At 43.4% G+C, this 125,878-nt stretch overlaps 1 protein-coding gene across 1 annotated transcript; it reads left to right on the forward strand.

Moving 5' to 3' along the window:
* The first annotated feature begins 1,040 nt into the window (after positions 1-1,040).
* Positions 1,041-74,886, forward strand: LOC124615869 (microtubule-associated protein RP/EB family member 1). Its single transcript, XM_047144031.1, has 7 exons — positions 1,041-1,165; positions 2,034-2,197; positions 2,302-2,408; positions 58,767-59,016; positions 62,231-62,331; positions 65,917-66,069; positions 73,994-74,886. Exons 2-7 carry the CDS (start codon positions 2,038-2,040, stop codon positions 74,060-74,062), a joined length of 840 nt encoding a protein of 279 aa, XP_046999987.1. The 5' UTR covers positions 1,041-1,165; positions 2,034-2,037; the 3' UTR covers positions 74,063-74,886.
* Positions 74,887-125,878: the final 50,992 nt, after the last annotated feature.

Raw genomic sequence — 125,878 nt, forward strand, 5'->3', positions numbered from 1 at the left:
TAATGGAGTTGTCAGTGTTAATGATAAAACCACATATCGAAGCAAAATTGGAAGTTCCTACACTCAGGCGAAGTATCTGAACTCAGTCTGTGAAATACTAGGAGTGCAAAATAATGAAGCAGTGATTCGTTCACAAGATGATGGACCAGCTCTTCAGAGACGATGTAACTTCTGCGCCAGAAATAGACACAGAAAAACAAAGACTAGATGTATTTCCTGCAAAAGGTATACATGTGACGAACATCCTGTCAAACTTTGCTATGAGTGCGAGAATTGAAAATATTTGAATTATTGTCCAGGATAAGCCACACTATTGTTTACACCTTTGAATTTTGTATTTTTTATGTAAATATATTGTGTATTATATACTTTTATTAATTTATTATTGCCCTAAATCAATTTTAAAAAATTACAAAAAAAATCCAAAATTTACCATGTACGTATTGTGCAAAATAGTACACTAAAGGATTTATTATATAATAATACATAGATTATTACTTATAGTCTAATAATTTTATACACACACAACAGAAATAACCTACAGGCAAATAATAAGTAGCTGGGGTAAAGGGTTTATCAGAATACATACCATTGAAATTAAAATTGGGGTATTTAACACCCCAGGGTGGCTGCTGTGTTATCATTTACTAAGTGTGTATCACTAGGGTGAAGAGTGTAGATGTAAATGCAGAACATACGTATAAGTCTTGCTACCTCTTGTTTTAGTTCGCCTTGGTTCGTTGAGAATGATTATTGCTGCAGTGGCCTCATCATCACTCCTACCAGTTTCAATGTAGCAATCCCTCAAAGAAGCCAGATCAATTTATTGCCATTTGATCTACAACACTGTGTCATTGAGAATCGACCATAATATTGATGTGTCGGAGAATTACTCCCATGTTTTGTCGATATCTTGATATTTCGCCTAAAAAGGCAAATTTGAAATTTAATTTTTTGTAAATTAGTAATATAGTATTTACATCGGCCGCTGGCTGTTGACACAAATGATGGGAGAATCATTATGTTGCTACTAAACTAGCGCCACCATGTAGGCCAAAGAGATCTACTAGTAGAGGTGCTCTGTGCTGCTGCAAGTACGTTGTCAGAGAACTTGTAAGAGGCAGGAATCGTGGTGTTGGTGAAAGCAACTGTAATTAGACGTTAGGTGGGTTGAATTTATAAAATTGTCATTGTAATGGCTAGAGACTCTCTCGGTTTTTTCGCTGTTTTTTACTTCCCGTAGCCATTGGTTCATTTTTGTGTGTTTACGAACGAAAGAGTAGATAACAGCGATCGAGGAATATGACAGTTACTCTTTCTTTCGAATCCAATGTGGTTTACAGATTACGGAAGCCGGTTGTTATTGCTTTTTTTGAGTGATTATTTGAGAGTGATGCGTTGGTCTGAAACAGTAGACACAAAGCCTTACCGTAATTTTTGTTTACTATTAGTAATTAAGTTTTCGACTGTAGGTTATTGACAGCTCCTTGGGTACACTTCCGTAATTACCTATTTAATATTCTGGTTGGTATGGGATTGGTAGTAACGAATATGGAAAAAATAGTTTTGCGATTTCCTGCCGTGCTTCGTGTTCACATTTCGACTAGTACCTCAAGATCCGTTTAGTTCGTCGCATGCCCTCGCTTGGTTTATATCTCTCCGTTTAAACAGATATGAAAATTTTTAGTGCACATAATCTGAACAGTTTTCCATAGACCACATGAACACCTGCAGAAATGGTTATTTTTAATGGATTCCACGGTACACTTTGTTGCAACGGATATGATTTCCTATGTAAAATTTTTTTTTTTTTCTCTCTCTGATAAAGTTTTATCCTTCTTGCATGTTTTTGTGAGGATTGTGTTGTTGGTCTACCTCTCTTCTCAGATCGTTCAATCTGCAAAAGTTATTTACATGTTGTGTAACATTAATTTGAAGTTACGGGAAGGTATTCCGCTAAATACCGATAAAACGCATCGTATTTTTGTATTGTCTGTGGTGTCTATGATCGTCACATTAATTCTGCATTTCAGAGAGATGGCTGTCAATGTGTACTCGACTAATGTAACAGCAGACAACTTAAGTCGACATGATATGTTGGCTTGGGTAAATGACTGCTTGGCGTCGAGTTTTACGAAAATTGAAGAATTATGTACCGGCGCTGCCTATTGTCAGTTCATGGATATGCTATTTCCAGGTATTGTTGTTTGATAAGTGTTACTGACTTCCATTTAAATGAACTTGCCATGTGATTAAGGATCACAAGTAGACATTGCTAAAATAATTTTTGGTTTCCTACAGGAAGTGTTATTATGAAAAGAATAAAATTCAAGACGAATCTAGAACATGAATATATTCAGAACTTCAAAATTTTGCAGGCTGCCTTTAAAAAGATGGGAGTTGATAAGGTAAGTTGTTTGAAATCTTCAAAAATTGTGACATAACACAAAAATTGTTTTGTGGTGCTTGAATGTTTCTGAAGTAAGAAAGAAGTTGTGGTATGCTTCAAACCAGGTGCAAAGTAGTTTCTGTTGTAGCCTCATCCATGTTCAATGAAATAGCCTCACCCACCTATGATAAGCAGGTTGCAGGAGGATATTGAAAAAGAGTCAAACTTTTGCTCTTCTGCAGAAAGGTTACACTGCCTAATGTTAATTTTATAAAAGGATTTGGGACTAATTTTTTAAGACCGAACTGTTCCTATGCTGTAAGCTAACTTGACATTAGTGTGGTGTCATGGTTAATGTAATACTTCACATGGGTTTTCTAGGGGTAAACGTGACGTACTGGAACCCCATTGTTTTCTCTGTAGTTTGTGTAAGATTTATATTCGTAAGATGCATTGAAATAGTCATTGGAGGCTTGTCCATCATGTTGTAAAGGTACACTGAATTTACATTGCAGTTTCAATTTTTATGGCATTTGCAGTAAACAGGGCACATACAGCATCGTTAGGCTATGCTACAGATCAGTCTGTTAGTGTAACGTAATATTTCAAATTATCTGTCTTCACTAACTCGGGACCATATTATTGTGTATCCACCTAATTTGGGCTTCTAGCTCCATTGAAAATCACTCTCAGTACAGCTGAAGCGTCAGGTTGGGCTCACGATCACTGTCTTGCATTCAGTCCTTGCAGTTCGTGAGCAAATTATTAAGTTATATTATTTGTATATGAAGCCATATCATCTCAGAATGTTCCTTCAGACATCATTATGTAAAGTTTTAATTCTAAATTGTACAGTGGTGTTGCTTATTTAGTCACATAGTGTGGAATATGTTGTGTTGTGATAGATCCAGTTTGTGAATGATAAAGATTAACAAAAAGCAAAGTTAATTTCCATTCACATGTAGGTATTAGTGATGGAATTTTAGTAGAGTTGGACAGGGCTGGAGAAGGGAATAGGGTATGAACTTGCTAAACAAATTATTCTGTTCCTTTGAAATTTAGAAAATTCAAATCAGGATGATACGGTAGGGATTTAGACACTCTTATGCAAGGATACAGTGATATGTTATGATAAAGACAGTTGATATACAGTGTTTTAATCCAGACAGTTGGAATTTAGAGATGCACAAAAAAAAATACTTCACTAGCTTTTGTACTAAGAATCCTTTTTGGAGGAGGGGGGGGGGAGTGTGAGTGTATTTCTGCAATTTTGTGAATTGTTGCCTTCACTCCTTGATTATTTACATCCTACTGTAACTTTTCGTACCATACTGACATGCAGTGGGAAATACGGAAGTGTCCGATCCCGCCCGTCTGCTTTGACCCATGACGTCACAAATATGGCGGAAACAAAACCAAACACACACACTTTCCACAAGAAGCCTAATGACACTAACGGGACAAGCGCGGGAAATGGGGTGTTTTGGGTGGGGGCAAACTAAATATAAACAAATTTAGACGCCTTACGTAGCTACAACGTGTAAGTGAAGACAGCCATGCATGAATACCCACCCACCTCCCCAGGGGTCGTAACCCTTGCAACCCATACAAGATAAAGATGCTTCAGTAGCTGATTAGTGTTTTTTGTCTTTTTTAAAAAAAAAAAAATCTCACGGGATAGAACGAACAGATCAGAAAGATAAATATAATAAGCTAAAACAGAAATTGGAGGAAACAGATAATTAAAGTAAGTAATAAGTGTTTTTAAATTTCAAAAAGTCTCAAGAGATAGAACGAACAGATCAGAAAAGTAAATAAAATAAGATAAAAAAGAACTGGAGACTGCCACACTCAAACCAAACTCCGCGCCGTCATGACGTCACACGACAACACCCTTACGTCACGGGTCAAAGCCGACGCGTGGGATCGGACGCTTCTGTCGCCCCTTGCAGTGTTGATGATTAAGGGGGATGCAATTTCCCACTTGATTGGTGTAGCTGGTAGATGCTGCAGCTTGTGATGGGGGGAGGGGAGTGACACAGTCCACATGTAACAATTATCAAGTCTTCAATAAAAACTTTCATTGTGCAGTTAGGAATAGCTAGGTGCAAATTTCTTCATTTATACTTTGTTAAAACTGTACTTGTGCAGAATCCAGTGCAGTCAGATATTAAATTCATAAACAATATTTTTATAGCAGCTGTTTGCTAACAAAAGATATTTGGAAAAGGATAGATTGCTACTCACGGTAAAAATTATCCGTTGAGCTGCCGACAGGTACAACGAGAAGACTACTACACATTATAGCTTTTGACCAAAGCTTTATTCAGCAAATGTGCACACGAGTGCAACCAGTGGAAGCTCCGAAAAGATTGTGACTGTCACATGAATAGCAATCTGGAGTGGGACAGGGAAAGGGGAGGGATAGCAGGGTATAGGTGGTGAGAGGAGAGTGCTGTATTGTGGGGCATGCATGGATTAGACTCTGAGAGTTGCAGCTTCAGGAAGTGGGGTGGAGGACGGGATGCAGGAAAGAGGAAAGAACAGGTGGGTATATTGGCAGGGGGTAGCACACAAAGATGGTGAGGGAATGTGAAAAGGGAGCCAGTGATAAAGGCAAAGGCATAGAGATATGCCCCCTGTGGCAAGAGGTTGGGATTGGAAATGGCATAGGGATAGACTACTTTGTTGTGGATGTTGTGTGGGCAATGGAGCACCACTTCAGGAGTGGTGGTAAGGATCTTGAGTAGGATGTCCCTCATTTCAGGGCAGGGTAATGGATAATGGAAACTCTGATGAAAGATGTGGTTCAGTTGTTCCAGTTCGGTGTGGTATTGGGTGACAGAGAGGGTACTCTTTTCTAGCTGCCCCCGGGGGGATTGTACAGGAAGTCTGTTTGCGGACTAGATGTGGGGGGAGATAGTGCTTGTCTGTGAAGGCCTTAGTGAGACCTTTAGCATACTGGGAAAGGGAGTTCTTGTCGCTGCAGATACTGTCCCTGGGTGACACGGCATATGGGTGAGACTTTTGGATGTGGAAGAGATGGCAGCTGCCAAAATGCACATACTGTCAGTGGTTGGTGGGTTTAATGTTGACAGAGGTGTGGATGCAGCCATCAGAGTGGAGAAGGTTTACGTCTAGGAAGGTGGTATGGTGAATTGAGGACTGGATGTAGCAGTTGGAAGAGGTGTTGAGATTGTGATGTTTTGTCCTGAAGTCCATAGCATGAAGATATCATTATGAACCTGAACCAGACCAGGGGTTTGGGGTTTTGGGAAGCTAGTAAGGTTTCTTCTAGGTGGCCCATAAACAGGTTAGCGTAGGATGATGCCACGCAGGTGCCCATGACTGTGCTATGGATTTGTTTGTGTACTTTACCTTCAAAGGAGTAGTAGTTCTGTGTTAGGATGAAGTTAGTTACATGAATGAGGTAGCGATTCAGAGTCTGAAGGACGTTGGGAAAGGTAGTGTTTAGTTGCGGCAAGACCATGGGCATGAGAGATGTTAGTGTATACGGAGGTGGTGTCAAGTGACCAGTAGGGAACCAGGAGGTAAAGGGGTGGGGATGGTGGAGAGTCGGTGAAGGAAGCAGTTGGTATCTTTGAAATGGGAGGCTAGATTACAGATAGATAGATGGTGTTGGTCAGTGAAGACTGAAATCCTTCATTGGGAGCACACTGACCAGCTAAAGTGAGTCATCCAGGATTGTTGGGTTTGTGAATTTTGGGGGTGCATGTAAAAGGTGTGTGTGTGGGGTGTTCAGGGGTGATGAGGGAAATGGATTTAGGGGACAGATTCTGGGTGGATCCTAAGGCTTTAAACAGGGATAACTACATCTCCTTCAAAGAGGAGGTATACGAACAAATCCGCAGCACAACCCTGGGCACCCCCACAGCACTCAGCTCTGCCTGTTTATGGACCATGTAGAGGAAGACTTCATAGCCAGCCCAAACTCCAGGTCTGGTTCAGGTTCATTGACAGTATCTTCATGATCTGGACTCGAGGCCAAGACACCATATCCTCATTCCTTCACAACCTCAACATGTTCTTTCCCATCTGCTTCACCTGATTCTGGGCAGCCCAGTGTGTCACCATTCCTAGATCTTAATGGCTGCATCTCTGATGGCTGCATCCACACTTCTGTCCGTGTTAAAACCCACCAGCCACCAACAGTACCTGCATTTTGACAGATGCCATACTTTCCACATCAAAAAAATCCCTCCCACACAGTCTTGCCATGTGGGAATGACTTCTCTGCAGTGACAAGAACTCCCTTTCTTAATATGCAGAAGGTCTCACCAAGGCCTTCACAAATACGCGCTATCCCCCAGACCTAGTCCGCAAACAATTACTCATGTCATGTCCCCACACAACCCTAATTGTCCTGCTACCCTGAAGAGCCAACTACAAAAGAGTGCCTTCTTTGTCACCCAACATGATTCTGGACTTGAACAACTGAACCTCGTTCTTTGTTAGGGTTCTGATTATCAATCATGATGCCCTGAAATGATGGATATACTATCAAACATCCTTCCCACACCCCGGAAAGGGGTGTTCTGTTGCCCACCCAGCCTCCTAATCTCAGGCCTCCCTCCTGCAGGTCCAGGGATTAGAATATGTCCTAGGTGTTCCTGCTTGTCGTAAGAGGCAACTAAAAGGAGTCTCTCACATTTTGGCCTTTATGTGATGGTCCCCTGTAGGGTTTGATCCCCATTTTTCAAAATTTTCCCGAAGAGCGAACCAATTGAGGAAGGGTGCATTGTGTCCATCGTGCCTTGAGATCTTTAGTTCACTTTATTGTCGTCGCTCTGTAGTCCAGCTCATTCTCCATCTCTTGGGCGAGCACGCCTTCCTGGGTGCGTTTTCCACCCTGTACTATGCAGTGTCGCTTTTAGTGCCAACGATGACCATGGACCTCTTTGCACCTCATATCCAGCACGGTAGCCAGACCATTGTTGTGGGGCCACCATGTACCCTGTTTGTTGTAGCCCCTGACAACATAGGGACCACTCTGCTGATCCTTGTGCCGTTAACTCCCCACTTATGCCAAGTAGTAGATGCTCGCAATCCTGGGGCATCAGGACTCCCAGCAATGGCCATTCTGCCAGGTGACCTTTGCTGCGGCTTGGTGGCGCCTGTGGTGAGGGCCTTGGTCGGAATGGGTGGCATCAGGGTGGATGACGCACGATGAAGCATACTACATCATCACTTGCCGGTGATCCAACAGTAGCAGTCTCTACGCGTTCAGTGTCTCAGTACAATGCAAGAAAGTACAACTGTAAATCATTCCCCTCCCTGGCCACACCAGCCTAAGGGAGGCAGCAAACCTTATTCACCCCAGTACCTCGTATGTACAAGATGAAACCAGTTTTTTGTAGATCATTTAGAGGATAAGTTTGGGGAGGTGTAGGGCTTGTCCAAAATGCGATCTGGGTCAGTCTTGATAAAAAAAGCATCCTCTGCCCAGTCACGGACTTTACTCGCTTATAACAAGTTGGTATGTTTCTGTTACCATTGCGCCACATAAGAGCTTAAATATGGTCCAGGGTATTACCTTCCATGGGGACCTTCATTTGAGTCTGACGACAAGCTGCACACCAATTTATATCAGCGAGGTGTTCATTTTGTGTGGCACGTCCATTGGGGTCAGAGGGATAATCAGGTTGCTACCAGTGCCTTCATCTTGGCCTTCGAGGGTGACACCTTACCCGAGAACGTCAAGGTGATGGTCTACCGCTGTGATGTCAAGCCATATATCCCTCCCCGAAGCGGTGCTTTAAGTACTGGAAGTTCAGCCATATGTCTACACGCTGTACTTCCAGTGTCACATGTCGAGATTGTGTACATCTATCGCATCCCAATAATCCACGTGCCCTGCCTCCCATCTGTGTCAACTATGGAGAGCACAATTCACCTTCCCTGCAGGGGGCTCATGGTTCTTTTGTGAGTTTGTGCATGGCGAGTATGGGGCCCCGAGCTATTGCAGCTTTCCTTCTTTCCAGGGCTGCATGTTCTTGCCCTTCCCCTCCTTTCCTCTTCTTGCTCCTTCCCCCCCCCCCCCTCCCTCTCTCTCCCTCTCTCCCTCTCTCCCTCTCTCTCTCTCTCTCTCTCTCTCTCTCTCTCTCTCTCTCTCTCTCTCTCTCTCTCTCTCGGTGTCCTTGTATATATTGGCCCCACTATCCTCCTGGTTATGTTGGTTTTGCAATTGGTTTTGTTTCATAATCACCTCATCCTTCTGGCATTCCCTGGTCCCCCTCTGGGGTTTGACCTCATTACTAAATTTCTATTCCGTAGTGTGAGCCATTTGGGGGAGAGCACCTTACCTAGTATCTCCGATGTGTGCCCTCCTAGTTCATTCCACCTTTCCTTTCACGTTGTCGTCTGATGCTAGGGTGCATAGCCAGCACGGTAGCCAGTCTGTGTGGTGGGGTCGCTATGTACCCTTTTGGTTGAGGCCCATGTACACACAGGGATCACACTTCTGATACCTGAACTGTGACCACCTCATGTAAGCCTAGGAGTGGTTACTTGTCATTCTGGAGCATTGGAACTTCAGGCAATGGCTGCTGTGCCAGATGGCCCTTGCTGTGGCTGGGTGGCCCCTGGTCAGAGTGGGTGGTATCAGGTTCGGCGCTATGCAAATGAAACACATACAGGTCCTGGCCGTTCTTCTGCGGCCATCTCTCCGTGTGGAACTGATTGTTTTAGTGCTGCTTCTCCTGCCCCTTCGACCTTTCCTTCCGTGGCTACCCCCTGGGAGGAGGGTCAGGCCCGTTGGCTTTCCCCCGCCATCTGGTTTGCACCAGGACTGATGGGGATACTTTCACCATCACCAAACTTTTATTTTTTGTGGATCACATTGAAGACAAGTTTGGCGAAGTGGACACTCTGAGCAAGATGCGGTCATGTTCGTTGTTGATCAAAACTACTTCAGCTGCCCAGTCTGCGGCCCTTCGTGCCTGTAACCACCTTGGTGCAATTCCTGTGTCCATTACCGCCCCCCCCCCCCCCCCCCATCAGTCTCTAAATATGGTTCAAGGTGTGATTTTTCACAGGGACATCATCCTTCAAACTTATGAGGAACTTTGGGACAATCTCGGATGGGGGGGGGGGGGGGTGTTCACTTTGTTCAGAAGGGTCTGAAGGACAACTGCTTTGAAACTGGTGCCTTTATCCTGTCCTTTGAAGGGGATACCCTCCCTGAGAAAGTAAAGATTATGGTTTATCGATGTGACGTGAAGCCGTACATCCCACCACCTATGAGGTGTTTTAAGTGCTTGTGTTTTGGAAACAAGTCTTCCCGCTGTTTGCAGGCCCCTCTGTGTGGTGACTGCGGACGTCAACGAGGGAAGTTTCTGTGGTCCCCCTTTGTGTGTGTGTGTGTGTGTGTGTGTGTGTGTGTGTTTTAATTATCATGGCAATCATTCTCCACGTTCACCAGATTGCCCAATATATAAGAAGGAAAAGAAGATACAGGAGTATAAGTCCCTTGGTCGTCTAACCTACAATGAGGCTCGTAAGAAGTATGCATGCCTCCACCCTGTGTCCGTGACGTCTAGTTCTGCTTTAGTTACATCTTCACCTCTTCCTTACCCCGGTCCCGAACCCTTCTCCTCCCCCCCCCCCCCCCCTCCCCTGCGGTTCCCACACCTCTCCTCCAGGTGCCGCTCCCTCTCCCCACCCAGTGAAGTGTCCCACTTCTTTGGCGTCTGCCGGTCAAGGGCGCCCCTCCTGGCATACCCCTTCCTGGCACCTACCAGGCCAAAGGTCTGCTGCCATGTGACGACTGTGAGAACCATGGTCTGTGGACCCCAGGTCGCCCGAACCTTCCCCCTCCCCCCCCCCCCCCCCCCCTCTGATCTTGTTGCAGCTGGCTCCTTTATGCCGCACAGCGCTCCTCGATCTCAATAGAAGAAGAAGAAACATAAGTCCCGAGACAAGGAGCCTGTGGTTTCACCAGAGGTCCCATCCCTGGCTTCGCAACCTGATTCTGACCTGTTGTTCATGGATGTCGCCCCCTGCTTGTCGGTGACCGGTAGTGACCTGGCGGCATGACTGGCTTTAGCCTGTTCAACTCCCATTTGAATCATCATTCTGTAGTTATCCAATGGAATTGTAATGAATATTACCGTCACCTTCTGGAGTTGAAATCTTTTATTTCGTATTACTCTGCAGCTTGCGTGGTTCTACAGGAATCTCATTTTACTGATCACTCACCAACCCTCCGCGGGTTCTGTGCTTTCTGTCGAAATTGGGTTGGCCCCCTGCGGGCCTCTGGTGGTGTTTGTACGTTGGTCCATACGGACGTTGGTAGCATGTGGATTCTTCTTCAAACTACATTGGAAGCGGTTGCTGTTAGCGTCTACCTGGATTCTGAGGTCACAGTTTGCAAACTTTATCTCCCTCCTGACAGGACTCTTACACCTGCTGCCTTAACTGCTCTTCTTCAGCAACTTCCTTCTCCCTTCCTCCTCCTTGGGGATTTTAATGTTCATCATCCCTTGTTGAGCAGTGCATTTCCATCTAGACGAGGTCTTCTCATAAACCAGTTTCGTGCAGACCACGACTTGTGTCTTCTTAATGATGGCTCTCCAACTCATTTTAGGTCCGGTCATGGTACGTTTTCTGCCATTGATCTTTCTCTTTCTTCTCCCTCCCTCCTCCCTTCATTACACTGATCGCCACACGACGACCTTTGTGATAGTGATCATTTCCCGTTGGTTCTCTCGCTCCCTTCCGCTCACTGATGGACAGGTTACATTGTTGGTCTTTCCTACGCTCCGATTGGCCTCTATACACTGCACAGGTCGTGTTTTCTCCCTCTTTGTTGGGTTGTATTGATGACGTCCTACGTGACATGTCTGACGTGATTGTTCATGCTGCTAGCCTTGCTGTACCGTGCTCATCTGGACCATTTCACCACCGGCAAGTCCCGTGGTGGAGTACGGCCATTGCCATCCATGCTTGCTGTCGAGCTTTGCAACACCTTAAGAGGCACCCATCCGTTGCCAACCTTATTACCTTTAAACGCCTTTGCGCTAAAGCCCATTACTTAATCAAACAGAGCAAACGGGTGTGTTGGGAACGCTTTGTTTCTTTCCTCGGTTCTACTGTCCCTAAGTCACGGGTATGTGCTACACTTCGCTCACTCAAAGGTTGCCATCGGCAGTACCCCCTCCCAGTCCTTCACCTCCTGGATGGCCTTTGCACGGACCCGATGACTCTCACGGAACATCTTTTGACCCATTTTGCATCAGCATCAGCCTCCTATCTGGCTGCTTTCCTTCACCAGAAACAGTGGGCCGAAACTTCCGCCTTATGTTTTACCACTTGTCAGTCAGAATCTTACAACAAACCTTTTACTGAATGGAAACTTCTTCCCGCACTTTCTTCTTCTCATGATACGGCCCCTGGCCCAAACTCCATTCATAACCAACTGCTTCAACATCTCAGAGCTCCACAACGGCAGCATCTTCTCCGGGTGTTTAGCCGTATTTGGCTCCAGGGTGACTTCCCTTCTCAGGGAGGGATAGCATCGTGGTTCCTGACCTTAAGCCTGGTAAGTAACCTCTGTTTGTCAAAAGCTATCGGCTAATCAGTCTGACAAATGTTGTTTGCAAGTTACTTGAATGGATGGTAGCCTGTCAGCTCAATTTGGGTCCTCGAATCTCGGGATCTATTGTCCCCTTACCAGTGCCCCCCTGTGGGTCTGGGAGTAAGAATAGGCCCGCGGTATTCCTGCCTGTCGTAAGAGGCGACTAAAAGGAGTCTCAAAAGTTTCGGTCTTATGTGAGGGCTCCCTGTCGGGTTTGACCTCCATATCTCAAAATTCTTCCGAAGAGCAAGCCGATTGGGGAAGGGCGCCTTACTTGGTGCATTGTGTCCATCTTGCGGTCAGACCTTTCGCCAGCTTATTCGTCGTTGCATTGCAGTCCTGCCCGCTCTCCATCTCTTGGGCATGGATACGTTCCTGCGTGCACTTTCTGCCATGCGCTGTGCAGTGCTGCTTTCTGCACTGACGGCGACCATGGACCACATGTCACCTAACATCCGGCATGGTAGCTAGTCCGTTTGGTGGGGCCGCCATGTACCCTGTTGGTTGTAGCCCCCTGACAACACAGATGCCTGCACCATTTACTCCCCATGTATGCCAAGGAGTAGATGCCCATCTCTCTGGGGCATCAGGACTCCTGGCAATGGCCATCCTGCCAGGTGGCCCTTGCTGTGGCTGGGTGGCGCCTATGGGGAGGGCCCTTGGTCGGAGTTGGTGACTTCAGGGTGGATGACACGCAATGAAGTGTGGCAAATCATCTCTTGCTGGTGGCCAGACACCAGCAGTCTCTAAGCGTTTGACGGCTCATTTTGAAGCTAATGTGTATGACTCCAAATCGTTCCCCTCCCTGGCCACACCATGGGAGGAATGAAAGGCTATGAATGACAATGAAACCTATTCGCCCCGGTATCTCGTCTGTACCAGAGCTGATGGTAAATCCTTTGTATCTGTGAAGCCTCAGTTCTTTGTAGAACATTTAGAGGCCAAGTTCGGGGAGGTGGAGGGCTTGTCCAAAATGCGGTCTGGTTCAGTCTTGATAAAAACAGCATCCTCTGCGCAGTCACGGGTGTTGCTCACTTGTAAGAAGCTGGGGGATGTTTCAGTTACTATCACACCCCATAAAAGCTTAAATATGGTCCAGGGCATTATTTTCCACAGGGATCTCCTTTTACAGTCAGATGACGAGCTGCGCACAAACTTAGGGCAACGAGGTGTCCATTTTGTCCGGCACGTCCACCGTGGTCCGAGGGATCATAAAGTTGCCACTGGTACCTTCATCTTGACCTTCGAGGGTGACACATTACCTGAGAAGGTCAAAGTGATGTCTACTGTTGTGATGTAAAGCCATATATCTCTACCCCAATACGGTGCTTAAAGTGTTGGAAGTTTGGCCATATGTCTTCACGCTGTGCTTCCAGCCTGATGTGTCGCGATTGTGGTCGTCCATCCCATCCTGATGCTCAATGTTCTCCGCCTCCCATCTGTGTCAGCTACGGAGAGCACCATTCCCCTTGCTCGCCGGACTGTCCGATTGTGCAGAAGGAAAGGAAAATAATGGAAATAAAGACCCTGGACCGACTGACCTACACGGAGGCTAAGCAGAAATTTGAACGGCTTCAGCCCGTGCGCATGACGTCTTCTTATGCCGCCACTGTCACTCCTGCAACAGTTCCATCAGCTGCAACACTTCCAGTCAGCTCTCAGAGTCGAAGGACCACACCTGCCCCCTTCCCCCATGCGGGTCCGGGGTAAGAATAGGCCCGAGGTATTCCTGCCTGTCGCAAGAGGCGACTAAAAGGAGTTTCAACCGTTTCGGCCTTCCATGTGATGGTCCCCCTTGGGGTTTGGCCTCCATTTTTCAAAATTCTACAGAAGTACGAGCCTTTTGGGGAAGGACGCCTTACGTGGTGTACCACTGGTCCTCAGTGTACTAAGACCTTGGCACTCAGCATTGTACCGGCGTTGTAACCATACCCACTATTCCTCAAATTGGGCCTAAATGCCTGATGGGTTGTACAAGTTACGCCCATAGTGCGTCCCCATCTGCACCTACGATCATGATGGACTTTCCATGGCACCAGAAATCCAGCACGGTAGCCAGCCCATTGCGGTGGGGTCGTCATGTACCCTCTAGGTTGTAGCCCCCTGACAACACAGGGATCGTACTGCCGATACCCGAGCTGCACCCTCCCCACGTCGGCCAAGGAGTAGATGCCCGTCTCCTTGGGGCATCAGGACTCCCGGCAACGGTCATCCTGCCAGGTGGCCCTTGCTGAGGCTGGGTGGCACCCGTGGGGAGAGCCCCTGGTTGGAGTGGGTGGTATCGGGGCGGACGTTTCGCAGATGAAACGTCAACACGTATCAGGTCACTCTGCGGCCGAGTCTTTCAAAAGGAAAGATACTGTCTCTAGTTCTGGTTCTTCTGCCCTTTCCCCCTTGGCCACTCCCTGGGAGCAGGGACAGGCTCGCCGGCTTGGGGCGAAGTACTTCCCCCGCTATTTGGTCTGTTCTCGAACCGATGGGGGGACGTTCGCCACCTCCAAGCCTATGTTCTTTGTTCAGCACATTGAGGACATCTTCGGGAAAATCGAGGCTCTCAGTAAGATGCGTTCGGGGTCCGTTCTTATAAAGACCACCTCCGCCACACAGTCGGCGGCACTCAGGGCGTGCGACCGACTAGGGGACATCCCAGTGTCCATTGTCCCGCATCTGGCAGTGAATAGGACGCAGGGGGTTATTTTTCATCGGGACCTCCTGCTGCAATCTGATGAGGAGCTCAGGGCGAACCTGGAGCGCCGAGGCGTGCATTTCGTCCGGCGAGACCAGCGCGGCCCCAAAGACCGTCGCATCGACACCGGGGCCTTTATCCTCGCCTTCGAGGGGGACGTTCTCCCGGAGAAGGTACAGGTGATGTGCTACAGGTGCGACCTTACGTCCCGCCTCCTATGCGCTGTTTTCGGTGCTTGCGCTTCGGGCACATGTCGTCATGGTGTGAGGCATAGCCCCTTTGTGGCGATTGTGGACGTCCTCTTCGTGAGGAACATACATGCACCCCCCCCACCTCGGTGCGTTAATTGTCCTGGCATCCACTCGCCTAGATCCTCAGACTGCCCCGCATATCAGAAGGAGAAGAAGATACAAGAACTCAAAACTTTGGATCGTCTCTCTTATTCTGAGGCCAGGAAGAAGTATGACCGCCTCCATCCCGTGCCGTTGACCACTTCGTTTGCCTTAGTTATGTCCACTCCTTCTGCAGTATCCTCACCCCTATCCTGTCCTCCCTCCGCCTCCTCCCCCCATCCGGGGTCTCTGCCTCCGCCTCCCAAATCCCTCTCTTCCAAATCCTCCTCCCCCGTGGCCCCCGCCCCTTCTGCCCCAGGGGCCACCCTTGCTCCCCCCCCCCCTCCCTACGCCTAAGAAGCGATCCTCTTCTCAGGCGTCCATCGGGGAAACGTTCCGGGCCCCAGCTTCCGAGGTCTGGCGTTCCAAAACGGACCCCGCGCGTGGAGACCTCCTTCGGGTCCAGCCCACCATCCCTGTGCCTCCTCGGACTTCCAAGAAGGCCTCCAAGAAGGCCTCCAAGAAGAAGTCTCTATCCCCCTCTCCACCCCGGCACCTTTCGTCTGACGCTCCATCCGGGAGTCGCTGCTCCTGGTCGTCCTCAGTTTCGCTGGGACGCTCTGCTGCCAGGCGCTCAGCTGGCCTCTCGTCGGCAAATGATGCTGCCCCTCCTACACAACCAGGGACAGCGGCCGCAGCTGGCGACGACTCGATGGAACAGGATCCACCTCCCGCCGGTTGTAGCGTTGTTCCCTCGAAACCTGGCCCTCAGCGGCCGTCGAGGTGACCAGCTCTTCCCCCGTCTCGTTCCCCCTCTTTTTTGACTAGCGATGGCCTTGTTACATTGGAACATAAGAGGTATTCGATCTAATCGGGAGGAATTAAAACTGCTCCTCCGCCTGCACTGTCCGCTCGTCCTTGGTCTCCAGGAAACCAAGTTGCGCCCGACTGACCGTATTGCCTTTACTCACTATACCTCGGAGCGGTATGACCTCACCCCTGTGGACGGTATCCCAGCTCATGGTTGGGTCATGTTGCTCGTTCGGGACGATGTCTATTACCATCCCATCCCATTGACCACCCCACTCCAAGCAATAGATGTCCGTATTACTCTTTCTGCTTTTACTTTTTCAGTTTGTACCATCTACACTCCATCGTCATCCGCTGTTAGTCGGGCTGACATGATGCACCTAATTGTTCTGCTTCCCCCGCCGTTTTTACTGTTTGGCGGCTTCAATGCCCATCATCCCCTTTGGGGCTCTCCTGCATCCTGTCAAAGAGGCTCACTCTTGGCGGATGTCTTCAACCATCTCAATCTTGTCTGCCTCAATACTGGCGCCCCGATTTTCCTCTCGGACTCTACTCATACCTACTCCCACTTGGACATCTCGATCTGTTCTACCACTCTTGCCCGTCGGTTCGAGTGGTATGTCCTTTCTGACACCTATTCGAGTGACCACTTCCCCTGTGTCGTTCGTCTCCTGCACCACACCCCATCCCCACGTCCTTCGAGCTGGAACATACCGAAAGCTGACTGGGGACTTTACTCCTCCCTGGCGACCTTTCCGGACCACGATTTTCTCAGTTGTGACAGTCAGGTCGAATACCTCACGGCTGTTATCATCAATGCTCCCGAACATTCAATTCCTCGTACTACCTCTTCTTCACGTCGCATTTCCGTCCCCTGGTGGAACGAGGCTTGTAGAGACGCTATCCGTGCTCGACGACGTGCTTTACGCACCTTTCGCCGCCATCCTACGTTGGCGAATTGTATTGGATACAAACGACTCCGAGCGCATTGCCGTAGAGTCATCAAAGACAGCAAAAAAACTTGTTGGGCCTCTTTCACCAGCTCCTTTAACAGTTTTACTCCCTCTTCTGTCGTATGGGTGGCCTGCGCAGGCTGTCGGGCATTAAGGCCCACTCGTCGGTACGTGGCCTGACCTCAGGTAATGGGGTCCTCATTGATCCTGTGGCTGTCTCCAACACCTTCGGCCGCTTTTTCGCGGAGGTTTCAAGCTCCGCCCATTACCACCCTGCCTTCCTTCCCAGGAAAGACGCAGAAGAGGCTTGGCGACCTTCCTTCCACTCGTTGAATCTGGAAACTTATAATGCCCCCTTTACTATGCGGGAACTCGAATGTGCGCTTGCACTGTCCCAGTCCTCTGCTCCGGGGCCAGATGCCATTCACGTTCAGATGCTGGCACATCTTTCTCCGGCGGGCTAAAGCTTCCTTCTTCGTACCTACAATCGCGTCTGGACCGAAGGTCAGGTCCCCATGCGTTGGCGTGACGCCGTCGTTGTTCATATACCCAAACCCGGGAAGGATAGACACCTTCCTTCTAGTTACCGCCCCATTTCTCTTACAAGCTGTGTCTGTAAGGTGATGGAGCGCATGGTTAATGCTCGGTTAATCTGGATTCTTGAATCTCGACGGCTACTTACCAATGTCCAATGCGGCTTTCGTCGCCGCCGCTCCGCTGTTGACCACCTTGTGACCTTGTCGACATTCATCATGAACAACTTTTTGCAAAGGCGCCAAACGGTAGCCGTGTTCTTCGATTTGGAGAAGGCTTATGATACCTGTTGGAGAGGAGGTATCCTCCGCACTATGCACAGGTGGGGCCTACGCGGTCGCCTGCCCCTTTTTATTGATTCCTTTTTAACGGATCGAAAGTTTAGGGTACGTGTGTGTTCCGTATTGTCCGACGTCTTCCTCCAGGAGAACGGAGTGCCTCAGGGCTCCGTCTTGAGTGTAGCCCTTTTTGCCATCGCGATCAATCCAATTATGGATTGCATTCCACCTAATGTCTCAGGCTCTCTCTTTGTCGATGACTTTGTGATATACTGCAGTGCCCAGAGAACATGCCTCCTGGAGCGCTGCCTTCAGCGTTGTCTAGACAGCCTATACTCGTGGAGCGTGGCAAATGGCTTCCGGTTCTCTGAAGAGAAGATGGTTTGTATCAACTTTTGGCAATATAAAGCGTTCCTTCCGCCATCCTTACATCTCGGTCCCGTTGTTCTCCCATTCATGGAAACAACTAAGTTTCTAGGGCTCACGTTGGACAGGAAACTTTGTTGGTCTCCGCATGTCTCTTATTTGGCGGCCCGTTGTACACGTTCCATTAATATCCTCAAGAGTTGTTAGTGGTTCATCTTGGGGAGTGGATCGCACTGTCCTACGTCGCTTGTATCGGTCCATAGTCCGATCGAAGCTGGATTATGGGAGCTTTGTCTACTCGTCTGCTCAGCCATCCCTCTTACGCCGTCTCAACTCCATCCACCATCGGGGGTTACGTCTTGCGACCGGAGCCTTCTACACTAGTCCTGTCGAGAGTCTTTATGCTGAAGCTGCCGAATTACCATTGACCTACCGGCGCGACGTACTGCTGTGTCGGTATGCCTGCCGGCTGTTGTCTATGCCCGACCACCCCTCTTACCAGTCCTCCTTCGCTGATTCTCTCGACCGCCAGTACGGGTTGTATGTGTCTGCCCTGCTGCCCCCCGGAGTCCGCTTCAGTTGCCTGCTTCGACAATTGGATTTTGCCCTCCCTACCACCTTCGGAGAGGGCGAGAGCCCGACACCACCTTGGCTCCAGGCTCCGGTTCATATTTATCTCGACCTCAGCTCACTCCTGAAGGAGGGTACTCCGGCTGCAGTGTATTGCTCACAGTTTGTCGAACTTCGTGCTCGACTTGCCGGTCACACCTTTATTTTCACCGATGGCTCCAAAACTGATGATGGTGTCGGCTGTGCCTTTGTCGTCGGGGCCGCCACCTTTAAATACCAGCTCCTCGACCAATGTTCCAGCTTTACGGCCGAGCTTTTTGCTCTCCATCAGGCCGTTCAGTATGCCCGCCGCCATCGCCATTCATCATATGTACTCTGCTCTGACTCACTCAGTGCTCTTCAGAGCCTTGGAGATCCCTATCCGGTCCATCCCTTGGTTCAACGGATACAGCAGTCCCTCCATGCTTTCACTGATAATGATTCTCCTGTCAGCTTTCTGTGGGTTCCCGGACATGTAGGAGTGCCTGGGAATGAGGCTGCAGATGCTGCAGCTAAGGCTGCAGTCCTCCTGCCTCGGCCAGCCTCCCATTGTGTCCCGTCATCTGACGTTCGTGGGGATGTTTGTAAGAGGCCTGTGTCGTTGTGGTGGGATGCTTGGTCATCCCTCCAAGGAAACAAGTTCCGGGCAGTAAAACCGCTCCCAACTGCTTGGACAACCTCCTCCCGACCATCTCGGCGAGAGGAGGTCCTTCTGACCAGGTTGCGGATTGGGCATTGCCGGTTTAGCCACCGCTACCTGCTCTCCGGTGACCCAGCCCCGCAGTGCCCTTGTGCTCAGGCATTAACAGTGCGCCATGTTTTATTGTCGTGTCCACGTTTTAGTCAATCTCGTGTTGTCCTGTCCCTGCCATGTACTTTACCGGATATTTTAGCTGATGACGCTCAAGCAGCTGCTCGTGTTCTGGGTTTTATAACTTTGACTGGCTTGTCCAACGACATCTAACTTTTTTACTTATTTTATCTGCATCTTTGTCAAGCCTTTCTGGTGTCCCCCCCATCCCCTTGAGTTTTACTAGATTCCATGTGCTCTAATAACTGTGACTGGGCGCTAATGACCTAAGTAGTTGAGCGCCCTTAAACCCCACAAAAAAAAAAAAAAAAAAAAAAAAAAACCCCTTCCCCCTTGATGGTGGGGGCACTTCACTCCCTGTTGCTAATGCTCCATCTACTTCAGGAGCCCCCCCTCCCGCAACCATCGGGGACATCAGTTCCCCCTTCCCAGCTGGAGAAGCGTAAGACTTCTTCGGCTCCTCTTGCCAGGAAGGGGTCCCTTGGGGACCTCCCTTCGCAAGTTCCGACCAGCGGAAAAGCGGACTCCCGCTCGTGGCTGAAACAACTACCAGTTGCTGGTTGTAGGGCCCCACGGTTGTCGTCTGTCCCTGAGACTGACCCAGTGAAGCCCTCCCAGCCTGAACCACTGAAGACACAACGCGAGACGCAGGAGAAGAAAAAGGTTCCCAAGAATCCCGACATTGCAGTGGCACCCGTCCCACCGCTTCCTACAAGCTCAACGTCTGAGGATGAGGTCGAGTGTCTGGCGTCTGCTGAAGACCTGGATCTTGCCGGACCCTCGGACGCAACGGATGTCAGTCGCGTGGGTACTGAACCAGTGGCAGCAAGTGGCCCAGCGGCGTAATCTGCCTCCCCAGTCCCTTCACGCCTTTCTCAGCCATGGACAATATCATCCTCCAGTGGAACTGCAGTGGTTTCTTCCACCATCTTGCTGAGCTCCGACAACTTATCAGCCTTCACCCTTTCCTCTGCATTGCTCTCCAAGTAACTTGGTTTCCGGCAATGTGAACCACAGCCCTCCGTGGGTATCAGGGTTATTATAGAAACTGGGCCGGTTATGAAAGGGTATCTGGTGGTGTCTGCATCTACATCCTTCACTCCTTTCACAGAGTGTCTGTCCCTCTACAAACACCTTCAGAGGCTGTCACTGTCCGGGTGTGGATGACACAGGCTGTTTACTATCTGCAGTCTTTATCTTCCACCGGGTGGTGATGTCCCACAGCATGTCCTGGCTGAGCTGATAGCCCAATTGCCGCCACCTTTCCTGTTACTGGGCGACTTAAATGCCCATAACCCTCTGTGGGGTGGGTCAGCGGCAACAGGTCGAGGCGCCACTGTTGAACATGTATTGACACAGCTCGACTTTTCCATTTTAAATGATGGTGCCTTCACACATTTCTGTGTGGCGCATGGTACATACTAAGCCATCAACCTTTCGATCTGCAGCCCTAGCCCCTTACCGTCTGCCCGATGGAGTGTGCATGACGACCTGTGTGGTAGTGACCACTTTCCGATCTTTCTGTCACTGCCACAGCGTCACTCTTCTGGGTACCCTTGCAAATGTGCTATGAATAAGGCTGACTGGGACTTGTTCTCCTCCATGGCCGCTATTGCACCTCTTTTTAATGAAGCCATTGATGCGGTGGTTCACTTTCACTTGGTCAGCACTGACATAGTTACTGCCGCAGAATCTGCCATTCCCTGTTCTTCTGGGTCCCCTCGGCGGAGGAGTGTGCCTTGGTGGTTGCCTGCAATCACTGAGGCGATTTAAGATTGCAGGCGGGCGCTCCAGCGTCACTAGCGGCATCCATCTTTAGAAAACCTTATCGACTTTAAACGGCTCCGTGCGCGGGCACGCCGCATCATTCGCCAACACAAGCAGGAGTGCTGGGAACGGTATGTCTCCACCATTGGCCTCCATATCTCTCCATCGCAGGTCTGGGCCAAGATTAGACGTCTCTATGGCTATCGGACCCCTGTCAGCGTCCCTGCACTGTCACTGAATGGAACAGTTTGTTCTGACCCTGAGCTCATTGGAAAGCACTTAGTAGACCGTTTTGCTCTCAGTTCCGCTTCTGTGAATTACCCGCTGGCCTTCCACTCCATTAAGGAGCGCATGGTGAGCTGGCGGTTGAGTTGGGTACTTGAGTCTCGGGGCCTTCTGGCTCCGTCTCAGGGTGGGTTCCATAAAGGCCACTCTGCCGCCATCAATCTGGTGAGCCTGGAGTCAGCCATCCATACGGCCTTTGCCCACCGTCAGCACCTTGTCGCCGTCTTTTTCGACATGTGGAAGGCGTACGATACGACATGGCACCATCACATCCTCTCTACGCTTCATGGTTGAGGTCTTCGGGGTCCACTGCAGTTTTTCCTACGAAATTTTCTGTCGCATCGTACTTTCCGCGTGCAAGTCATGGCCTCCCATAGTTCCTCCCGTGTTCAGGCGAACGGGTACCATAGCGATCAGTCCTCAGTGTTTGCCTGTTTTTAATTGCAATTAACGGGCTTGCTGCGGCAGTGGGAAGGTCTGTCTCAGCTTCTTTGTATGCTGGCGACTTCTGCCTCTACTATAGCTCCATTGGCATTGCAGCTGCTGAACGTCAGCTGCAGGGCGCTATCCGCAAGGTGCAGTTTTGGGCTGCAGCGCATGGCTTCCAGTTTTCAGCTGCCAAGACCTGTGTTATGCATTTCTGCCGGCGACGAACAGTTCTCCCTGAGTTGCGGATTTACCTTGCCGGCAAACTTCTTGCTGTGGTGGACACACATCGGTTTTTGGGTGTGGTTTTTGATGCCCGGTTGACTTGGCTCCCACATGTTCGGCAGCTTAAACTGATGTGTTGGCGGCATCTTAATGCTCTGCGATGCTTGAGCCACACCAGCTGGGACGCCGACCGCTCTACCCTCTTACGGCTCTACCAGGCGTTAATCCAGTCCCGTCTGGATTATGGGAGCCTGGCTTATGGTTCAGCATCCCCTTCTGCGTTGCGGGTGCTGGACCCAATCTTTCACAGCGGGATGCGACTTGCCACTGGTGCTTTCCAGACCAGCCCTGTGAACAGCTTACTTTTGGAGGCAGGTGTCCCTCCACTGCAGTTATGGCGCAAACGTTTACTGGCTGCTTACGCTGTACATGTTTATAGCTTGCCCGGGCATCCTAATTGTCGTCTCCTGTTCCCTCGGTCAGTCGTCCATCTCCCAGAACGTCGACCCTGCTCGGGTTGTACGATCGCGGTCCGCGTCGGAGAGCTTCTCTCCGGGCTTAGGGTTTTCCTCTTCCACCTCCTTTCTGGGCCCCTCTGCGTACGCCCCCGTGGTGTGTGCCTTGCCCTTGCCTTCAGCTCGAATTGGCACAGGGTCCGAAGGACTCAGTCCCTCCGGAGGCCTTCCGCCGCCGCTTTCTTTCCATCCTTGCCACATATCATGGCTCTGGCATTGTTTACACTGACGGTTCGGTGGCTGCTGGTCGTGTCGGTTATGCTCTTACTCCAGGGGACCATTACGAACAATATTCATTGCCTGCTGGCTGCAGCGTTTTCACTGCTGAGCTGGTCGCCATCTTTTGTGCCCTAGAGTATATCCGCTCCTGCTCAGGTGAGTCCTTCATTATCTGTAGCGACTCCCTGAGCAGTTTACGAGCTATTGACCAGTGCTTCCCTTGCTCTCGTGTTGTGATGGCTGTCCAGGAGTCCCTCCATACTCTTGCCCATTGCGGCCGCCCTATGGTCTTTGTGTGGACCCCAGGCCATGTTGGGATACCCGGCAATGAACAAGTTGACAGCTTGGCCAAACAGGCCACCAGTAAACCATTTCTGGAAATTGGCCTCCAGGAGACTGATTTGCGAGCGATCTTGCGCCGCAAAGTTTTCCAACTTTGGGACACTGAATGGCGCAACCTGACCACGCCACACGAACTCCCTCCTATCAAGGAGACGACGACTGTGTGGTGGTCATTCATGCAGGTCTCTCGCAAGGAGTCTGTTGTCCTCTGCCGGCTGCACATTGGGCACACAAGATTGATGCACGGCCACTTATTGCGCTGTGAGGACCCACCTCTATGTCGCTGCGGATCCGTTTTGACGGTGGTCCACATTTTGTTGGAGTGCGCCCATTTAGCTGTGTTCAGGCAGATGTTCGCGCTCCCTGCCCTTTTAACAAATGACACTGCCATGGCAGGTTTAGTTTTGCGTTTTATTTGAGCAGGGGGTTTTTATCATGTAATCTGAGTGTTAGTTACGGCTTTTTTTTTTCCTGGCCTTTGGCCTAAGGTTTTAGACTGAGTTTTAGTGTTTCTTGGTGGTTGTCTTTTCCTTTTTTATCTCTATGGTCGGCCAACCGCTGTCACACTCTGCGTGATTTTAATTCGTTTTGTCTGCGTCTTTCTTGTCCTGTGTCGTCTGTTGTCTCCATTCTTCGTTTTTATTCTGTGTGGGTGTTTGCAGTTCTGGAAAAAGGAACCGATGACTATCGCAGTCTGGTCCCTTCAATCTCACAAACCAACCAACCCTTACCAGTGTGGCTTCCGGGAGGGAAGGTCTCCGATCATTTACTTCACTTGGAATCCGCAGTTCGGTAGGCATTTTCCCAGCGCCACCATTTGGTTGCAGTATTTTTCGACCTTCGCAAGGCCTATGACACGGCTTGGCACCATCACATCTTACTTACATTTCATCGGTGGGGTCTTCAGGGCCCACTCCCGATGTTTATCCGCCAGTTCCTGTTCCATCGGTCATTCAGGGTTCGGGTTGGTACTGTTTTTAGTTCTCCATGGACCCAGCTGAATGGCATCCCACAGGGTTCGGTATTGAGTGTACTTCTTTTCCTCATTGCTATCGATGGACTTGTGGCCTCTGTCGGTCCTTTGGTCGCCCCTGCTCTGTATGTGGATGATTTCTGCATTTGGGTTAGTTCCTCTTTGATGGCCTCCGCAGACCGGTAGCTCCAGGGAGCTATACGGTGTGCATCTGCATGGACCCTCTCAAATGGGTTTCAGTTCTCTCCTTTAAAATCATGGGTGGTCCACTTCCGTTGCTGTACTACAATCCACCCCAATCAGGAGCTCTATCTTGATGCACAACGATTACCTGTGGTCCCACAGTTTCGTTTCCCGGGTCTTCTTTTCAACGACAAGCTCACTTAGCTGCCTCATATCAGACTTCTGAAGGTAGGGTGTTTCTGTAAACTCAATATCCTTTGCTCCCTAGCCCACACTTCTTGGGGTGCGGACCGCTCCATCCTTCTCCGCCTTTATCAGGCTTTAGTGCTGTCTCGCTTGGACTGTGGTTGTCAAGTTTATGGTCGTCTGCTCCTTCCACACTGTAACTGCTGGATCCGGTCCACCATCGTGGTATCCGTTTGGCCACTGGTGCTTTCCCTACTAGCCCTGTTGAGTCTCCTGGTTGAAGCTGGACTCCCCCCCTCCTTTCTGTTCGGCGGTCCCAGCTTCTGGTTTCTTATGCAATCGCTGTCCATTCCTCTCCCACTTACCCTTCTTGTTCTATCCTGTTCCCAGACCATGGATGTCACCCACTTGATTCCCACCCTCGGGTGGGTTTACCGGTTGGGCTCCGCCTTGTATCTCTTTGCCATGATTCTCAGCTTCCTTCTTTGTCCTGTCTCCCACGCTCCCTTCCCAACACTCTCCGTTGGTTCACTCCTCGGCCTTGAATTCGGATGGATCTCCGCCGAGGTCCGAAAGATTCCATTCCCCCGATGGTGTTCCATTGTTTCTTCCGCCAAATTTTATGGGAGTTTTGGGATGCTATTGTTTTTTACACTGATGATGGCTCTAAATCTGCTGATCGTGAAGGATATGCCTTCACATCCTCTGTTGGCACAGAAAATCATCTCCTGCCACCTGCATGTGGAGTGTTTACTGTGGAATTGATGGCAATCTCCCAAGCCCTTACCTTTATTAAACAGTCCCAACACAACTGCGTTTTGTTATGTACGGACTCAATGAGTGGCCTTCTGGCTATTGACTGGTGTTTTTCGCGCCATCCCTTGGTCTCGGCCATCCATGACAATGTCGCTGATCTTCACCGTGCTGCTTGTTCTGTTGACTTCCTTTGGGTCCCTGGCCATGTGGGGTATCCCAGGTTAATGAGCTTGCTAATTGTTTGGCTGGGGGAGGAGTTACTTCCCCCCCCCCCCCCCCCCCCCCCAATTCTCTGCAACCCCTCCTGCTGCGTATTTACGGCTTCACATCAAAAATCCCACTTCGCACAATCATGGGCCAACTCTTGGAAGACTACCTCACTGTCTAATAAACTTTGTGCGATTAAGGTGACACAGTCCTGTGGCGTTCTTAATTCCGCCTCTCTCGAAAGGCCTCAACCACCCTGTGTCGTCTCTGCATAGGCCATACCAGGCTGACCCTTGTTTCTCTTTTGCGTAATGAGCCACCCTCACTTTGTGGTTGTGGAGCCTTCCAGTTAGTAGCCCACATTTTGGTGGAATGCCCCCTCCTTTTGGCTCTGCGTACTAAATACAGACTTCCCTGCATTTTACCTTTAATGTTGGCTGATTATTCCCGGATGGTCGAACTGGTTCTCAGTTTCCTCCGTGAAAGTGGTTTTCATTCTCAGTTTTAAGGTTTTTAATCTCACTCTGGTGTTGGGGCAGGGCGGTGAGGGTTGGGGTGTCTCCCACTGTAAGCTGTTTTTGGAGATTCCAGACTCCCCTCCCTGGCCAAGATCCTCTTTTCTTTCCCTTTTACTCTGTTTTTATCACTCTTTATAATTGGTTAGTCTCCTTTTCCCAAACGCACTTCTACATTCTAGCGGTTGAACACCTTTAAATTGCAGGTGGTCTTGCTTCTACTGCTTCAGAGGTGGGCCTTTACTGCCTCTAACATAGCCTTGGGGTTGCTCTCTTGCTGAATTCCCTCATTTTGTTTTTACCATTGACAATACTACTGCACTTTTACGTTTTTTAGACTTTCCAGTTTTATCGTCCCGACTCTCCTGACATGTCAAACTGTCTGAATGGGCCACATTTGAGACAAAGGACTGATGACCTTGCTATTTGGTCCCTTCAACCCCAACCAACCATTCACCTTGTTTGCCAGACTGCAGGTTTTTACAAAAAGAGAGGAAAATCGTGGAATACTCAGCTCTCAGAGCAAGGTGGCTTCACCTGCCCACTTGATGATGGGGGGCATTACTCCCCTTATGCTGCCGCACCACTTACCTTGGGAGCGCTGCTCCCCCAACCATCGGAGAACCGTAAGTCTTCTTTGGCTCCTGTGGCCAGGAAGGGGTCCCATGGGTCACTCATTCCCAGGTTTCTGCTAATGGGAAAAATTATGCCCGCCAGTGGCTGAAGTGCCCAAAAGCAATTGGTCATAGGGCTTCACAATCATCCTCAGTCCTGGAGACTGAATCAGTGAAGCCCTCCCAGGCAGAGAAACCCAAGCAGCAGCGAGAAAAGTCTAGAAAGAAGACCCCTAAAGACCAAGGAAATTGCAGTGGCCCCCATAACACCGCTACCTACAAGCTCGGCGTCTGGGGATAAGGTGGAGAGTCTGGTGTCCGCTGAGGACCTAGATCTCGCCAGACCCTCAGACACAATGGATATAGACTGCTGAGGCAATAAGTCGGTGGCTGCAGGTGACCCCGAGGCATAAACTGCCTCATTGAATGTTCCATGGAATTGCAGCAGTTTTTTTCCACCACCTGGCTGAGCTACGGCAACTGTTAAGCTTTACACCAGCTCTCTGCATTGCCCTCCAGGAAACCTAGTTCCTGGCAATGTAGACCCTGCCCTCTGCAGCTATAAGGGATATTACAGGAACCGTAGTGACTATAATTGAGTGTCAGGTGGAGTTTGCATTTATGTCCTAAACTCAATCTGTAGTGAAACTGTGCCCCTTCAAACCCCTCTTGAAGCTGTGGCTGTCAGAATAATGCAGGAAATAACTGTCTACAATGTACATCTTCCTCCAGATGGTGCAGCACCCCTGAATGTGTAAGATGCACTGATTGATCAACTCCCTAAACCTTTCCTACTTTAAGGGGATTTTAATGGTCATAACACCTTGTGGGGTGACAACGTGCTTGCTGGCTGAGGCAGAGATGTCGAAACTTTACTGTGTCAGTTTGACCTCTGCCTCTTAAATCCCGGGGCTGCCACATATTTCACCATTGACTCTCCCCCACATGGTAATATTGATGTGATGGTTGGGCAGGTGACTACAACAATCGTTACTGCAGTGGAAAATGCAATCCCTCGGCAAAAGGCAGTCCCGGGGTGGTCACCGGAAGTCACTGAGGCAATTAAGGATTGTCGGTGAGCTCTACAGCAGCATAAGTGGCACCCTTCCCTGGAGCACTTCATAGCTTTAAAGCGGCTCCGTGCCCACGTTCACCAGCTTATCAAAAGACGGAAGCAGGAGTGTTGGGAGAGGTATGTCTCCATCATCGGGTGCCATAGGTCACTTTCCCAAGTTTGGACAAAGATCAGACATGTTTTTGGGTCCCAGACCCCAACAGGTGTCCCTGGCATTAATATCAATGGCATGTTATCTACGGATGCAAATGTGATTCCTGAGCACTATGTTAGAGCTTCTGCATTGGAGAACTATCCCCCCAGCCTTTCGCACCCTCAAACAGCGGGTGGAAAGAAAAGTCCTCTCATTCACTACATGCTACAGTGAACCTTTTAACGCCCCATTTACAGAGTGGGTGCTCTTCAGTGCCGTTGCACATTGCCCCGACACAGCTCCTGGGCCAGATCGGATCCACGGTCAGATGATTAAACATCTCTCATCTGACTATAAGCGACATCTCCTCGTCTTCAACTGGATCTGGTGCGATGGCATCTTTCCAGAGAAATGGCTTGACAGCGCAATCATTCCGATACTTAAAACGGGTAAAAACCAGCTTAATGTGGATAGCTGTTGGCCCATCAGCCACACCAACGTTCTGTTAGCTGCTGGAACGTATGGTGTGTCGGCAGTTGGGTTGGTCGTGGAGTCACGTGGCCTACTGGGTCCATGTCAGGGCGGCTTACGCCAAGGACGCTCTACCACTGATAATCTTGTGTACCAAGAGTCTGCCATCCGAACAGCCTTTTCCAGACACCAATACCTAGTTGCCGTCTTTTTTGATTTACGAAAAGCATATGACACGTCCTGACATCATATCCTTGCCACATTATATGAGTTGGATCTCGGAGGCCCTCCCTCCAATTTTTATCAACAATTTCCTGTCGCTTCGTACTTTCCATGTCAAAGTTGGTGCCTTCCTTAGTTCCCTATTCAGGAGAATGGTGCCCCGCAGGGCTCTGTATTAAGTGTCTCTCTCTCTTTTTAGTGGCCATTAATGGTGCACAGCAGTTGAAGGGCCATCCGTCTCGCCTTCTCTGTATGCTGAAGACTTCTGCATTTCATACTGCTCCACCAGAAATGGTGTTGCTGTGCGGCACCTAAAGGGAGCCACCACAAGGTGCAGTCATGGGCTGTAGCCCATGGTTTCCAGTTTTCGCCTGCAAAGTCATGTGTTATGCACTTCTGTCGGCATCATACCATTCATCGGGAACCACAACATTACCTTAATGACGATTCAATGACCATAGGGCTGACATACTGATTTTTAGGACTGGTTTTTGAAGCCCAATTGGTTTGGCTTCCTCACTTTCGTCAGCTTAAGCAGAAGTGCTGACATCACATCAGTGCCGTCCGCTGCCTGAGCAACACCAACTGAGGTGCAGATCACTCTACGCTGCTGCAGGTCTACAAAGCCCTTGTTCAATCCCGCCTTGACTAAGGGAGTGTGGTTTATGGTTCGGCAGCACCCTCAGCGTTGCGTTCACTTGACCCAGTGCACTACTGTGGCGTTCACCTAGCAGGAGGATCTTTTAGGAAAAGTCTGGTGACCAGCGTCCTGGTGGAGACCGGAGTCCCTGCATTGAAGGTTAGGTGTGCGCAATTGCTTTCCAGTTACATTGCACTCATTTGTAGTTCTGCTCGTCTGAATTATCATCTCCTTTTCCCACCCACAGCAGTTCATCTCCCTCATCTGCGGCCCAGGTCAGGGCTTCCATTTGCAGTTTGTGTGTGATCCCTTCTCTCCAAACTAGAGTCCTCACCTTTATCACCTGTACTTGAGGTTCATTCACGAACACCTCCATGGTGTACACCTAGGCTGCGGCTTCACCTGGACTTTTCACATGGTCGTGAGGACTCCGTTAACCCTGCGACTCTCTGCTGTCAATTCCTGTAGATTCTCGACATGTGCTGGTGCCATGAAGTGGTTTACATCGATGGCTGATGGTCAAATTGGCTTTGCCTATGTTCATGGAGGACATATAGAACAGCACTCCTTACCAGATGGCTGCAGTGTTTCCACTGCAGAGCTGGCTGCCATATCTCGTGGTCTGTAACATATCCACTTGTGCCCAGGCGAGTCATTTCTCCTGTGTACTGATTCCTTGAGCAACCTACAAGGTATCGACCAGTGCTACCCTCATCATCCTTAGGTAGCGACCATCCAGGAGTCCATCTATGCCCTGGAACGGTCCAATTGTTCAGTGGTGTTTCCGGACTCCAGCTCGTATCGGAATCCCAGGCAACGAACTTGCTGCCAGGCTGGCCAAATGGGCTATGCGGAAACCGCTGTGGAGATCAGCTTCTCTGAAACTGATCTGCATTCAGTATTACGCCGCAAGGTTTTGTGGCATTGGGAGGCAGAATGGCATAACCCCAGTATGCACACCAGGCTGCATGCTATTAAGGAAACTACGAATGTGTGGAAGACTTCTGTGCGCACCTCTTGCAGGGACTCGGTGATTCTGTCAGATCCGCATTGGCCATACGTGACTGACGCATTGTTACCTCCTCCGTCGCGAGTACCCACCTCGGTATTGCTGTGGGCTGTGAATGACAGTCATCCATCTCTTGCTGGACTGCCCACTTTTATCTGCTCAGCAGCAGACTTTTAACTTTCCCAGCGCCCTACCTTTGGTGTTGGGCAACAATGCCTCAACAGCAGCTTTATTTTTACATTTTATTCATGAGGATGAGTTCTATCATTTGCTCTAAGTTTTAGCACATCCTTTGACTCTGTGTGTCATCCACCCTAGTGCTTTCAGGGTGGAGGTTTTAATGTGTTACAGAGTGGCTGGTTTTTGCTTTTTATCGTCATGGTCAACCAGCCATGGTAACTTGCTTCGTTGTTTTAACCTGTTCTACTTGTTTCTTGTGTCTTTAAGGTTTTCTTGTCTCCTTCTGTCCATTTGAGTGTTTGTTGCCCTTCACTTGTTGTGATTTTTCCTTCCATTTGGTTTTGTGTTGTAAGTCTCATTATCTTATTCTCACCCTTGTGGCATTGTTTCCTTCGGAACAAGGGATCGATGACCTCGTAGTTTGGTCCCTTCCCCCCTCTTTTAAACCAACCAACCAACCAATCCCAGGCAAAGGTCCAGGTGCATGACCTGCTCAGTCCACCTGTTCAGCACTTCCTTTTCCAGTCCTTTCACAGGCTTAACCTGCCCCATCAAAGCCCGGGCCACTTGTGAAAGCAGCCATGTTATATACCAGCCTTGCTGCAACCATTGCACAGTTTTCTACCAACCATCTGTCCACAGGATGAACAACCACCGCCTAGCTGTGGCCAAGGGTAAAGTAGACCACCCTATGGCACAACATGCAGCTGAACACAACATGCTTGATTTCAGTTGCTGCTTCACAAACAGGGCCATTTGGATCCCGCCCTCCACCACCAGCAGCTTTTCTGAATTTGCAAATGTAAGTCATACTTACAACACACTCCCCATTCCTGAAATTATCCCAGCCTCAACCTACAGTAACCTATTTTCCCCACATCCTACACCCAATTGTTTCTGCCCCTCGTCCTATCACCTCCTCCCTTTTCACATTCCCTCACCTTCTGCTATCCCTCCCCCTTCCCTGCCCCACTCTAGATTACTAGTCACATGACGGCCACATTGCAGTCAGAGCTTCTGATGATAGTAGTCATGTGTGGGCAAGTTGAGCTTGCTTGCTTGCCTGACTGTGAACGTGTTTGCTGGAGAAGACTTTGGCCGAAAACTAGAATGTGTAACAGTCTTTGTGTTGTGCCCATCTGAAACTCAATGGCTTTACTACGGTAAGTAGCAGTCTATCCTTTTCCTAATATTGTTGATACTCTAAGCTGGCATTTCCATTGTTTGGTTGCTAATGAACATTGGTATGTAAAGTAAAGGTTTAAGGCACCCATCCATTGTGGTATTTTCTGTAGTTAATGCATGGTATATGAAACTGCTCATTGAGGTTTGTCTCCATAATGTAGTAGTTTTCTGAATTTACATTGTGATTAAAGTTACTTACGAAGAAAATTACAGTTAAGGAATGGTGTGTGAGTGAGTGTGTGATCTTTCAAAGATAGTCTAGTTGAGTAGGCATAAGTTAATCCCTGACAGTTGCAATGGGCTGGGTGCAGAACCTTTGCAGGCCTACCTCATACAATAACATAATGTAATTTTGTAAACATCCATTGCAATGCCTCATTGTCACAGCTCTGTAGACGGTTACTGTTTTTGCATGCAACCGTTACATGGTAATTAGAAGCCGGCTACAATGCTGTGAGGTGTCAGGAATCTCCTTAGGCTGTCTATACTACAATAACCATACTTGGACTTTTATCAATGAATTTTTGTAATTTATCTGACGGTGAAAAAATTGAGTAGTTAAGTCATCAGATTTTAGTTTCATCTTACTATGGATCCAACAAAGGTTTTTTAGCCACCAACATCTGTCTTCTGACTGGTTTTATGTGACCTGCAATGAATTCCTCTCCTTTGTCAACTTTTTCATCTCAGAGTAGCACTTGCAACCTACATCTTCAGTTATTTAGATGTGCCCCAATCTCTGTCATCCTCTACAGTTTTTACCCTCTATAGCTCGCTCTAATACAGTGGAAGTTATTCCCTGATGTCGTTACAGATGTCCTGTCGTCCTGTCCCTTCTTGTCAGTGTTTTCCACACAGTCCTTTACTTATCTATTCTGCAGTGAATCTCCTCATTCCTTATCTTATCAGACCATATAATTTTAAATATTCCTCTGTAGTACCACATCTCAGATACTTCTATTCTCCTCTGACCCTGTTTTGCCACTGTCCATGTCTCACTGCCAAACAATATTGTGCTCCAAACATACATTCTCAGAACTTTCTTCTTTGCTTTAAGACCTGTTGGATATTAGTAGACTTCTCTTGGCCAGGAAATCCCTTTTTCCAATTACTAGTTTACTTTTTATATCCTCCTCGCTCCATCCGTCATGGGTTTTTTTTGCTGCCTAAGTGCCAGAAGTTGTCGTCATCATCTACTTCATGATCACCAATCCTGGTGTTAAGTTTCTTGCTGTTCTCATTTCTGCTACTTCTTTCTTGAATTTACTCTCAGTCCATATTCTGTACTTACTACACAATTCATTCCATCCATCACCTCTCTCACTGAGGATAGCAATGTTATCAGCAAATCTTAATATATCCTTTCACCTTGATTTTTAATTAGACTCTTAAACCTTTCTTTTCTTTCTTTCATTGGTTCACATATTGTCTATTACCTGTCTTTCCGTACAGCTTACCCCTATTTCTCTCAGTATTTTTAACATCTTGCATAATTTTTTATTGTTGAATGCTTCTTCCAGGTTGACAGACCATATGAACATGTCTTGAATATTCTTTAGTGTAGTTCCCATTATCAACTGCAACATGAGAATCGCCTCTCCGGTGCCTTTACCATTCCTAAAGCCAAACTGATAATCATTAACAGATCCTCAGTTCTATCTCCCATTTTCCTGAATGTTATTCTTGTCAGCAACTTAGATGCATGACCTGTTAGGCAGATTGTTGAATAATTCTTGCACTTGTCTGCTCTTGCAGTCTTGGGAATTGGCTGTATGATCTTTTAAAACTTTGATGGTTTATTGCCAGTCTCGTACATTCTACACGCCAATGTAAATAATGGTTTTATTGCTCCCTCACCACCACCACCACCACCACCACCACCACCACCAATGATTTTAGAAATTCCAATGGAATATTATCCATCCCTTCTGCCTTATTTGATTTTAATTCTTCTAAATTCTTGTTCTAATTACCGGAGCCCTCATCTCTTCCATGTTGACTCCTGTTTCTTCTTTTATCATGTCATCAGATAAGTCCTCCCACTCAATAGAGGCCCTCAATGTACTGTTTCCACCTATCTGCTCTCTTCTCTGCATTTAACAGTGACATTCCCATTGCACTCTTAATGTAACCTTCCGTGCTTTTAGTTTTACCAGAGGTTGTTGTATGTGTTACTATGCATAACACACATTTACTTACAGATTTTCTATCCAAAATGTTTTATATTTTAACAGTGTTCACTGTTTCTTTGTTTTGTGTCTTAAGATTTCATTGATTTATGCATACATTTGGATAAGCCGTGCATGTTCAGAGGAACTGGACAAACAAATTATTTTATAGATCTGACAAAATATGAAATTTCAGAAAGGCACAAGGAAGAAAGCAAACATAAGTGAGTTAATAAAGACTAATTTTTTATGTGTAATTATGAAGGAAAGATACAAGAAATGGAATATCAAAAGAAGAGATTGTAAATTGCTTGGAAAATTTATAAAAGGAAGCAATTGAAAGTATTTATACGTTGCATATACAATGGGAGTAGGATGACATGGATTTCTTGGGCATTGTTTAAAATGAACTTTTTCTTTTTTGTTAGTCTTAGGCTACAAAAGTATTCTTTCAGAACGTGAGTTGCACTTACTGTAATCTGACTGTCTCGGGCAAAATCTTTCTTAACAATGAAGGATAAAAATATTTGTGCTGCTACGTTGGTATTTATTAGTTTTGTTTCCATTCTGTACGGGATTGTTAGTTTCCTGTTGTCAGTGTAATTTTGAGCTGGTATTATATAGTTATAAATGTATACTTTGTGCAGTTAAATTTTTCTTTCAGGTAATTCCAGTAGATAAATTAATAAAAGGAAGATTTCAGGACAATTTTGAGTTCCTCCAATGGTTCAAGAAATTCTTTGATGCAAATTATGATGGGCGGGAGTATGATGCTCTGGAGGCACGTGGTGGCCTGCCACTAGGCAGTGGAAGCCGGACAGGCAGCTTGCATCAGTTACCTGTCACGGCAGTAACTGGAACATTGCGCCAACCAAATCCAAAAATAAATATGCAAACTAGGCCATCCCCTGCTCCCCCTATCAAACAGCTGGGTAAATTTTGCACCGGCTCTTAAGTACCTTATGCCTGATTTGATACAGCTTGCTGCTGGTGTAGTTAGTATGTGCTTTATGGAATCGAAGTATTAAATTCACACTTGTGCATCTACAGTCTTAGTGTAGATTCTTACACAGGAAATATTGGACAACATTGTTTTGAATTTTTATATTATGATATTATTCACTATGGCTCACTAAAAGCACTGCTTCTTGAAGAAATAAGTGCTGAATATAAAGACATGTTATTGGTTTCTTTGTTGTGGTTGCATGGGTATCTTCAGATAGTGCCTCGCCTGTTAGAGGACGGTTATTTTTTCACAATTTAAGACATTGTTCAAACATCACAGTATTGTTTATACCAAATATAATGATGTTTATACCAAATATAGGTAATTATAAATTTTTATGGCTTATCTAAAACATTGTCATCGAGTTACAAAAATTTTGTTGCATGGTTAAGATGCATGTTGTTCCTGCACTTCTGACTGCCTCTGTATTTCATATGTAATAAATGTGAGTGGCTACAAAGCAGCCTTGTGATAGGCTAAAAACATCCATGTAGGCTGCCCTAGTCTTCATTATTGACACTTGTTGACTAAAATGCATAAACTTACCAGACAATGGAATAACAATAACAAGGAGGAGGATAGATTGCTGCTCACCACATGGAGGTGGCACAGAGTTGTATAATGTGTGTGTGTGTGTGTGTGTGTGTGTGTGTGTGTGTGTGTGTGTGAAGAAAACTTGGCTGTTCAGCAGTCTTTACATTGTGCCTGTCTGTGACTCAACACTTTTTATGGCGAGTAGCACTCTATACCTTTTGTAATATTGTTATCAAGCATTAGTGTACTTGATTTCATCATTTGGTTAAGATCTTGTGCTCTAATAGCTGAAATAGGGTCAAGAGGAATGTCAGATAAGAACTGTCGGCTTTGGCTAGTGACATAATATTAATGGCTGCTGTCACGTCACTTTTTCATGCATATATTCACAGTTTTGTTATTTGGCTTAGCGAACAAATATGAAGCAAAAAACTGGTCGTGGTGAAGGATTTCTGTGAAGCTTATCCTGAGGTATAGGATAGATTGGAAGGTTACTACAGTTTGGTTGTGAGTTGGACACTGAGTGTGATACTACAAAGACCTGGTTATGGTGACAGACTGATCTGTGGCTTAACCCGTTTGAAAAAATCGCCAATAACATTACATTAGAGTCACTATACTGCTTAAGCCATTTGTCGCGTGTTTCTCTATGTCACTGGTTAAAGTGGATGACTCGTATTGAGCATTCCTCTGTAACTGCTGAAATATTCGTCACTCCTCATAATAATCGACACAAGTCACCAAAGTGGTGTCAATAAAAGGATTTGCACTAGGTGGCTGAACAACCCCACATGGAGTCTCCTTGCCAATCATGCCATATGATCATTGCAGTTCACTGAAAGAAATATTAAATTATTGTACAAAAATTAATACAAGAATGAGCTTTGCCTGTTGTTAATTGAATAGAATAATACAACTTGGAAGAGGCTCATATTTGAGTACAGGGGAATGGTAGTTATTTAGTTTCATGTCCCATGGATCATTTTGTACTGATAATTCATAATTATGTGGCACAAGTAATTTTACATTCACATGCCAAATTTTTAAATATGGCTACATACTGTACGTTTAGAAGTTGTCTTTGTGTCATCACCTAAACCCCCCCCCCCCCCCCCCCCCCCCCCCACACACACACACACACACACCACTCCAATCCCAGCTCTCTCGTACTAATTTCCCTAAATAGGTTTATCAATAGTGCTGTGTAACCTCATAAGATTAGAGCCACATTTCAAACCTAGTTTAACTGATCTAATCAATTTTGTAAGTCATTTAGAGTCTGGAAGTCAAACTAAAAAATCTCCGTTAACTATAGAACTATTAGGGCAAACAGCCTATTTCTCGGCCTTGCCTAGAAGCTGTGCTAGTGTCACTTTTTTTCATATTGGTATATATGTAACAATGTATACTCATTTGCCTAATGTTGGCCACTGCCCACAACAACATTGAGTGCTGCCTGTAAGAGAACTATATACACAGAGTACAGACGAGTTGAAAATCATTTTGCTCACACTCAGCTACTTTGGAAAAGGCAGGTTATACTGTCACATAGCTGAAAAACTATGGAGCTGTAGAAGAATTCTAGTCTACCTGAAAGTTGCAAAGACCCTCAGAGATTTAGCCCCTCCATGCTGTATGGCTTACCAAAAATCCACAAAGAATGGTTTCCTTAGAGATCAGTTGGTAGTGATGTTAGTTCTCCCATCTAGAGGCAATGAACTATCTTAACAAGGCTAATGACTCCTATAGTTGGCTGCTGTGAACAGGGTATTAAAAACTGTTCATTGACATACAGCAGTAAATTTCAGGAAATGACTGACCGAATGTCCATGGATTCTACAGTGTCTCCAGTAGTAGTCAACTTCTTTATTCAGCATTTTGTGGAATGCAGATGCAGTTTGGCTCCAATTCACTCCTCTTTCTTTCGTCAATACATGGACACACATATGAGGGGCATTGGACAAGTCTGAGAGGTGGCACCACCAGCATGTATCAAGGTCATCTTTAGTTAGTAGCATCTTCGGAAAGAACGCACAAAAAGTTTCAGCCATACTTGTCTATTTCTTTGTGTTTGGCATTCGTGTGAGTGAAGGAAGTTGAGGGATTGTCAAAAAACGGACAAAGAAGAATTTTGTGTGATGATTAAACATTACTTTATGAAAGGCAAAATGCCTCGGGAGACTAAAGAGAAGTTTGATAAACATTACGATGACTGTACCTTCGATTAGAACAGTTTATAAGTGGTTTCTAAATTTTTTGGAGTGGCCATATGGGCACACGTGATGCTGAACATTCTGGACACCCTGTGGAAGTTAAGACTCCAGAAGTCATTGATAAAATCCATGATATGGTGATGGATGACAGGAGTGTTAAGGTGTTTGAGATTGCTTGTGCTGTGGGCATCTCAAATGAACAGGTGCATAATATTTTGCATAAAAATTTGGACATGAGAAAGCTATCCACAAGATGGGTTCGGCAATTGCTCAGCTTGACCAAAAACAAAATCATGTGAAGTATTGCAAGAATGGTTTGCAGCTGTTCAGGAAGAATCCGAAGGACTTTTAGCATCGTTTTGTCACTGTGGATGAAACATGGATACATTACTTTACTCCAGAGACCAAACAACAATCTAAACAATGGCTTACCAAGGGAGAGTCTGCACCAAAAAAGGCGAAGACCAGTCCTTCAGCCTGAAAGATTATGGTGACTGTCTTCTGGGATTCGCAAGGGATAATCCTCATCGACTATCTGGAAAAGGGTAAAACTATTACAGGTGCATATTATTCATTGTTATTGGACCATTTGAAAACCGAGCTGCAAGAAAAACGCCGGCGATTGGACCGCAAAAAGTCTTTTCCGTCGCAAAATTAATGGAAATAGGATTCCAACTCATTTGACATCCCCCCTATTCTCCAGACTTGGCTCCCTCGAACTACTATTTGTTCCCCAATTTGAAGAAATGGCTGGCGGGACAAAGATTTTATTCAAACAAGGTGGTGATTGCCGCAACTAATAGCTATTTTGTAACTTGGACAATTCCTGTTATTCGGAAGGGATCACCAAATGAGAACAGCATTGGATGAAGTGTAGAAGTCTAAAAATAATAAAGGTTTACCCCAAACACATAAGTAGTTTTTATTTTTGCACGGACTTTTCAAACACCCCTCGTATAACGTGGCAACATGACACTGAAGCTCCGAAGTAGTTCATCACTTTACAGCTGAACACCCATGAACAAAAATTGGAAGGGTGACTTGGCTACTCTGTACGCCACAAGTCCACACACACTGATTTATATCTCAGCAAACGGTTTTCAACTATCAGTCCCAAGGGGAACCAGTTTAAATACCTAAATACAGGGTGTACATAAAGTGTGGAAAAGCTTCCAAGTATTTATTGCACAAGAAACAAACATTGTACAGATATCATTCCTATGTCATTTTGAAGAGAAACCCTGAAAGTTTTTCTTTCATGTATACCGCCATAGCATAGTTCGGTAATTTGCCAATAGTCAGCACTAGTCACAAACATGGTGAGTTCAGGTGCAGAGTGAGCTGTTTCATGAAATGGCCTCCCCGATCAACAGATCTCACTCAGTTTGGCGTTTTTTCTGTGGGGACACGTTAAAGATACGGTGTGTGTACCACCTCTACCACTTGATGTAGGAGAGCTCTGGGAGAGAATACAGGAAGCGACTGCCACACACACCAGTCTATTATGTCATGCTGGGACGGGTATGGCAAGAATTCGATTACTGTGTTGACGTCTGCCGGGTCACTCATGGTTGTTAAAAAACTTTCAGTGTGTCTCTTGAAAGTGCAATACATATGACATGTGTACAGTGTTTAGTTCTTGTGCAATAAATAACTGAAAGTGTTCAGACTGTACATGCTGTATATAGAACTACACCTCTTTGTAAGAAGAACCGTCTAATTTCGTAGATTAATCTCAAGTACATGTTCTGAAAGAATAACGAAGGGGTTAGAAATACAAAGTTAGTGCTCTTCAAGAAACAAAAATGTGGAAATTTTGAACAATCTCATTGTATGTCTTTCTTTTTGTGGTGCTACATCTTGCAAAATATAGGGTAATGGGAAGGAGAGGCATGAGACCCATTTTCAGGAATGCAAGACGATAAAGTGGATTCTGTGCCAAGCTGACTACTATCTTGGTCTTAAGGTCCTGGAGTTTATAAGATTCCTTCTGAGTGTAGGAGCAACTACATAGGTCATTACACCTGTAACTTTATCAGCCGATGTGCGGAATGCCAAAGGCACATTAAAAATTGATGACTTTGGAAATCAGCAGTTGCTAGTCTCACAAACACAGGATAATGTTTTATGACACTATTTTCTTGTCCCAAGATTCTAAATAACAGATTTCATTACAGAAGCAGTGGATATTATAAAGTGTAATAACCACCTCAACTGGGACAGTGGCTATAATGTTAGTGGTGCTTGGAAACAAGCTCAATACTGTAAAGATGCAGAGAAGTCCACTGTACTGCTCATATTTCTAGATTATAGGTATGGACACAATTTCTGGCACCTTGACATATGCTGACCAATCAAAAGTGATCTACAGGCTGTAACTATTTTACTTCTGTTGACTTCAGTCTCCTGGTTTTACTGATTACTACTGTTGGGTTCCTCAGTCACCTGTACCCTTCCTCACCGAGATCTCTTCCTGGTTTGACGCTTATGGGATGGAGGGACTTTTGACCTCGCAGTTTGGTCAGTTTCACCCCATCAATCCTCTATCCTGGGTGGGCTACAAATGATCACATCAGCAGCCAAGACATTCATTTGTTCCCAGGGATGGAGGATTTTGCTGAAAGCTAGAGATTTTCCCTGGTTTGATGCAAGTAAATAGAGAATGACTTATAGAAGGATGTCATTGTGAGAAACTTCGATCACATAATTTAAGTGCTTGTCTGCCCAATTACTGGTTCAGAGCTGTGTTTCACTTTGACTTCCTTGCCTATTGTCATATTCAATACATGCGGTTTTAGAGAACTTCAGACACAAACATTCTCAATAATTCAGTATAATACTTCCTTGTATTTAGATTCCTCCTGTTAAGTCTTACTAAATTATGATCAGTCTGTATCAGCTCATGTGTATGCTTTACAAACCAATATATTTCAGAATTTCTCACTGTGATGTAACCCAGCTGGTATCTTTGTCACCTGGCCTCTTCAAAGTATACATGTAAATGTTGGTTTCTAGTCTTAAGACTGGTTTGACACAGCTCTCCACATTAGTCTCTACTGAAGAAGCCTATTAAACTCGAAGATGGTACCACAGTGGCCTGCAAAGCAAAAAGTTTCACTACTTACAAAGGTAAATAATCATCAGCCACAGAACGAATACCCACCCAGGGAATCATTCTGTTGGGATTAGTATCTGTATCCTGAAGAAAAATCATTTTAACAAGTTCTGGTCAGAAAGACCACTGTCCTGGCTCCAGTAATAGCACTAAATCCTCTCCTAGAATGAGAGAAGAGCTTTGTCCAGAAGTTAAGTGCCATTTTCGTTACCCCCTGCGGGTCCGGGGGTTAGAATAGGCCCGAGGTATTCCTTCCTGTTGTAAGAGGCAACTAAAAGGAGTCTCTCACGTTTCGGCCTTTGTGATGCTCCCCTGTAGTGTTTGACGTCCATTTTTCAAAAATTTTCCGAAGAGCAAGCCAATTGGGAAAGGGCGCCTTATGTGGTGCATTGTGTCCATAACACGCTGAGACCTATCGCATCCTTCATCGATGTGGATCTGCACTTCTGCTCATTCTCCAACTGTTTGATGAGGTCACCCACCTGGGTGTGTATTTTTCCATCAACTGTGCAGTATCATTTTCTATGCTGACAATCATAATGGACTTGTTTGCACATGATATCCAGCACGGTAGCCAGTCCATTGTGGTTGGGGCCCTGTTGGTTGTAGCCCCCTGACCACACAGGGATCGTTCTGCTGATGGCTGCCCCATGAACTCCCCATGTATGCCGAGGAGGAGATGCCCATCACCCTAGGGCATTGGGACTCCTGGCAATGGCCATCCAGCCAGTTGGCCTTTGCTGTGGCTGGGTGGTGCCCATGGGGAGGTCCCCTGGTCGGAGTGGGTGGCATCAGGGCAGATGACACCCAATGAAGCATAGTACATTATCTCTTGCTGGTGGTGAAACACCAGCAGTCTCTAAGCGTTCACGGGCTTAGTTGAATGCACAGAAGTACAACCCCAAATCATTCCCCTCCCTGGCCAGACCATGGGAGGAATGTCAGGCTAAGGATGGCAACGCTCTTACTCACCACGGTACCTTGTATGTTAGAAAGCTGATGGGGAATCTTTCATGATGATAAGCCTCAGTTTTTTGTTGAGCATTTAGAGGACAAGTTTAGGGAGCTGGAGGGCTTGTCGAGAATGAGTTCTGGGTTAGTCTTGATCAAAACAGCATCCTCTGCCCAGTGACGGGCATTACTCACTTGTGACAAGCTGGGGGATTTTTCTGTAACCACCACACCCCATAAGAGCGGATATATGGTTCAGGGAATCATATTTCATATGGAGTCTGACGATGAGCTGCATGCCAGTTTAGAACGGCGAGGTATACATTTCGTTCGGTGTGTCCACCAGGGTCCGAGGGATAACCAGGTTGCCACCGGTGCCTTCATCTTGGCCTTTGAGGACAGTACATTACCCAAGGAGGTCAAGGTGAGGGTCTACCGCTGTGATGTAAAGCCCTATATCCCTTCCCCCAATGTGGTGCTTTAAATGCTGAAAGTTCAGCCATATGTCTTCACACTGTACTTCCTGCATCACATGTCGAGATAGCGTACGTCCATCATGTACCAATACTCCATGTTCCCGACCTCCCATCTGTGGAGAGCACCATTCGCCTTGCTCACCTGACTGCAGGATTCTCCAGAAAGAAAGCGAAATAGTGGAATAAAAGACCCTGGACTGACTGACCTCTATACTGAGGCTAAGAGAAAAATTGAACGCCTACATCCTGTACGTATGACATCGTCTTACGTTGCTGCAACAACAGTACTAGCCCCATCAGCTCTGCCAACCCAGGTCAGACTAGACTAGACTAGACTACACCTGCCCTTTTTTATGGTGGGGCATTTCCCTCCCTGTTGCTCCTGCACCACCTACTTGGGGAGCAAGACACCTCCCCCCCCCCCCCCCCCCCCATCCCTTCAACCCTTCAGTCCCCACTTCTGCACCAGAGAAGTGTGTCTTCCTCGACTCCTCTCGCTAGGAAGGGTTCCTTTGGGGTCACTCCCTTCGCAGGTTTCTGCTCTGCTAGTGGGAAGGATGACACTTGCCAGTGGGTGAAGAGCCCAAAAGCAGCTGGTTGTAGGGCTTCACGCTCATCCTCAGTCCTGGAGACTGAATCAGTGAAGTCCTCCCAGACAGGGAAACCCAAGGAGCAATGAGAGAAATCCAAAAAGAAAATCCCCAAGATCAAGGGAATTGCGGTGGCACCCATTCCACCGCAACCTACAAGCTCTGCATCTGCAGATGTGGAGATTCTGGTGTCTGCTGAGGACCTAGATCTGGCTGGACCCTCAGACACAATGGATATAGACTGCTCAGGAAATAAGCCGGTGGTAGCAGGTGACCCTGAGGCGTAAACAGCCTCATCGAATGTTCCATGCCTTCTCAGTCTCACGATGACGTCATCCTTCAGTGGAATTGCAGCTGTTTTTCCACTGCCTGGCTGAGCTATGGCAACTGTTAAGCTTTACACCTACTTTCTGCATTGCACTACTGTAAACCTGCTTCCCGACAATGCCCTCTGCGGCTATAAGGGATATTAAAGGAACCGTAGCGATTATAATAGTGTCAAGTGGAGTTTGGGTTTATGTCCTAAACTCAATCTACAGTGAAACTGTGCCCCTTCAAACCTTTCTTGAAGCTGTGGCTGTCAGAATAAGGACGACAAAGGAAATAACTATCCGTAATGTGTATCTTCCGCCAGATGGTGCAGTACCCCTGACTGTATTACCTGCACTGATTGATCAACTTCCTAAACCTTTCTTACTTCATGGAGATATTAATGCCCATAACCCCATGTGGGGTGACAGTGCTTACTGGTCGAGGCAGAGATGTTGAAACTTTAATGCCTCCGTTCAACCTCTGCCTCTTAAATACAGGGGCTGCCACACGTTTCAGTGTGGCTCATGGTAGTTACTCGGCCATTGATTTATCAATTTGCAGCACACGTCGTCTCCCATCTATCCACTGGAGAGCATATGATGACCGTGTGGAAGTAACCACTTCCCCACACTTCCCCATCTTCCTGTCACTGCCCTGGCGTCAGGCTCATTGATGCCTGCCCAGATGGGCTTTAAACGAGGTGGACTGGGAAACTTTCACAACTGCTGTCACCACTGAATTTCCGCCACACGGGAACATCGATGTGATGGTTGAGCAGATGACTACAACAATCCTTTCTGCGGCAGAATGGCCGTGCGGTTAAAGGCGCTGCAGTCTGGAACCGCAAGTCCGCTACGGTCGCAGGTTCGAACCCTGCCTCGGGCATGGATGTTTGTGATGTCCTTAGGTTAGTTAGGTTTAACTAGTTCTAAGTTCTAGGGGACTAATGACCTTAGCAGTTGAGTCCCATAGTGCTCAGAGCCATTTGAACCATCTGCGGCAGAAAACACACTCTTTCTTTAGGGTGCCTCCCAGCAAAAGGCAGTCCCTTGGTGGATGCTGGAAGTCGCTGAAGCAATTAAGGAGCATCGGCGAGCTGTACAGCGGCATAAGCAGCACCCTTCCCTGCAGCACCTCATAGCCTTTAAACAACTCTGTGTCAGCGTTCGCCAACTTATCAAACGGCGGAAGCAGGAGTGTTGGGAGAGAGAAGTCTCGACCATTGGGTGCCATACGTCACCTTACCAAGTCTGGGCAAGGATCATACGTGTTTTTGCGTACCAGACCCCAACAGATGTTCCCGGTGTTAACATAAATGGCATGTTATCTACAGAAGAAATCGCGATTGCTGTACACTATGTCCACGCCTCTGCATCTGAGAATCATCCCCTAGCCTTTCGCGCTGTTAAACGTCGGCTGGAAGGGAAAGTGCTATTATTCATTACACGCCTCAGTGAATCCTATAATGCCCCATTTCCAGAGTGGGAGCTCCTCAGTTCCCTTGCCCCCCCAGGGGGTCCACAACTCTTTCGTGGATACGTGCGTGGCGAGCACGGGGCCCCGAGCCATTGCAGCCTTCTTTCTCTCCCGGGCTGCATTTCCTTTCCCTTCCCCTCCTTTCCCCTCCATACCCTTTTCCCCTCGCCCTCTCCTCTCCCTCTATTGGTGTCCTTGCTTATGTTGGCCCCCGCTATCCTCCTGGTTCTGTTGGTTTTACACTCTGGCTTTGTTGCGTAATCATCTCCTCCTTTTGGCATTCCTTGGTCCCCCTCTGGGGTTTGACCTCCATTCCAAAATTTCTCTTCCGTAGTGTGAGCCATTTGGGGAAGAGCACCTTACCTAGTGTCTCCGACGTGTGCCCTCCTAGTATATTCCACCTTTTCTTCTACGTCGTCTGATGCTAGGGTGCATAGCCAGCACGGTAGCCAGCCCGTGTGGTGGGGTCGCTATGTACCCTTTTGGTTGAGCCCCCTGAACACACAGGGATCACACTTCTGATACCTGAGCTGTGACCTCCTCATGTATGCCTTGGAGTGGTTGCTCGTCATCCTGGAGCATCGGAACTCCCGGCAATGGCCGCCGTGCCAGACGGCTCTTGCTGTGGCTGGGTGGCGCCCGTGAGGAGAGCCCCTGATCGGAGTGGGTGGTATCAGGGCGGACGCTATGCAGATGAAACGCATAAGGGTCCAAACCTCTGGCCGCTCTTCTGCGGCCGTCTCTCTGCGTGGTACTGATTCCTCAAGTGCTGCTTCTCTTGCCCCTTCGGCCTTCCCTTCCGTGGCTACCCCCTGGGAGGAGGGTCAGGCCCGTCGTCTAGGGGCAAAACCTTTCCCCCGTTATCTAGTTTGCACCAGGACTGATGGAGATACTTTCACCAGTGTCAAACCTTTATTCTTAGTGGAACACATTGAAGACAAGTTCGGCGAAGTGGACTCCCTGAGCAAGATGCGGTCGGGTTCGTTACTGATAAAAACTGCTTCGGCTGCCCAATCTGCGGCCCTTCATGCCTGTACCCATCTTGGCACAATTCCCGTGTCCATTACCCCTCACCAGTCTCTAAATATGGTACAAGGTGTGATTTTTCACAGAGACCTCATCCTTCAAACTGATGAGGAACTTCGGGACAATCTCGGACGGCGGGGTGTTCACTTTGTTCGGCGTGTTCAGAAGGGTCCTAAAGATAATCGTATTGATACTGGTGCCTTTATCCTGGCCTTTGAAGGGGATACCCTTCCTGAGAAAGTTAAGATTATGGTCTATCGCTGTGATGTGAAGCCGTACATCCCACCTCCTATGCGGTGTTTTAAGTGCTTGCGTTTTGGCCACATGTCTTCTCGCTGTACCCAGGACCCTCTCTGTGGTGACTGTGGACGTCCACTCCATGAGGGGAGTCCCTGTGTTCCCCCTCCTGTATGTGTAAATTGTCATGGTAGTCATTCTCCACGTTCAGCAGATTGCCCAGTCTATAAGAAAGAAAAAAAGATACAGGAGTATAAGTCTCTTGATCGTTTAAGCTACACAGAGGCCCGTAAGAAATATGCACGATTGCACCCTGTGTCCATGACATCTAGTTACGCCTTGGTTACATCTTCATCCCTTCCTCCCCCTTCCTTACCCCCGTCCCGGACCCCTCTCCTTCCCCCCCCTCCCCTGCGGCTCCCACACCTTCTCCTCTGGGCGCCGCTCCCCCTCCCCAGCCGGAGAAGTGTCCCACTCCTTCGGCGTGTGCCGGTCAAGGGCGCATCTCCCGGGATGCCCCTTCCCGGCACCTTCCAGGTCAAAGGTCTGCTGCAGCGCGGCGACCGCGAGAGCCGCGGTCTGTCGGCCCCCAGGTCGCCCGGTCTCTTTCTGTTCCTGATCTTGCTGCAGCTGGCTCCATTATGCCACACAGCCCTCCTCGATCTCAGCCTGAAAAGAAGAAGAAACATAAGTCCCGGGACAAAGAGCCTCTGGTGTCACCGGAGGTCCCTTCCCCGGCTTCACAACCGGATTCTGACCTGTCGTTTATGGATGTCGCCCCCTCCTTGTCGGTGACGGGTGGGGACCCGGCGGTATGACTGGATTTAGCGTGTTCAGCCCTCATTTAAACCATCGTTCTGTGGTTCTCCAATGGAATTGTAATGGCTACTATCGTCACCTTCCGGAATTGAAATCCCTTCTTTCGTCCTACTCAGCAGCTTATGTGGTTCTCCAGGAATCTCATTTTACTGATGCTCACTCACCGACCCTCCGTGGGTTCCGTGTTTTCTGTCGAAATCGGGTCGGACCCTTGCGGGCTTCTGGTGGCGTTTGTACGTTGGTCCGTACAGACATTGCTAGCACGTGGATTCCTCTCCAAACTACATTGGAAGCAGTTGCTGTTAGGGTCCACTTAGACTCTGCAGTCACAGTATGCAATCTTTATCTCCCTCCTGACAGGACTCTTACACCTGCTGCCTTAACCACCCTTCTTCAGCAACTTCCTCCTCCCTTCCTCCTCCTTGGGGATTTTAATGCTCATCATCCTTTGTGGGGCAGTGCCTTTCCATCTAGACGAGGTCTTCTTATCGACCAATTTATTGCAGACCACGACCTGTGCCTTCTTAATGATGGCTCCCCTACTCATTTCAGTGCTGGTCATGGTACCTTTTCTGCCATTGATCTTTCTCTTTCTTCTCCCTCTCTCCTCCCTTCATTACACTGGTCGCCACACGACGACCTTTGTGATAGTGACCATTTCCCGTTGATTATCACGCTCCCTTCCCGCTCCCCGATGGAGAGGTTACCTCGTTGGTCTTTCCACCGCGCCGATTGGCCTCTATATACTGCACAGGTCGAGTTTTCTCCCTCTTTGTCGGGTTGTATTGATGACGTCCTACGTGACGTGTCTGACGCGATTGTTCGCGCTGCTAACCTTGCTGTCCCGCGCTCATCTGGACAATTTCGTCGTCGGCAAGTCCCGTGGTGGAGTACGGCCATTGCCATTGCCATCCGTGATCGCCGTCGAGCTTTGCAACACTTTAAGAGGCACCCATCTGTAGCCAGCCTTTCTACCTTTAAGCGCCTTCGCGCTAAAGCCCGTTATTTAATCAAACAGAGCAAGCGGATATGTTGGGAACGATTCGTTTCTTCCCTTGGTTCCATTGTCCCTCTGTCACGGGTATGGGCTACACTTTGCTCTCTCCAAGGTTGCCATCAGCAGTCCACCCTCCCAGGCCTTCACCTCCCAGATGGCATTTGTACGGACCCATTAGTTCTTGCAGAACATCTTGCGACCCATTTTGCAGTGGCATCAGCGTCGGCCTCCTATCCAGCTGCTTTCCTTCATCAAAAACAGCAGGCTGAAGCTGTCCCCTTATGTTTCACCACTTGTGAGTCAGAATCTTACAACGAACCTTTCACTGAATGGGAATTTCTTTCTGCTCTATCTGCTTCTCATGATACGGCTCCTGGCCCAGATTCCATTCATAACCAGCTGCTTCAACATCTCAGTGCTCCACAACAGCACCATCTTCTTCGGGTGTTTAACCGTATCTGGCTCCAGGGTGACTTCCCTTCTCAGTGGAGGGATAGCATTGTGGTTCCTGTCCTTAAGCCTGGTAAGAACCCCCTATCTGTTGACAGCTATCGGCCAATTAGTTTGACCAATGTTGTTTGTAAGTTACTTGAACGGATGGTAGCCCGTCGGCTCACTTGGGTCCTCGAATCTCGGGATCTATTGTCCCCTTACCAGTGTGGCTTTCGAGAGGGACGATCTCCAATCGATCATTTACTTCGCTTGGAATCCGCAGTTCGGCAGGCTCTTTCCCAGCGCCGCCATTTGGTTGCAGTGTTTTTTGACCTTCGCAAGGCCTATGACACGGCCTGGCGCCATCACATCTTACTAACCCTTCATCAGTGGGGTCTTCGGGGCCCACTCCCGATTTTTATCCGCCAGTTCCTGATCCATCGGTCATTCAGAGTTCGAGTTGATACTGCTTTTAGTTCTCCACGGACCCAGGAGACGGGCATCCCACAGGGTTCTGTCTTGAGTGTCCTTCTTTTCCTCATTGCTATCGATGGACTTGTGGCCTCTGTCGGTCCCTTGGTCGCCCCTGCCCTGTATGTGGATGATTTCTGCATTTGGGTTAGTTCCTCCTCGATGCCATCTGCAGAACGGCAGCTCCAGGTGGCTATACGGCGTGCCTCTGCATGGACCCTCTCCCACGGGTTTCAATTCTCTCCTTTAAAATCGCGGGTGGTCCACTTCTGTCGCCGTACTACGGTCCACCCTGATCCAGAGCTCTATCTCGCTGCACAAAGATTGCCTGTGGTTCCACAGTTTCGTTTCCTAGGTCTTCTTTTCGACAACAAGCTCACTTGGCTGCCCCATATCAGACTCCTGAAGGTAGGATGTTTCCGTAAACTCAATGTCCTTCGCTTCCTTGCCCACTCCTCCTGGGGTGCGGACCGTTCCCTCCTCCTCCGTCTTTATCGTGCTCTAGTTCTGTCACGTTTGGACTATGGTTGTCAAGTTTATGGTTCAGCTGCTCCTTCCACGCTGCACGTGCTGGATCCAGTCCACCATCGTGGTATCCGTTTGGCCACCGGTGCCTTCCCTACTAGCCCTGTTGATAGTCTCCTGGTTGAAGCTGGGATCCCCCCCCCTTTCTGTTCGGCGGTCCCAGCTTCTGGTGTCTTATGCCCTTACTATCCGTTCTTCTCCCGCTCATCCTTCCTATTCTATTCTATTCTATTCCCAGACCATGGACGTCGCCCGCCTTGCGTCTCATACCCGTGATTTTCGGCTTCCTTCTTTGTCCTGTCTTCCTCGCTCCCTCCCCTCCACCCCTCCTTGGTTAGTTCCTCGGCCTCGAATTGGGATGGATCTCCGCCGCGGTCCGAAAGATTCCATCCCCCCGGTGGTGTTCCGTTCCTTTTTCCGCCAAATTTTATGGGAGTTTCGGGATGCTGTTGTTTTTTACACTGATGGCTCTAAATCTGCTGATCATGTTGGGTATGCCTTCACGTCCTTCGTTGGAACTGAAAATCATCTACTGCCACCCTCATGTGGGGTGTTTACTGCGGAATTGATGGCAATTTCCCGGGCCCTTACCTTTATTAAACAATCCCAACACAACCGCGTTTTGTTATGTACGGACTCGATGAGTGGCCTTCTTGCTATTGACCGGTGTTTTTCGCGCCATCCCTTGGTCTCTGCCATCCATGACCATCTCGCTGATCTTCACCGTGCTGCTTGTTCCATTGACTTCTTATGGGTCCCGGGCCATGTGGGTATCCCGGGTAATGAGCTCGCTGATCGTTTGGCTGGGGGAGCAGTTACTTACCCCCCGTTTTCTGTAACCCCTCCTGCAGCGGATTTACGGCTTCACAACAAATCCCACTTTGCACAGTCATGGGCCAATTCTTGGGAGGCTACTCCACTGTCTAATAAACTTCGTGCCATTAAGGTGAATACAGGCCCATGGCGTTCTTCCTTTCGCCTCTCCCGCAAGGACTCGACCACACTGTGTCGTCTCCGCATTGGCCATACCAGGCTGACTCATGGTTTCCTTTTGCGTGATGAGCCACCCCCGCTATGTGGTTGTGGAGCCTTCCAGTCAGTGGCCCACATTTTGGTTGAATGCCCCCTTCTTTTGGCTCTGCGTGCTAAGTACAGACTCCCCCACACTTTACCTTTGATGTTGGCTGACGATTCCCGGATGGTCTCTCTGGTTCTAGGTTTCCTCCGGGAGAGTGGTTTTTATTCTCAGTTTTAAAGTTTTTAATCTCCCTCTGGTGTTGGGGCAGGGCGGTGAGTGTTTGGGTGTCTCCCACTGTAGGCAGTGTTCAGAGATTCCCGATTCACCTCCCTGACCGGAATCCTCTTTTCTTTCCCTTTTACTCTGTTTTTACCCCTTCTTTTTAAGGCTTGGTTAGTTTTTCTATTCCCATACGTACTTTCTGCCTTATAGCAGTTGTACCTTTTAAGTCACAGGTGGTCTTGCCTATGCTGTTTCAGCATAGTGTTGGGTTCGTTCTCTTGCCAACTTCCCTCATTTGTTTTTACTAATGACAACGTGACTGCCCTTTTACGTTTCCCCTTTATCCGTTTTATTTTTCTGACTATACTGAGATGTCCCGTTAGCAGAATGGAGTCTATTTGAAACAAGGGACTGATGACCTTGCTGTTTGGTCCCTTTAACCTCAAACAACCAACCAACCAACCATCAGTTCCCTTGCACATTGCCGCGACACTGCTTCTGGGCCAGATAGGATCCACAGTCAGATGATTAAACATCTCTCATCTGACTACGAGTGACATCTGCTCATCATCTTCATCCGTATCTGGTGTGATAGCGTCTTTCCATCACAATGAAGAGATAGCACCATCACTCCAGTGCTCATACCGTGTAAAAACCCACTTGATGTGAATAGCTATCAGCCTTTCAGCCTCACCAAGGTCTTTTGTAGGCTGCTGGAACGTGGTTGCCATTTTTTTTATTTACGAAAAGCGTATGACATGACCTGGCGACATATCCTTGCCACATTATACCAGTGGAGTCTCAGAGGCTTCTCCAGATTTTTATCCGGAATTTCCTGTTGCTTCGTACTTTCTGTGTCAAAGTTGGTGCCTCCCATAGTTCCCCTGTATCCAGGAGAATGGAGTCCCGCAGGGCTCTGTATTGATTCTCTCTCTATTTTTAGTGGCCATTAACAGTCTAGCAGCAGCTGTCGGGGCCCTCCGTCTCACCTTCTCTCTATGCAGTCGACTTCTGCATTTCGTACTCCAGCTCCAGTACTGTTGTTGCTAAGCAGCACCTCCAGGAAGCTATCCACAAGGCGCAGTCATGGGCTCTAGTGCTCTAGCCCACGGCTTCCAGTTTTCAGCCACAAAGTCGTGTGTCATGAACTTCTGTCGGCATCATACCATTCATCTGGAACCCGCACTTATCTCAATGACGATCCACTCATTGTAGTGGAGACATATCAATTCCTAGGACTGGTTTTTGATGCTCGATTGACTTAGCCCCTCATCTTCATCATCTTAAGCAGAAGTGCTGGCAGCACCTCAATGCCCTCCATTACCTGAGCAACACAGATGGAGTGCATATCGCTGTACGCTGCTGCAGCTCTACCGAGCCATTGTCCAATCCCCAATTAAATGTGTGGCTCTTCGCTGTCGCTTCCTCTCGATTCTTGATGGGTTCTGGAGCTCTGAAGTAGTTTACACTGACGGCTTGATGGCTAATGGTCACGTTGGCTTTGCCTAAGTGCATGGCAGCCATATTGAGCAGCATTCCTTAACAGAAGGCTGAAGTGTATTCACTGCAGAGCTGGCGGCTCTTTCTCTTGCACTTCAGTATATCTGTTCGTGCTCTGGGGAGTCTTGTATGTACTGACTCTTTGAGCAGCCTGAAAACTATCAACCAGTGCTACCCTTGTCATCCTTTGGTAGTGTCCATCCAGGAGTTAATCTATGCCCTGGAACGGTCCAGTTGTTCAGTGGTGTTCGTCTGGACCCCGGTCACATCGGAATCCCAGGAAATGAACTTGCTGACAGGCTGGCCAAACAGGCTACATGGAAACCACTTCTGGTGATGGGTATCCCCGCAACTGACCTGCGTTACTTATTATACTGCAAGGTATTTCATCTTTGGGAGACAGAATGGCAAAATCTCAGTATGCCCAACAAACTGCGAGCCATTAAGGGGACCACAAATGTGAGGAAGTCCTCGATGAGGGCGTCTCGCAGGGACTCTGTGATTCTCTGCAGGCTCCACATTGGCCATGCATGGGTGACCCACAGCTACTTCCTGCGCTGTGAAGACCCACCTCAGTGTCGGTGCGGCACCCGGTTGACAGTGGCCCATATTCTTGTGCTATGTGCTCCTCTGTCTGCTCTGCAACTTCATCTTCGCTTGCCGGACTCATTATCATTGATTTTAGCAGACAATGTCCCATTGGCTGATTTGGTTTTACGTTTCATCCATGAGGGTGGGTTTTATCATTCGATCTGAGTTTTAGTGCCTGTCCTCTGTCCCTCTGTGTCCTCCACCCTAATGCTTTTAGGATGAAAGTTTTAATGTGTTGCAGGGTGGCTGGCTTTTCCTTTTTATTTTCGTGGTTGGCCAGCCACTGTAATCTGCTTTCTTGTTTTACTCTCTTCTGTTTCTAGTGTCTCTTTGTTGTTTTCTTGTTCTCCTTTGTTTCTTTTAGTGTGTGTTGCCTTTTCTTCGTTCTTGTGGTCTTTCCTTTCTTTCCGTTTTGTATTATATGTCTCGTCTATTTTATTCTCACACTTGCGGCATTGTTTTAGTAGTAACAAGGGACCGATGACCTCGTAGTTTGGTCCCTTTCCCCCTCTTTTAAATCAACCAACCTTGCAGTTTGGGTCCTTCCCCCTCCTCCTTCAAACCAACCAACAATTTCATTTTTGTTCATTTGCTTGTTGACTGCTCAACAAATTAGCTAACAGTGAATAGTTACATCTGCTCCATCCAAAATGTTCAGTTGTTTATACATTCACCTGGAAACATTCTAGTAAGGGTACAGAGGATCTAAACATCCTGTTCAAAGTAGTTTTGCTGTTAACATTTGTTGGTACTGCATACTCTGCATTTAGGTGAGGCAAAGACAAATTTTCCAACTTTTAGTTGGAATAAAACTCCTCATTATAGAGACCTAAAGGCTTTTTAAATTTTGTGGAATACAGTTGCAACTCCAAATAAAACTTTTGCTAAGGATAAAGACTCCCTTTCTGTCTTTAAGGCTTTTATATAGGTAATGTAGTCTTCATAGGTGTCTCTTGAGGGTTTGTAATCCGTACAACACTTTTACTTATCAGATATTGCAGTTCTTAATAGTAGTGAAATCATTCTCAAAATACTGCAGCAGGCAGCAGATATTTCATGCTGTTGGACACCTGGCGGTGTGCGAAGCCAGGAGGGAACTACTTCAGAGAAAGCTGTGCTGTACTGTGTTAATCATTTTGTGGTGTAATTTTTCTTGACAAGGACAGCAATTGCCACCATATAATCAAAATCGTGTTTCTAAAACCTTGTGTTACGATCATAAATTTTGCCATGGTGAGTTCACCAGTGCTGTAATTGCCAGAGTTTAGTATCTGTACACTTTCCAGATGCTAAACTTCCTTGATAGTATTTGAGCCACTGTCTCGTATTCCACTCCTTAGCAATTAATTGCACATTATGCAGAACTTTGAAGTGCTCTAAAGAAATCATGCTATTCAGGTTGACAAATAGAAAAAAGTCACCAGTAGCTGCCACTGAGATTTTAGATTTGTCAGTTTTATCAAGCATATCAACTTTGTAGAACTGTTTTCTAGGCAGAACGTTGTTGCTTTGACCATGTGAAAATAAATGCACGTTGCTACAATGGAGGAATATGTTGCATATTGTGTGACAAGATGAGTTGTTAAGCCAAGAGTGTGGGTCTTAAAAGATAAAAAATTAGTTGTCCTACATTATATGGGGCGATCATAGTTTCCTTTTGAGACCATTGCTGCAGCATATATGTGACATAGTGAAGCTCTGATGCGAATATAAGAGCACTGACATGTAGGCGTGGGATTGGAGGGGGGATGAAACGGCAAATGTGAACATTTGTTCAAAAAAATCACTTCACCCGTATTTATTAATGCACAAATCTAAAATTTTACATGTATAAAGCAAAAGAGCTGTTTTTTATAAAAGCCATAACTCAAATTCTAATCATGCAATTAATGAGAAAATTTTATTGTAGTGTCCTGAGAAGGTTTTAAGACCACTGAACTACAGTTATTAATTTATGGTACAAGTTGTATCATGAACAGAGTTTTTAATTTTGCACATCCAAAATTAACTTTTTTTTTCTATATACAATCATCTGAAAATCAGAATGTAAATGCAGGATCTGGTATTTTTTAGTTCCAGGGAGACAGCAACACGTTGCGAACAGTTCCTGAAAATTTCGTAGCATTTGTGCACATACTTCTTGAAAAAAGAGGCTTCTAATAACGTAAAAAATGTAGAACAGAGAAAATGAGGTTCAAAGATTTTCTTCTCATACTTCAAGTAATAAGGTTACCTCAATTTTAAAATCGTCCATACTGATACTCCTCATCCTCCAGGTTTCTCTTCTCTCCTCTCCTCTTCGAATGTGCCTGGCCTGTATTTGCGAGTAAGACACTGATCTGTTACCTTTCTTGACCCTGCTCTCGTCAATGTTGCAAAATGCTTTTGTTGTAAATACACCAGGCTATATCCCAACTCGCATCAGCACTTCAATTCTGTCATTATTTCCACTATTGTTAACATAAAACTGCATCATAGACACCTATTTTGTGTACTTAAAGTCCACAGAATGTCCTTTTTTGAGCATTTCATTCAAATTAAATTATTGATGCTGTCATTTGCATTTTGTGTTTCCGTGAAGACACTTCCTCAATAAATCAGGGTTTGCAAGAAACCTGAATGTGGGCTTCATTGCATTCATAACAGGGTGAGTGTTTTGTGTGAATAGGTGTCATTCTCTAGTGTTGAAGTTACACCAATCATGTTTCAGACACAGATTGTTGTGGGAAAAAGTTGCCCACACAGCATACCTCATTGCCTATTAATTCATTCACCCCCCCCCCCCCCCTCCCGATAGCTCGCCCATAAAACAACTGAAGAAAACAAATTTCTTTCAAAGTAAGCCTGCCTTTTCCTCCTAGTGGTTTTCCATCCCTCATGTACTGACGAAGCCTTTCACAAAGCCTCTTTTGGATGTGGCCAACACATTCCAGCTTCTCTATTGTTATGTTTTACTGATTTTTTTCTATTACATCTTTGAACGAAGAGGAGTCCCCATCATAAAGGTATTTAGTATATCTAACACCATACTGGTCCTCAGATCTGGAGAACGTCCTCACAACTGCAGCAGCCCCCACTTGGGCCACACACAGAGCATGCTACTGGATGCTTTTCTTGCCACAGTTCCTCACTGTCTTCATAGTTGGACATTTTCCTTGTTGCACACTGGTGGCGGTTTTTAGACATAATTTCTACATCTAAAACTTTAACTGAGTCAATACCAGTACAGACATGCGACCACTTTTCATCAAGGTCCCATCTACAGACACACAAAGGTCAGTAACATTTGTAGGAGATTCACTGACATGGATATCTACCCCAGGATCTATTTCTTTTTGGTTAATTTCTACCAGTTCCTGCTCTGCTTTCTTCATAGAAACTTCGGCAGTATCACATACAGCATGAGACATTTATTTTTTTTGTCAAACCTTGCACGCGGTAGAGGCATGTTTAGAAAACCACACAATAAATAACCTACCTCCTTCCTTGCCCTGTCCAAGGCATCTCAGCATATGATGACCTAAAATTGCTTTCATAGGTACCAGTGTCTGTTTTTTGGGGGGAGGAAAATGAAAATTCAAAGCCATATGAATTATCAATTAATTTAAAATGACAAGCTATTCCCACACAAGCTATTTTGTTTCTTAAACAACAATCGTGCATTCCGTGGTTTTATAGCTAACACGTGAACACGAAAACTTTATAACCTGGCAGAGAAGCTCTAAATCAATAAGTCTGAATCCAGTGGAATCCATATCATCATCGTTCATGCACCTGTATAATTCTCCTGTCCCAAGTTTCGATGCTAAAGCTGAGAGCTTATGTTCTTCATTTCGAGCTGCTTACACTTTTTGTTGTTGTTGTTGTTGTTGTTGTTGTTGTAAACAGATTTCCATGAAAACTGTGTTTCCTAAACACAGTTTTTCCACCACCCATTATGCATAAATCTTGACTTCCACGTGAAGTTTGTGAATTTAGTCTTTCACCTACTAATATGTGTTAGTATTGTCAAATTGTAAATAAACCACATGCAAGAAAGTTTTCAGGCAAAGGTATAGATGTCAGCCAAAGATATCAAAAGAAAATAACCTTCTCTGACAAAAATTCCACTGAAACAAGCAGTTTCCCAAATGTCTGAAAAGGTGGGAGTGGCCGCCAGCCCAGAGTTAATCAGTTTAACAAGTTAAAGGCATTTCTAAAGCTGCTATCATGATAAAATTCACACACTACATAGATTAAACTGTGTACATCAAGGAAAAAAATATTTTTGAAAATAGAATTTTTGGACCAATACCTATTACATCCCCCCTTTAATCTGGCATTAGTGTCTTTGACATTCATGTGATAAATCTGGCAGTGTGTACTAAGGTGATGTTGTTATCAAACGAGTCCAAATGGGACCAGCATGTTGTCACTTTTCTTGGCTATCAAAGAACAACCACTGGTAGATATCCATCAAACAATAAAGTGTATGAGGCAGCATGTCTATCAAAAATCACTCGTTGTGGAATGGTGTGCCATTTATCAGGGAGGTAAACTCCTGTGAGAGATACTAAAGCATCCACCTTATAGCCCTGAGTTGTCCCCATGCAATTATCACGCCTTCAGGTCCTTAACAAAGGTGTCGAAGGTCGGATTCCTGTTGGACAAGGATGTGCAGCAGGGTACCATTTTTTACCATAAGGGTATCTTCAACATGGTGCATTGCTGGGATGATTGCCTCAGTGCTCATGGTGATTTTACCTGGTTGGCATTCAGATTCTGATTGCACAGCCTTCAAATGAAAGTTTTTGATCACTGCCTTATAATTGCTGGGACCCAATTTGTCCCGTATTCAGAAAAGGTACTGTACAGCTTGGAGCAGGTCTAGAAATCGAAGATATGTGTTCAAATAGTGGCTCTTCTTGTGCCCTTAGTATAAATTGAGAAACTGAAATGTTGTAGTTAGTTTAGAATAATGTTGTACAAGAATTCAGATTAGACTATGATCAGTTTCCCTTTTTTGTGAAAAGTTTACAGAAGGGTAGACTGCATTAAGATAAAACAAAAGGATTGGCCTTCCTTGGCTAATATATTTCACAAAAATCAACATATTATTTGAAGGAAGGAGGCAAACTGTGAGGTTAACGTGGTGTTGAAATTCATTGTATTGGATGTTGAGTGGGATGGTCCTGTTGGGCTGTATCATTAATCCAAAAACCTCGAAGGTTATCGGTTATGACTTCATTTACTTTAGGCATTGTGTCGTGAGTGCAAGTCAATCTGAATGCCTTGGAACAGTTCCCATCTGGAAAAGTATTGTATTATTACACAACAGACATACCTACAGACGTATGTTCATAATGGAGACAAGAAATACACTAGTTGGAAAACATAAATTGATTATATTATTTTTTGTTAATAACTGAAAGAAATTGTGAGTGTCAGTCTGTGTCTATTTTACACTCAAAATAAGTAATTTAAATGTACACAGGATGAATTTTCATGCTGTAGCCGACACGAAACTTCCTGGCAAATTAAAACGGTGATATACCAGGACTCTAGCCTGGAACCTATGCCTTTTGCAGGCAAGTGCTTAACCAACTAAGTTACCTTAGCAAGGCTTGCAACCTGTCCACACAGCTTTACTTCTGCCAGTTCTCATCTCCTACCTTCCAAACTCGGGAAGTTTTCAGATTTGAATCCCTGTCCAGCACACAGTTTTAGTTTGCTAGTATATTTCAGTTTAAGTACAGATCGCTTAAGAATTGTTTATACCATTTCATTGTTTACAAATTTTCAAAATTCCATATAACAAATCTGTGAGAAAGTAAATTATGTTATTATTTAATTGGATATATTTCGTTAAATGTATGACCATGTATTGAATTTCTTTGAAAGACTGAATTTAATTTAACTTCTTGAAGAAGACAATGTTATGAAGCTAAGCTAAGTTATGTGTTGAGTTTGGGGCAATGAGCCTATAGTAAAAGAAACCATAGGTACATTTTAACAGCATATCGTATATTCATTGTCTTTTATGGGTACTGTTCTGTCTGTCATAATCTTCCCTGCGACAAAAAGAATTATTGTAATTGGACCTTGTTAGTTGAGTTTGTTGAATGTTGCTGATGGTTTTATATGTAGTGTGTGCCATGTAGCTTTTGAAGTGTACAAGCTATATAGAGTAACAGATTGATGCATTCAATGATTTACCAGAGCTAGCTCTCTCTCTCTCTCTCTCTCTCTCTCTCTCTCTCTCTCTCTCTCTCTGTGTGTGTGTGTGTGTGTGTGTGTGTGTGTGTGTGTGTGTGTGTGTGTGTGTGTGTGTGTGTTTAAAAAAAGTCAGTAAAACAAACTGAATAAGAAATGTGCTCTACAATTTTAATTCTGAACCCCTCATGATTATTTTTTTGACGCGATATTATTGAGAATTGTGAAAATATTTGTTTCATACATAGTATACAGCATTGGTTTAAAACTTCTGTTTTTTATTTTTTTCCCCTTACGCTACCTTTTAAGTTCAGAGGCACTTTTGTTTATATTGTTTTTGAAATGTGCTTGTGGTTTAGTTGTGTGCTTTTAGTTCCACAGAACTTTTTTCTTTCTTTTTACAGATTGTTCCTATTGATAAACTTATTAAGGGCCGTTTTCAAGATAATTTTGAGTTTCTTCAGTGGTTTAAAAAGTTTTTTGATGCAAATTATGCGGGGCAAGAATATGATGCCTTTAGTGCCAGGGGAGGTGAAGCAATGGGCAGTGGAGGTAGTAATGCTCCACGGGGTATAGGCGTGTCAACAACGAAAAAGGCTCCTCAGGTTCAGGTGGCTGCAGTCGCACCTTCAACACGCACAGCAACTAAAGTTGGTAAATATTAGAGTAACTCCATTGGAATGTATGTTCAGCAGTGTCCCCCAGAACATTTCCTTGTTTGTTTATAAGATACTTAGAAATAATATACTGTAGGAGCAGAGGAAGATAAAGTGGACCAAAACAGTAGTACGTAATTCTCACCCTGAATGTACAGTGTTAAAGATGTACTGAATATGATCTTAAGCATTTAATATTATGAAGACTAAATTGTTAAAACAGAGTAGCTAATAGACTGAAGCATTTTGGATTATGGTATATTCTTTGAACTTTGTGTGACATGTCGGTGGTTTGTAATTTGTTGGAGAATGAGCAAATTGGTCCTTAAAATTTTGTACACATGGTCCTTTTTTTTTCTAGTGCACTTTTTTCCAGGCATTAAATAATATCAACTTTTAGATCAGTCAGATACCCATGTTGCATTTTTCAAATACTTACAGGGCCATAGTAGCAGATAAGATATAAATTCGTGGTGCCAGGCAAAAAATAAAATTCTGTTTGAGGAGTGGATGGGAAAGTAAACAGTAGAATGCTCTAAAGTGATATTATGATGACATTTCCTGGTTATAAATTGGTTTTTGGAAGGTTAAGTGTATAAAATATAGTATTGCCTGACATAGTCCATGTTAAGGTACAGAATCACTTTGTGGGTATAGAAAGTTTTTGTGCAGACTACCTTCTCAAAAAAGTGGATTCTGTATGTCATTGTATTTTCTGGTGTTAGAATAGTTATGATGTTAGTGGAAATTTGGTGTTTCAATTTTGGTTGGTAGATAAACAGAATTACTTGCTGCTCATGATACTATCAACATGAAAAAGCTATTTAAATCACTTTCTAATATTGGGTCCCAGGAACAAGTTTGAGGAGTCTGACATAATGATTTCAAAGTTTCCGGGATGGAAGCACATCCTTAGGATGAATGTTACTTAACACCTACTGTCAGTCCTCTTAAATACTGTGATCTTGGGGAGCTAGTTGACTATTATAGTATTGGTGACATCTCGCATTGTGCATATTCCCGGTCTTATTTCCTTGTAGCATATGATCTTACTTATAGTACAGTGAAATTGTTGTAAATGTTGAAATAGGGAATAACTGCCTGTTGAGAGCTATGTTCTTCTTGCAAGGTGGTCTGCAATGTTTTGTTGGCTGGCTTTATGTGCTGGTATCCGGATCAAGTTCATCACAATTCCATACCGATCTGGTGGAAACACACTGTTAATTGTATTCATAAAATTAACTTTGTTGTTCTCTCTTATTACCAGAGTGTTGAAAGTCAGTAGTACATTTACTGAGCCCGATATGATCTTTTTTAAACTGGCCTGACATGTTGGTGAACAAGTATGATGGTGGATACTGCCTCTGAAATCAACAATATTGTATTCTTGGGAGGGAATATTTTTCTGCTTGGAGATCAGGACAGACAAAGGCACCACTCACATATTGGGTGGGGGGGGGGGGGGGGAGATCAGTTATTTTGGAGTTGTTATTGAATATTTTAATCCTATTCGGCCACTACATTTGCATGGCTGTTCCTGTATTGTTAATGTTTGGTGTTTTGCATTTTTGGAATTTCATTAAAGTCTGGGCACAGTCTGAAGTTTTTGATCTAGATAGTTCAAAAGCGTGTATATTTTTACATGGACCCATCCCTCTTATGTTGATAGTTACAGATTTTACATTGTGTTTTTCTTCAGTGTGACAAAGATAAGGATAATCATTTGATTATAAGATACAGGTCTGGTCACACAGAAAGTCCACATCAGTATTCTCTTCTGGGCACTTAACGTATATTATCTGGAATAAATTAAAAGTCTAGATTGCAAGGCATTTTTATTAAAAGGTGACCTGTTTTGATCATTAGGTGATCATCTTCAGACCTACAGTCACACTGATGAACAATGGCTGTGTGTGGAGTAGCAGCAGCAGCTGAATGCAGTTGACTACCATAATTCAGTGGTTCCTGCTCCACACACAGAGCCATTGCCCATCCCTGTGGCTGTAGATCTGAAGATGACCATGTAATAATCGAAACTGATCACATTTTTAATAAATGTGCTTTGTGGTCTAGATTGTTATAATTTATTCCCAAGATTGTATTTTGAGTGCTGATTTTTTTCCAGCATTGTCTTCATAATTAATTAACTTACATTAGTTACACCTGTCCTGAGCTAAATTTCAGAATGAGGTATCTCATTCAGTAAAAGGTCTGCAGTACAATGTCAAGTCCCTCCGCCACACACCGTTGGGTGGCTTGTGGAGTATAAATGTAGATGTATTTTATGCAAGCCAGTATGGATTTAGTCTGACCCTGGCACTCCTTTTTGTATGCAATAATAAATAAGAATGGTTCAAATTACACTTTGAACAAAAGATTAACTGGCTAGTGTGAGATAATTCCCAAGTTAAAGATGTGTAAAAGGCATAGCAGCTCAAATACAGTGCTTACTAAAGCACTGATGAGCCAATCAACCTTCGGATTGATGCTAGCTTTACTTTGTGTGCTAATAGTAAAAATTATATCACATCCATTAAAAGAATGTCGATACTGATGGTAATATACTAATAATTCTACTCAGATGTGTTTGTATTTGACATTTGTGTCAAAAAGAAGTATCTAGTAGGAATGATCTGGTTGGAACAAAAACACTGATACATGTAAAGGTCTTAATAAATTCTTAAGTTTCAAGTATTAGAGTGCTGGTAGTGTCTTTCAACACAGCATTGTTTATCCATGCACTGCACACATCTCACCGTTTGCATTGTGGTAAGATATTTTAACGACCAGCTTGATCGTACGATCTGTCCCTGTTAATCATAGTTGCATGAGAGCAGTAAGAAGCTATATCCCACCATCAGATGCAAAGACATAGACAACCAATATTCACAGCTATATATGAACCTGCTTCTGTGGAGAACAAGGTGGTTTGGCAAAGTCTTGTCCATACTGTCCAAACCACTCCAGTGGGCGATTTAAAGTGGGTAATCATAAGCATGTTGACATTCAGTGTGTAACTTGCATGGATGGTAGGTAAATGTTTATACTTCATTCTAAAAATTCACTCCTGCTCTTTGCATTTGCAAATGCTTAGTGTATTTTTAGTATTAAAGTACGCATGGCTTTGTTTGTAATTTGATTAGCTCACAGTGAAATACTACAGTGTCCAGTTTATATCAGAAACATTATTTTTTCTTGGTTTCTTTGTACAGCAACAAGAGTACAGCCTAGGCCAGCACCAAACAGGCAGTCTGCATCACAAGTACCAAATCAAAAACAAGATAACAGTCGAATTGAGGAGTTGAGTACACAGGTATTTAAAAAGTATTTTAATCAGAAATACATTATTACAATGTACCAGTATTGTGATTTTTATTAATCACATTAATGTAATATTAAAAATGGAATACTGAGATAGATATAACCATCATTCTTCTCATTATACCCTTATGAAATTAACAAAGGTAAAACATTCTAAGTATTAGACTGTCAGGTGCCTCATAATAATAATAATAATAATAATAATAATAATAATAATAATAATAATGGCAAACAAGTATTAACTCATTTCTGCCTAGTGTGACATAAATCACATAATATTCTACCATTGTTTTCCTCTTGTTGGTAGCAATGCTTGTATTTAAAACTCCTGTTATATGTCTCTCTGTTTAGGAAGCTATATTGTTGATATGTAAGTGGGTTTCTGCAAGTAGAAAGTAGGAAGAGGACAGTGTCTGGTTGTTCATTTACTCAAGTTTTTTTCTGTACAAGATTGTCTTAGAATAAAAAGTAATATTTTTTTAAGCAATATACCTCACAATTTTTAAAACTTTTGCTTAATTATTATATTAAAGGTACTGAAATTCATATCATAGGTTAGCGACAACATCCCATTCATTATTGTGTTACCAGATCCAGTTTTCAGTTGTGTGTTGCACATGTTATATCAGGCAGTAAGTCAATATATTGTTTCCCTCTTTCTCAGAGGATCTGCAAAGTGCCGACAGTGCGTTATTATTGAGAGTTATCGCAATAAATACAGAAGCTTGTCTCTAGTTCATTGCTCTGAACTGATGAAATTACTCAGTTCTACTGAATCTACAAAATAAGTTTTGTCCAAGAACTCCCCAGATGCCAAAATTAAATATACCTAGCAGATGATGTTACTGGGATTCAGGGTCGGACATGAAAAATGAAATGGTGAAAAACATGATGAGAAAAGACAGATTTGAAACAATTATGAGATTCATTCACTCACGTGATAATACACAAATTAACGTAAACAATAACATGTGGAAACTTCATCCATTATCAGATATGTTAAGAAAAGGTTTTTCTCTCTGCTTTCGGGCCGAGCAAGATTTGGATTATGATGAGAACATGATAAAGTATTTTGTCAATTTCAGAAAAGTAAACCCACTAGATTTTTTATGAAGCATGATGCCTAAACACAAACATAGGTCATGTAGTGGATCAAGGAACTGATCCAAAAAAGAACAAAGTGTACGAGAAACCATTTGGAAAATTTGCTGCACCTCTGGTTCAAATGAATGAATGATTGATAAAAGTAAAATCCACTCTACAGGTTTTATTTGCACATCTGTTTACATCGCCAACATTGTTGGTTCACCTAAAAGAACGAGGTAATGGTGCAATTGGCACTATTTGTGAGAATTGTCTGACATAAAGAATGTCAACTTATACCTTCTAAGACAATGTCCCAAAGGAATGAGAGAGGAGGTTTCTATCAAAAGAGCAGCAAGGAAAGTGGAATGATTATTACCAGATGGCTAGATAATTCTGTAGTAGCAACTGCTTCGACCAGCCATGGGATCAATCCAGTGAGCTCTGTGAGCCGGTATTCAAGACAAGAAAAGAATACTTGTACCGTGACCACATGTTATTGGAGAATACAACAAAAATATGGGGAGAACTGACCGAATGGATGTAAATATAGTGTTGCATAGAGTGAACAAAGAGGAAAGAAAATGTTACCAGAGTTTCAATGCAACAATCTCTAATGATCCTGGTTGTCCTCCAGGTAATCCATATAAAGGTAGTGCTGCACGACATCAGACACAATGAAAAAAATCATCTGATAGCTATGGCGCCACAGAAAAAAAGATGACACTGCAGTGCAGGAAACTGCAGAGGAACTTAAAGAACAATGTGTTGCAAATGTGATGTTGGTTTGTGCGTAGTGTGTTTCATACTGTATTATAGAAAATGAATGCTGTTCCCTAACACAGTGTAAATGACACACTGCTTTATTTTATTTACTATCATGTATTTCACTTAAAATGTGTGATCTGCTTAGTGTGACATATATGTTGCACCCTATATTGCTTAAAATTTTACTTTTTTGTTTAGCTTGATGTAGTACGTGTCATTAATGACAATGAACAAATAAAAATCTGATTTGTAAAATTCAGGAGTGAAAATTAATTCAGGTAGAAATGAATTAACGAAGATATCTCGACAAGAAAATGGATAAACCAGTTAACTATCTTTGTTTATATGCTGTTTGGATCATTATTGAATTGTTGTCTATGTAAGTGCTCTCCATTATATGAAATGCACAGATAGAAAATATCCTCTAAACATGTAATATCCTGTCCTCAGTTCTAACTAATCCCTATTCTATTTCCACCTGTGCAACATCCTACCATTCTCCACCAAATTACACCGCAACTAAAATTACTTTGCAATTGATGTTTCAGCAAATTGAGTGGTAGAGGCCAACTGCCAGCCAGTCTTGCTCATTTTAGAGTGCCTCATGCTTGTTGTGTAGCCAGTTTTGTAGGTACATGGAGGGCCTTGTCAGTGTGGCTGGCCTCACCTCCCAATCCACCCGCCACTACTTGCAATGTCAGTCGCAAATTAATTTTAGTTGGATTACAGCTTTTTGCTTGTTATTGCATCATACTACTCTTACTTGAGGTCAGTTTATAAGTTGTTCCTCTTCTTTCCACTACTATTGCCTTTGTCTTCGCATATTCTTAATCTGTATTACTTGATAAATGTGTTGATTCCTTTCAAAAGATCTTCCTAGCCTTGACATTTTGGGCAAAAGGGCTATGTTGCCTGTGAACCTTACCATTGATATATCTTGAACTTTTATTCATCTGAAATAGTCTTTCAATTCAACAAACTAAATTTCTTCATTACATTCAAGTCAATGAATTTGGTGAAGTGATTATTCTTGTTGTACTGGAAATGACCATTCATGCAGTTCATAAATAAAATAATCACTTCCCATAGATAACAAAGGAAATATTTTCTGTATTTCAACGTACAACATTTAACCTAGACACTTAAGTTTGTATAAGACGACACATGTTTTAACAGTTCTTGTACATTCATTTTGTGAAAAAGATTTTGTTCTACTTCTTTCTCTGAAATGTTAACCAGATTTGTTCCATTTTCAATCTATAATAAGAATATCTTCAGTCTCGGACATAGCAATTGCTTCAACAGTACTCCTGGTTCCCAGCCTTTATACTGCCACAAACAGTGACCTGCGACTCGTATTACACTGTCAGCTGTGGAGATGAGCATTGATTTTTGGATCCCAGAAAGACATTTCCTCAGCACATGCAAAAAACAACTGAAATGTGCAAATTACTGCTTTCCGTGTATGGATTACTCGCTCATACCGTAATTTTTCAGAAATTGGTATTAATAGTATTGAATTCTTTATTTTCTTTAAGCTTTTGCATATAAATTTCTGCATTCAATCAGATGATGAAACATAAAGCACTGGAAAATTAGATCAAGAAAATGAGTTAAGTTTAATGGAAGAAATGTATAATAATTTTAGTTCTGTGGTGGTCATTGACTGTTCTGTTGCTGTTGCCTCAAAAGTTTGTGTAATATTAAGGTCGTGTATCTGTTTCAGTTGATGGAAATGAAACTGACAGTAGATGGTCTGGAGAAGGAACGAGATTTTTACTTTGGCAAACTTAGAGAGATTGAAGTAATGTGCCAAGAAAATGATAATGAACAAAACCCTATAATTCAAAAAATACTGGATATATTGTATGCAACAGAGGTTTGTATGTTTCTTATTTTGTCAGCATGACTTTTTATTACTGAAGTGACATGGTATGAAACATAATGACGTTCATGCTATCACCTGACTCTAGAGATACAGTCTTGCATTGGTGGAAGGAGTGTAGTTGGAATAGACTGATAATATGCTGTGGTCATTAAATCCAGCTGCTAGATCTCACTCACCTTTTCCTGGCCAGTGTAGTAGGATGAATTATCACATGCCTACTTGTAATGAATAGACATCCTCAAAGAATTCTTCACACTTGGTTATCAAAGGCAAGAGCAGCTGATGGTGACCTAGCTGTATAGTCTTTTAACCTCACTAATTGATCAATCTGGAGGGGAAGGGGTAAAGGGCATACAAAAATGTGTGCTAAAACAATCTACTTGATGCACATTGAGTCAAGAAAGATGCCATTTCAATCAAGCAATTGTTATACATATATTGAAATGGGTAAAAATAACCCTCATCATATGCTGGAGGTGTTAAGTGGTACGTGGGTGCGTAAGAAAGATATGAGCCATAGTAGATCAGCAAATGTTAGCCCCTCAGAGCAAGCTTACACACAGAACTACATTAATTCTGTGCTGTGCCTGCATTTTAACCATGTACTCACAATCTCCGGGAGATTAGATAAATTCATAGGATGCCCTATCATTTCATTGCTTTTATTTATTAGCTGTGTAGGAAAAGTAACGAAACTGACAACACTGCGAGGGATCAGGCAACACTGTGCTGTTGTACTTGCATAGAGCTGTGTGTTCACACCTTTCAGATGCTCGAAGTTTCAGTTCTGTACAGACATCATGTGATTTTTGAGAGTGCAATCAGCGAAGCCGTGTTTCTGCTGTGTGTTACAAAAATGGAACAGAAGAATTGAACAATCTTGTGCCATCAAGTTTTGTGCTAAATTTGGGGAATCCACAATGTGACCTTTGAAAAGGTGTACAGGGAACATCCCTTATCAAGAGCACAAGTTTTTCACTGGTACAGTTAATTTTGAAGGCTGAGACCACATTTAAGATGAACCTCACACAGGGAGACATTAAACTTCAAAAACCAGCAAAAACGGCAAACGTGTGTGTGCTCTTGTGAGGTTGTTCCTCCAGGACAAACAGCCAACCAAGTGTTTTACAGAGACATCCTTGAAAGGCTTAGGAAAATAGTGAATTAAATGAGACCAGACATTTTAGTTATCTGGATGCCACATCATTACACTGCCACATGTCACACGGCCACTTCTAGAATGGAATTTTTCATCTCAAAAGGCATTCCTGTTTTTCAACAGAATCCGTATTGAACTGATCAGAACCCTTGTGACTTTTTCTGTTCCTAAAATTGAAAAGGTCTTAAAACATCATTTTGGGACTCTGGAGGAGTTTCAAAAGAATGTGAATGACATGTTGAAGACTCTACCAGTTGAAGCTTTTCAGCACAGCTGCGGAGAGAGGGAACAACTCCGCCAGTGTATAGCTGCTGAAGGGAACTATTTTGTAGAGGATAATATTGTTTGAAAAAATAAACTTTCGGCCGTATTACTTTCCTCACACATCTCGTTAGGCCTCTCGCTGACTCAATACTATAATATAATTTTAAAAAATGTTTTTAGATATATGGAATTAATGAGACTATCTTTTCGGCATGCAGACAAGCACTATAAGCTGGGTTATGCCTGCAAATGAATTCTTATCAGTTTGTATTGGTTTTGCATGCACAAAATACTCTTTTCCCCTCTGTATATTTTTGCTTACCAATTAATATTGCTACGTCTAGTTGCCTTATCCACCTACAAAGTCTTGACAGTGTCCATGTTGGGTTAATCGGATCTTCGTGAATTTTCCAAAGTATACAGGTGGGCTACAATTCTTATTATTACTGTACTACTCGGGATAATAACTCATACAATCTCTCAGTTAATAAAATAATACTATATTCTTTTCTGTGATGCACATAGAAAATACAGGCTTTTCACTTATTCACATAATCCAGTGGCTACCTCCGATTATGCTCTAAGGTAACATCCGTCTACCTTTGTTCACTAGCAGAGAACAAGCACTAGCAGAGAAAACGTCCTTCCTCTTACTGAGGGAAGGGAAAAACATCTTATGTATTTTGACATTTGAAAGTCAAGAATACATGACGGTAGGTGCAGGCTCTACGCTGGGCTACTGCTTCACCTTTTCTCTGTGCCTTTAAAGAAAACGAAAACATAAAAGTAAGAAATGCAAAAGGTACATCACACTACCTCTCCTATATGGTGAGTGATAATGTTTATTCTTTCCATTCTTAATGCAGCAGTGAGCATAAACACAAGAGAATTTAAACTGCTGGAGGGGCTCACTCTCGCAGGGCTAGCAGCAGCCTGTCTCTGTGATCATTGCTTCCGTGGAAGCAGAACTGACACAAGGTCATATTGATTGCATTGGGACTGCTGATCCTTTCTAGAGTTGGGGGTCATAGTTGAACCCTGTCATGGATCAGGATTAATCTCTTTTTTCATTACAGAGTAAGAAAATAAGCACACAGTATAAAGCAAAGTGGAGTACTTAAAGCATTTGGTAATTGCTTGGAGTGTTGTAAATGAGATAGTACAAGCCCAAAAGTTGACCATTGTCAGTAACCTATGCAACTACAGTGAAACATCACCACTACCATCTCACAACCCCAACTAAAATGGACATGTCAAAATGTCTAAACAATGTTATGAAGTTATCTTCTGCAGAAGGGTGTATTATATTTATAATTAGGAACAGGAAAAGCTCTTTTTATTTTATTTATTTTTTGCCACATTCGCTGTTGTTTTCTTTTTGCCACATTCGCTGTTGTTTTCTTTTTGCCACATTCGCTGTTGTTTTCTTTTTGCCACATTTGCTGTTGTTTTCTTTTTGCCACATTCGCTGTTGTTTTCTTTTTGCCACATTCGCTGTTGTTTTCTTTTTGCCACATTCGCTGTTGTTTTCTTTTTGCCACATTCGCTGTTGTTTTCTTTTTGCCACATTCGCTGTTGTTTTCTTTTTGCCACATTCGCTGTTGTTTTCTTTTTGCCACATTCGCTGTTGTTTTCTTTTTGCCACATTCGCTGTTGTTTTCTTTTTGCCACATTCGCTGTTGTTTGCATCCTCACATCAAGTTACGTTACACTGAAAATGAAAAGTTCAAGATAATGTAGGAAACTCAGACTTGAGAAGATTAGAAGTGAAACTGCAGTTTGAATATTCAGTAATTACTATCCATTACGAATACCATTATTAGAACACTTCTCTCCCCAGATTTACAGAGCTATATTACAATAAAATTGTAATTGTTGCAATATCTCATAAAAATCGCAGATTTAATGTTATTTTTCTGAAACCATTATTTCCCATTACTTTGTTATTTTTCATGTTATCATTTCCATGAAAATTTCCTGTTCCTATTTCTAATACCACAAAACATGGAAAAATTCTAAACATGTTACAAAATAGTGGAAATCCCTGAAAACTTCATTGTTTTGTAAGAGGTCTGTTCAAAAAATTCCAGAACATTCGTAATTTCGTGCCAGTGGTGTGTTGGAGCAAAATTTAGCTGGCATCCCTGCACACGTCTGTGTTTCATGTGCAACTGATGGAAGTTTCATTGTTGCATATCTGCTAGTTATTGTTCAGTGCTATATTGATTAAAACTGAAGAAACTGCAAAAAGGTGGGAACTTAAGGAGATGGGACCTGGATAAACTGAAAGAACCAGAGGTTGTACAGAGTTTCAGGGAGAGCATAAGGGAACAACTGACAGGAATGGGGGAAAGAAATACACTAGAAGAAGAATGGGTAGCTTTGAGGGATGAAGTAGTGAAGGCAGCAGAGGATCAAGTAGGTAAAAAGATGAGGGCTAGTAGAAATCCTTGGGTAACAGAAGAAATATTGAATTTAATTGATGAAAGGAGAAAATATAAAAATGCAGTAAATGAAGCAGGCAAAAAGGAATACAAACATCTCAAAAATGAGATGGACAGGAAGTGCAAAATGGCTAAGCAGGGATGGCTAGAGGACAAATGTAAAGATGTAGAGGCTTATCTCACTAGGGGTAAGATAGGTACTGCCTACAGGAAAATTAAAGAGATCTTTGGAGATGAGAGAACCACTTGTATGAACATAAAGAGCTCCGATGGCAACCCAGTTCTAAGCAAAGAAGGGAAAGCAGAAAGGTGGAAGGAGTATATAGAGGGTCTATACAACGGCGATGTACTTGAGGACAATATTATGGAAATGGAAGAGGATGTAGATGTAGATGAAGATGAAATGGGAGATACGATACTGCGTGAAGAGTTTGACAGAGCACTGAAAGACCTGAGTCGATACAAGGCCCCCGGAGTAGACAACATTCCATTGGAACTACTGACGGCCTTGGGAGAGCCAGTCCTGACAAAACTCTACCATCTGGTGAGCAAGATGTATGAGACAGGCGAAATACCCTCAGACTTCAAGAAGAATATAATAATCCCAATCCCAAAGAAAGCAGGTGTTGACATGTGTGAAAATTACCGAACTATCAGTTTAATAAGCCACAGCTGCAAAATACTAGCACGAATTCTTTACAGACGAATGAAAAAACTGGTAGAAGCCGACCTTGGGGAAGATCAGTTTGGATTCCGTAGAAATATTGGAACACGTGAGGCAATACTGACCTTACGACTTATCTTAGAAGAAAGATTAAGGAAAGGCAAACCTACATTTCTAGCATTTGTAGACTTAGAGAAAGTTTTTGACAATGTTGACTGGAATACTCTCTTTCAAATTCCAAAGGTGGCAGGGGTAAAATACAGGGAGCGAAAGGCTATTTACAATTTGTACAGAAACCAGATAGCAGTTACAAGAGTCGAGGGGCATGAAAGGGAAGCAGTGGTTGGGAAAGGAGTGAGACAGGGTTGTAGCCTCTCCCCGATGTTATTGAATCTATATGTTGAGCAAGCAGTAAAGGAAACAAAAGAAAAATTCGGAGTAGGTATTAAAATCCATGGAGAAGAAATAAAAACTTTGAGGTTCGCCGATGACATTGTAATTCTGTCAGAGACAGCAAAGGACTTGGAAGAGCAGTTGAATGGAATGGATAGCGTCTTGAAAGGAGGATATAAGATGAACATCAACAAAATCAAAACGAGGATAATGGAATGTAGTCGAATTGAGTCGGGTGATGCTGAGGGAATTAGATTAGGAAATGAGACACTTAAAGTAGTAAAGGAGTTTTGCTATTTGTGGAGCAAAATAACTGATGATGGTCGAAGTAGAGAGGATATAAAATGTAGACTGGCAATGGCAAGGAAAGCATTTCTGAAGAAGAGAAATTTGTTAACACCGAGTATAGATTTAAGTGTCAGGAAGTCATTTCTGAAAGTATTTGTATGGAGTGTAGCCATGTATGCAAGTGAAACATGGACGATAAATAGTTTGGACAAGAAGAGAATAGAAGCTTTCGAAATGTGGTGCTACAGAAGAATGCTGAAGATTAGATGGGTAGATCACATAACTAATGAGGAGGTATTGAATAGGATTGGGGAGAAGATAAGTTTGTGGCACAGCTTGACCAGAAGAAGGGATCGGTTGGTAGGACATGTTCTGAGGCATCAAGGGATCACCAATTTAGTATTGGAGGGCAGCGTGGAGGGTAAAAATCGTAGAGGGAGACCAAGAGATGAATACATTAAGCAGATTCAGAAGGATGTAGGTTGCAGTAGGTACTGGGAGATGAAGAGGCTTGCACAGGATAGAGTAACATGGAGAGCTGCATCAAACCAGTCTCAGGACTGAAGACCACAACAACAACAATATTGAGCAGAACATTGTGTTGCACAATTTGCAAATTTCGAGATGGCAGTGTTGGAGGAACGACGTGTCTGCTTAAGTTTTGCGTGAAACTCAAGAAAACCTGTACAGAGGCACACGGAATGATGCAGGAAGCATATGGTGATGACTGCTTAAGCTGTACTTGGTGTTATGAGTGGTTCACATGGTTTAAAAACTGCCAGACAAAAGTTAAAGATGAGCCTCATTTAGGATGCCCTTCAACATCTACAGACAACACTCTACCAGGATGTCAGCAGAATTGTGCGTGCCAATTGTGGGAGAGATTGCAGAAGAATGTAACATTTCAGTTGTATGATGTCATGAAATACTGACACAGCACCTTGGAAAGCACCTCCCAAATTGTGAAGTGCTTTTGGAGCACGCAAAGGAGAAAGAGATGTCCCTTAAGATAATAACTGATGATGAGACATGGATCTACAGTTATGATATTGAGACCCGGGTTCAAGCTTCACAATGGGTTGGGAAGGGTTTTCCAAGATGAAAGAAAGCTTTTCAGGTCAGGTGAAATGTCAAAGCCATGCTGCTATTTTTCTTTGACTTGAAGGATTAGTTCATCATAAATTTCCGACACACGGACAAACTGTACTTTCGGTATGTGTTGCAATGTCTGTAAGAAAATGTGAGAAGGAAATGGCCTGAAATGTGGCTCTTGCTTCACGATAACACCCACACATTAATCCCCGTTGGTGTGTGACGGTTGCACAAAAAAATGAAATCCCTGTGGTGCCTCAACTTCTGTACTCTCCAGATCTGGCCCCTGCAGACATTTTATTTCCAAAGTGGAAAATCCCATTGAAAGGATGAAGATTTGAAACAGTAGACAAGATAAAAGAAAATTCGCAGGCAGCACTTCACGCAACCCACCCAGACGTGTGCAAAGACTGCTTCTGGAAGTGGAAATGGCATTGGGAGCAGTATATCAATTGTGGAGGAGAGTATTTTGAAGCAGACCATGCTCAGTAAGTAAAAGATAAGTATAGAAAAACTTTGTGGACATAGTCCCGAAATTTTTTGTACGGTCCTTGTATACTTGTCCTCAAACTGCCATTCTTAGTTTAATATTATAAACAAATGATTTCACATTAATAGCTTTCACGAGTTTGAATAAATCAACACTGTAATGAACGGAATATCTTTCACATTTTCTAAACAATTACTAGGCCAGTTTGTTCCTCGTTTTAGTTCATCATGGTAGAGATCAATTGCTCATAGTGCCAATCGCTGTTTGTCACATTACTGTACTTTACAATTTCACTCGAGGGCTTTGGAGGTGCTACTCGTGAAAACTGCTCCAATTTTTGAAAGCTTGATGCCGGTAGTTGTTCTCTGTGCCATTCTGTTAAAAATTCATTTCATCCTAATGACAATAAAAAATATTCTATATTTCCTTATTAAAAAAAAGGTGCAAGAAATACAGAGGATTAAGTAGAATTGTATCTCGGTTTCGTTTTTTCAAAGGCTGGGGCTGATTTTCCCATGAAATGCTGTGTGAATTTGACAATCTGCTCATTTACTGACACTCTTGACAACTGTTCTGCACCTGTTCATGGCTGAAGGGCTACATTGAATGTCTAGATTGCCACTTACACCGTGTCTCATTCCCATGATGTGTGAAATTGGTTAAGTTCAACAACTACATTATAAATTTATGAATTTGAGAAAAGTGACTGAAGCAGTAAAAATCCATATTAAGTGCAAGTAGGACAAAAACACAGTGTGTTCCGTACAGACTTAGCTATCTGTATAGATAGCTCAGCTGTCCTGAAAATCGAGAATTTAGATGATTTTTGCATGTTACCAACATCTACACTGGCAAGATATCAAAATATGTGACATTAATGGCCGTATATCTTTTGATTGCATTGAATTAAAAGCTTAGTTGTTTCACACTGCAAAGTGCCCATACGTCTTAGTATATGATGTAAATTTCAACTTAGTATGTCTACTTTTTCCGGAGGGGAAAGGTTTCTTATGGAACACCAAAAATATCAGTTATTGTAAATGTATGCGCTACTGATTTGGTGTGGTAGATAAATTTTCTTTTGAGGGATATTCTAAAACATTCTTCGTTGGCTTTTTCAGGAAGGCTTTGCAGCCCCAGATGAAGTGGATGGTCAGTTAACTAATGACCAAATTGAAGAGGAATATTGAAAAATTTGCAGAAAAAAGATTGTGATGATTAAGGGCTTCAGTAATTTTTGTGCTAAGTGTCTTTTTTTTTATACATGTATAACTCAGAATTTTAAATTATCCCAGTAATAAAAGTAACACACTAGGTCAAAGCTTTTAAGGGCCCAAGTTTTTTAATTGCCATTTTTTGTGAATTTCAAAATTGGTGAAAGCAGTTTATATTTTAAAGTTGTCACACAGGCATTGTATAGAAACCGTAATTTACTCATTTCTAGTTGAATGTATATAGTTTATGGTACGTTTACTTCAAATGATTAGTATTTTATGAACAGCACACTTCAACAAAAAAGAAAATATTTTTTAAGTATTTTGTGTGTTCACACTTTGTCAAGCATTTTGTTCATTGTAATACTTGTTGATGTTTCAAATGTGTGAGCAGTAGCTGCTCAGCCTCTTGGAGGAGTTTGTTACAGTGTGAGTGCTTTACTGCATTGTGAAGGACACTTGTGATGCTTTCTCTTGTCTTCAGAATTACTGAAGGCATTACTGTAGGCGTTGTTTGCACCATGATTTGCTGCTGTCAGGAGAGGTGCTTCATGTTGTACTGCTGCCGCCATCATGTGCAATTGATCTGCAATGAAATATTAATAATATACTATTTGTTGTGTATTTTGAGCCATTGAGGTGACTGCAGTGAACTTCAAAACCTCAATATATACTTTGCTCATCTCGACTAACTAGAAAATATTTATATTTGTTTTAGTGTTTTTTCTTTAGTATGCTCTAAACCCAGTAAATCTTCAGTTAATGTATGATTTGCATTTAATAAAACTTCTCACATAGATTGTGTGTGTGTTTTTATTTTCCTTCTTGTTGTACCTGTTCATTAAAACAACTATAAAAAATGGTGAATTTATTCAATATTAACAGTGTAGCAGAAATTGCACTAGATGTTTTCCTCAGGTTCACTATGAGTTTGTCTTGTCATATTCTTTACATTAATGGCAAATTCTATTCAAAACTGTTACAGCAAGAAACTAATGCTGGTGTCTTGGCAGTTTCTACAGTTAGTGACATTAAGCTTTCTTATTGTTGTAGTGGAGTGAATTGGCACCAAATTAAGTTTTCAGTGCTAGGGATGGTAAATTGGTGCCCAATGTGACTCACTTCAGAACTTTCCAATATGTTTCTACCAAAGTCTATCTTGTGACACTCTGTAATGTTTGCAGACTTCTGATGTCACAACTCTGCAGTGTTCAGAATCTGGAATCAAACAGAAGTGTTGCATTCTATTCCCAGTGAGTAGCACATGTGCAATCTGGTAGGCCTGCAGTGCAAAGAAAACGTCACTTGAGCTGTACCATTTGTTTTAGATACCAAGCAGTGGCAGGAGAAAATGCACACAAAAGTTACGGAAATGTGCACTCTTAGGAAGTAGGGAGTCACCCAGAACTGTGGATCTAGGGAACCACTCATTTTGCACGGTAAGTCTTCACTCACATGGTGTTCTGGGCGACTTTCCTGTAACTCTCCCCATTTCCTGAACCCAACAAGTCCTTTTATTTCAACCTGTCTGCCAGGGGCAGCCAGTTGTTTGAAGAAAGCTCTTCACCGTAGATTAACAGTGCATGTATGACTAACGACAGTGTTAATCATTTTCAGGGAATAGTATATTTTCTATGTATTAAGGATTAATTAGTCACCACAAGCATGGTTGCACATTCTTTATAGTAACCTATGTAAATACTTCCTTAAGTGTATTTGCACAATCTTCACATATACCAAGTGTAATATGTATTGAGATGCCAAGATATTTGACTTTGGAGATTGTGTAGGACATGAACAGCTGTGTTAACAAGAACAAGTGTTGCAGTTTGTTGTTGCTGTAGCATTTATTTTGCATATTTAAATAGGCCAAATAAATGGTCAGATTCTCATTCTAACATCAGCTGTAATTATCTGGAAACATAATAAACATATCCAGGGACAGAGGCAATTTGGAGTTGAAGGTTGTGAGGAAATGAATTGTTCCAACAGATAAAAAGCTGAAAATTCAAAATTGACTTTGGGAATCGGGTGTTATCTAGTTGGCTGCACTTTGAAATACACACGCTGCAGTGTTTCCTACAGCCGTCACTGCTGCATGAGGACACTGCCACTAACGACTACGCCGCTGCCAGTGACGTGCAAGTATCCTATCTCTGGCGCTCCAGTGGTGGGTGTACTTAATTGAAGAATCGTGCACAGAGCCCTTCTGTTTTGACAGACACTTACAGAACTTCATAGTGACCAGGGTGTGATATCTTCTGAATATATATTCTATTGATGCGTAACAGATTGATAAAACTGTTGTATCTGTACATATTTCTACATTCAGGTCTATTGTCAGCAACTGACGCTGCAACTCCAGCAACAAAGCTAAGTATTATTTTTACTGTTTGATATTGGATGTAAAAGAAATTACCTGAATTCTCTGTTCGTGAAGAGCTTATGTTTCTCACTCCTGTATCCACCAAAGAACCACACATTGTCCAAAGACAGTCATAACATACTTGTTCACAAAAACAAAAAGAAAATTTAGTGTTATCATACTAAGTGCCCCCATAAACAGATGTTTTGCTTGTGCTGTGCAAATATTCTACATCTACATTTATACTCCGCAAGCCATCCAACGGTGTGTGGCAGAGGGCACTTTACGTGCCAGTCATTACCTCCCTTTCCTGTTCCAGTCGCGTATGGTTCGCGGGAAGAACGACTGTCTGAAAGCCTCCGTGCGCGCTCTAATCTCTCTAATTTTACATTCTGATCTCCTCGGGAGGTGTAAGTAGGGGGAAGCAATACATTAGATACCTCATCCAGAAACGCACCCTCTCGAAACCTGGCGAGCAAGCTACACCGCGATGCAGAGCGCCTCTCTTGCAGAGTTTATTAAACATCTCCGTAACGCTATCACGGTTGCCAAATAACCCTATGACGAAACGCGCCGCTCTTCTTTGGATCTTCTGTATCTCTTCCGTCAACTCGATCTGGTACAGATCCCACACTGATGAATACTCAAGTATAGGTCGAATGAGTGTTTTGTAAGCCACCTCCTTTGTTGATGGACTACATTTTCTAAGGACTCTCCCAATGAATCTCAACCTGGTACCTGCCTTACCAACAATTAATTTTATATGATCATTCCACTTCAAATCGTTTCGCACATACTCCCAATTATTTTACATAAGTAACTGCTACCAGTATTTGTTCCGGTGTCGTATAATCATATCGCAATACATTACATTTGTCTATGTTAAGGGTCAGTTGCCACTCCCTGCACCAAGTGCCTATCCACTGCAGATCTTCCTGCATTTCGCTACAATTTTCTAATGCTGCAACTTCTCTGTATTCTACAGCATCATCTGCGAAAAGCCGCATGGAACTTCCGACACTATCTACTAGGTCATTTATATATATTGTGAAAAGCAATGGTCCCATAACACTCCCCTGTGGCACGCCAGAAGTTACTTTGTCTGTAGACGTCTCTCCATTGATAACAACATGCTGTGTTCTGTTTGCTAAAAACTCTTCAATCCAGCCACACAGCTGGTCTGATATTCCGTAGGCTCTTACTTTATCAGGCGACAGTGCGGAACTGTATCGAACGCCTTCCGGAAGTCAAGAAAAATAGCATCTACCTGGGAGCCTATATCTAATATTTTCTGGGTCTCATGAACAAATAAAGCGAGTTGGGTCTCACACGATCGCTGTTTCCGGAATCCATGTTGATTCCTACATAGTAGATTCTGGGTTTCCAAAAACGACATGATACTCGAGCAAAAAACATGTTCTAAAATTCTACAACAGATCGACGTCAGAGATATAGGTCTATAGTTTTGCGCATCTGCTCGATGACCCTTCTTGAAGACTGGGACTACCTATGCTCTTTTCCAATCATTTGGAACCTTCCGTTCCTCTAGAGACTTGCGGTACACGGCTGTTAGAAGGGGGGCAAGTTCTTTCGCGTACTCTGTGTAGAATCGAATTGGTATCCCGTCAGGTCCAGTGGACTTTCCTTTGTTGAGTGATTCCAGTTGCTTTGCTATTCCTTGGACACTTATTTCGATGTCAGCCATTTTTTCGTTTGTGCGAGGATTTAGAGAAGGAACTGCAGTGCGGTCTTCCTCTGTGAAACAGCTTTGGAAAAAGGTGTTTAGTATTTCAGCTGTACGCGTGTCATCCTCTGTTTCAATGCCATCATCATCCCGTAGTGTCTGGATATGCTGTTTCGAGCCACTTACTGATTTTACGTAATACCAGAACTTCCTAGGATTTTCTGTCAAGTCGGTACATAGAATTTTACTTTCGAATTCACTGAACGCTTCACGCATAGCCCTCCTTACGCTAACTTTGACATCGTTTAGCTTCTGTTTGTCTGAGAGGTTTTGGCTGCGTTTAAACTTGGAGTGGAGCTCTCTTTGCTTTCGCAGTAGTTTCCTAACTTTGTTGTTGTACCACGGTGGGTTTTTCCCGTCCCTCACAGTTTTACTCGGCACGTACCTGTCTAAAACGCATTTTACGATTGCCTTGAACTTTTTCCATAAACACTCAACATTGTTAGTGTCGGAACAGAAATTTTCGTTTTGATCTGTTAGGTAGTCTGAAATCTGCCTTCTATTACTCTTGCTAAACAGATAAACCTTCCTCCCTTTTTTTATATTCCTATTAACTTCCATATTCAGGGATGCTGCAACGGCCTTATGATCACTGATTCCCTGTTCTGTACATACAGAGTCGAAAAGTTCGGGTCTGTTTGTTATCAGTAGGTCCAAGATGTTATTTCCACGAGTCGGTTCTCTGTTTAATTGCTCGAGGTAATTTTCGGATAGTGCACTCAGTATAATGTCACTCGATGCTCTGTCCCTACCACCCGTCCTAAACATCTGAGTGTCCCAGTCTATATCTGGTAAATTGAAATCTCCACCTAAAACTATAACATGCTGAGAAAATTTATGTGAAATGTATTCCAAATTTTCTCTCAGTTGTTCTGCCACTAATGCTGCTGAGTCGGGAGGTCGGTAAAAGGAGCCAATTATTAACCTAACTCGGTTGTTGAGTGTAACCTTCACCCATAATAATTCACAGGAACTATCCACTTCTGCTTCACTACAGGATAAACTACTACTAACAGCGGCGAACACTCCACCACCGGTTGCATGCAATCTATCCTTTCTAAACACCGTCTGTACCTTTGTAAAACTTTCGGCAGAATTTATCTCTGGCTTCAGCCAGCTTTCTGTACCTATAACGATTTCAGCTTCGGTGCTTTCTATCAGCGATTGAAGTTCCGGTACTTTACCAAGGCAGCTTCGACAGTTTACAATTACAATTCTCATTGCTGCTTGGTCCCCGCATGTCCTGACTTTGCCCCGCACCCGTTGAGGCTGTTGCCCTTTCTGTAATTGCCCAAGGCCATCTAACCTAAAAAACCGCCCAGCCCACGCCACACAACCCCTGCTACCTGTGTAGCCGCTTGTTGCGTGTAGTGGACTCCTGACTTATCCAGCGGAACCCGAAACCCCACCACCCTAGGGCGCAAGTCGAGGAATCTGCAGCCCACACGGTCACAGAACCGTCTCAGCCTCTGATTCAGACCCTCCACTCGGCTCTGTACCAAAGGTCCGCAGTCAGTCCTGTCGACGATGCTGCAGATGGTGAGCTCTGCTTTCATCCCGCTAGCGAGACTGGCAGTCTTCACCAAATCAGATAGCCGCCGGAAGCCAGAGAGGATTTCCTCCGATCCATAGCGACGCACATCATTGGTGCCGACATGAGCAACCACCTGCAGATGGGTGCACCCTGTACCCTTCATGGCATCCGGAACGACCCTTTCCACATCTGGAATGACTCTCCCCGGTATGCACACGGAGTGCACATTGGTTTTCTTCCCCTCTCTTGCTGCCATATCCCTAAGGGGCCCCATTACACGCCTGACGTTGGAGCTCCCAACTACCAGCAAGCCCACCCTCTGCGACCGCCCGGTCTTTCGAAGCTATTATTAATGCTGCTAAAATTCTGTTATTTGAGTTTGCTCTTCTTTTTAACCATAATACTTCATAGATTCCTTGAACATAGCTTGGAAGAGAGTGAAGGTCACATTCATCTTCAAGAATGGTAGCAGAAGTGATCAACAAAACTGCTGTCCAGTATCATTAGCATCCATCTGTTGTACAATCTTAGAAATTATTTTGATGCCCTAGGATAATGTATATCGAACAGCGAAACCACCTGCATGCCAACCATCTTCCTCAGTATCTTTGAAGATCACAGATGAAGTACGAGGGCAGTTCATAAGTAATGCAACACATTTTTTTTTCTCGGCCAATTTTGGTTGAAAAAACCGGAAATTTCTTCTGGAATATTTTCAAACAGCCCCCCTTCGTCTCGTATAGTTTCATTGACTTCCGACAGGTGGCAGCGCTGTACGGAGATGTTAAAATGGCGTCTGTAACGGATGTGCGTTGCAAACAATGGGCAGTGATCGAGTTTCTTTTGGCGGAAAACCAGGGCATCTCAGATATTCATAGGCGCTTGCAGAATGTCTACGGTGATCTGGCAGTGGATAAAAGCACGGTGAGTCGTTGGACAAAGCGTGTGTCATCATCGCCGCAAGGTCAAGCAAGACTGTCTGATCTCCCGCGTGCGGGCTGGCCGTGCACAGCTGTGACTCCTGCAATGGCGGAGCGTGCGAACACACTCGTTCGAGATGATCGACGGATCACCATCAAACAACTCAGTGCTCAACTTGACATCTCTGTTGGTAGTGCTGTCACAGTTGTTCACCAGTTGGGATGTTCAAAGGTTTGTTCCCGCTAGGTCCCTCGTTGTCTAATCGAACACCATAAAGAGCAAAGGAGAACCATCTGTGCGGAATTGCTTGCTCGTCATGTGGCTGAGGGTGACAATTTCTTGTCAAAGATTGTTACAGGCGATGAAACATGGGTTCATCACTTCGAACCTGAAACAAAACGGCAATCAATGGAGTGGCGCCACACCCACTCCCCTACCAAGAAAAAGTTTAAAGCCATACCCTCGGCCAGTAAAGTCATGGTTACAGTCTTCTGGGACGCTGAAGGGGTTATTCTGTTCGATGTCCTTCCCCATGGTCAAACGATCAACTCTGAAGTGTATTGTGCTACTCTTCAGAAATTGAAGAAACGACTTCAGCGTGTTCGTAGGCACAAAAATCTGAACGAACTTCTCCTTCTTCATGACAACGCAAGACCTCACACAAGTCTTCGCACCCGAGAGGAGCTCACAAAACTTCAGTGGACTGTTCTTCCTCATGCACCCTACAGCCCCGATCTCGCACCGTCGGATTTCCATATGTTTGGTCCAATGAAGGACGCAATCCGTGGGAGGCAATACGCGGATGATGAAGTAGTTATTGATGCAGTACGACGTTGGCTCCGACATCGACCAGTGGAATGGTACCGTGCAGGCATACAGGCCCTCATTTCAAGGTGGCGTAAGGCTGTAGCATTGAATGGAGATTACATTGAAAAATAGTGTTGTGTAGCTAAAAGATTGGGGAATAACCTGGTGTATTTCAATGCTGAATAAAACAACCCCTGTTTCAGAAGAAAATGTGTTGCATTACTTATTGAACTGCCCTCGTAGCTTCAAGTCTGACTCAGGGAAGTATGTTGGGAACCTTGCTGTTCATATTGTGTATTTGACCTGGCCAACAATATGAATAGTAACCTTATAAGACACAGGTATTTATAAGTACTATCTGGAAAAAAAAAGTACACGAATATCCAGTCAGATCTTGGTAACATTGTGAACTTGCTTTAAATGTTCAGAAATGTAGAATTGCACAACCCACTGTAGGAATCAGTCAATTCATTCAAATACCTGGGTGTAGCAACTCACAGGTATATAAAATGGAATGATTATTGATGGCACATTTCATTTCACTGATAGGATAGTAGGAAAATGCAGTCATTGTACAAGGGAGAATGGTTACAAGACACTAGTGTGCCTGGCTTAGAATATTGCGCAGGTGTGTGGGACCTGTAGTGCATGAGGGACGTTGGATGTGTACAAAGGGCGGCATTGTCAGATTTGTTTGATCCATGGGAGTGTCAAGGGAACACTGAAAAACTGGGACGTGCTTGAAGATAGACATCAACTACACCACGAAAATGTAATGACAAATCTTCAAGAACAAATATTAAGCGAAGAACATACTTCTGTGTCTTGTGTGTTGCTCTTCAACTGTGAAGACAAGATTAGACTTAACCACACCCACAGGGGTGTTTATTGAATTATTCTTAACAAGCTTCATAGTTGGAATGGGAAGAAACCTTAATCTATGGTACAATGTGGTGTCTGTTACTGCTTCAATAAAATGCAAGTCTCAGACTACAGCCCAAACTTGTTAACACTTGAGCAAGCTGTTCATTTTTGTCATTGCCATTTACTGCGTGGTGATCCCCCACCACTTTGTGCTCACTGTCATCAAACTTGGACAGTTTGCCAACTCCTGACCCAATGCCCCCCCGCCCCCTATTTTTTTTTTTTTTAAATATATAAACCGCTTACATTCAAGTGTATGTTTGCCATCTGAGTTATTCACTGTTTTAGTGAACGAAAAGTGGGTTGTTGATCGCATTTTACTTTTTATCTGTCATAGCAGTATGGCGAAGGACATTTAATCTTTGGTTAGGGACCTCTGCTGTGTCTGCAGCCCATTTTGTGCACCCTTCTCCTAGGGAAAGTCCTTGTTTTTTACTCTTTCCTTCTGTCAACTGGGCTTGACGTATAGTCGCTTTTAACTTTTTTACTTATTGGCACTTTAAGATTTGACATGGGCACTTATGAACTCTGTTGTTTTTGCACCCAAGGGGAAAAATAAACAAACAAGCGGCGACTCAGCACTGTATTTTATGGTTGGAATTACTGTATTAGTTTTGCCTGCCTTTCTGGATGTGCTATTTGTGAAGATAAAAATGTAAGGGAAACAATGAACTAAATAACATCTTCAATGTAGGAAAAATTATATTGCTCTCATTAAGAGTTGAATAAACTATGTTTTTATAAAATGTTTTACCAACCAAATAACAAAAACTGTAACATTCTTTTTTTAATTATGATTTTGAATACAAAGATTATAACAGTAGCCTAACAAATGATACACGAATTCAGTGAAAGAGCTAAACAACTTTATTCAGTGGAAGACAATAAAATGTACTTATGTTGAATACAACTGTAACTGGGTTTTTAGATGTAAGTAATTTCTTGTAAATAAGGTACTTCAGACAACTCATCTGGCAAATCAATCAAAACTGTGGTCGTGTAATGAATTGTGTTGATACCAGTAAATCTCAATTTTGCATGCAAAACAAATATGTTGAGGCAACAGCAGCCACTACTAGTCAGTATGCAGCATAACTAAATCTCTGTAAACACAAAGCTATAGGCTAAACCTTATAGCTGACCCGCCTCCAGGAATAGTTCTTACACAACAGTATATCGAGTTGTGTACTCACTCAAGAGAAAGCAGTCAAGCTGAACATTTCTGGAGATGATTGTCAAGACTATGGCAATTTCTCTTGAGTTGACAGAGACAAGTTCCCACCACTCGAGTAACTTTGTCGCATATTTTGTGTATAAACTGCTAGAGATTCTATCAGACTCAGGAACTTTGTTCAACTTTGGTGATTTCTGCTGCTTGTGAACCCTGCTGACACTATATACATTGCTCATCTTTGAGTGGCACAACAATTAAATCTCCTCTATCTTCCTTTGTAAAGGAGAATTTGGAAACTGAGTTCCACACTCCATTTGTTTTGATACCATCTGTTTGAGTTTGTGTGTGTTTTGTTACTGTTAGTTGGAGTTTGTATGTCAGCCATGAGTGAATAGTTAACTTAAGCACCACTGATAATCTTTTGACATGACCAGAATTGACAAAATTTTCTCAGGTTATCAGTGGAGTCATAGCATTGTCTTATTGGTTCAGATGATGGCCAGAGAAGATTTCGTCCCTGAGATTTCCTGAGAAGGCCTGATTTCCCATATGACCAGAATTTCTTCAGTGTTTGTGAGAGGTCTTTCAATAAGATTCTGCTATGGTAGTCCAGTGACATCACACATTCCCTTCCTGATGGCCAAACTTACACAAATGCTATAATGTGGTTCCTGTGCAACACTCCAAAACAGCTGAAGACATTTCAGTCCACAAATTTACATTTGTTAAAAATTTGTGGAACATCTTAGAGTCTGTCACTGAAAGCAATAATACAGTAAATAAGAGTAAAATGATGGAGCCATTTCTGAGAGCTTCTGGCAAAGTATTAGCTGTATGTATGTATTTTTTCTAACTAAGTCTTGTATGTGTATGCCATCACAGCTCAACACCAATTGGCCTTCAAGCCTCAACACTTTTCAGTTGACGATAGCACGGGGTCTGACCACAGGAACTATTAAAGAAAGAAAAGAAAAAAAAGGAAACAGTTTTATTTTATGTTTCAAATCTAGAACAAACAATACAGCATCTACAACCTGTTGCACTCATTCTTGTTAGCATTAGTTTATAACAAGTTCAAACACAGCTGAAATATCTAAAGTGTCCAAATGCATTTTCGTACGCCTAGTGTACATGAAGTTAGAGCAGATGTAGGTAAAAAGAAAGCAATTACATAAGGCTTCTACAAAGGAAACTATAGTTGCAGGGACACAATCAAAACTTTTTATCACTAACATCCATATATAAAAACTTTCATATCCAGAACGTGAGTCACATACATTATTACACACATCTGCCTATTAACCAATAAGAGCTACTAGTTGATGCAGTGACTGACTTCAAATGTTTCAAGCTTCTTCAAATGTCGAGTCATGCCCATAGTGTTTTGGCTTTCAAAAATAATATATCAGAAACAAATACAGCACTATACCTTCTTGTGATATCTATGAAATGTTCTCAAGCCCATGATTTGCTTTTTGCTGCAAGATATGAATGTAGAAGAAATGCCATTCTTTTACAAAACATTGTTTTCCGTCTGCTCTGCAATCCATCACACAATATGTGGTGGAGAGTACTTCATGCATCACTGTTTCTAATCCAGATATAGCTTTTCTCACTCATGCATGTTTGCCTTCAGTAAAGCTGTGTGGCCCATTATTCCTTTAATGAAGTGCTGTTTCCAATTCCAGCCCAACTTTTCATGCACTGCGAAACAAGCACTGAGTCTCCTCTGTCCTTATTGGTTGGAATTATATTAGAAGTGTAGGGCTGCAGCTCTGAATGTGCCAGTGTTAAGTTGAAAACAAAAAAGGAAGTCAGTTTACCAAATAATACCTTTTATATGCAGTGTTGCCCACTAAAATTGTAACACCAGGAAGGATAGATAATAATGAAAATTTAGTTATTGTGCATGCACAGCTCAGCAGGAAGAATACATCATTAAATTTGTAGGTAACTTGGGAGTATTTGTAGATTACTTGGGGGTGTACGGGATGTGAAACTTAGTACATAGAGCCACCTCCCTGGCAGCAATAACAGCCCAAATCTGGTTGGGAATCAAAGCAACTGCGCGTGGATGACAGGTGAAGGTAAGTCATTCCATGCTGCTTCGACTCTGTGACAACTTCGTTAGTCATAGTGACTAGTTAGTGGTAATACGTCAGTCACCCAGCAGCTCATGTCCAGATGTTTTCATTGGCTGAGAGATTTAAAGAATGTGCTGGCCAGGGTAACGTCTGAAACCCTCACTCTTAAGGCAACCCGCAGTCTCATCTTATAACATTACAGACACTTTCAAGACAGTGCATGGCAGCCACCCTTAACAGCTCAGAAATGTGACAGTTTGTGTTCAGATTCCAGCTGTGTGAACTATAAGTGACTGTTTTTGGAATCCAAAGGCGTCCCGTATAATCTGAGCCTGAGTGATTCATTCTCCTTTCAGTCTGCACACACAGATACATCCAGCATAGCGATGTACATAGACTTGTTGGTTGATTTGGGGGAGGGGACCAAACAGCGAGGTCATCAGTCCCGTCGTATTACAGAAGGATGGGGAAGGAAGTTGGCATGTCCTTTTAAAGGAACCATCACGGCATTTGCCTGAAGTGATTTAGGGAAATCATAGAAAATCTAAATCAGGATCTGAAAAGGGGAAATGCTGCTACTCCAGTGTTGTTACATGCACCTCTATGCTGCCATGTTAAGGGAAGCTGCAACAGTGATCAATGTGCTGACAGCGTGTAGTGCTCTAGATGCTGTGATCTTGTTTGTGTAGATACTTATCTTGCTGCAAACAAGCTTACTTCCTGCCTCAAGGTACTTGGAAAGCATCTCATAAAATTCACTTGTCATGCAGGAATATGTTGTACACGTTTTCACAGATCCTTCATTTTTCTTATCATTACTGGAACAGTACCAACAATATATGCATTCTCATGATGTAGACTCAGATGGATATTGTAGCATTTAAGAGAAAATGTGTGCTTAGCTAGTCCATCAATATATTCAAAAGCAATAATCTTCCCATTCACACCGAATTTATATTAAATATGCTGCAACTTGGACAATTGAAAAGTAATTTTATTTTCCCCAGGAATACCTCGTCCTGCTGTCTCACCTGATAGACACATCTATTTAAAGTTCCTCATTTCTTAAAAGCTTGTATATCATATATCAATTCACCATTATGATGGAGAAACATCTACATCTACTCTCTGCAAACCACCATGAGGTGCATGGCAGAGGGAGCGTCCCATTGTACCAGTTATTAGGGTTCCTTCCTGTTCCATTCATGTATGGAGTACGGGAAGGAGGACTGTGTGTGCAGTAATTATTCCAATCTTATCCTCACAATCCCTATGTGAGCGATACGTATGGGGTTGTAGTATAATCCTAGAGTAATCATTTAAGGCTGGTTCTTGAAACTTTGTTAACAGACTTTCTTGGGATAATTTATGTCTATCTTCAAGAGTCTTCCAGTACAGTTCCTTCCGTATCTCTATGACACTCTCCCATGAATTAAACAAACTTGTGACCATTGATACTGGCCTTCTCTTTATACATTCAATATCCTCTGTTAGTCCTATTTAGTACGGGTCCCACACACTTGAGCAATATGCTAGAACCAGTCGCACAAGTGATTTGTAGGCAATCTCTTTTCATGCCCAATTGCACTTCCCCAGTATTCTACCAATAAACCAAAGTCTATGAGGATACTATGGTTGTAGTTGTGTGAAGTGCAAAATTTTACATTTCTTAATGTTTAGAGAAAGTTGCCAATCTCTGCACCACATTGAAATCTGATTAAGATATGACTGAATATTTATGGAGCTTCTTGCAGATAGTACTTCATTATAGATAACTGTGTCATCTGCAAAAAGTCTGATTTTACTATTCATATTGTCTGCAATGTCATTAACAGACAATGTGAACAGTAAGGGTCCCAACACACTTCCCTGGGGCACACCCGAAGTTACTTCTACATCTGACAATGACTCTCCATCCAAGAAACATCTGCGTCCTCCCTATGAAAAGGTCTGCAGCCCAGTCGAAAATTTCATTTGATACCCTATACGACTTTTGACATTAAGCATAGGTGTGGTATTGAGTATAATGCTTTTTGGAAATCAAGAAATACTGCATCAACCTGTTTGCCTTGATCCAAAGCTTTCAGTGTGTCATGTGAGAAAAGTGCGAGCTAGGTTTCACATAATCAATGTTTTTGAAATCCATGCACTGAGAAGGTCATTCTGATTATGTTTCAGCTCAGAATACGTTCTAAGACTCTATAACAAATTGATGTCAAGGATACTGAATGGTAGTTTTGTGGATCACTTCTACTACCCTTCTTGTACACAGATGTGACCTGTGCCCTTTTCCAAGAACTGGGCACGGTTTTTTATTCGAGGAATCTACGAGAGATTATAGTTAGAAGAGGGGCTAACTCAGCCACAAGTTCAGTATAGAATCTGACAGGGTTTGCATCGGGCCTGGAGCTTTGTTCAGTTTTAACTATTTCAGCTGTTTCTCAGCACCACTAACACTAATACTTATTTCATTCATCTTTTCAGTGATATGAGGATTAAATTGGGGCAATTCTCCTGGGTTTTCCTTTGTAAAGGAACATTTGAAAACAGAGTTAAGCATTTCAATTTTTTCTTTGCTACCCTCAATTTCAGTTCTTGTCTCATTCACTAGGAACTACACATTGACATCATGAGTGGGGTTCCTAACTATCTGTTCTAGGTAGTTTTCAGAGAAGGTATTTAGTAAAGTGACACAGGATGTCTTATCATGCCCACCACTAACAAAACTGTAATTTTCTCAATTTTTTGTTGGATGATTAAGGTCTCCTTCGATGATCACAGTGTGATTGGGGAACTTACATTCAACTGAAGTGAGGTTTCCTCTAAAGTTTTCGGGCACATCAGGAGATGAGTCTAGTGGGTGATAGAAGGATCCAATAATTATTTTTGCCCACCCTTGACAATGAGTCTTGCCCAAACAATCTCACATGCAGCTTCAATTTCTACTTTGTTGGATTTGAGTTTCTTATCTATTGCAACAAATACACCACCTCCATTTCTCATTTGCCTATCCTTTCGATATACGCTTAAATTTCCCCCCAAAATCTCACTGCTATCAATTTAAGGATTCAAACCGCTTTCTGTGCCTAGTATTTTGTGAGCTTCACTGCTTTACATGAATGCTTCAAACTTTGGCACTTCGTTGCGAATGCTTCGGCAGTTTACCAATAGGATTTTAATATTCTCACTTGTGGGAGGCATTTCTTTCAATCTTACACTGATACTTCTGGGTTTCCTACAGCTATTGTTATCTGGATTGGATTGAGAGTCGCATTATCAAAAAAAACCTTGTGTGAGTACCACACACAATTAGCTACCTGAATAGCAGCCTCTGATGTGTAGCGCTCACCTGATCTATTTAGGGGAACCCTACAGTTCTCAACTCTATGACACAAGCCCAAGAAGCTGCAGCCTAGCTTGACACAGAACCTTCATTGTCTCTGGTTCAGTCCTTCCACTTGGCTCAGAACCAAAGTGCCTCGATCAATTCAGGGGACAGTGCTGCAAGTTGTGAGCTTCGTTGAAACTCCGCATGCAAGGCTGGTCTTCTCAAGCTTCTCAGTCAGTCACCAGAATGACCCAAGAACGATCTCAGAGCCCAGACAACAGGCATCATTTGTTCCAACATGTGCCACAATCTGTAGTTGGTTGCACCCTGTTCCATCAATGGCCGCCAGAACAGCTTCTTCAACATGCTGAATGAGGCCCCTAGGCATACACACTGTGTGCACCTGGTGTCCTTTCCTGTCCCTTGCTGCCATTTCCCTTAGCGATACCATCATTTGCCGACGATTAATAGACTCCTACCCTTACGCGTTTGCTTCTTTGTGATATCGAACAAAACAGGTTTCCCCAAAACAGATGAAGTGAATCCCACTGGCTCAGTTTCAGTCAAAGAGAGCACTTCAAACTTGTTGGTTAGGGGGATCGATACAACACCCTGAATCCACCCTGGTCCCCATCCACCCTGTGCAGGATACCTAGATCTACCATTGACATGTCACCTGCAGTCCAAAGGACGGGTAACAACAGATCTTGTACTTTCTGCAGAGGAAACAGGATCCACAGCAGAGGATAATATTTGAAATACCTGTGGTCCAGGTATCACAGGTTTACACAACTCTCGGGAGCTCTTCCAATACACTGATTCACAGCAAATGCCTATCATTTAACAGTAATCAAGAGTGATTTCCAGTTGCTTACAAATGTCAATCAACTCATCCCGTGTTTGAGAACACTGGGGCTGCATTTTAGCTATTGCAGACTAGACATGGGCTGCACCTCAATAGATATGGGAAGGGGAGGCTGGCATAGCACAGAATGATCAATCACATCAAAAGCTTTGTTAGGTCCAAGAACATAACTGAGATTTTTCTGTGGTTGTCCACTGCATTTAAGACATGATTTTTCAGGTTGAAAGTGGCTGTTTCACTTTATGGCTGTTGTCTGAAATCATGTTGAAATCCAGAAATAGTATTATTCTTGTCAAAGAATGTAGTTAGTTGTGAAAGGAACACTTTTTCAATAATTTTCAAAACCCCTGACAGTAGTGACACAGGTCTATGGTGACCTATACATTGCTGATCACCTTTTTTATATAGGGGTATTATTTTTGCCATTTTCAGTTGCTGTGAGAAGACACCACTTGATCAAAATGAATTCCATACGCCCAATAAAGGAGAGAGTATGTGTCTTCTACATCTACATCTACATTGATACTCCGCAAGCCACCCAACGGTGTGTGGCGGAGGGCACTTTACGTGCCACTGTCATTACCTCCCTTTCCTGTTCCAGTCGCGTATGGTTCGCGGGAAGAACGACTGTCTGAAAGCCTCCGTGCGCGCTCTAATCTCTCTAATTTTACATTCTTGATCTCCTCGGGAAGTATAAGTAGGGGGAAGCAATATATTCGATACCTCATCCAGAAACGCACCCTCTCGAAACCTGGCGAGCAAGCTACACCGCGATGCAGAGCGCCTGTCTTGCAGAGTCTGCCACTTGAGTTTATTAAACATCTCCGTAACGCTATCACGGTTACCAAATAACCCAGTGACGAAACGCGCCGCTCTTCTTTGGATCTTCTCTATCTCCTCCGTCAACCCGACCTGGTACGGATCCCACACTGATGAGCAATACTCAAGTATAGGTCGAACGAGTGTTTTGTAAGCCACCTCCTTTGTTGATGGACTACATTTTCTAAGCACTCTCCCAATGAATCTCAACCCGGTACCCGCCTTACCAACAATTAGTTTTATATGATCATTCCACTTCAAATCGTTCCGTACGCATACTCCCAGATATTTTACAGAAGTAACTGCTACCAGTGTTTGTTCCGCTATCATATAATCACACAATAAAGGATCCTTCTTTCTATGTATTCGCAATACATTACATTTGTCTATGTTAAGGGTCAGTTGCCACTCCCTGCACCAAGTGCCTATCCGCTGCAGATCTTCCTGTATTTCGCTACAATTTTCTAATGCAGCAACTTCTCTGTATACTACAGCATCATCCGCGAAAAGCCGCATGGAACTTCCGACACTATCTACTAAGTCATTTATATATATTGTGAAAAGCAATGGTCCCATAACACTCCCCTGTGGCACGCCAGAGGTTACTTTAACGTCTGTAGACGTCTCTCCATTGATAACAACATGCTGTGTTCTGTTTGCTAAAAACTCTTCAATCCAGCCACACAGCTGGTCTGATATTCCGTAGGCTCTTACTTTGTTTATCAGGCGACAGTGCGGAACTGTATCGAACGCCTTCCGGAAGTCAAGAAAAATAGCATCTACCTGGGAGCCTGTATCTAATATTTTCTGGGTCTCATGAACAAATAAGGCGAGTTGGGTCTCACACGATCGCTGTTTCCGGAATCCATGTTGATTCCTACATAGTAGATTCTGGGTTTCCAGAAATGACATGATACGCGAGCAAAAAACATGTTCTAAAATTCTACAAGAGATCGACGTAAGAGATATAGGTCTATAGTTTTGCACATCTGCTCGACGACCCTTCTTGAAGACTGGGACTATCTGTGCTCTTTTCCAATCATTTGGAACCCTCCGTTCCTCTAGAGACTTGCGGTACACGGCTGTTAGAAGGGGGGCAAGTTCTTTCGCGTACTCTGTGTAGAATCGAATTGGTATCCCGTCAGGTCCAGTGGACTTTCCTCTATTGAGTGATTCCAGTTGCTTTTCTATTCCTTGGACACTTATTTCGATGTCAGCCATTTTTTCGTTTGTGCGAGGATTTAGAGAAGGAACTGCAGTGCAGTCTTCCTCTGTGAAACAGCTTTGGAAAAAGGTGTTTAGTATTTCAGCTTTACGCGCGTCATCCTCTGTTTCAATGCCATCATCATCCCGTAGTGTCTGGATATGCTGTTTCGAGCCACTTACTGATTTAACGTAAGACCAGAACTTCCTAGGATTTTCTGTCAAGTCGGTACATAGAATTTTACTTTCGAATTCAATGAACGCTTCACGCATAGCCCTCCTTACGCTAACTTTGACATCGTTTAGCTTCAGTTTGTCTGAGAGGTTTTGGCTGCGTTTAAACTTGGAGTGGAGCTGTCTTTGCTTTCGCAGTAGTTTTCTAACTTTGTTGTTGTACCACGGTGGGTTTTTCCCGTCCCTCACAGTTTTACTCGGCACGTACCTGTCTAAAACGCATTTTACGATTGCCTTGAACTTTTTCCATAAACACTCAACATTGTCAGTGTCGGAACAGAAATTTTCGTTTTGATCTGTTAGGTAGTCTGAAATCTGCCTTCTATTACTCTTGCTAAACAGATAAACCTTCCTCCCTTTTTTTATATTCCTATTAACTTCCATATTCAGGGATGCTGCAACGGCCTTATGATCACTGATTCCCTGTTCTGCACATACAGATTCGAAAAGTTCGGGTCTGTTTGTTATCAGTAGGTCCAAGATGTTATCTCCACGAGTCGGTTCTCTGTTTAATTGCTCGAGGTAATTTTCGGATAGTGCACTCAGTATAATGTCACTCGATGCTCTGTCCCTACCACCCGTCCTAAACATCTGAGTGTCCCAGTCTATATCTGGTAAATTGAAATCTCCACCTAAAACTATAACATGCTGAGAAAATTTATGTGAAATGTATTCCAAATTTTCTCTCAGTTGTTCTGCCTCTAAAGCTGCTGAGTCGGGAGGTCGGTAAAAGGAGCCAATTATTAACCTAGTTCGGTTGTTTAGTGTAACCTCCACCCATAATAATTCACAGGAACTATCCACTTCTACTTCACTACAGGATAAACTACTACTAACAGCGATGAACACTCCACCACCGGTTGCATGCAATCTATCCTTTCTAAACACCGTGTGTACCTTTGTAAAAATTTCGGCAGAATTTATCTCTCGCTTAAGCCAGCTTTCTGTACCTATAACGATTTCAGCTTCGGTGCTTTCTATCAGCGCTTGAAGTTCCGGTACTTTACCAACGCAGCTTCGACAGTTGACAATTACAATACCGATTGCTGCTTGGTCCCCGCATGTCCTGACTTTGCCCCGCACCCGTTGAGGCTGTTGCCCTTTCTGTACTTGCCCAAGGCCATCTAACCTAAAAAACCGCCCAGCCCACGCCACACAACCCCTGCTACCCGTGTAGCCGCTTGTTGCGTGTAGTGGACTCCTGACCTATCCAGCGGAACCCGAAACCCCACCACCCTATGGCGCAAGTCGAGGAATCTGCAGCCCACACGGTCGCAGAACCGTCTCAGCCTCTGATTCAGACCCTCCACTCGGCTCTGTACCAAAGGTCCGCAGTCAGTCCTGTCGACGATGCTGCAGATGGTGAGCTCTGCTTTCATCCCGCTAGCGAGACTGGCAGTCTTCACCAAATCAGATAGCCGCCGGAAGCCAGAGAGGATTTCCTCCGATCCATAGCGACACACATCATTGGTGCCGACATGAGCGACCACCTGCAGATGGGTGCACCCTGTACCCTTCATGGCATCCGGAAGGACCCTTTCCACATCTGGAATGACTCCCCCCGGTATGCACACGGAGTGCACATTGGTTTTCTTCCCCTCTCTTGCTGCCATTTCCCTAAGGGGCCCCATTACGTGCCTGACGTTGGAGCTCCCAACTACCAGTAAGCCCACCCTCTGCGACTGCCCGGATCTTGCAGACTGAGGGGCAACCTCTGGAACAGGACAAGCAGCCATGTCAGGCCGAAGATCAGTATCAGCCTGAGACAGAGCCTGAAACCGGTTCGTCAGACAAACTGGAGAGGCTTTCCGTTCAGCCCTCCGGAATGTCTTTCGCCCCCTGCCACACCTTGAAACGACCTCCCACTCTACCACAGGTGAGGGATCAGCCTCAATGCGGGCAGTATCCCGGGCAACCACAGTCGTAGTCCGATCAGGGGATGTGTGGGACGAGCTGGCCGTCCCCGACAAACCCCCATCCGGACCCCCACAGTGATGCCCATTGGCAACAGCCTCAAGCTGTGTGACCGAAGCCAACACTGCCTGAAGCTGGGAGCGAAGGGATGCCAACTCAGCCTGCATCCGAACACAGCAGTTGCAGTTCCTATCCATGCTAAAAACTGTTTTGCTAAGAACGTCTGAACTAATCTACAGAGAGCGCAAACAAATCGACAAAATTTAAACGGTTATTAAAATACAAGATTGCCTAGTAAATGCAGTAATGCTGCTACTTGCGCACTGCTGACACTGCTCGGTGGCGGAAGGAGACTAAGCGAAATTACACTATTCAGGTACTAAGACACGATGCTACACTCTCAAATACTATAATACGCCCGAAATTTATGAATTACACAATGCAAGTACCAAAAACACGCAAAGAAATTAAGAATTAAACTATGTAACAAATGAGTGAGCTAGGAGTATACGACTTGCTGCTGCAGCTGCTTATCCATTTTTATAATATAATCTGCAATATCATCAATACCAGTTGAATAATTACTGTTCAGTGAATTAATGGTATTTAGGAGTTCTGTTGTGCCTATTGGACTGAGAAACATTGATATACTATTTATTTCAATAGATGAAAGTACATTCAATGTTGTATTAAGTGGATTACCAAATTTTTCCTTCTCTAATTTTCCAGCATATTAAGAACTGAAGCTGTTTCGCAACTGCCCTAGGGTCAGTGACATACTTGCCATTGTGTGAAATCATAATATTTTTGTCAGTTGCCTTCTTCCCCACAAGGTCCTGAATAGCTTTCCATGTGGACTTAGTTTTATTGGATGACTTCATAATAAATTTGTCATTTTCCATAATTTTTGGCTCTTTTATGACATGTTTCAAAACTAACACATATATTTTTTTTTAAATAGCTAAGAAATTCTGGACTCCTGTCAGTTTCCGAGTGCAGAAAAAGTTCCTGCTTCCTTTTACAAGATACTCCAATGCCTAGTGTAATCCAGTTTTTGAATCCATCTGTGCTTCTGGAAATCACTTTCCTTTGTGGAAAAACTATGTCAAAGTTGTGCTTGAAAATGTTCAAAAATTTTCCATCTTTTCATTGGTAATAATGGTATCATATGGTTCTCTCCAAGGTTGTTCGCTGATTCGGTACCAGAAGATCTGATGCAGATTGTGTTTTTCCAATCAGGGTGCAGGGGGAACAGCAGCACAGCCATAGACAATATTTTTATTCATTCTTCATTACTAGATGGGCATTCTGTTAGTAAAAGGATGAATGGCCTTTCACACAATTATGCATACATTGTGACACTTAAAGGCTTTTGTATTCAAACAAATGTTACATATAATTTCCAACTATGCAGGAAAGCTAATCAAATGGCAATAGAGAGATTCTTAAACCTTCTTAAGGAACAAGAGTGGCAGGATATTTATAATGCCGATGACATAGATGACAAATATAATACTTCCCTTTCCACATTTATCAGGCTCTTTGAGAGTTGCTTTCCATTAGAATGTTCTAAACAGGATACTAGCAGTAAGAGGCAGCCTGAATGGATGTCTAGTGGGATAAGGATATCATGTAGAACAAAGCAGGAATTATATCAGAATGTTAGAAGTAGTCACAATCAAGCTACAGTAGCCCATTACAAACAGTATCGTAGGTGCTTCAAAAGGTGTTTAGGAAGGTAAAGAGTATGTGGTATGCAAATAGAACAGCTAATTCACAGGATAAAATTACAACCAAATGGTCAGTTCTGAAGCAAGAGTGCAGTCAGCAGCACAAGGTTGACCATGTAAAGTCAGTTCTCTGTAAAAAATATTTCTGCTACTGATAAGTAACACAGTACAGTATTTAACAATCATTTTCTGAGCATTGCTGGTGAATTAAACAGAAACTTAGTTTCTACAAAGACTCATATAACTCTCCTGGAAAATGCCTTTCCGAGATTGATGCCTGAAATGCTCTTCTGTGATACTGACAATGGGGAGCTTGAGTGAATAATTAAATCATTGAAGACAAAGTACTCTCATGGATGGAGTGCCTAGAAGAATATTAAAGTATAGTGCTGCATGTGTTAGTCTTGTATTTAGCCATACTTGTAATTTTTCCTTTAAGAATGGTCAGTTTCCTGTATGATTAAAGTACTCAGTAGTAAAGCCACTGTATAAAATGGGAGAACGGGATAACGTAAACAATTTTAGACCTATTTCTATGCTATCAGTGTTTGCTAAAGTTATTGAAAAGGCTGGGTATGTAAGGATAATTGATCATTTTATATCACTCCTGCTCCTTATTTATATAAATGATACGCCCTCTAATATTACAGGTAATTCTAAAATATTTCTGTTTGCTGAAGACACTAGCTTGGTAGTAAAGAATGTTGTGTGCACCACTGGCTCTGTTTCAAACAGAGTTCATGACATCATTTCATGGCTTGTAGAAAATAAACAAATGCTACATCACAGTAGGACTCAGTTTTTACAGTTTCTAACACACAGTTCAACAAAACCCTACATTTTAATTTCACACAATGGGCATACCCTAAGTGAAACTGAACAGTTCAAATTTCTATGTGTTCAGGTAAATAGTAAACTTGCTGTGGAAAGCCACGTTCAGGATCTTGTTCAAAGACATTACAATTCGAAAGGTATCTGAAGTGATCATTAGACACAAAAATTAGTATAATTTGTTTATTTTCATTTACTTACATCATATAGTAATATATTTTGGGGTAACTCTTCCATTCTCAAAGGACATTTTTGGCTCAGAAATTGGCAATTAGTGGTATTAGTTCACAAACCTCTTGTCGACCCCTGTCATTAGTCTGGGTATTCTGACATTAGCCTTTCAATCTACATATTCTTTACTGTCTTTTCTTGTTAACAATATCAGCTTATTCCCAAGAATTAGAAGCTTTCACCCAGTTAATACTAGCAGAAATCCAATCTGCATCTGGATCGCACTTCCTTAACTCTTCTGCAGAAAGTTGTGCAGTATACTGCTGCATCCTTTTTCAATAAGCCATCACCAGAATTAAAAAACCTTAGCACTTTCAAATTGAAACTGAAGAGTTTCCTCATGCGTCACTCCTATTCTGTCGACGAGTTGCTTGATAAGTTAAGCTGATTCCTATGTTAAATTGTTGATTGCATTTACTTAAACTTATGGCTTGACTTTTCTTAGGTTCATAAACATTTTATTTTATCTATTATTACTTTTATGTTGTAGTCTCATGTACTGACACATTCCATGGCCTTGAAGATTTGCTCCTCAATTTGGTCCTATGGAACTAGACATGTAAATAAAATAAAATAAAATATTACAAGACAGTGAACAGTTAACTTTAAATTAAGCCCGCTGTTTATCTTTTAATCTATTGGGCTAAAAAGTTGCTAATTCCCTATGAGAACCGAAGCAGATACACAAAACAAGATTTCTATTAAAGTAACATGAAAACCTGTAGTAAAAATTACTAGTTTTCTAAACTGTTTTGATGTTAATTATAGATATTAGCCAACATAAAAACAGAGCTACTTTAAGATAAAGGCAAATAATATATAAGGCTACTCTTCCTTAGGGAAAATTAGATTTAACACAATATGCTAGAAAATCTGCTACAGTAACTAAATCACAAATGCCGATTTGCTACAAATTGCTCATAGATTATGCAAAATACAGTGGTAGCTTCCTCCAAAAAACTTGTACTGGTGACTAACGAAATTATAGTATCCTTAATGAGGATGATAATATATTGAAAACTATAGCATTAGCTATTTAGTGTACATTGTAGCATCCGAAAATTCTCAAACTAACCTGTTTCTCACAAAATTGCACATTGAAATAAGAGAATGATTGTTCTGAATGAATATTAGAATATTAGATGCTGCACATCTTCTTCGTTGTCATTTTATTGAATGTAGACCAACAATAAGCTCCAAACTTCAACAGGAGTTCTCTTGGCAATTCCTTCATGGTAAACATACAGTAGGAACAGTGGGAAAATCATGATTATGTATGTCCATCCTGCATCTCTCACGATAATCAACAGCCAGCGAAATCATGTTCTGGTGGGTTTGTGTGTTACCTTTCTGCACATTGCACTTTTAATTATATTAATTTATTATTATTATTTTTTTAATATTTTACATGTCTAGTTCTATTGGACCAAACTGAGAAGCAAATCTCCATGATCACCACATGAAATTAACATAGATAAAATAAAATGTAATGTTGATGAATCCTATGTATATGACAATCTGTGAGAACTGTTATCAACAATATAAAACAGGATTTGGCTTAACAGAATTGAAGGAGTGAAATTGTTCAGTTAAGAGTTGAATGTGCAAGGGTAATTGCTAAAACTTTTTAATTCCTATGGTAGCCTATTGAAAATGGATGCAGCAGAATACGGCATGTCTTTCTACACAAGAGTCAAGAATCCTCAGCTATTAGTTTATGCAAACAAACAAAAATTTCAAATTTTGTTAAATATGCCATTTCTGCATCCTTAGTTGAATTTTAGCAGCATAGAAGGAGCAGGATGAAGTAATGAGTGTTAGGACACAAGGGATTTCTTATATCTTTATTTTATTTGATCGTACTGACCGAAAAGCTAAAACTGTTTGGTTCCCCTTGACTTCATTTTTCCTCTCCCTGACTAAGCATTTATGATTGTGGACACAAAGCTTGGAACAAAAAAAAAACTCATAGGCTAATCAAATGGAAGAGCTTATATAATCTTACTCAATGAAAAAAAAGTGTTTTTTTTCTGACTGCCATCGAAACTAGGTTTAGTTCTATGACACTTTTTTTCAGTAAAATCCTTTTAACTTCCATCAGATGTTCTGTCACACCAGCTGAAAACGCTACTGTTTAAGGCTACTTGTTAATACATGCAACTTTTGTGTGCATGTAACAACAGTGGTCTAGTTATAGGCTACAAGGTGGGAACCAATAGCTGAATCTTTGGCATTAGTTCTTACACATTAGTAACTTGATTTGCATACTCTTTCAAGTGAGGGTAGAGGAGTTAAACATTTCTTAAGAAGCTTTCAAGAGTTATACATTTCTTGAAAATGTGTTTGAAAATTGCCATACTACAGGACAGTACAGTGCTACATTGGTTTCATGAATATATTTGTGGATAAACTTGTCTTTTAGTTTGGAAAGTGAAAAAAGGACACCAGAGGTGTATTTGTGAAAGTCTTTGCATCATAAATATGCCTGATGTTCAGGCTTCATAGAAAGAAATAGATAATGTTGCAATCTTGGCAAAATTAAAATTAAACATTGTCTTCTGCAGAATTTAAGTTAAATGTATCTCTGATCATCAGAAAAGATAATCAAAATTAAGTTCATTTGGTGACTGTAGTGTAATATAAGGAAAGAAACAGATGAAGGTCATATTTCTAGATATTTCATACATAAAAGTATACCGAGTGGGGTGGCGCAGTGGTTAGACACTGGACTCGCATTCGGGAGGACGACGGTTCAATCCCGCGTCCGGCCATCCTGATTTAGGTTTTCCGTGATTTCCCTAAATCACTCCAGGCAAATGCCGGGACGGTTCCTCTGAAAGGGCACGGCCGACTTCCTTCCCAATCCTTCCCTAATCCGATGAGACCGATGACCACGCTGTCTGGTCTCCTTCCCCAAACCAACCAACCAACCAACCATAAAAGTATGAATTTATTCTACCAGATGTGTGCTATTGGAAGATTCAAGGGTGCACACTAAACCAGTTTAATTTCGCAATTTAATGCCCTTGATTGAAGGTGCTCTGTACTTAAATCACCAGTGATCCTGTTGCCATTGATTCATTGTGCATTGTAAATCATGCTCTACTTAAACACTCCTCCCCAAATTTTGTTTTCTTGTTCGTTTGTCTATTCACTTTATGAATTTCTGTTTTCATTATCTTCTTTGCTCTTTGTTGATTTTCCTTTTGTGTGTATTATTTTTGCCCTTGTTCTACAATTCAATTTATTTAATTGCTCCAAACTTCTATTCTGTCAAATTGAAACCATTGACATTAACTGCTTATTCTCTTTCCTCATACAGCAATGTACCTACTCTTCTGAATTATTATATTTATGCACACTGATGACTTAAAAACTCTAGAAAATCTACATGTATGGTTCCATCTAAGTGACCTAAAACTGAATATTTGATAAACACAGCTTATGCAGTTTGTGTTTTAACGTCAAGTTGAACACACATATTTCAGAAACGACACAACACATGTAAGTCACAGTGCAGATAGATAAAGTAAGACATGTGTACACGGTATCATTCAAATCAGCACTGAGTCCAAGTCTAGCAGCCGCTGGCTGGCTGGCTGCTCAGGTGGCGCGGCTGCTGCATGGCCGGCAGACAGCGCCACATGTAGAGGACAAGCGTAACTGCACGACGGCACTTTGAAAGATTGGCGAGTCACAATACTTTTCCCCCCTTTGAATTTTGTGCACTGGTCTTCATGGAGGTGGCCTGTAGATTGCCAACAGTCATAGGTGTTGTTTGACTGGCCGTAAAGTTGCGAGGAGGAGGCTTCCCGTATGGACGGAAGTGTCCCCGATTATAACGGGTCGAGATGACAGGAGACGTAGGGGTCGAATCTGCTGGGCCCCGTGCACCAATCTGCCTGTTGTGGCAAGTCCAGTTGTTATAACAGGAGACATGGCAACGTGTCGGCATCCATAGGAGAAGGAGGCGAGTAGAGTTGCTCCGACAGATGAGGGTCATCCAGTTCCTGCATGAGCACGTCTCCTGGTGGCATTCGTTCATGTGCTGGCACTGATATGATGGTGAGAGGACTGCGTTGTGAGTAATGAGAGATTCCAGTATCCCAAGCATCCGGTAGAGCCAAAGGTGGTGTAGCAGCATTCGGAACAGGCACTGCCGGCACACAAGGCCGAAGCTGGTCCGAATGATGCACTGCAACACCTGTGTCCGTCTGGATTTCATACAGGCGTCGGCCACGGTGTCATAAGATGCGGCCAGGACTCCATTTTGGCCACCTGCCATATCCCCGTACCCATACAAGGTCGCCGGTGGTGAACCGGCCAAGCGAAGGCGCCCGTGGCTGTGAGGTGGAAGGCCACAGAAGATGAAGTAGCGTGTGGGGCTGTCGGCCATGCAAGAGCTCAGCCAGGCTATGGTCGCCCATGGGGGTGAAATGGTAAGAAGCCAGAAATTGGAGAAGTGCATCATCAGCAGCAGAAGAAGTCACTAGTTTCTTCATCTGAGCCTTAAATGTGTGGATCAGTCGTTCGGCCTCACCATTTGACTGTGGATGGAACGGAGGGGCTGTGACATGCACGATGCCGTGATGGACACAAAAGTCCGCAAACTCGGAAGAGGCAAATTGCGGACCATTATCAGTAACAAGAGTAGAGCAAAGGCCTTCCAAAGAGAAAATGCGAGTGAGAGCACTTGTGGTTGCCACAGTGGTAGGCAACATGCAACGTACAATGAAAGGAAAGTTAGAGTAGGCATCAATAACGAGTAGCCAATAAGTACCTAAAAAAGGTCCCGCGAAGTCAGCATGAATACGCTCCCAGGGCTTCTCAGGTGAAGGCCACGGTGACAAAGATGACTTCGGGGCGGCGGCCTGTGACGCACAAGGGCCACAGGCAGTGACCATGTGTGCAATTTCAGAGTCGATGCTGGGCCAGTACACATAACGGCGCACCAGAGATTTTGTGCAAGAGACACCCCAGTGCCCTTGGTGAAGGAAGTGCAAGACCGAAGCACGCAAAAATGCAGGTACCACAACATGCAGCGAAGCATTGTCGGTGGAAAGGGAGATAACACCATCCCTAGCCGTGAGGTGGTAGCGCAAAGCATAGTAGTTCTGCAATGGATCAGACGTCTTAGCGTATGGACGATCTGGCCAACCCTTCAGAATACAGCGTAAAACCCGGGAGAGGGTAGGATCAGAACCCGTAGCAGCTGCCAGCTGGTCCCCGGTGATGGGGAACCCATCCTCAACCCACTGCTTGGCAACATCCAGGTGGAAACACAAAAGTTCGTCCCTGTCGAATGCCAGATCAGGACCCATGGGAAGGCGAGACAGTGCATCAGCATTCGCATGTTGAGCCGTCGGCCGGAAATGAATCTCATAATTGAAACGAGACAAGTAAAGAGCCCAACGCTGGAGGCAGTGTGTAGCCTTGTCGGGAAGTGACGTTGATGGATGAAACAAAGAAACAAGTGGTTTGTGGTCCATAACAAGATGAAATTTGGATCCATAAAGAAAAACACCAAACTTATGAAGAGCGTAAATAATGGCCAAAGCTTCTTTTTCAATTTGAGAATATTTTTGCTGGGGATCTGTGAGCGTTTTGGAGGCATAAGCAATGGGTTGTTCAGAACCGTCAGAAAAACGGTGCACAAGGACTGCACCAACCCCATATTGAGAGGCGTCCATGGCAAGAACAAGATGTTGGCCAGGTCGATAAGTAGCCAGGCACGGGCCTGTTTCAGCATAGTCTTCAATTTCTGGAAAGCTGCATCGCAGGACATGGACCAGTGAAAAGGCATGTTTTTATGCAACAGGCGATGCAACGGCTGAGCCACCGAAGCTGCAGACAGTAAAAACCTGTGATAGTATGCTATTTTCCCCAAGAAGTTCTGTAACAGATGTACGCTGAGGAAGGTCATCGGTTGCAGCGACAGTTTGCTGAAGCGGACGAATTCCATACCAAGAGAGTTGGAACCCCAACTACGTGATAGATGCCTGAAAAAATTGTGATTTCTGAAGATTATACTTAAGACCGGCAGTCTGTAAGACATGAAAAAGTGTGCAGAGATTCTGAAGATGTTCTTCAGTGGTGGAGCCAGTGACAACAATGTCACCCATGTAATTGATACACCCAGGGACAGGGAGCAATAATTGTTCCAAGAATCGCTGAAAGAGAGCAGGGGTGCTGGCAACCCTGAATGGCAATCGTTGGGATTGATAGAGGCCGAAAGACGTGTTAAGGACCAGAAACTGCTGGGAAGCAGCGTCAAGAGGAAGTTGATGATAAGCTTCGGACAGGTCAATTGTAGAAAAATACTGGCCTCCAGCAAGTTTAATGAACAATTCTTCAGGTAGGGGCATAGGGTAAGTGTTGATGAGGCATTGAGTATTTACAGTGGCTTTGAAATTGCCACAGAGACGAATATCACCATTGGGCTTAACAATGACGATGACAGGAGAGGACCACTCACTGGAAGTGACAGGAAGCAAGACCCCTGAAGCAGTGAGGTGATCCAGCTCCCGTTTGACCCAATCATGAAGGGCCATGGGAATGTGCCGAGCCTGAAAAAACTTAGGCCGAGCAGTGGATTTGAGCGTGATATGAGCTTCAAAGACGTTCGCACAGCCTAACCCAGGAGAAAAAAGGGATGAAAATGTCGTCGAAAAGGAATCCAATTGAGCATAAGGAATAGCATCAGAGACAATATTGACAGAGTCATCTATGGAGAACCCAAAAACTTGAAACGCATCGAAACCAAAAAGAATTTCCGCATTACTATTGTCGACCACAAATATGGTAACAGTGAGAACGACGGATTTGTAAGATACCTCAGCATTGAATTGTCCCAAGAGAGAAATCTTCTGTTTATTGTACATCCATAATTGCCGAGTGACAGGTGATAGGATTGGAGAACCCAACTGAAGATACGTCTGAGGATTGATGATAGTGGCAGCAGAACCAGTATCCACCTGCATGCAAACATCCTGACCAAGGATTTGGACAGTGAGGAATAACTTCCCTGAAAGGGAAGAAGTACCATTGACAGACAACACAGAAGCAGAATCAATGTCACGGTCATGAACATCATGTATGCAGTTGAATCTGCAAACGGATGACACATGACCCTTCTTTTTGCAATTGTGGCACATGGCCCGACGTTGGGGACAATCCTCCCGTGAATGTTTCGTAAAACACCGCGGACATGAAGGAAGTTGCCGGGGGTTTTGCTGCAGTTTCTTATAGATTTGTTTACGGTTAGGCCGAGGGTGCACTTGGGAGCGTACTGTGCCCACGTCGACCGGTGGGGACACACCGCACGCGTCGTCAACAGCGCACAGTGGTTGTATATACCGGACGTCACCCCATGCCTCTATTTGCGCTCCAGTGGTGCCAGAAATTTCAAACGACTGCACAATGGGTAGGACTTCATCTAGAGTCAGATTTGCCAACTGAACGGCACGTTGCCTAACTTCTTTGTCGGGCGCCGACCGGATAATAGCATCCCGGACCATGGAATTGGTGTAGGATTCTTTGTGAACTTCAGTAACAAATTGACACTATCTACTGAGGCCATGAAGTTCAGCAGCCAAGCGTGATAGGATTGATTCGGTTGTTTTAGACAGTGATAAAAGGCAACACGAGAGGCTACCACATGCATTTTCTTTTGAAAATAGACGGGCAGAAGTGAGCACATTTCCGCAAAGGACAAAGACGCAGGATCTTTCAAAGGAGCCAATTGCAACAACAACCGATACATTTGCGGTGAAATCCATGAAAGGAATGAAATGCCAAGAAGTGCTGTCGAAGACGTTTTTCGTAATCAGACCAGTCTTCCGCCGTCTCGTCATAAGGAGGAAAAGGAGGTATAGACAACGACGAGAAACGCCCTGCATATGATGCCGCGATGAAATCGTGAATCGCCGATGTGAGAAGCGTTTGCTGTTCGATGAGACCTTGCAATAGTTGCTCTAAAGTAGCCATGGAAATGTGTGGGTCAATGATGAAAAGGAAAAATCCACTACCTCGTCACCAATTGTTTTAACATCAATTTGAACACATATATTTCAGAATCGACACAACACATGTAAGTCACAGTGCAGATAGATAAAGTAAGACATGTGTACATGGTAACATTCAAATCAGCACTGAGTCCAAGTCTAGCGGCCGCTGGCTGGCTGGCTGCTCAGGTGGCGCGGCTGCTGCATGGCTGGCAGACAGCGCCGCATGTATAGGATGTGCGTAACTGCGCGGCGGCACTTTGTAAGATCTGCGAGTCACAACAGTTTGAGGCAAAACAATCCAAAATAAATTATATTTAGATTATGCACAGGAGTCTGAAACTAAACAAAGCAGAAGTGTTAAATTCTTAGGAATGCAGTTGACAGAAATCTGTCATGATCCTCACATAGAATCAAAAAAATAATCTAGACAACCTGGAATTTGCTGTGTCAGTCTTAGCTAATGTCACTGCCACATACATGAAAAAGGTGGTGTACCATAGCTACTTTGAAGCAATAGTGAGATACAGCATTATCTTTTGGGGAAATGCTAGCAATTTAACAAGAGTATTAACTTTACAGAAAAAAATTATAAGGAATGTGTGTAGTGCAAAGCCAAGAGAATCTTCTCGGCCACTATTAAGGGACCTAAACATACTAAGTGTTCCCTGTCTGTATTTAGATGAAATAATTCTTTCCACAAATGATAATACAAAACTGTTTGCTCCAAATAACTTCCAGCATGGTTATGAAACTAGAAACAAAGAATGTTTCATGCTTTCTACACATGGACACTGTCTTTTCGCACAAACCCCATAACATATGGGGATGAAAATATACAATAAGTTAAAAAAGACAAATTTACAAAAGATTGAAACTGATTCAGTAAAACAAAATTCAAATAGCACTCTGGTACAAAAATGCTATTATTCTATTGATTAATTTTTTAGTGATGATCTGACCATTTGAGCAGGATAAAAGTTAACAGTATATGTTTTCAGATATTTTTGTAATTCTAGTAATAGTTGTATTTCATGAACAGTCTATTATAGTTGTAAGCTTGATGAGTGCCCTGTACACTAATTCAGTGGTTTAACATGAATGTTATGAGACAGTAAAATTCTGATTCTTGATAATCAAGAGACCACAGGCAACTCTTTGAAGGATTCAGGTCTGCCTAATCCGAGAAAAGGCTTTATTTTGCAGGCTCCTTTTTATGGACCACAGTCATTCACTCAAGGTACACTTCAGTTTCCTCAATCCAGCAGCTGACAAGATAAATGCAAAGAATTGCTCACTTGAGTTGTTCACTGTATGATGACACAGTTTAGATTTGCCTGACATTCCTTCCATTATGGTGGTTCATATTAATTACTAACACTTCTAATTACAAAAATAAAACAAAAATAGACTCCATCTGAACAGGCCTTGGAAGGCCCAACAGTACTGACCAGCTGCTGTTTACGAGCCTGAGCCGCTGCTTCTCAATCAAGCAGCTCAAGTCTGAGCAGGCCTTGAAGGCCCAACAGTACCGACCAGCCACAGTTTATGACACCTGAGCCACTACTTCTCAATCAAACAGCTCCTCAATTTGTCTCACAAGGACTGAGTGCATTCCACTTGCCAACAGCACTTGGCAGACCGGATGGTCACCCATCCAAGTGCTAGCACAGCCCAACACTGCTTAGTTTCAATGATCTGATGGGAACCGGTTTTACCACTGTGACAAAGCCACTGACATTAGAGAAATAAGAAGTAAATAAAATATCACATCAGTTAAGCTTTTCTGTGAGTTATTTGATGAAGCCCCAATGAAACATGTAGTTCATATCAGTTCTTTTATGCCTCACACATTGGTAAGAATTAAAAAAATCTTGCCATTGCATGTTGAATAGACAGTTATAGAAATTAATTTGCACTTAGGTGTTACTTCACAACCAAGCCTGATGGTGTGTGTACAAAAAGCACTTACAAATGTGTTTGAAAATTGTCTTGCTCTGGGCAGTAGGGTGTGGTTTCACAAATGTATTTGCTGATGAACTTGTGTTTCGGTTATGGAAAGTGAAATATGAGACTTAATGCATATTTGTGAAAGTCTTTGCATCATAAATATGTCTGATGGTCAGGCTTCATAGAAAGAAATAGATAATGTTGTAATCCTTGCCATGATTAAATTTTAATTATTGTTTTTTGAAGAATTTAAATCAAATGTATCTCTGATCATGAGAAAAGATAATCCAAATTAAATTTGTTTGATGAGCACAGTGTAAGGAAAGAAACAGATGAAGCTCATCTTTCTGAAATACCATAGCTAATGAGTATCAGTTTATTTTACCAGACAATGCATTAATGGAAGATTCAAGGGTGCGTAATAAACCAATTTAATATGGATTTGGTTAATTAATCACAGTCCTTGAAAATAGTAAAATCACTGTTCACTTAAGTCACCTGTCATCCTTTTGTCATTGATTCATTGTGTGTTGTGACCATACCCTACCTTAAACACTCCTCCCCAGTTTTTTCTTGTTCATTTGTCAATTCACTTTATGAATTTTCATTCCCATTATCTTCTTTTCTCTTCATTGCTTTTTGACTACAGCTACAGAGATTGCTAGAGTATAGAAGACAACTATACTTCTAGTCTAATGGCCAAGCTACAATTCAGCTTCCCATGTAACTTGACAAGAAGACCTAATTTTAGCTTCAGCTATTTTTTTCCCCTCAAGTGTACTGCTTGAGAGATGGTCTTGACTTTTTCTCTTTCCAATCAACTTCCAATTTCTGTTATGGTTATAACACTTCCAGTATCTAGATGGCTAAAAGTTGCATCGAAATGCAAATTCTGGTGCTCCTCGCAAAAAATGCTCCAAATTATAATAGCAATATTATGAAAAGGATAGAATACTACTCACTATATAGTGGAGATGGTGAATCACAGATAGGCACACCATAAAGACTGTCAAATGAGTAAGCTTTCAGCCAAAAAGGCCTCATCGCAATCAAACAAAAAACACACACACAGCAGTGCATGATGGGGAAGCAATCTGGATGGTTGGGATTAGGAGGTGGGGAGGGGGAGGGCTAGCAGGGTTGGAGTGGGGGAAGCTAAAGTGCTGCTTGTGGGAGTATATAGGGATGAGATGGAAGGAGGATAGAGCAGCTAGGTGCATCAGGAGGTTAGATGGAGGGGGGGGGGGGGGGAGCAGTGAAAAAGGAGAGAAGTAAATATTGTGGGTGTGTAGTCCTGGGCTGTGTAGTCCTGGGATTGAAAAAGGGAAGGGGATAGGTGGGTAAAGGATGATGACTAATGAACTTTGTTAGTCATTATCCTTCACCCACTTATGACTAGATTGCCCTACGAGTAACGAACTGTATTAGTCATTGTCTTTTATCTACCATCCCCTTCTCTGTACCTATTCCAGCACTACACAGCCTTGGCAACCAGGGACTGTGGTCATATGTGTGAGTTGCTTTTGCATGGGTGTGGGTGTGTACATTGTCTGATTCTGATGAGGCCTTTTTGATTGAAAGCTTCCTTGTTTGACAGTCTTTTTGTTGTGCATATCTGCAATTCAGTATCTCTGCTACATGGTGACTAGTAATCTATCCTTTTCATAAACTGTCATTATTTCATCCTGGATTTTCCAAATTATAATAGACCGTTCAAGTTCGCCCACTCATCGATTGTGAGGACAGGAATACTGGAAGTGTTATAACCCTGTCTGACATTGGCAGTTCATTAGACAAGGAAAAACAGCCACAATTAGCTCTCAAGTAGCACACTTGGAAATACAAAAAGGCTGGAGTCAAAATCTTGTCTTCCTGTCAAGCTACATGGGAACCAGTCAAATAACAGCATATTTATTACTGCTGGTGAAAGTACAGTCAGTGTGTACCTGTGAATGTTATTGAAAGAGTTGCATATAATTGATACTTGGCATTAGAACATACTAGTACTCTCAAAATATGCACCTCCTACTTTCTAGTACTACAGACCTGGAAAAGATATTTACTGTGGAATGGTTGTGTCAAAGATGGAGCGAGTAACCCAGTATAGATAAGATAAGTATTATGGTTACAAGTTTCTGCATGTGATTTGAGTCTCTCCTTGTTACTTCTTTTAATACCTACACCTAAGAGAAAAAGGGGCATAAGTCTAATTTCTGCAGTTTTAAATTAAGACCATACTTGCAATACCCACACGCTGCCCTGCCTTATTTTTGGAAGAGGCAGTAGTCCTGCTCCATCCCATTGCTGATTTAGACAATTTTAAAGGGCAAGGAATGATGATATAATGCAAGCTGTCAAAGAAAAACAAGATGCATACATTAAATACTTACGCAACCCCACTATTGAGAACAAATAGTACTACAAGGTGAAAACAAATAATGCTAAATGCGTAGTAAGGAAAGCACATCAGGAACACTGGGATAGGTTTATTTCTAATATTGAACATAATATCGACACAAGACAACAAATGGTATATAGGGTTTTCAAAACCTTAAACACAACAGAAAGAGAGAAGATACAAATAAACAGTATTGAAGAAGAACAATGGATAAATCGTTACAGCGAATTGTGATATGATCATACAGCACAAGAAACTGAAATTGAACAACTAAATGAGAAAGGATTAGATGAAATACAGTCTGACAAATTAAAGTCTGCATTAATATCACTTAAGAACAGAAAAGCAACATGAAAAGATGGCATTAATGTTGAATTATTAAAATATGGAGGAATGATGCTACACCAACGACTGCTACATCTCTTCAACGAATGTTGGAAGAAGAAGAGTATTCCCAAAGACTGGAAAACAGTTAGAGTGATACCAGTTTTTAAGAAAGGAGATAAAAGCCTATGCAGTAACACAGAGGAATAAGTTTACTGGACTCAGCATACAGTGTGTATGCTAATATTTTAAATATATGACGTAAAAACATAGCAGAAGCAGTACTGCATGAGGAACAAATGGGTTTTAGGAAAGTATGCTCCACAATAGAAGCAGTTTTTATTCTACAGCAAATAACAGAAAAACAGAGAAAGTATAACAAAGAAACACACATTGCTTTTATTGACTTTAAAAAACCTTTCGACAATGTCAGTAGACAGAAACTTTGGTAAATAATGATGACTCGTGGATATCCAACACCTAGTAAATGTGATAAAAAGCTTATATCAAGATGCAAATATCACTTTAGATATCAATGGTAAAATAACTAATGAGATACCAACTAACAAAGGGGTACGACAAGGCTGTATCTCTCCAGCTTTGTTCAACATCTACAGTAATGAAATAATACTAATGAAATAATACATATATGGAAATCAGAATTTCGGACAGGCATCTACCTAGACAGGAATATTCTTTTAAATAATTTACTACATGCTTATGATGCTGTGATCCTAGCAGATAAGGAAGATGACCTTCAGAAAGGAATCTACTTGCTAAAACAAATAAGTGCAAAATTTAACATGGAAATTTCAAAAGAAAAATCTAAGACAATGGCTTTCATGGGGAAAGAGCCAATCAGAACAAAAACAGTGATAGATCAGAAGATTTTAGAGCAAGTAAACCATTTCAATTACCTCAGATGTGAAATGACATATGGCTACAGCAAAGATATTGAAATTAAGCGTAGTAAATTCAGCCAGGAATGTGGAACAATTAACAGAAACCTAAAAAACAAAACCAGGAAAGACTCAAATTAAATTTTACAAAACTGTTGCAATTCCCACATTGCTCTATGCAAGTGAGACCTGGGTGATTACCAAGAAGCAAAAAATCTGGGTTCAGGCACAAGAAATGAAATTCCTTAGAGGTGTTAAAGGTTGCACAAGAGAAGACAGGCTAAGAAATCAAGATATTAGAGAAGAACTGCAAATTTTTAGCCTCAATGATAAAATTCGAGATTGCAGAAGAAATTGGAACGAACATCTACAAAGAATGGAGAGTGAGAGACTTCCCTTAAAGGCGAGAAATCACAAGTGCCATGGGAGAAGAGACAGAGGAAGATCCTGACAGAGATGGGTATCGTAACAGGCAATTCCTGCCTAATACCTGAACAGAAGATGAAGATAAAATGGCATTCCTGCACTATCAATTCTAGTATATCTGAGGAGAGTGGTAGCTGTCCAAGGACCTTCAGACTCAATAACCATCTGCTTCTTTGAGGAAGGGCATGTGTATAGTGGTCAATAAGTATATCATTTTGTAGTACCACCTCCTGAGCAATTAAGGTGACATTCCAATGGTCACCTTGAGTTATGGTGCTGTGCCCACCTTTCAGCCTGTATACTCTTATTGGTCAATCATTTGTTGAGGAAAATACTGATTTGGCAGATAATATAATGTTTTGCCAGTTAAGAGTAAACACTGTCTTTGTCAAACAATAGCCAGTAGAGTCAGTATTACAAAATCTCTTGTAGGTGGTGGGAAGTCTGTTTAGTCAGCTGGCCCATTGAAACTGGTGTGAAACGGACCCATGAAATCCAGTTGTCCAATTCAATTGCATTGCAATTAAAAGCTGATTTTGCCTTGATGTATTTGACTAGTACTTAAATACTCCAATGACCAATTCAAGCACACCTACTGGATTCTCCTGGTTCTTGGTAATGTTGTTCCCACTATCAAGTAGACTCTGATTTGGAATATCTTGGACCAGTCATTACAGATAGCTTCAGTAATATGAATATGGCCCACACTACTCCAGCTGTCCATCATAAAATTGTTAAATTATAAAAAATACTATTGGTTATGATAAAATACCTAACAAATTAATTAAAGTATGTTCTTCTGAGTTTAGTAAGACATTAAGTTATTTGTGTAAGCAGTCATTTATCAGTGGAGCATTCCCAAATGACTGAAATATGCTGAAGTTAAGCGTTTGTATAAGAAAAGCAATAAAGAAATACTGTCAAATTTCTGTCCAATCTTATTTTTACCAGCAATATGGAAAATTTTAAAATAGATAACACACAACTGGCTTCTGTACCACTTGACAACAGATAATACATTGTCAAAGTGACAATTCAGATTTCTGGATGGTTTCTATAGTTGGGCAGGTTATTTGCACATACAGCAAAAATGTTCTTAGTTCATTAGACAATAAATTACATGCTACTGGTATATTTTGTGAGATATCAAAGGCATTTGACTATGTAAATCACAATTTCATTTTAATTAAATTAGAATATTACTGTGTAACAGGTATTCACAAAATGGTTCAAATCTTGTCACGCCGATAAAATACATACATCTGTCAATATGAAAGAGTCCTTTATTAAGCAGTCATGCATCACTTAACTGGGAACTAACTACAAGTGATGTCCCACAAGATTCCTCTCAGTGCCATTACTTTTTCTTGTGTATATGAATGACCTTTCATCTGGGTCAGGCTTGATGGTATCCGAAACAGTCTCAGTTGCTGAGCAATCTGGCTTTTTTAGCCCTGACCAGCATATTTGATGACGACCATGGAGGTAGTGATCGAATGCTTGGAGTTTTATCCTGAATTGACGCGGCATGTACACCGAGAGATTTTTATTCAAGAAATACTTCGTGAAAGACTTCGTAGCCATATTGATGGTATAGTGGTAAAGCATGTGCCTGATGCTGTATTCAGACACATGATCCACAGATGTAACAGGCCAGTTGGGATGTAACAAGGTGGAATTTAATCTTTTTGTTATGTTTTCTGCTCCCAAGAATAACTAAAATTTTTCAATATTCCATTCTATATGTAAGCAGTGGCACGTGTAATATTCAACGCGCGCAGGAATAGGTAAAATTGTTGATTATGCAAAATCTCAGTTACACTTACACCTCAGTTATTTATATTTATATTTCTGATTACAATAATGCAATTGGTTTTATTAGAAGCCAGTGTAATTAAAAGTTAGAGATAAGTGAAGTTACAACATCCGCATGTAACTGAAAAACGTTTTGAACAAACCAACAGCATATGAGGTACTCTTACAATTCATTCAAAAGCAGACACTACTGTCATTCTGAGAACATATTTGGAATTATCTGAAAGTAATTAACTTACAAAATAACTGGCATTAAAAGACCAGTTTTTCAAAATTTCAGTCATTTATTTTGCTTTGGTGGCTGCAAGACTCTGAAAATATAAACTGAAGCGCCAAAGAAACTGGTCTAGGTATGCATATTCAAATACAGAGATATGTAAAGAGGCAGAATATGGTCCTGCGGTTAGCAACACCTATGTAAGACAAGTCTCTGGCACAGTTGTTAGATCAGTTACTGTTACTACAATGGCGGGTTATCAAAATTTAAGTGAGTTTGAACGTGGTTTTATATTCAGCACATGAACAATGGGACACAGCTTCTCCAAGCTAGTGATGAAGGGAAATTATCCCATTTGACCATTTCATAAGTATACTGTGAATAGCAGGAATCTGATAAAACATCAAATCCCTGACATTGCTACGGCCGGAAAAAGATCCTGCAAGAATAAGGCCATTGACAAATGAAGAGAATCGTTCAACGTGACAGAAGTGCAACCCTTCCACAAATTGCAGCAAATTTCAATGCTGGGTCATCAACAAGTGTCAGCATGTGAACCATTCAACAAAACATGATTGATATGGGCTTTCACAGCTGAAGGCCCACTCATGTACCCTTGATTACTGCATGACACAAAGCTTTATGCCTCGCCTGGGCCCATCAACACCTACATTGGACTGGTGATGACTGGAAACATGTTGCCTGGTCAGACAAGTCTCATTTCAAACTGTATTGAGTGGATGGATGTATACAGATATGGAGACAACCTGATGAATCCATGGACCCTGCATGTCAGCAGGGGACAGGTTAAGCTGGTGGAGGCTCTGTAATGGTGTGGGGTAAGTGCAGTTGGAGTGATATAGGGCCCCTGATACATCTAGATATGACTCTGACAGGTGACACGTATGTAAGCATCCTGTATGATCACCTGCATCCATTCATGTCCATTGTGCATTCCGACGGACTTGGGCAATTCCAGCAGGACAATGCGACACTACACATGTCCAGAATTGCTACAGAGTGGCTCCAAGTACACTCTTCTGAGTTCAAACACTTCTGCTGGCCACTAAACTCCCCAAACATGAATATTATTGAGCATATCTGGGATGCCTTGTAACATGCTGTTCAGAAGAGATCTCCACTCCGTCATACTCTTACAGATTTATGGGCGGCTCTCCAGGATTCATGGTGCCATTTCCCTCTAGCACTACTTCAGACATTCGTTGGTCCATGCCACATCATGTTGCGGCACTTCTGCATGCTCGCGGGGGCTCCACATGATATTAAGACAGGTGTACCTGTTTCTTTGGCCCTTCAGTGTAATTTTGTTGATGTATTTTTTCTTAATCTAACAACACCTCTCACTAACTAATTCAGTCAATAATTAAGATTTCAAATATTTTTTATAATAAAATATTTATTTTAAGAGAAATGCCATACTTGTACATAGGGGCTTTCAGTAGAACAAGTGGTAGTAGTAGTAGTTGCAGTAGTAATAGTAGTAATAACAATAATAATGTTTCATGTACTTTTGTGAATTTTTAACCAGAAAATTTTTTCATAAACCAAACAATAGTAAAATATTAAAAGTCCATGTGAAATAGTTAAGTCTAACATACCGGAATTTCAGAGCATCAAGTAGTTTCAGAACACCTTACTCTAAAATCAGCAGTCTGTAACTAATCAGTACAATGCTAACATCTCAATATCAGATCACATTAGAGTCTGTGTCTGGCAAGTGCTCAGCCAACATTTACGTGTTGGATAAAGTGAAAGTTGTAATTGGGAAGTAAATGCTAAACATCTATGTAGCTTAAAGTCAGTGACCAGCCAGCATGCACGGAACATCTTGATGTTGGTTCATGAAAGTCTGTCACCAGCATTCTACATCTACATCCTCATCTACATCTATACTCTGTAAATCACTGTGAGGTGCATGGCAGAGGTCACACCCCATTGTACCAGTTATCAGGGCTTTTTCCTGTCCCACTCATGTATGGAGCACAGGAACTATGATTATTTGAATGCTGTTGTGCATGCAGTAATTATTCTAATCTTATGCTCACGATCCCTATGTGAGTGACACACAGGGGATTGTAATACATATTTGTAGCGTCATCATTAAAATCTGGTTCCTGAAAGTTTGCTAATAGACTTTCTCAGGATAGTTTACATCTGTCTTCAAGAGTCTGCCACTTCAGTTCCTTTAGTATCTCTGTGACACTCTCCCATGGATTAAACAAACCTGTGATCATTCATGCTGCCCTTCTGTGTATACGTTCAATATCCCCTGTTAGCCTGTTTGATACAGGTCTCACACATGTGAACACTATTCTAGGATGGTTCAGATGAATGATTTGCGAGCAATCTCTTTTGTAGTCCCATTACATTTTCCCAGTGCTATAGCTGGAAGAGGGACTAACTCAGCCGCAAAATCATTATAGAATCTGACAGGGATTCCATTGGGGCCTGGAGCTTTGTTCAGTTTTAACGATTTCAGCTGGTTCTCAACACTACTGACACTAATACTTATTTCATTCATTTTTTCAGTGGTACAAGTATTAAACTGGGGTATCCTCCTGGGTTTTTCTTCATAAAGGAACATTTGAAAATAGAGTCAAGCTTTTCAGCTTTTGTTTTGCTACCCTCAGTTTCAGTTCCCGTCTCATTCACTAGGGACTGAACACTAACTTTGGTGCCACTAACAGTCTTTACATATGACCAGAATTTCTTTGGGTTCTGTGGAAGACAATTTGACAATATTCTGCTATGGTACTCATTGAAAGTGTCATGTATGGCTCTCATGACAGCCAAATGCATTTCATTCAGCTTTTGTCTATCTATAGCCCTATGCTTTGTTTTACACCTATTATGCAGAGATCTCTGTTTCTTTAAAAGTTTCTTTACTGTATCTGTATACCATGGACGTTCCCTCCCAATATAGACTGTTCTACTGGGTACATGTCTATTAAGTGCATAGTTGCAACAAATATGTTGTTTAATCTAGAATGTCTGTGATCAAGAAACATTTTTGATTCTGAACATCTCACATGAAATAATAAATATGTAACTTCAAAGTGCTAATATTCCACCACTAATATTTACAGGACAGTGTTGTTAATTTTGTGATCATATTACTACATATTTTGTGTGCGCTGTCACATTCATGTGTCTGTCAGTGTACATTATACCACCATGAACTTTGACCAAAGCTGTTACAGTGTTTAATGATTGTGTGACTCTTCTTTTGTGTATAATTGCAAAGGAAGAGATGCGTATCCCTTTACCTTTATAAATTACGAATTGTAAAACTGGAACTTGCTATCATTTACAGTATAATGCAAATAAAGTGGGATGAATTTATTTTAAAATTCGTTTCTTGTCAATTCTACATCATTTGTCACTATTTCTAATAGCATCAGGTTCCAGGATATTTTTTAGTACTGTAAGATACAAGATTTCAAGTTTTGTCAAAACTGAGTGCAACATCAAACAACAGGTAAGCAGACTGTCGCAGGGTCCAGCAGGTTGCTGAAGATGGGCCTATTTGCACTGTGTTTCTGAGAACCAAACACAACAATCCTGGATGACAATAGGAACACCAGTGTATGTTCATAGACAACTCTGGCAGCCATCACTGTGACCTATGTCACCCACTATGCCAACAGGTGGTGTCCATATCACCAATAGAATGCACAGCAACAATGGCACTAGTTGCGTTTTGCAACATCATGTGACTGCAAGCAGATCATGTTATATTCCTCCACAGACACAGTATTTAGGCCATGACCATGCAGTTTGGTCCTTACCACTGAATCAGTCCCCACAGTTCAGTTCAGGCCACTGAACCAGGACTAAGTTCCAGTTGCAGTTGAGGGCAACTTCACCTTCACCCTCCCAACAAGCAGCTAGCTGGTTAACGAGGTTTCACCTCACTGTCCATGCCTCTGAGGACTTCAGCAACCAGACTCGACCTCTGTTGGTTCACTGACACAATCCTGGGCCCATCATCTCTACAATCACCCAGCTTCTCTGCAATGAGCCACCACTCACTGACCTCAGCGTCACAGGACTCAGGTGTCAGGAGTTTGTGTTGACTTTTTCATTGCCTTTTCTGATTCTAATTACAGACAACCATCCCATCTGTGGTTCATCTGGACTTATAAATTGTACTGTTCAAACTCAACACAAATTGTGGTCCACTCCAAATAAATTACTTTCCTACATGTCATTTGCATCAAGTTCCAGAAATCATTACTAAGAATAATGTGATTCTTGTTTCATGTTGACTTGGAGCCTGAGTGAGCTCAGGTAAGGGTGTTTCAGTCAATAGGGATGAGACTTTCATTTCAGTCAATGGCAATGAGGATTGCTGTACAGAAACACACAAATTCTAATGATCGCCAGAGTAAACTATATTCGTCAGATGATTTTTCCACCAGTCTTCATATCATAATGTCTGATGTTCTAACATTCCATTCTCCTTGCAATAGGTTCACGGTCTACACCAAATGCAAGTTTTCTTTTTATTGGAACGCAAACACCATACACGAGAACTCATGCTGAACAAGCCGGCCAGCATCATCACATCATTGGAGGTACCTAACCGTCTTCCTTGATACACTCCAGGGTCGAAGGGCTCTGGGCAGCACCAATGCCATTTTCCACTTTTGATGAGACTGCAGAGCCTTATGTTGACTACATTGACAGCTTGGACCAGCATTTCATGGGACATGTACACTCAGGTGATTCCCATCAATGAGTCTTCTTATTAGCTTCCTTAGGTGTCAGAGTTTACTGCCTACTGGTGCATTTGGACCCTGAGGTCAAACCTTGCGGCTTCAACTTAAGACTAAATTGGTAGAGTACTTTACTTCCCACAGACATGTTGCCGCTGCTCATGTAAATCGTTTCACATTCACACAATGAACGCCCAAGCACACCATAACTGTTGATTTCAATGCATCAAGTATACAATTTCTTATGCAAATTAATGCAGGGCCATGGCCAAACTCATCACTCAAAATGCTCATCATCTTGAGATCCCTCAGTGACACTGCACAATTATTCAGCTAGACAGGATGCGGGCTCAGACAACTTACTGGCTGTAAGCTCCCACATGGATACCAGGTCTGTAGTTCTGGTCCCAGACCTTCTGGCTCCTCGCTAGCCATTCTACCAGTCTTTCAGTTTCAGAAGTGCCCCCTCCAGGTTCCTAGGAGATTCATCTCCTACCACAGCAGCAGCTCCACATTCACCAGTTGGCAACTGCTGGTTGGTACACTGTCAGCATTCGCAACTGCAGCTCCCATCCCATTGGGTATTGATGATGGGGGTCCTGAGCCATCACCTACAACTGATGCCATCTGCTCAAGAGGACTCCAAGCTGTCAAGATGGTAATGGGCACCCATCTTTTCCCTAGGGTAGGGGGAGGAATTCTGTACCCAGACACATAGTCCACCAATATAAGAGGCTGTTCCAGTAGGTTGCTGAAAAACAGGCCTGCTGGAGGCTTGTTTTTGAGAACCAAACACAATAGTCCCAGGTAACAACAGCATGTTCAAGGGTAACTCTGGCAGCCACTACCCATTTCACCAACAGGCAGTGTTCACTTCACTAACAAGAGGCACGGAAATCAGGACAGGACTTGCATCAACAGTGTCACTTGCCCGCAACCAGGCCATGCCATATTCCTCCACCAACACAGTATTAAGGGTGCTGTTGGCCATGGAACGGACGTTTCGTCCTGCCACTGAACCAGCCCTCCAATCAGTACCAGCAGTTGCCCCAGGACCAACTTGCAGTTGCTGATCCAAGATAACTTGCACCATCCCATCAAGTAGCCAGCTGGTCAACACTGACTCTCTGCCTGGTGTCTGAGGATTCTGGCTCACACATTTGGTTTTTGTCGGTTCATTGACACCATCCTGGACACTATTGCCTGTACTAGCAGCTAGCCAGTCTGCAACAAACCACTGCTCACCAACCTTGGCCTCTCAGGAGACAGGTGCCAGGACTTGGTATTTGCCTTTTCATTGCCTGTTGTGTTCGTAATTATGCACAGCCAACCTAACTATGCTTTATCTGGACTTAGAAATTGTACTGTTCAAACTCTAGGTTGATTATGGTCCTCTCCAGACATATTACTTTCCTACTTGTCATTTGTCATCAAATTCTAGAAAACCATTATTCGGACACTTCACCTGAAAACCAAACGATCGCAGGGTCGAATCCTGGCCAGATCCAGACCACACAAATTTCCAGGCTGTCTTTAATCCAGCCTTCACCTCTCAGTGATATGTAAAGTTTTGCCAGGAACAATTCATGGTTCAGATTCCATGTTAAACTGTAGTTCCCATTTCCCTGGTTGGATACTGGGGTACATTAGGGACATGCAAACTGATGAAGTAGCATCCAATTGAAAGACTTGTTCTTGGCCATTGAGCTGCATGAAATTATTGTTATTACCGTTAATAAGTGACATTACCACATACCAAGTCTGTTTTGTTTGCAGATGATATGAACATTGCAATAAATAGCAAATAAAGTATTATTTCAAAAAGTCTATTAATGACATTTTCATGGCCATTAATTAATGGTTCCTAACTAGTTCTTTGTCACTAAACTTTGGGAAAAGAACCAAAAACACACAGACACACTACACGCTTTTCAGAACTTGTAAGAACTTCCTCTTCACTACATGCCTAAAATATGGTGACAAGCTGCCAGAAGAAGTTGAGAGTGCTTAGTTCTTGGGATTACAGCTTGATAATAAATTCAACCAGGAGGAGCACACCACAGAACTGGTGAAGTGCCTAAACAAATCTTTGTTTGTAGTGCTGATGCTGTCAGAAGTAGGTGATACAAAAATTAAGAAAAACTAGCATACTTGGCTTATTTTCATTGTATTATGCTATAAGTAAAGCTAAAATCCAAAAATGTGTAATGTGAATTAGTAGTGCTGAGATCTCAAGAATGTCCTGCAGAATCCTGTTCAAGGCACTAGAGACACTAACCATTGCTTTCCACTACATTTATTCCTTAATAAAAGTTGTCACAAATAATATATCTATTTCTCAAAACAACAACTCAGTTCATGGAATCAATACTAGAAATAAGAACAATCTTCACAGAGATTTAAAGTCAATTACTTAGGTTCAGAAAGGTGTCCATTATTCAGAAACAAACATTTTAAATAACTTGCCAGCAGCCACAAAAATTTAAACTTCTAATAAAGTTCAATTTAAGAAGAGCCTGAAGGATTTATTGGTGGTTTCAGAGAAATGAACTTGGAGGGTCCCAGCGCATGGTCCCTGTGGTATCGATAGCTAGGATGCCATGGCGTAGCTGCCAGTTAAGCTGGCACTATGACAGACAATGATGACAGCACCTTCTAGCAGGCGCTGTTCAGCTCTATGAGCACCACTGTAGACTCAGCCCATTTGACGAAGAGCAAATGGCCGGGACACTTCACACCTCATTGCAAAATTATGTATTCTTTTTGCTAGAGTAAAGGTGATTTAAATTCACACTGTAGTACCGACGTGTATTATCTTTTCCTGCTCCTACTCATGCACCACCTTCCAGGTGGGATACAAAAAGTGGCGACAAGGTTTCCCCTATCATTTCCTTTTTTGCTTGCTACTGCGTTCTTTTCGTGCTAGCCTCAGTATAAGACTTTAATTTGTGTAACCCATGGCTTCGCCACAGGACCAGGCTTCGCTGTCCGATCTTGTACGTTTTCAGGTTCATCAAATGACGCACCTGCTTGCTGCCATAAATGGACTGATCACACTACAAATGCAGCTACTCTGACGCCACTGCCTGTACCGACGCCATCGCCAACGGTGCCGCCATTTCGTGCCTTCAATCCTGACATCAAATGCTGGCCAGAATACATCGCGCAGCTTGAGGCACACTTTGCAAAATACAACATACCAGGAACAGAGCGGCTTGCCTTTTTCATTGCCAACGCGGGTGTTGTGTTATACCGTGTGCTCATCAAGTTGTTTCCCACCACCCACCCAGAAACTAAAATGTATGACGAAGTTATTGACGCTTTGAACTCCCACTTCCGTGACAGTGTAAATGTGGTAGCTGCATGCAACAAATTCTTTCACCTCTGGCATGGCCCTACTCAGTCGAATAAATCTTGGTTAGTTGACCTTCAGGGACTAACTTCTGATTGTGACTTTAATTTCTCATGTGGACTCTCATATGCGGATATAATGATTGGAGACGCTATTGCGCAGAATGTGGCTGATCACCACATCCGCGAACAAATCCTCAGATTTAAAAACCCATCTTTGCAGGAAGTAGTAGACTTGCTAGACAGACAAGATACATTAGACATGGCTACTTCTGCATTCGACATGACCCCAGGTGTGTGTACGGTTAGCGTGGCACAACATGTGCCCTCCCTCCTGGCGCCAGCCATGCTCTGCCGCTTGCAGGCACATAAACATGGTTGAAACCAGGCACCCTCTCAGAAACTGAAATCATGACCAAACTGTTTTTGTGCCCACCCACAGGACAGTTGCCCATCCCATCAAGCACAGTGTTATTTTTGTAATAAGAAAGGACACGTGCAAGCTGTGTGCAGTAAGATAAATTCTGATTCCCAACTTCTCTCCCATTCATGTGACTCACGTGGACGTCATCACAACGGCAACTGCCATGATCATGCTTCACATCAGTCTATGGATGTTAATATCATTTATTCAAAGCGTTCTGCTTCACGTGCTTCAACAGCTCATTGTGTGAATCAAGTTTTGGCAGACACTTCCTCTCACGTTCAGAGCGAAAACCTTTTGTGACTTTGAACATTTGTGGACGTTTTGTTCGCTTGCAGCTGGACACTGGTATGTCAGTCTCCTTACTGAACGAATCTACATATGCCTTGCTCGTTTTGCCCCCACTTTGTCATTCACATTCCACACTGACTGCATTTACTGGACAAGAAGTCTCAGTGCTCAGCGTGTGTAGTTTGCAAGCCACGTATGGTGCAATGATCCGTACAGTGTCTTTCCATGTGCTCCGCTCTAGTGATGCTATGAACATTTTTGGCATGGACACATTTGAACTTTTTGGCCTCACAGTTCAGGACAATGTACTTTGCATCAACACTAGTGACCATGCAGACAGTGTTGCTGCACTATGCGATGATTTTGCAGAACTATTTTCTGATGGACTTGATTGCACCACAGACTTTGCAGCGCATGTTGTAGTTAGACAATTCCATGCCTATTTTCCAGCGTGCACACCCAGTAATGCATGCTCTGCATGATGCTGTAGCTAGTGAACTTACGCATTTGCAAGACAGTGGTGTCATTGAACCTGTTTCAGCTTCACCATGGGCTTTGCCTATAGTGTATGTGAAGAAACCCAATGGTCATTTACGTATTTGTGCTGACAGTCTACAGTAAATCCCCAGACAGTGGTAGCTGCATTTCCCTTATCGAGTCCTGAAGTCATTTTTGATAAGCTTGGCGTGGGAAAATTCTTTTGCACGATTGACTTGCAGGACACATACTTTCAGATTCCGCTCGACGAACAGTTGCAGCGCTATTTTGTGATCAACACCCACCTTGGCTTGTTCAAGTTTCGTTGCCTTCTGTTCGGTTGTGCTTTGGCTCCTGCTATTTTTCAGTCTTATTTGCAACAGTTGTGTGCCACTGTCCCTGGTTGTTCCAACTATCTGGGCGATATAGTTGTATCAGGTCTCACCTCTGACGAACATTTGCAGAATTTGTGTGCCTTATTTACTGCACTTTTGCAGGCAGGACTAAAGTGTAAAAGAGACAAGTGCAAATTTTTTCAGACTGAGATTCAGTATTTAGGACTTATGATTAACGTACAGGGTATCCACCCCTTGCCGTCACATCTCAGTGTGCTTAGAGACTTGCCAGTGCCCAGGAACTTGAAAGAACTTCAGTCAGTTTTGGACAAAATTACATATTATGTTAGGTTTATTCCAAATGCAGCGCAGATTGCAGCGCCTTCGCATCACCTTTGGCGTAAGAACGTTCCTTTTGTTTGGTCTTCGGAATGTGACGCTGCTTTCCACAAGCTCAAATCTGCTTTGTTGAGTGATTGCTGTTTGATTCCTTTCGATCCCTCCAAGCCAGTTGTTTTGGCTGTTGATGCCTCTTCTCACGGCATCAGAGCGGTTCTCTTGCACCGCATTAATTCTGTCAATTCCCCCATCGCTTTTGCGTCTAAGTAGCTCAATTATGCCCAGCAAAACTATTGTCAAATCAAGAAAGAAGCTTTAGCTACTGTCTATGGAGTGACTAAGTTTCATGATTATTTGTACGGTTGCAAGTTCTATTTGGTCACTGACCATAAGCAGTCAAAGCCAGTTCCATACTATACAGCACAAAAGTTGCAATGTTGATCTTTGTTTCTGTCTAACCACAATTACGAAATTTTTTTTGCCTATGGTCCAGCATGGCAATGCTGATGCTTTGTCTCATCTACCTATTGGTCCTGATGAAGTGTTTGATTCTTCTGAATTGTCCTGCATGTTTATTGATTCACAAGATAAGGAATTAGCTGATGATTTTCCGGTAGATTTTCGTCACATTGCATCTGTGACAGCCGCCGTCGCTTCATTGCAGATTCTTTTGCAGTATCTTCATACTCGATGGCCCCCATCTCCTATGCAGATTTGTGATCCACTTGTTCAGCGTTGCTTTGCGCAATGTCACAACTTGTCTGTACACCACGGTGTTATCTTGTTACGAACTGACAATGAACAGTCTCGTGTGGTTGTACATCATTCGTTGCAGTCGGAAATCCTCCGATTGCTGCCCGCTGGTCATTGAGATATAGTGCGGATGAAGCAATTAGCACATCGTCACTGCACTTGTGTCAGCATTGATAAACAAATTGAGAATTTGCTTGCTAACTGTCGCTCTTGCACAGAGCATCAATCTGCTCCCCGCCAGTGCTTCTTTGCGTGGCCAACTCCTACTGCACCTTGGCAGCGCGTTCATATTAATTTTGCTGGTCCTATCTGAGACACCCGCTGGTTGATAGTTATTGATGCATACAGCAACGTCCCTTTTGTTGTACCTATGTCTTCTACTACATCTGCCAGTACTGTTACAGCTTTGACGTCTATTTTTTATATTGAGGGCCTTCCTGAAGCTATTGTCTCCGACAATGGCCCCCAATTCGTGTCATCCGAGTTTGAAGCATTCTGTGCTGCTAATGGCATTTGCCATCTGACCTCCACCCCCTTCCACTCCCAGTCAAACAGCGAGGCTGAATGCTTTATGCGTACGTTTAAGTCGCAGACAACCAAGTTGCGTGCCACGAACTCTCGCGAGCGCACACTCTGGACTTTCCTTGCTTCCTATTGCTCTCAGCCGCGAGACACCCGTTCCACAGCAGAATTGCTAAATGGCCACACCCATTGGTCACGTCTGTAGCTTTTGCACCCACCACCATGCACTCCCACTGCTTCGCCTCGTTCTGGCTTGGCGCCGAATGATTTGGTGTTCTACCACGTTTTCTCTGGCAGGCAGTGCTGGGAACAGGGGCGCATTCTTCACCAGCTTGGCCGCGCCTTATTTGTAATTTCTGGCCCCTCCAGCACTGTCTAGCGACACCGGAACCAGATTCGTTTGTGCCGTCCTCGGTTTTCTGCCGCTGCTTGTTTTCCGGCAGAATTGGAGACTTCGCGGCTTCCGCCACATCAACCCACAACTCCACCGATGGCGCTTCCACCGCTCACATCTCCACAGGTGCACCTGCAGTCATCGCTGCTGCCATCTGGTCACATGCACCAGACGGGAATCTCTTGCTGCCGCAATGGCCCCAGCTCCGGCCGCCGTTGCCACCTCCGCCGCGTTCCTGAGGCTGCTGTCACGCCGCCGCTGCCCATGGAGGTCGTTGTTCTGCCTCCTCCTCCGAGCATACCCAGTGATGGTGCGCGGCCTGGGCAGGTTTTCCATGGGGTATTTTCCTCACCCCCTCGCGAGCAATTCGAGGTCGCTGATGGACAGCGCGGCCTGGCAGTTCCACTGTCCGCCCCCTCAGCTGTGCCGCCCCTGGGTCCCTCCACCCACCGTCAGATGCCATACTCAACGATGGTGCATCATTTCAGGGGGGAGGGATGTGGTATCGATAGCTAGGATTCCACGGCATAGTTGCCAGTTAAGTTGGCACTATGACAGACAACGATGACAGCACCCTCTAGCAGGCGCTTTTCAGCTCTATGAGCACCACTGTAGACTCAGCCCATTTGATGAAGAGCAGACGGCCGGGACACTTCGCACCTCATTGCAAAGTTATGTATTCTTTTTGCTAGAGTAAAGGGGATTTAAACTCACACTGTAGTACCGAAGTGAATTATCTTTTCCTGCTCCTACCCATGCGCCGCCTTCCGGGCAGGATACAAAAGTCCCAGTGCATGTTTTGCTACTGATACAATGGTTTTATCAAGATCAAACAATGGAAACTCCAGGTAGGAATATCAACAATATAAGGAAAAGATGGATTCTCACTTACCATAAAGATGACATGTTAAGTTGCAGGTAGTTGCAGAAGACACTTACACATTAGCTTTTGGCCAAAGCCTTTGTCAAAAATGGAAACACACTCACATTCATTCACATAAGCAAGCACACCTCATGCAGATGACTGCCATCTCCGGCAGCTTGGACTGGAATGCCAAACTAACATGTAAGTGTCCTTCATTGTGCCTGTCTGCACCTTAACATGTCATCTTTATGGTAAGTAGACATCTACCTTTTCCATACATTGTTTTTATCAAAACCAAATCATTACTATGCTAGGTCACATAGAGAGCCCATGGGAATTAAAAAACTTTAAAACAACTTTAATGGAAAAAAAAGAAGGATTGAAATTAGACAAGTTGTGTGGCTCAGAACTAAACAAAGCTCCACAACACATGCTGGCACAGTCTGATAACATTACAAAATGACTGTTCCTTGAAATATATAAACAGTCCCATTTGCTAAGGTTGTTTGAAACTGTAATTGCTTTCTCTTGTTATTGCCTCTGATGATGTCTCCAGCACTGG

Source organism: Schistocerca americana, chromosome 5 (assembly GCF_021461395.2).
Source record: "Schistocerca americana isolate TAMUIC-IGC-003095 chromosome 5, iqSchAmer2.1, whole genome shotgun sequence".
NCBI classification, from domain to species: Eukaryota; Metazoa; Arthropoda; class Insecta; order Orthoptera; family Acrididae; genus Schistocerca; species Schistocerca americana.

Excerpts from the sequence above, each read along its gene's own strand:
- LOC124615869 (XM_047144031.1), top strand. The coding sequence starts at position 2,038 with ATGGCTGTCAATGTGTACTCGACTAATGTAACAGCAGACAACTTAAGT. Across the intron at positions 59,017-62,230 it reads ACGCACAGCAACTAAAGTTG|CAACAAGAGTACAGCCTAGG; the intron begins GTAAATATTAGA and ends TTCTTTGTACAG. Across the intron at positions 66,070-73,993 it reads ATATATTGTATGCAACAGAG|GAAGGCTTTGCAGCCCCAGA; the intron begins GTTTGTATGTTT and ends TGGCTTTTTCAG.